Raw genomic sequence first — 144179 nt, forward strand, 5'->3', positions numbered from 1 at the left:
GTTCCATGGAATGCATGCCAGGAAAGGCCAACCTAGCTCATTCCCTATTAATATTTAATAAGTATTTTACTCATTTCTGTGAGCAAAGAAATAAGGTAAAATGTAGTGCCATGGGGAAGTGCACAGGATAAAAAAGAAAGTTACTACTGATTTGGAAGCAGTTAGTCCTATTACTTTTTATCTCCCGAAAAGTGGTCACATCCATGCACATGGATTATTTATTAAGGGAAGAATTTTTGTAACACAGGAAAAAAAATCCGCAGGTTACACTTAGTAACCCATTCATCTATTAAAATACACACACACACACACACACACACACACACACATATAATATAACAGGAGGGTTTGTTCTGTATTACATATTGTTCTAGGTCTTAAGGGTAAAACCAGGTAACAGGTAGACTATATCCCTGCCCTCAGCGTGTTTTGCATTCTAGTGGAGAAGAGAGATAATACACAGATAAATGGGTAAGTACATAGTATATCAGTATTAGTGCCCTAGAGAAAAATTACTCAGGGTAAGGGGACTAGGGAGTGCCAGTATTGTGGTGGTGGTATATGTTATTTTAAACAAAGGAGGCACAAAGCCTTCATTGATCCCATGAAGCTTCAGCAGAGACCCGAAAGCAACAAATGACAAACCGTGCAGGGGATGGAACGTGCCCGGAGCCTCTGGGTAATATTGAGAAGACTTTGGCTACAGTGGGGCCAGTGGCGAGGAAAGTTGGAGAAGATCCAGTTGGAACAGTAATGGGGCAGGCAAAGAGCAGGAGGGCAGATCGTCTGGGGCCTTGGAGGCCTTTGTCAGATTTGGGTTTTTACTCTGAAGATCCTCTACAGGACCTTGAACAGAGGAATGATACCTTGATTTGTTTCGAAAGGATCACACTCCTTGCTCGATTGAGAAGGCAAAGGTGGGAGCAGGGACCCTAATCCAGGCACAAAGCACCATGGTGGCTTGGACCCAGTAGGTATTGGCAGAGGAGGCTCCAGGAATGAAACTCATCATGGGAAAAGTAACACCTGTCAGGCTGCTCATCCTTCAATATCCTGCAGAGAGGAGGGCTGACACATGAAGGAAGGCTATCTGTCTTTCTAGGATTGAGATGTCCAGCGGCCATGGTTGATCTTTGTTCACTGGATAAGTCAAACTTCAGCTCGTTAGCAACCTGCCATCTTCTTCCTATCCAAAGAGATGCGTGCAATCAAGATCTAAATCAAGATGCCTAGTGGATTACCATAGCTACAGGTGCCTGGCAACCAGGATTAGACTGATGGCCATTGATCTATGGGCTCCAGATTCTCCCCGGGGATGTAATGCACTGTAAAGGGCATCCAAATTCCTGAAGTAGTCTGAAACAGAGAGAAAAACATTCAGTCATCATCTCGTTCTGATTGGCCTTTGCCTCCCACAGACAAGTGGCCAGCTCACAAACCCCACACCAGATTAAGGCTTTCGGGGTCATTCCTCAAATAGGGGGACTACTGGAACTAACCAGTAGCAGAAAGTTTCAAAAAACAGAGACAAAGAATCTGGTTGTAAGGACAAAGGAAATGAAGGTAATCAAAAAGATATTTGACAGGCCAACGCTGGAGCAGAGGAGGGAGCAAAGAGTGAGCAAGAAACTGAGGGACAGGGTGTAATTCAGGGGTCAGCAGACTATGATCCATGGGCCAGATTGGCCTACTACCCATCTTTCGTAAATAATTTTCAGGGGAAAAGAGCCATGCTCCATTCATTTCCATATGGTTTACAGCTGCTTTCAAGGTGTGATGGCAGAGTTGAGTAGTTACAAGAGACTACGTGGCCCACAGATACTTACATACCTACTACGTGGCCATTGGCAACACTTCGTGTCTAGGTTGTTCCCATATGGGCTGGAGGACTTAAGGTTGCTCTTTTTTGCTCACCAGAGTACTTGGCCTGGCTTATGGCACTGAACTCTGGCGGGCCATGCTATAGAAACACTGAGACGTTTCAAAGAGATAGCCAACATCGCTTTCATAATGAGGAAAGATGAGAAGTCATACAGCAACAGCCTCAGTGTTTTACCTTAGTTAACAAGGTACCAGACAGTATCTATGCCTCGGGACCTAACACCACACACAGAAGAACAAAAAACAGACGGGAAATGTGGGAGAGAAGGAAGGATGAGAAATGGAGCATGGCATCAGGACCTCAAACTTGTTTCAATCAATTTCACTGCTGTGGACTGAGTTGTGTCCAAAATTCGTATTGGATTCACGTCAAAGCCCTAACCCCCAGTGTGATGGTATTTGGAGACGGGCCTTGGGGAGGGGGCGTACGTAATTAGGCTCAGAGGGTGTCATTAGGGCAGGGCCCTCATGATGGAATTAGATCCCCTATAAGAAAAGACACCAGAGAGCGCCTCCCACCTCCCTCTCCCATGTGAGGACACAGTGAGAAGACAGCCATCCGCAAACCAGGAAGAGGGCTCTCACCAGAATCTGACCATTCTGGCATCCCGATCTCAGATTTCCAGCCTTCAAATCAGGAAGAGAATAAGTTTCTAGGTTTGGGGTTTTTTTTTAAATTTTATTTCTTTGTTTTGAGAGGGAGAGAGTGAGAGAATCCCAAACAGGCATCACACTGTCAGCACAGAGCCTGACACAGGGCTTGAACTCACGAACCGTGAGATCATGATCTGAGCCAAAATCAAGAGTCAGAGGCTTAACTGACTGGGCCACCCAGGCGCCCCAAGTTTCTATTGTTTAAGCTACCTCGTCTATGATATTTGTTATGGTGGCTCAAGCAGACTAAGACACTGAACTGCCTGACCCAGTAGAACGTGACTCTGGGAGCAGCCGAACAACCATGGCTACTGAGAGAAGATCACAGAAATACCATATTTCTTCTCCCATTCCATGACTAGTGCTCTCCCTTCCCAATCTCCAGGAAAGCCAAATTTCAATTTTTTCTCTTCCAAGCACCCAACCGGGAGACAACCAGGAAAATGGAACAGGTACAAGATGCTGGTTCCAGTTTTCCAAGAATCTCTTCCTAGTTAATTGTCCATGGACACCATCCAATGTCCTCCAGGCTTTCCTGCAGTGCTTCCATTTGCTGCTAATTATTTTCTGGAAACAGAGCCCTTAGAAACAGGCTCCAAAAAGCTTAAAACCAAGGTACAAAACTTCAAGGATTCTGGTTTCTTTCTTTCTTGCAACCTAGCTTGTTAGAGAATACTAGTGACCACCTAAGCTGCATCTCTGTTGGGTTGGGAGGGTTTTGAGAGCTATTAGACCTTCAATAACTCAAAGAGCTGCCCAAGATTCGGGGCGGGGGGGAGGTAAAATAAGAACCATATTGTACCCTCTCCCGCTGCCATATTGCATTGACTGTGAGACACCTGCTATTCCCATGACCTTTCTTATCCTTTGTTGAGAGAGGGAGTTGAGCTTGGTTTGATGGCAAAATAATGTCAGATCTTTCTCTAAAAGTGTTGGGCCAGGGCCGGAAAATGCTGTTGACAATGCCAAAATTGTTTCTTTGATGCCCTGAGGTGATACAAATAATTCACCCCTAAAAGGCTGGAGCAGTGGGCTCTGGGGTCCACAGAATGACCATCTGTCCCACCTCCGCTCCTAAGGCCACAATGCAAAAGGATGAGCAGATCCCACAGGCAGCTGGGTGACGGTGGTATTTTTGTATTATAGGTTTTGCTTTTTTTCCTGAGAGCTTTCTGTCTGTAGATTGTTTATTTCTCACACTTGCTGTTGTTCTGCTACACCTGAGAAGGGTCTAGCGGGAGGAGAATGTTCATGGGCTCTGATTTCCCTGTGGGAAAAGTATATGCAGGGCTCACAAGGTTGTCCTTTTGCTGAGCTGTAAATCAGTGCTGTTTGGAACATTGCCTCTCCTTTTGAAGACTGGAACAGGTGAAAACATATATTTAAATTTAACTGGTCTGAAAGTGGCTAATAGAAAACTTGGCAAACCACAAAGAGGTCAAGAGCCAAGGGAGAACTACAGTGGTCAGTAAACATGCTAATAAATGTTAAATTTCACAGTAACCAAAATTACAAATGCAAAATCCAATAGTAAAATACCCAGGTTTTGACTATCACATTAGCAAATCCTTTTTTTTTTTTTAAAGATAGTACCTAAGGTTCATAAAAATAATATCCAGGGTCATGAAGGTATGGAGAATTGTAGAATCATGTAGTCTCATACAGTAGAGTGAATTTTTAAATTTTCTTTTTTGAAGAAAACTTCCTAGGAGGTACTTGGGCTTTATATTTAAAGATCTTATAATTTTACATAAACTTTTCACTTTAGAAACGTGTCCTATGAGATTTCACTTCCACAAATGTAACCTAAAGCAACAATATGGATACACAGGACTCAGAGTAGTGTGATGGTTAATTCTGTGTCAACTTGACTGGGCCATGGTGCCCAGATATTTATTTGCTCAAACAACATTCTGAATGTTTCTGTGAGGGTGTTTTGGGGTGAGATTGACATTTAAATCAGTGGAATTTGAGTAAAGCAGATATCCCTCCATAACGCGGGTGGGCCTCATCTAATCAGTCAAAGGGGTTTGACGGAAATAGAAAAGCTGATCTTCCCAGAGCAAGAAGTTCTGCCAGCAGATGGCCTTTAGACTTGAGCTGCAATATCAACTCTTCCCTGGGTCTCCAGGCTGCCAGCCCACCCTGGAGATTTTGGACTTGCCAGCCTCTATAAGCATGAGAGCCAATTTATTTTAAAATCACAATAGATGTTAGATGATAGATAGATAGATGACAAATAGGTATCCTATTGGTTCTATTTCTCTAGAGAACCCTAATTCAGGGGGCAATGAGAAAAGATCTTTATTCTCTTCTTCAGCTCTGCACCTTTCAAACCACTTTATGGGGCTGATTCATCCCGTCCTTCCAAGGAAACTTGAGTGAATTCCATGATATTTGTGGTCATTTTCACATAATAAAACTCCTCCCATCACTCCTAGTCACCAAATAGACTAACTTCCATTTTGTGTTGACTCTCACGTCAGAAGAATAAAAGCTCAGATTTCATCTAAAATTCCAATTCCTTTCCTCCTCCATCCTGGCCCGCCACAGTCTCGAAATCTGTAGTGTGCAGGGGCTGTGGTTGGCTTTTTCTGTCGTCCGGATCCAGGTACTCTCGCCTCCTCCCCTCTCGCGAGGCTATCTCCTCCTCCAGAGTTGGTGTGGGAGGAAGGGGAGGGAGAGGTCGGGTGAGGGAAAGAGCTCAGCTGCTGGGCCTGGGCACAATGGCACATCGTTTCCACGTTATGGAAGCTATTGAGATCGTCTTCCTCGTGGAGGCAAGTTCGTGGATTCTTCAGGAACTGGACCACTACTCCTTCACCCCAGCCCGTCACCGGGATCATGTGCCCTCTTTTCCTTAACATGGACTGTGCTTCCCTGCCTCACCCCCTCCCCCCGTGACCCCTACAGCTCCCTAGCCTTCCGCAGGCCATTCCACATGGACTTCCTCTTTCCCTTCCTGCTGCCCCCTCCCTCCCTCCCCACACAGCCTTTGGCTGCTTCTTTGAGGCACAGGAGGCCGACATCATTCCTTCCCCCAGAGCAGCTAGGCAGCCTTCACCTCTGACCTTTAGGCGTCTCCAGGTGAGGTTCTGTGGGAGGCACACATTTCTAAGTTCACTCTCTTGGGTAGATCTGCATCTCCTTGAAAGTCCGGCTTAGGCCACCTAGCTAACCTCCCTCTGGAACGCACCCACCTCAGCGGAAACGCAGAGAAGACCAGCATTGTAACATATTTATATACAACCTCCAGACACAAGACGGTCATCTGTGTTTTCTACATGTCGAAAGTTAAGTCTCAGAGAAATGCATTACATTTTCTGAGATCACACAATCAGTCTATGGCAGAGCGTGGATTCGAACCACTGACCGTCCAATTTCCAGCTTGAGCTCTCGGTGCCATAATGAAAGGGCTTCGTAGGAGGGTTGGCCTTGTCATGACTCCCATCCTCTCTCAAAGCATTCCCTTAGTTCACTGAGCCAACATAGGGGGGTTGGGGAATAGTCCACCCCCACGTGGGCCCACGGGAGCCTGGCAGGAAGGCTCCACACGCTGCATAGGAGTCCTGGGAGAGCAGAGCTCCAGTGCAGCCCAGAAGCCCCCAGCTTAGCAGTTCCCCATCATCTCAGAGCCGCGAATGGCACAATCCATACACTTCGCTCTCCTGATGGATGCAAGGGAAGCACAATGTGAGCACCGAACGTTAGTACGCGTCTATGAAAGTCATTATCAACATCACGGGGAATGAGAGAAAAACAAAGCATCTCTATTTACAGTGAGGGGAAGACAAAAAAACACTCTTCCAAGCATATGCTTAATCACACTTCTGTACAGGGAGGGGGAAATTACCTGAAATCTTTCCTCCTGTTGGGTCTTCCCTTTGGAGGTGGATGCTTCTAACTCCCTAATGGCTGCAGGAGACAGCGGGCCACGCATTCAGGTGCCAGCCTGCTGGGGAGCACATCAAAGCACCTTTGTTTTTTAAGTGGGACACACCCGCCCAGCTGACCCAACCCCACGCCCTTCTGGATCCTCTTTCTTTTCTTTGTGGAATCTGCAGTAAGCTCTGCAGCTGACCCCAGAGGTCACCCCGCAAGCACTTTCCTGTTTGAAACTTGTTCCGCTGGCTGGCCGCATTTCCACTGGCTCTGAGTCATTATCCGCCCCCCCCCCCCACATCTACACCCCCCATGAGATGAAAGAGCTCTACTCTCTCCACCACCCTAAGCACAAAGTTGCTGTTGTTTTTGTTGTTTAGATTTGCTTTCAGTTTTTAAAAATAAAAACCCATGTTGCACTTTTTTCTTATTACAAAAGCAATACATGCTTGTCATGAAAATATTCAGTGCCGAGAAGCAGAACGAAGAAATAAAAAGCACCCGTTATCCCACCGAACAGAGAACAAGCATGGTGAGTCTTGTTGGAATACATCTTTCCAGACTTCTTTCTCTGCAGAGGGCTATCCGTTTCGTGTTGCAAAAGGAGACCACACTGAACACCCTGGTCGTGAACTTGCTTTTTCCATTTGGCACTACGTTGAAATTTTTTTGTTCCATGTCCCTAAATATTCTGCACGATTTTAAAAATATTTTGCAAGATGAATAATGTCTAGCAGTTTTTGTCTGAATATACAAGCAATTCACACTTAAAATTTCACATCCTTTGCTCCGCCACTGCTCCCCTGGGGGCACTGCAGAAATATTATGGGTCAATCAGAATAATGCACCCTTGATGTTTGTCCATTGGAAAAACAGGGGCATTGCTAATGTTCTCTTAAACACCTCCTAGAGGTTATGACTGTTACTGGTTTGGAGAGCTTCATAACACTCAAGTCCAAATAATTTTCCCATCTCTCTTCTGTCTTCAAGTCAAATTAGAAGAGGCCCAAGCCCTTGCCACCCTCCCCACCTGCCCCCACTACCACGTCGGAAGAGATTCTGATTATCTCCTCCCACCCCCACCTCGAGAACCTGCCTCCCCATGAACTATTATACAAAACACAAACCCCGAGGTCAGAAACCTTAGAAGACAAGAGCGAGCCCACCTTCAAAACAATAGGGAATGCTAACCTCGAAGGAGAGACCAGACCTCCTTTAAGAGTCTGGGAGGAAGAAAAGGCTGCCTATTCATGATGGAGAAAGGAATAATTATCCCACCTCACTTTTGATTCTGCAACCCAAACACAAGGAAGGGACCCACTTAAAGCTTCTTGCTAAAACAGTGAAAACCAAAACCCTAGCTAAAGTTTTAAATGGGGCACCCTGCTGTAGAGCAAAATTAATCTTCAATGGACCGCTCCTCCTTGCTTTAAATGAACAATTACCGATTGTCTTTAGAAAAACAACTGGGTTCCATGAAAAATCCCCCCGGGGCTGGAGTCAGAAAACCCAAGTTATTCTTTCCCTGTTCCTTACCACCCGCATGACTCCAAGCCAAGTATTAAACTCTCTGAAACCTGATTTCTCTCTCTGCCTAAGATTGGACTTGACAGTGAACCTCAATATCCAAAGTCCATTGGCCAAGAGTCTCTGCTTCCCTGGATGGTGCTTAACAGTTTACTACCAACACTGACCAGATCAATTTATTTTTCTGTGCATTTTTATTTTATAATTTCCAGGAAAACCTGAATATCCCACACTTGCTCAATAATGTGGGACTCGGAAAAGTACCCTAGTTAGGTGACACAGTTGATACACTATAATTTACTAACTGCGTGACTCTGGGCAAGCCGTTAGCCTCGCTGAAATTCAGCTTCCTCCACTATAATAATAGCTAGCACAAATTCTATAGGCCAGACACTCGCCTGAATGTTTAGGTATATTTACTCATTAAAACTTCACAGTTGTTGGAGCTCGGTCTTTTCAGCATCCGACTTTGGCTCAGGTCATGATCTTATAGCTCGTGAGTTCGAGCCCTGCGTGGGGCTCTGTGCTGACAGCTCAGAGCCTGGAGCCGGCTTCGGATTTCGTGTCTCCCACTCTCTCCACTCCTCCCCCACTCACGCTGTGTCTCTCTCTCAAAAATAAATGAACATTAAAAAAAAAAACACTTCACAGTTGCAAACCTATAAGGTAGATACTATTATTATTATCATCGGTCTTACAGGTGAGGAAACGGGCATGAAAAATTCAGTGACTTTCCCAAGGTCACACAGCCAAGAAGTGGAAGACACAGGATTCAGCCCAGGCATCTGGTCTCAGAGTTCATCTTCCTAAATGTGTGTCACAGCACCTGTGGCTTTGAGACAAGGGGTGGGAAGTTAGGCTGAACTTGTAGGATTGTTGAAAGGGTTAAATGTATATAAAACATTGTACCTGACACACAAATATAAATTAATATTACTCAATGTACAAGTTAATATTACTATATTGTTATTTTCTAGATGAATCTGCTAAAGCATCTGGCTGCCAGTTGAAATTTATTAAAACTCTGTGTTGACATAGAGAAACCCAACGATGATACAACACACAGTGAATTAAAGGTGAATATAAAGTGGTATTACGTTCGGACCGTGCCTACGTACAAATTATGCTCACATTTCCTTCAGTTGGCTATTGCTGTGCAGTAGATAATAAGTACATATTTCTCATGTGTTTGTTACTTGGCTACGAATCCTCACGTTGAGACAGGGCTGACCTGGGCACTTTGCCATCAGGCTGCAATCCACAGATGCAGATCGGACACAGGTCTGCCCCACATGTGCCCATTCTGAGGCCCAGGCTGGAAGGGGAGCGGGGCTCTTCTCGTGCCAATGACGGTGGCACGAGTGGGCAAGCCCCACTGCACGAGAGCCTGCCAGCCTCAGGACAACCCATAAGGTGAAGTCATCATATGGCTGAGCCCAAAGTAAAAGAATGAGAAAGAAGACTCCGGGGGCTCTGGGGTGGCTCAGTCGGTTAAGCTTCTGAGTTTGGCTCAGCTCTTGATCTCATGAGTTCGAGCCCTGCATCGGGCTCTCTGCTGTCAGCACAGAGCCTGCTTCAGATCCTCTGTCCTGCTCTCTCTGACCCTCCCCTGCTCGTGTGCTCTCTCTCTCTTTCAAAAATAATCGTTAAAAAAAATAATAATAAAATTTTTTTTAAAAGGAAGAAGCCTCCACACCCTGTGAGGTCAAAGCGAGGCACGTGGCCAAGTCCAGTATCAACTGAACAAGAAAGGAGGCTTTTCCCATGGAAGTGGAGGTAAGGAAGTGAATTTTTTCTAACAATTTACTACAAAAAGGACCAGATGGAAATAGAGGAAACTGAGAAGGACAACTAGTTTGGTATGATCACGGGTGAATATTTTATTTTCTTTCCTTTCCACAATCACATGAATTATTTTGCTGTCTTTAAGATCAAAGGAGGAAGACAAAAGGAAACATCAAGAATCTGTCCAAAAAGAAAAGGCTAAAAGGAAAGACTATACTAAGTAGCATCTGTTCACTCATTCAGCAAGCATTTCGGCCCCTGCTGTGCTCCAGGTAAGTCATGGCCCCAGTCCTCAAGCAGCTCACGGTCCAGTCAATGAGTGGAGATGGTAATGACCATGATGCTAATTATAATAATAGGCAACATTTATTAAGTGTGCCATATCCCAGGTGCTGGGCTAAGTCATTTACACAGTGCAACCTCTTATAATCCCATTACAAAAAGTCTATTAAAGGAGCACCTGGGGGGCTCAGTCAGTTAAGCATGCCATTCTTGGTTTCGGCTCTGGTCACGATCTCATGGTTTGTGAGTTTCGAGCCCTGCATCGGGCTCTGTGCTGACAGCTCAGCCTGCTTTGGATCCTGTCTCTCTCTCTCTCTCTCTCTCTCTCTCTGCCCTTTCCTCTCTCTCTCTCTCTCTCTCTCTCTCTCACAAAAATAAGTGCTGCAGACCTTGCACCCAACTTACCTCTCTGCTCATTCACACACATTGCCCTGACCCGCCCCGGTGAGCCCCCTCCCTAGCCTTGAATTAGAAGATTACTAACACCAAGCGTCCCTCCTCTGGGAGGGTCGGCAAACACAAAGCCTCCCCTTTGAAATGTGTACCTAACGAATCAGATCTCCCAGGCAGACGTGGGCAAAGGGTGCCAGGCTTCAGTAAAGAAAACTGGGAAGCTTGGAGAAGAGGACAACATTCATTTTCTAAGGGAGGCTGAGTAAATGCTCCGTGAGGGCGGTGATGAGCGTTCCTCCACCTCAAACGGAACCAGTAAAAATAAGGGCCTGCGCCACCGCACGGGGGAACTGAGGCAAAAGTTAACCTCTCCAGGTAACAGAGACTTTTGCGTGGAAAGAGCCTACCAAGGGGGGCAGCGGGGCCACAGATCCCTTTCACGGAGGCAGCGTGGGGAAGCAGGTCAACCAGGGGGGCAAGGGGCAGAAGGATGAGATACCCTCTCAAGATAACGGAATTCTGAAACTATTTTACTCAGATTCCTCATCCACCTCACTTCCACCAAGCAGCAGAGGTCTGAGCAAACCACCGTTCAGAGCACCAAATTATGCCTTCCTTCTTGACTTCCCAACTCTGCCCAGACCACCCTGGAGTCTGCTTCTGCAAGGCCTTGATCTGTGAAGGCAGTTTCTCCCACCCCTACCCCCTAGAACCAAAACAAAACCCCGGAAAACGGGGAGCCATATAAACACTGGCGTTGAACTCAGCTATTTCAAACACAGTGAGAATATTCCATCGCTCGGTAGCTGAGACTGGCAATGCAAATAAAAACCAACGGCCAGCAAGGAGAGTGTTTGATGAAGCAAGGAGGAAAGAGCTTATTTGTTTGTTAAGAGTCCGATTCAACTCCTCGCAAATGACCTGACAAGTAACTCATGAAAGAAATGGCCCCATTTAAGCTGCAGACAGCCCTTCCAGAGACATCCTACGACGAGGCGGCCAGCAGTACCTTTCTCTTAGAAATAATGGCCAATCATATCGAGGACAGTAACAGAAAAATCAGAGTCCAGCTCTCCCATTAAAACTGGGTCACTCTTAGCCCGAGCAGGCCCCTCGAAACAGCTCTCTCCCAGCCAGCGCACCTGATTAACAACCTGTAGGGGCGGGCAAAAATCCCATTTAGCCCCGGACCGATGGGTTTCCAGCTCTATCAGCCCTCGCATTACTGATGGGAAGAAAACGAAGAGATTAAAGAAGTAATATTTGTAATAGAGTTTTCTAATGCTTCTCCCCCCGCACCGGCTCAGGGCCTGCACGCAGCTGGCTCCAGCCGCTCGCTCCCCCATCCTTCCTGCTGTTTTCCCATAAAGACCTCAGGAAGGCACCGATATTTCTGCGGCTCTGGTTCTGTTGTTTCCTAATGTGGGAAGCCCTGGCCAATTCCGCAAAGGTGGGAAAGGAACACTCGCTGGCTCGTGGAGGTGGGAGAGGCGTCAGAGGGCACCCCCCCCACCCCCGCCCCGGGGTACCTGGCATATGGGAGATCGAATGGAGCCCTGGAAAGGGCTGCGGGAGGGGGCGCCCTAAAGACATCAGGTTTCAATTAAAGTCAGGGGGTGGCCCTGGGACTACCTTCCTCTTGTCTCCTAGTCTCTTTGTTTTACGGCCTCCTCTCTTCTTTCTTGATCATCTTGTCATAACTCCTGTCAGGATGTGACCTTGCAGTCAATTCTTGCGAAGGTACCACTTGGAAAGAATGTGATCTGGGGTCCCGGCTCTAGGCCCAGGGTCCGGTGAAAGATGGCGACCACTTTCTGCCACTGGTTTCAGGGTCTGGTTTACCTGAGAAGGAGGGTCACGGAGAGCACACGGAGCAAGGAATAGGGGTGGTGTGGGGGGAGGGGAGAGGGGCGAGAGGGGAGGGCGCTGAGCCCGTGGCAACGGGAACAAAAACTAAAGAGGCACACGTGCCCCTTGAAGACACCATGTGAAGTGAGGTGAGCCAGTTACAAGAGGACAAACACCGTAGATGCAATTTCCTGTGACATACATCTTATCACACATGCAATTTTTTAAGGCATGGTGTGAGGGGAGGGGGGGGAAGTTTGCTTGTGTGGAAGACCTAGCCTGACAGGAAGCAGATTCAGGGTCACTCTGAAATCCAGGGGCCAGAGGACAGGAGGCAGAAGGGGGAGGGTGCCCTGGGCCACCAGGACGGTCTGGGAAATGCCCTTCTCCATGGTATCCAAACTAGGGAAACTGGAATCGTCCCCGACTGACTGAGGGAGGATGAAGCCTTTACTCTGAACCATCCTGAGTGTGCAAAAGACCCCTCCATGCCTTCTCACCCGGGAGGAGGGATCAGGAACAAGTGGGAGTCCCCTTCCCTAGAAGAACCGCCTCCAGGCCATTCTAGGAGTCCTGGGAATAAACATGGAAAGTGTTAAGGGTCAGTTGTGGTTACGCTCAGCCTCTCAGATCAGGAGTGAGATGGCTCGCAAACCTGACCCACGGAGGTCACTGAAACTCGGCAAGAAAGCCGAACAGATCGTGGTCCCCAGCACCCCAGCTGCGTACGAACCGTGATGGGTTAGGCCAGGCAGGGTGTGCGGGGCGGTCGGCCGGGCCCGCCCCGTCCTGGCATCGTTCGAGAGGGAAACCTTCCCAGACTTAGCCTGGGAACCCCTGTCCAGGGAGGCCCAGCCTCGAAAAGCACTCCGGGCTCACGGCTCACCGTGGCATCCTGTTTGCTACGGGCAAGCATCTCTTCTGTGGGTTATTTTTGTCTCCGGCCTTGGCTTGTTTTTTCCCAGGGCTGTTCCTTGGCTCGTAGCATTTCTTCCCCGGTTTATTAAAAACTGAGATAGATCGCCTAATAAATCTCTGCTCAGTTTTTCCCTTCACAGCTCTTCAACAATTGCCAAAGTCACAGAGTTGCGTCTTTCCCACAGCGGGAGGCTAACACAATAGCTGGTGTGTTCGTGGAAACATATAGATCAAGGAAACAAAGAGAAAAGCCTTTAATTATTCAGAAGCCTCCCACCCCTGGTACTAGATTTACTTGCCTGGGTTTGACTTAAAGAGGCAGAGCCACACCTGAGAAACCAGCAAGCTGCGACCACAGCCGGCCACGCGGGAAGGAGGGCCTGCCTCGCTTTGCTGGATGAACGTGGACCGGACGGTTGTTGGGGGCACTCCTAGTGCCTCATTTTTTAACGCATTTTAAAGTGTATTTATCTATTTTGAGGGGAGGGGGAGGGGCAGAGAGAGAGGGAGAGAGAGAGAAAGAGAGAGAGAGAGAGAGAGAGAATCCCAAGCAGGTGTATACCTTAAACTTACACAATGTTGTAGATCATTTGTATCTCAGGAAGCTGGAAAAAAAGTGAGTCCTTCCAATAAATAAATAAATCAACAAACATTTGAGAAATACATACATATATATATGGATTATAATTATATAGTTATAATCTTTAAATCGAATTAGAAACCGTGGCCCCTCGTTTTTTTCCATTTTGTGAGTTTGGGTGTGCTGCATTTCATTTTGTTGAAACGCAGTCCATTTGTACACATGCTCTGAAAGCTTTACAAATTCTTAGAGACAGAAGATTCATTCATTCCTCCTCCTCCACTGCCCATGTTATTGGAAGGTCAGAACACTGAAATGTTCTCTTTCAGGAGTGTTTTGTTTCAAACATCTGGCGATGACTGCCTTGTTCGACCAGAAAATGAAATCAAACACAAAAAGCCCCCTCCCTCTCCAGGGAGCGTTCTGGAGCGGGAATGGCCCTTCAGAGCAGTCCCAAGTATGGATAAAGGGCCCAGGCTTTTAGACTCCCATGTGATCAGTCGTTAGACGTGCCCCAGCCCTAGGGGAAAGAATGTCCTTGGGCAAGGTGGCCCTCTTCAGTAGAGGTAATTGCAGCTGGAGGCCATCTGCCAGTGACATTCCCAGAAGCTGGAGGAATAGTCCTTCATTCCTGAAGGGGGTCCTGCTCATCAGAGGCGTTTTGCCCGAAATGACAGGCAGGTTTTCTCCCCAGCTTGACCAGATGCTACCCCTAATCCTGGCTCCTTTCCATTTGAGACAGACCATGGCAGTACTTTAAGATGTTAACCCTAAAGTGACAACAGCTGCATACCCTCCCGCCGCACCTCTTCCGGGCTCCAGGGGGAGCATTCGCCCTGCTTCCAGGGCACAGACAGCCAACAAAGAGATGCGGCATCCAAAGCAGTGGACGAGCTATAGGAAATCGCGCCTGGAGATCAGGCTTCAATCCATGGCTGCAGCTTTAAGGTGGTACCATGTCAAAAGCCAAAGAACAACGTGGCCATGTGGGGAAACGGCCACCCAGACGTTCAATCTCCCCATCACAGGATAGTGTCCCATGTCCTCCGAGAGCTGGCTGTTCCCAAAACAAACACTCCCATAAAACAGGCCACCTGGCCTTGATTCTGGGCCAGACGTGGTGCCCAAGTGTGGAAGGACTATGCTAGAAGGACAGGGTGGGGAAATGTTTAGGAGAGTACAGCCCCTATCAGCTTAGACTCGCGAGCGAGAAATCTTCATACAAGGTGGCTCTCAAAATCATTTTTTCTTTGTTTTATTTGGAGTTTGTTGCTGTCACTGTTGTTCTAACCATGTAACGATGGGAAGATAAGTATTTAACCCCACCCCGGGAAGGAGCCAGAGCCCCACCTCAGGCTTCCATGGAGAGGGTTTAAGTGGGTGCTCAAAGTCGCCTCTGTCTTCCTGTGTTCCCAAGGATTATCTCAAAGCTCTTGACCAGACTGACCCACACATGAATTTAGCCTCCCCTTCGATGTCCATAAGTTAAAAATCTCACACGAGACCTTGTAGCTTCTTACAAACAAGACAAACTCTGGGAGAAAGATGAGGGGAAAGATGACATTTCAGGGACCCAAACGATTTGATGGAACCCCGTGTAAGTGTGCTAGGGCCACCATAACAAAACACCACAGACCGGATGGCTTTAAGCAACAGAAATTTGTTTTCTCCTAATTGTGGAGGCCAGAAGTCCAAGATCAAGGTGTCAGCAGGGTTTGCCTCTCCCGAGCCTCTCTCCTTGACTTGCAGACAACTGACTCCTCTGTGCGTCCTCACATGGTCTCCGTCTGTGTGTCTGTGTTCTTATGTCCTTATAGGACACCGGTTGTATTGGATTAGGGGCCACCCTAGTGACCACATTTTCCACTTAATTACCTCTTTAAAGGACCTATCTCCAGATACAGTCACACTCGGAGGTACCAGGGGTCTGCGCTTCAACATATGAATCTGGGGGGACACCAGTCAGCCCAGGACAAACCCTGAGCTTGTCCATTTTTTTTAAATTTTTTTTAACGTTTATTTATTTTTGAGACAGAGAGAGACAGAGCATGAACGGGGGAGGGGCAGAGAGAGAGGGAGACACAGAATCTGAGGCAGGCTCCAGGCTCTGCGCCATCAGCCCAGAGCCCGACACGGGGCTCGAACTCACGGACCGTGAGATCGTGACCTGAGCCGAAGTCGGACGCTTAACCGACTGAGCCACCCAGGCGCCCCGAGCTTGTCCATTTTTAAACGGCCCTCCGGCCACTCCAGCACCAGGGGGCAGCTGCCCCTCCCACACTCTTCAGCCTGACCACATCTCACTTTTTTCCAGGGTCACGAACTTTGTCTATAAAAGGCCAGACAATAAATATTTTAGGCTTACAGGCCATACGGTCTCTGCCCAACTGCTCAAATCTGCCATCACAGCAGAAAAGAAACCCTAGAGAATATGAATAGATGGATGTGGCTGCATTCCAATAAAACTTTATTTATGAACACTGGAATTTGAATTTCATAGAATTTTCACAAGTCATGAAATATTATTATTTTGATTTTTTTCAACATTCAGAAAGTTTAAAACCATTCTTGGCTCACAGGCCCTAGAAAAAACAGACAAGGGGCCATATACTTTTGGCCAGCAGGCGGTGGCCAAATGCTTCATTTGGTGGCCCCAGGAGCTCATAGGTGGCCCGCCCAATGCTCTCTGTTCCCACATCACTCTTTTCCAAGGTCTTCTGCAGGGCCTCACTCTCCAGACGCACCCGGGCCCCCACCGGGCTCAGCAACTTCATTTCCGGCACAAAGAAAGTTTCCTTCCGACTAGGAATTCTGGTGCCAGCTGCTAGTAATCAATTCTTTAGGTCTGATACCCCCTCTTGATCAAAAACATGTCTTTTTCTCACCATTGTGGAACGAGACTATGACTCACATTTTGCCACTCAATAAGTCACTTCATGCACTTTTACAGAGACCTTTCTCAAGTGATTGCTGGGTGCCACGCACTGGGCTAAGGGCTCTGCGGAGCCACTAAATTTGCACCGAAACCCCGAGATATGAAATTTTATTCTCCACATTTTGTGGAGAAGAAAACTTGGGCTCAATACAGTTGAGTAAATTCTTCGAGGTCACACGGACAGTAGGGGATGGAGGCAAATCTGAAACCAGGACTCTCTGTCTCCAAATCCAGGCTCTTAGCCAGTGATGCTACCCTGTTTCCAAATGATACATCTCTCCTTCGAGGACTGGGCATGGTGACATGGGGGCATCAGAGCACAAGAAGCCAATGGCAGAGACAACAATCTGCCCACCCCCTCCTGTCCATTGCTAATAGAACCCCAATTCTATTTAGAGTTAATAATATGTGCCAGGAAGTCACATCTACCAGCCCTCCTTGTCTGGGGACAGAAGTCATTAGATGGTGTTTTCTGAGAAATTCTTTAAAGGGGAATGACTCCGCTGGTAAGCACCCTCTCCCATTCTTCCTGCTTGAGATACCGACACGATGGCTGGTATCTTGGCAACTAGCTCGAGCTCCGATGCAAAGCGGGAGAAGCATCACACCATAACGATAGATAAAGTGGATTTCTAGGAGTCTGAGTCTCTGTTCATGGAATTACCACATCAGCCCTCAACTGCCCACGTTTGCACTTCTCTTCGGGTGAGAAAAATAAAACCTTTAATAATGATATACGCCACTACATTTCAATTCTACGTTGCTCATGGACAAAGGCCATTCCTATCTGACATAAGCCCTCTCTAAATATCACTCCCATAACTACCCTTAGAGGACTCATCAACACTGCTCTCTATTGGTCTTCTTACTTCAGAAGAGTCAGGGAACCATGCTAGCTGCTATTATCCTGCCCCATGCCCTAATATTTCCACTACATGGACTCCACATCTCTACCTGCCAGCCTCATATGGTCAGGCCAGTGGTTACTGGTTCCCGACCAGGCCTGAGAATTTATTTCTCGGTAACCACCTGACCACGGGCTTGAGCTAACTTCTTATCTCCTCCTGGCCTTTCCTAAAAGAAAGTTCAATATCTTAGCATCGGTCATTACTCCTTTGCTCTTGTACGGTTCTTTGCATTTTGCAAAGCATGTCCATGAGCAGTATTTCTTTTGATTTTCACAACAACTTTGACCAATGAACAGGGATGGTATTTGTTGTGTCCTCATTTAAGAGCTCAGGAGACTTAAGCTTGGAGAGGCTGAGTAATTCACTTACTGCACTGAGCCAGGATACAAACTCGGCTCTTTGACTCCAAGGGTCCCATTTTTTCCATTACGCCAGTTGCTCCCAGGAGACTTCTCAGATTCTGATGAGAGAAGCCAGAGACGCAGCTCGGTTCAGATAACCTCCTTTGAAGCAAGTTTGTCTGGCCACCAACTGCCTGTCTCCACCCAATATCTGAATTGTTCGTCATCATCAAAAGGCTGATGTACTCACCTGAATCAAGCGAACGACTACGTGCTGTTCGAAAAATCAATTAAATCAACACCATCTGTGTCCACCGTGCACTCGGGCTCTATAGTAGGTGATGTTGACACGAACAAACACTGACAACTCTGTAAACCCCTGACAGATGAATCACGTATGTGAGAACAGTGGCAGTTGTCCCGCTGCTGCTCTGAGGATGGTGGAAGGCAGTGACAAGTAAGGCTGAGAAGTTGCTGGCACCCGAGATAGGAGAAGAAATTGGCACTTCCCAATTAGTCAGGAGAGGCTTTTCGAGGAAGACGGAGTGTCAGACGCTATTTAATTTGTGAATGAAACAAGTTTAGGAAGATAAGTGCCAGTTCAAACAGAAACAGAAATGGGAGAATAATAATAAGAGCTAGCACTACACTTGCACCCTACTAGACAGAGTTCTTAAGTGTAGGAACCAGAAATGGGCTGTGGCTGATGCAGGCACAAAGGGAATTTGCTGAGAAGGTCCTGGGTAACTCGCATAATTGCCAAGAATTCTGGAGGACCAGGCTCTGAAAATAGACACGAACAAAGATGGCGGACAGAACTACTCAAACTCCCACCACACAACTAGTCTAGCACTGGACACAGTGTATCAGTTAGGTGCGTCAGCAGTAAGGCTAACAAACAGCCCCAAACACCCAGGCACGTATGATAACGTATGTTTGTTGCACACGTGCCTGGCGTCATTCGGAGGCTCATAGGCAGCGTTGTAATCTCGGCAGGGCCACTGGTGAGGCTCCACATTGGTCAACTATTGGCTTTCCTAGGCTGGCCTCACCAGGAACAACTGTGGTGACTCTGCTCGGCTCCACATGTCCCTCATCCTCCACCATGTCTAGACCAGGTGGGTTCTCATGGAGAGGAGCAAAGGAATTGCAAGGCATGTAATGTCTCTTGAGACCAAGGCTCAGAACTGGAGCACTATCAAAAGTTCGGCCAAAGCAAATCACAAGACCACCCTCAGTTTAAGGAGTAGGGAAATAGATTCTGCCTCTTTGGTAAGGGAACTGAAAAACCACACAATAAACGCCCTGATACTGGGGGGGGGGGGAGGGGTGACAAATTAGGACCATTGATGCAATCATTCTGCCATCACTCATAGGAAACCACCACTAACACATCTGTCCTGAAACTGTATGTGGCCTCCACCACCACCACCTTCCTTGTATCCCAGCTCCAGATTCAGGGCTCCAGACAAAGATACTGGGGTAGCTGGGACTAGATCATGGAGTTGTGCACTAAAGGCCAGAAACACTGGGAAACCAGGTATCTCCAGTTGTTTTCATTTCCTTCAGAGGAGAAGGGTTCTGCCTCTCACCAAGACCTATATACCAGTACCCCACACATAGGGAAGAAGTTCAGGTGCTGGATAGCACCTTTCTTTTTTAAAGTTTTATTTAGTATTTTGAGAGCGAGAGGGTGTGAGTGGGGGAGGGGCAGAGAGAGAGAGGGAGAGAGAGAATCCCAAGCAGGCTCCACACTGTCAGCGCAGAGCCCAATCGGGGCTCGACCCCACAAACCATGAGATCATGACCCGACTCACTCAACCGACTGAGCCACCCAGGTGCCCCTGCCAGCTGTTCTTTAAAACCATCCAGTGTTTGTTGGGGTATATTACAGAATGTCCCCAAATCTTTACCCCTCATTGTATCCATGCCTATTGCCATATAGCTTGCTTGGGAGCCTTTGCCTTCCTCCATGGGCAGGGTGACCCATCTCACTCTTTGATGCTAAACTCAATCAAAATCATTCACGTGCTCATGTTGGCTCTTGCCTTATGGGATGTTAGCAGATGTCTCATAAGCAGACACTTGCAATGGGCTTGCACATTAAAGCTTGTTCTCTTGTACCTCTGCTGCCTCCACGGGAACGTGCCCAAGCTGGCCAGACAGAGAAAGAGAGACATGCGGGCTTGAGCGGAAGTTCCCCGGATGTCTCAGCCTAGATCGGCCAGCTGACAGCTAGGCAAGCCGCGGAAATGTGCTCAAGCCCAGCCTAGATCAGCCAAACCATCTCGCCAACCCCCAGGGGACCCAAACACATGAACAATAAACACTTATTGTCACATGCCCTTGAGGTTTTGTGGTCACTTGTTACAAGGCATTATTTTGACAATGGAGAACGGATACCATCTGCCAGCAGTCTGCAGATTAATAAACTCGTTTCACTCTCAACTGCCAAGTTAGATATCAGAATTTTCACTTACGTGGAGAGGTTAGGTAACTGTGTAAACTTACTCAGGATGGACGTGATATTGGTTTTCTTACAACAGAAGCCACTCGCTGGATAACTTTAGCCTGGAACATAGTTAGAAAGAAGAAAGTCCATGACCCTGTGCTGAACTTCTGGGGCAGGGCTTGTCCTCACCTTGCGTGGGCCAAACGCGACTCTAAAATGAGCCAGGAAGGCTTGGATAATAACCAAGAAACTATTCCAAGGCTAATCCCATTAGCATGGACCCTGGGAACAATGCAAGGTCATTCCCTGTCCTGGAAAGTTCTTGAAATAAAGGAACCACCAAGAAGCACCTAGAAATACTTCAATTGTGTGTGGTTTCTCCTCCTAACTGACTTAACGGTAATGGGATTTGGTCTATTCCTGGTTTTTAAAGGTCAATGAGTATTTAGTGAATATAGATAACTCCGTAGACCCTGAGCCAGCACCACAGACATAGTGTGGCATCACTACAACAATCAGAATGCCCGGCACACAGTAGGTGCTTACGAGACAGTGGGGCCCTCCCTTGTCTTCTCATTCCTCATATTTAAGGAATCATACCCCCAAGACTTTCCACTTCTGTAAGTCACAATTCTTGGGGCCTGACAGACCCAAAGTTACCTGTTGGTTCAACATATATACTGTAGGCCTACTATGTGCTAGATGCCAGGAAGACAGAGACCTGGGGCTGACCTTGAGAAACTTAGAATCTAGTGAGAACCTAAATTTCTCAGAACCAGATTTCATTACTAACCGAAGGTAATATCCTCTTAGTGCCAAGTGAACTGTCACAAGCACCACATTTAGAGAAAAATAATGAAAGTGTCAAATTTATGTTATGTTAGAAGTTTATTTTATTTATTTAATCTCTATTACAAGATATAATGACTGGTTTTCAATTTTTGTAAAGATAAAGATAACATTTTAATTTCCCAAATTGATGAATATGCTATAAATTTTCCATTTTTAATACATAAAAGCTGAAATCTATATTAGCTTGGATGCACATCTACTTTTGCCTAAGTCCACAAAACCATAAAAATCCTACTTTACAGCTGAAATTATAAACTCCAAATAACATAAATGCTAAATCTATTCATTCATTTAAACTCTATTAAAGCTATCACAAATTATGATTTTAGTGTCTTAGAAGATAAATAGCCTTAAAAGGTAAAGGATCTTTTTCCAGGCAACTCCCATCTGTGATGCCACATTCTGAAGAAACACTTGGCAGAAAGTTCAAGGAAAACGTGAGAAGGCCAAATCTAGGGAAAGGGTTGTTATAATCACAAAGTTGGATTGCCAGGAAGACCTTAACATTATTGCTTACATGCACCAACCAGCATTTAACAGTGAGACCCAGTCATATGATCCCTATCATCTCTTTCCAGGGGCAATTTTGAAACCATTTGAAGAGCTATCCAACTTCATTCTTGCTTTCAAAGTCTTTTCTTTGAAGAGGGAGTTCTGTTTGTACAGGCATGTGCTCCCAACACACACCTTACCTTAGAGATTCATGGATTAGCATCCACAGGACCGATTCTTCATCAAAATGGCCATCTTCTCTACAGCGAAAAGGAAGCAGGGTTCAGAGGGAATGAAACAGGAAAAACTAATTTTGAATTAAAGAAAAGTTCTGAGCAAGAAGGAGAGTGAATGTGGGACAATGGAGTGGGGAAGGGGCCTGAATGCGATTCATCCATCAGCTGGGGATGTGCCCTCGGGTACTCATAGGACTCATAGGTCCTGAGTGTGCATGAACTGGGAGTCAAGGTAAGAAGGAGACCATGTCTGGCCCATCACGAGGGCTCAACAGATGACCAGGCAATGAAAGGCCCATTTTACTGCAGTGGACTAACAGCTTTCTCTTTGACTTTTCTGTCCATAAGGTGAAACTCACAAAGTCAAAATTAGCCTTAAATTTTCATCAAATTGTCCATAAACTATAGGAGTTTTTCTCTCTTGCATATCGATGGCTAGATTTGTTGCGGCCAAGTTGACTTGCTCCATATTGGAAATCAACAAACTGGTACCTCTCACTGAGCCCATCACAGGCAGATTTTCCTCCAGTGATCGAACTCATGAGTATTTTTCAAATGAATGCCATATGAAGCAGCTGGCTTGCATTAGAGGTTCTGTTGTAAGAAATAATAAATATCTTTAAGTGCTAGGAACACACTAAATGTAGCATGACAAGCATATCATAAGAGGCAGATGGGGACTCAGGTCAGGTAGGAGAGAGCAAATTTACCTCTGTGAAAGCACACCCAGGATAGAAACTTACAGAGCAGAATGTTGGGGCACCTGGGTGGCTCAGTCAGTTAAGTATCCGACTTTGATCTTGGCTCAGGTCATGATCTCATTGTTCAAGAGATAGAGCCCCACACCAGGCTCTATGCTGACAGCGTGGAGCCTACTTGGGATTCTCTCTCTCTCTTTCTCTCTCTCTCTCTCTCTCTCTCTCCCCTCCTGCTTATTCTCTGTCTCTCAAAGTAAATAAAACAGAAAGAAAGAAAGAAAAGAAAGAAAGAAAGAAAGAAAGAAAGAAAGAAAGAAAGAAAGAAAGAAAGAAAGAAAGAAAGAAAGAAAGAAAGAAAGAAAAACTCACAGAGTGGAATATAAACTGAGCAGTCCACACTACTTAAATGACTTGTTCTTTTTTCTAGGGAAATGGGGAGCGGATGCTCATACATTTGAATTTGCCAAAGTTAAATTGGCATATGATGCCATTGAGCTATGTTTTTTCAAATACCTGGATGTGTGCTGTCCAATACTACAAATTGGAATATGCTATAAACCTGAAAAATCCACACTGGATTCAAAGACTTCATCCACAAACGTAAAACACCTCATTAACAACTTTTCTTATTGATGACATTTGGAAATTATATTTTAGGTATATTGGATTAAATTTTATCTTGGTAAAAGTAATTTCACCTGTTTCTTCTCACTTTGTTTAAACATGGCTACTAGAAAATTTTAAGTGACCTATGGCTCCTATTATATTGCCATTGGATAGCACTGGCCTTGACAAAAGGCCTAGATTGAATGGAATTACACTAGACTGAAACTTCAAATTGCTAACACACGTTAAACTTGATAACGTTATTTGAAAACTGTCCCTTTCTTTAACAATCCTACAAGATTTGGCTTCAACTATTGTCTACATGTAAGCTGATAATCCAGGACTCCCCAGTCAATCTTGTCTTAGCAGGATTGGGCCAAGTCCCAGAAGTTATCTGTAAACCTACATACAGCATTTATGCTGCATTTATATAATTTTCTATTGATCTTTAAGTCTGAACCCTTTGAGTTCAATAGAATTACATTAATTTTTAAAGTTTTAATTCCTTTTTTTTTTGCTAGATGCCATATATTTTATTCATATATGTAGAAATTACTTTTGCCCCAACATTTTATTACTTAAAAAAATCAGAAACCTACAATTAACATGCACGCAATAAGAAGAGGAAAGACCTAGACGTTGGGCTCTGACCAATTGATCATATCATTTGAAGTGAAGACAGGGGGGTCCAAACCATAGACTGGCCCCTCTGCTGCCTTGTCCCATTGTTCAAATACAAGGCGTACAGAGTAGAATATGCAGTGAGGAGGAAAAGCTAGAAGAGAGGTTGGGGGTATCCAGTGCCAATTCCTACTCACCCTACACAAAGCACCTTGAATCTTCATTGTGTTACTTCTCAACAAGCAAAGGAAGGGTTCCTGGCTGATATGTGAGCCATATCTCCTGGAAAAAAAACAGTAAGTTGAAAAATATTAGGTAGATGAAACAAACAATTCATCAGATAACCTTAACCAATGTGTTGTCGAGCCACCTCTATAACGCAGTTTTCATTAAGGTTTTTATAAGTGAGTTAATAATAGAATTTTTATCAGGCAACTTTATTATAGGAATTAAGATAAACTCATGAAAAGTTTTCAATTCTTAAATACAAAGGAGAGAACATTATTTTGAGAGGAAAGATACGATCAAAGGCCGTTGGGAGGAAAAATATAGGTTCTAGCAAAAAAGATTTACTGGGGGCCATTGGGTCAGCTATGCCAGCTGGACAACATTGTGTCAGTTCCCTTGTCCCCATCACGGCCTTTCCAGAAAGATGTCTTTTGATTCCAAACTTCATTATAGCAGACACCATTAGTGCCCCCCCAAAACTAGGTCTCTTCAAATCAGATCCATTTTTACCATTTGATAATCTTGCCTTCAATGTGTTTTTTTGTTTAGTTTGTTTTGTGTGTGTTTGTTTGTTTTTTCCCCAAACGGCAGCACCTGGAAATCGTTTTTTTTGGAAGACTGCCCTCAGGCTACTGGAGTCTACTTTGTCCCTGTGCACAGAAAGTTGGAAGCTCCTGGGAATTTATGTGCCCCCATCTTTGGCTCCTACCCAACGACTCTGGGGCGAGGGAGCCTTGGCTAAGGACAGCTCTGGGGCAGAACTTCTGTCCCAGAGCTTCCTGCGGGACTAGCCTGAACTCCACTCTGCGGGCCTCTGTCCGATTCTCCCCCGTCCCCTCATCCTCACCCCCTGGCTGATTTCTCCGTGGAGCATTTCCTTGTTCATCACTTGGCGGCCAGATCCGCAGCTCAGGATCTGCTTCTGGAAAACCTGAGCTACTTAACAGCCTGGGTCCTCTCACCACAGCGGCCCGTAAATCATAAACTAATTTCCCACCCATCCTAGTATTCTTCCTCAACTCCAACCACACACTGAAGTACTCATACCTATCCCAAACTCCATCCATCTTTTCCCATCTTCCTGCTGTTGCAATTATTGTCTTCGCCATGTAGAATTCTCAGAGCCTGAGGTCTCCCTTTTTTTTTTTAAGTTTAATTATTTATTTTGAGTGAGAGAGGGAGCACGCGCACTCACACATGCAAACAGGGGCGTGGCAGAGAAAGAGGGAGAGAGAGAGACGGACTCCACACTGTCAGCACAGAGCCCGACACGGGGCTTAAACCCACAAACTGCAAGATCATGACCTGAGACAAAATCAAGAGCTGGACGCTTGGGGCAGCTGGGTGGCTCAGTTGGTTAAGCGCCCAACTTCAGCTCGGGTCACGATCTCGCGGTTCATGAGTTCGAGCCCCGCATCCGGCTCTGTGCTGACAGCTCGGCGCCTGGGTCCTGCTTCAGATTCTGTGTCTCCCTCTCTCTCTGCTCCTCCCCAACTTACACTCTTATCTCTCTCTCTCTCAAAAATAAATAATAAATTAAAAAAAAAAACATTCAAAAGAGATCGACACTTAACTGAGGCACCCAAGCCCTCCTGAGCGGCCCCCTTTCTGAGCAGGCCTTCCTCGGCTCTCCCAATTTGTCCCTGAGTCACCTGTTCTCTCCTGGGCCTGTGTATACTTTGCTACTAGAACCCGGCTTCAAAGCTCCAGTGCCTGGGTTCTGAATCCTGCTCCGCTGCTGCCAGCTGGGTCACTTCATCTCTCTTTCTCTCAGTTTCCACATCTGTAGAATGGATACAAAAGTCAAATCCACTTTCAATCATTCCTGTGAAACCGGATGAGATCATTGGCAGGCAAAGCCCCTGCAGATGACTAGTTTATAGTAAATGTTAGCTGTTGTTTCTGAACCGTGATCATTTGTTTATGAGCCTGTTTTTACTGTAAGTTCCTCAAGGGCAAAAGTCGTATCACACTCATCTTGATAAATGTGTGCTAAATAAACACACGCGCTCCATCAAAGAGCGGTTCGCTTGAAAAGGGGAACATTTTGGACTGAGTGTTGAATCCCTTAGGACTCCGTAATTTGCATACCACCCTTTTGATACTTTTCCCTCACAGCCTATACTCCCATTTACTCATGATGTGTCTCTAAGTTGACTTTCCATCAATCATTTGGTTTTAACCTGGATGACCTTATACTAAGAAACAGAACCTGGCAGGTCTCAAGTTGCATATGTTCATTGCGGGGTTTTTTTTTTCTAACATTCATTACAATAAAGACGTAACCCCTAAAATAAAGCCTGTGCCTCTGCATGCGTTTCCAAATGATCTCAGATACCCCTGTGGGTATCCCCGGCTCACTTGGGAAAACAGCCTCAGGAAATTGGCAACAAGTCAACAGACGCCCAAGAATGTACATGGCGTTTGGATAAATATCAGAACAGCAATAAATCACTTACCCAGACCTTGGACCAGACAGCTCTCTGTTCTGAACCTATATTCACTCACTCTGTGATCTTTGACACTCAGCTTCTTTTAGCTGTTCTCGGGCACAGGAGACATTTTCTACATTCTGCCTCACACAGCAAAGGAGGGCCCCTGTACCCCAAAAACCCAGGACCCCAAACACTGAAAAGTGAGTCAAAACACGGGGAGATGGGCCTCAGGATAAGCACATTAGAACATGAGTCCACACCTATCCCTACCTTGCCTGAACATGTTTCCTGAAGGAGGTGAGTTTGAAACTGAAGCAAGAAAGAATTTGCCAGATAGAGAAAGAACACCAGGCATTTCAGTAGCACAGGGACCGGGCCTGGTGAAGCCTAAATATGGAAGACGCAGGCACCATTCCTCCCTCCAATGTAGGAATGTCGGTCATGAGCATACTCTGAACTCGTCTTTCCATTGCTCTAAGATGACTGCACATCCTAGCATTCTCCTGGGATATTTGTCCCTGGAAAAATTCCAGGAAGGTTCCCCTGGGGTTTTCTTACCAACACCATCACCCCCCGCCCCACCCCCAACAAAGCCCCACTATCTAAGCTATGTGGAGTTCAATTACATTTAAAATTAGCTAAACTTAGGGCGCCTGGGTGGCTCAGTCGGTTGAGCATCCAACCTCGGCTCAGGTCATGGTCTCACGGCTCTTGAGTTCGAGCCCTGCATCAGGCTCTGCGCTGACAGCTCAGAGCCTGGAGCCTGCCTCGGATTCTGTGTCTCCCTCTCTTTCTGCCCCTTCCCCGCTCATACTCTGTCTCTCTCCTCTTCAAAAATAATTAAACATTAAAAAAAATTTTCTAAGTAAAAAAAAATCAGATTTGTTAAACTTCAACAAAAAGACATTTCAGAACTTTGGTCACCAACTGCACTTGGGGCCAGAGATGAGTAAAACTAAGATAAGCACGAGAATGTTTAAGCCTGAGAAAGTACAGTTACCCTTCCGAAGGGAAGAATGGCTGTGTGATTTATGTTCCAGACAACCTGGACTGGGGACCGGGTGATCAGGAGTTGAGAGGGAAAGGAGAATTGACAGATTTGGCCTTTGTGTGTGTGCTGTGTTTTCTGTCTAGAGCACTGTTCAGTTGGCTAACACACCTCTTCCACCCGGTCTCAGAGATGCTTTTCCCATCCCTCAATCTAATGCAGATCCCCCTCCATTCTTTCTGTGGCGCACGGCTCTTTTTCTACATAGTAGTCACTACGATTATAATTACAAATGAGTTGCAGTTGTTCAGGGAGGACCGTGTAGATTTGTTCACTGCTATGCACCCAGCGCCTCTACAAAGCCTGAGTCAGAATAGGTGGTCAATAAACGCTGTTTGAATAAATAAATAATTGAAATCAGTTTCTTGACTGCAAGACTCTTGGATTCTAATGAGCATCGTCAGTCTCTAAAAGAATGAGAAAGTATCCGGTGTTTCCCAAACTAATTTGCCTCTCTGCGAAAAACCAATAATGTTCTAGGGAATCGGGTTCTACAGAACATGGTCTGGAAAATCCGGGGATAAAGACAAGGGGGAGAAGAGAGTGTTCCTCAAAGTCAGAGCCTCACATAATTCTCAGTAAGATAAAAAATAGGAATACTTACTTCTAAAGATTCTTGGGAAATAAGCACCATGAAAGATCACACTGGTAAATTTGGGTGAATTGTGTAAATCCAAACCTTGTGAGGATTCATTCATCTGTGAAAATGGCCAGGGGGGAAATTACAGACTCAAGAACAGTCAACTGAAAAACCAAAGGAGCCATGAATCCTCAGCTCTGAAAAAGCAGCATTTTTGGAGAGTCTGTATCACAACTATCTGGAAATTAATTTCCTGAGTCATCTTTCCCTGAGATCACTGCACAGTACAAGATAATGGAATTATCCATCATATCAGTCCTTAAAGGGACAGAAATAAATTCTCTTTAGGGAGGCCACAAAGTGAAGGTGCTTTAGCTGTTCTTGCTGAGTAACAAATAGTCCCAAAATGTAGTGGTTTAAAATAGCAATAGTCATTGTCTACAATATGTAGAGGACTCCGTGAGGAAGGCTCATCTCTATTTCATGTGGCATCAGCCTGAGCAGTCAGACTGTGGCCTGAAGGAATCCTTTCAAGATAGCTCACTTCCATGATTGGCAAGTGGGAGTGGGGTTGGAGCTCCACCGGGGGCATGGGCCCAGGGCCTCAGTCCCTCTCCGCATAAGCCTCTCCATGGGATGCTTGGACTTCCTCACAGTATGGCGGTTGGGTTCCAACTGTGAGTGTCCCAAAAGACACAAGAAACTGCAGGTCTTAATGTAATCTAGCCTCGAAAATCACAAACAATCACTTTTGCTACTTCTTTTCGATGGGAGCAATTACAAGCCCACCCAGATGCTAAGGGAAGTGAACTAGACCCCATTTTCAATGGAAGAATGGCAAGATTCTTGCAGAGCATAAAGAATGAGAGAGATTATTATAGCCATCTTTGGAGAAAATGCCAGAGAAGAATAATTTTTTCAAGAAATACAAAACTTGTTAAAAATAAATTCCTCTCTGAATCTTTCTTTATTATGGAGGGAGGAAAGATAGATGTCAATATGTGTCTAAATAGAGTAAGGAATTTGTTCCTAAAAATGTGGAGACTTGATCCAGGACAAGCCACAGGTGTCTAATGGGACACCTTGCCCCAGTGAGCTATGAATTTGATGAAGGTGAAAAACAGTCACTGTTAAGACCAAACAAAAACAAAAATTAAAGAAAAAAAATTCTTCTACCTACAGAAAAGCCACAAGGCTGGCCAGCACTGGTCATTTGAAGGCACAGGCTTTCAAATAAGTCCCTGACTTTCTGGGAGAGTCCCGATTTCAAATATTTTGTCACCATGACAATCCTGATCTGAGCCTTGAAAGATATGTAGGATTTAAATATTCTGCCAAACAAGACAGCCAGACAATAGACAACAAGGAGACAAGGAGCGGGGAAGGAAACAACAATAACAAAAAATCCATCTCCTCTCTCTCTTTTCTTCTTTTGCTCAAAGTGTCAGAACACACATGCTTTGTAAAAGCAGCCAGCACAAAGTAGGCCCTGAGTAAATAATTTATAAACACTAAAGATTTCTCCCTCCTCCGCCCACCTTAAATGCCTTAAAGTGTCCACATTATACAGTCTTTCCTTTGGTTAAGGCAGCCGAGGCAGACACAGAGATGCATCACTCAGAGCCCTCTCTGAGAAAGAACTCACTGTCCGGCTTCAAGGAGCACGGGCCACCGACAGCCTTCAGCTGATAATGTCTCCAGGCAAAGGTCTCCCCTTTCAGGCAAAGGTCGTGCTCTTCTCAGAGTGGTTCCCAGGCAATGACCGAGCAAGACAGTGGTACAGGAGCTAGCCATTCCCACCCAACACAGTGCTCCTAAAATGGGCAGTCTTTCCTCTGGGGGTTCTCCACGGGGTTGGCACAGGCTTTATCCCACCTGCATTGCTGCCTGAATGTTCCCACTGTGCAATCTGCTTCATATTCTTTTGCTTTCACAGGTATAACTCCCCAGTAAACTCTTGGCTTTCCTAACTGTATCTCAGCATCTGCCTCTCTGAGAAGCCAACCTAGGAAAGGCAGCATCCTCAAGGGTTCTCCACGAAAAGGGCAAAATCCCAGTATAGGAAAGTTCAGAAGCCACTGAGCACCTTAGACAAGCACCATGGTAATGGGACACTGCACAGGTACATTTTGATGGGGGAAGGGAATAGATAAGGGAGGACTGGAATATTTTCTTGGTGTCATGTTCATCAGTGGCCAAGAAAGGAAGGGATGGTAGATAAAGCTTATAGGACATTTTCATTGTATTAATTTGGAGGACACTCTCTTTGAAGGGGTCCTGGGCAACTCCTACCCCTGCCAAACAAACACCACAGTGGAACAAGACTTCCTTCGGTCCCCAAACTCTCCCCTAAAGTAGTTGAAATTTACAGACCTTAAATATAAAGCTGAATGATGCACCTTGACAATAATATAACTGTTTACTTTTAGAAACCAATTTTACTCTTAAAATGTAAAACTATGACTTATTTTAGCTAGGTATTTTTAAAGGATCGGTGGCTTAATTGGGCCTGGGATATGTGGGTTTTGAATGCTCAGCCATCCTTGGTAAGAGATCCACACCCACCTGGCCCTAAAGAGAGCAAGGACTTCCTAGCAGTCTTGCCGGACAGCCTACCCAATAGGACACACACCAGGGCTATGGTGTTGCTGCTACACCTGCTGAGACTGCTGGGAAAAGGCTCTTTCTCCCTCGTTAGCAAAGGCAGGGCACCAGTGAGCCTTGCACCACAGCACCAAAGCAGGAATGGGGAGAAACCATAACCACCTTACGCTCCCTTTTTGGGCAAGCGTTCCTCGTTCTTCCCCGCTGGGTCTCCGAAACTCAGAAGGAGGTATTAATGCTTCTTATGTGTCACCCACGCCCCGAGAATCTGCATTAAAACCGATTTATTTGGGGGGGGGGGGGAGGGAATCTATTTCTAATTTCAACGTTTATTTATTTTTGGGACAGAGAGAGACAGAGCATGAACGGGGGAGAGGCAGAGAGAGAGGGAGACACAGAATCGGAAACAGGCTCCAGGCTCCGAGCCATCCGCCCAGAGCCCGACGCGGGGCTCGAACTCACTGACCGCGAGATCGTGACCTGGCTGAAGTCGGAGGCTTAACCGACTGCGCCACCCAGGCGCCCCTCTATTTCTAGTTTCTATCCTATCCTTGGAACTAGGGATTTAATCTCTAGTCAGAGTGATACAAAGTTTAGTAAGAAATTTTATCTACTAAGAAGCACTGATGTTGCCTTGCAAGGTAGAGGATGGAGAAGGAAATAAGGGTTAATGCCCCTCCGCAGAAATAGCTACTCCCGATCTCTGGGTAGATAGTCCAATGACTAACCAACCAATGAACTCACTAGCCCCTCAATATATATGTTTTCTCTGCCTCAGGTCTTCTACCTCCCGGCTTCTGGCTCATAGTATCAGCTTCTTGATATTTTTTGCTCACTTACAGCGCCTTCTGTTTCATGCTTTTCTCTGCCTTTTCTATTCCTTTTCCTGTTCCTCTCCTTAGAAGTCTTTGCGGATGCTGTCAACCTTAAGTTGACCGCAGCTGTGGTAGAAAATTTCCGGCAGGCTGAGCTTCCCTGTTCAAGCAACTTTCAACTTCTCCACCTGAGATCCATGGGAACCTGCTCGGCTGTGGCAGGTGCAACCCAGAAGAGTAAAGGAGTTAATGCTTTTGAAGTAGAAACTGATGGGTGACAGCACTCAGTGAGTAAATTGTCTAGCTTCTGTGTCCAGCAGGATGGTTTCTGCATGAATCTCCTATGGTTTCTCCAAGGTTCTCAATAGGGCTGAGCTTCAGGTGCCCCACACTGGTAGCCACTCATTAACTCTTTACTAATTTTTCTCTCCTAAATGTCCCACTTTCCCTAGTCTCTACTAGTGATCACCTCTTGTGTTATTCAGGGTTCTGCAGAGAAAGAGAACCAATGGGATAGATAGGTAGGTAGGTAGGTAGGTAAGTAGATAGATGAAAGAAAGAAGGAAGGAAGGAAGGAAGGAAGGAAAGAAAGAAAGAAAGAAAGAAAGAAAGAAAGAAAGAAAGAAAGAAAGAAAGAAAGAAAGAAAGGAGAAAAGAAGAGAAAAGAAAAGAAAAGAAAAAAGAAAAAGAAATTTATTATAGGAATTGTTCATGCAGTTATGGAGGCCAAGAAGTCCCACAGTCTGTCATCTGTAAGCTAGAGAACAAGAAAGCCAGTGATATAATTCAGTCAGATTCCAGAGGCCTGAGAACCGGGGGTTTCAATGTCTAAGGGCAGGAGAAGATGAATATCCCAGCCCCAGAAGAAAGAATTTGACCTCCTTTTGCCTTTTTGTTCTGTTTGAGCCCCCAAGGAACCATATGATGCCCACCCCTGCTAAGGGTGGATCTCTTCACTCAGTCTACTGAATCAAATGCTAACCTCATCCAGACAACCCCTCACAGAAACACCCAGAAATAATATTTGATCAGCTATCCAGGCATCCCTTAGGCCAGTCAGGTTAACACAAAATCAATCATCACACCTTCTGAATAAACTTTCTATACCCAAGTTACTCTCTCAGCATCTGCTCCTGGGAGAACGTGAACTAAGGCAAGTTCTAGTTTAAATCCCAAGATAAATGATTTCCTCCCCATCCCCGCCATCACTGTTGCATGTATTTCAACACAGCTTTTTACACAACATCACTGCATAGGCTATTGGCAGTCTGTTATTGGCTGCTCTTTGATCTAGACCTCTGGTCCACGTGCCTTTAGGCAGAGGTGCAATTACATGGTGCAACACATGGCTGTTAAGAGCTACTTCCTTAGCAGGAGGCCGTGATGGGGGCCATTATCTGTAGAAGAAATATGAACAGGACAGGCACTCTGCACAACTGATTTAGTACAGAATCTAAATATCTGTGTCTATATTTAGACATATCCTAATAGTACATAGGACATACCCCCCATATCCGTATCTGGATATAGATATTATTCCAGACACCCACATTTATTTATAAACACAAGTGATTCAAACAATGCCAGAGATTCATGAGCCACTCAACACCTTTGTTCTTCCTCCTAAGTTTCTTCTTCCAGTAGAGTGTTCTGTGATGGACTCTGCCGAGCAACAATGAAAAGTTCAAGGGCTTGATTAGGCAAAATGTCTGTGTGAAAGGAAACAGAGAGTGAGCTAGAGAAGGCTGAGAGCGGTATCAGACTGTGATGCAAGGGTGACCCCAAGGAAAGGAGAGAGGGAGGGATTTGGGGATGGGGCATTCTAGATCACCGTGCTGTCAAAGGAAGTTTTGGCAAAGCTGTCCAGGAGTCCTTGAGCCAAGCTGGCTAGCAAAGGAGTCCCCTGACTCCCAGGGACAAATCTGCCTTAGTATCCCCATCACACACAGTCCTTGGTGGTGAGCAGCCCACAGGAAGTATAGCCTTGGCACAAAACACAGGCCAGATTTCAAAGTGCATCAGCTGGAGCCCCTGTCAATCACCCACCCCATTCTACAAGTTCTGGGAGGCCATTCTCATGATTACTCATGGACTACATAATGGTCACTCTTTGAATAGACACCTCTCCAAGAAGACATCCAGATGGCCAACTGACACATGAAAAAATGCTCAACATCACTCATCATCAGGGAAATACAAAACAAAACCACCACGAGATATCACCTCACACCTGTCAGAATGGCTAACATGAACAACTCAGGCAACAACAGATGTTGGCAAGGATGCGGAGAAAGAGGATCGCTTTTGCATTGTTGGTGGGAATGCAAGCTGCTGCAGTCACTCTGGAAAACAGTATGGAGGTTCCTCAAAAACTAAAAATAGAATTACCCTACGACCCAGCAATTGCACTATTAGGCATTTATCCAAGGGATACAGGTGTGCTGTTTCGAAGGGACACATGCACCCCCACGTTTATAGCAGCACTATCAACAATAGCCAAAGTATGGAAAAAGCCCAAATGCCCCTCGATGGATGAACGGATAAAGAAGATGTGGTGTATATATACAATGGAGTATTACTCGGCAATCAAAAAGGATGAAATCTTGCCATCTGCAACTACGTGGATGGAACTGGAGGGTATTATGCTAAGCGAAATTAGTCAGAGGAAGACAAAATCCTATGACTTCACTCAAATGAGGTCTTTAAGAGACAAAACAGATGAACGTAAGGGAAGGGAACAAAAATAATATAAAAACAGGGAGGGGGACAAAACAGAAGAGACTCCTAAATATGGAGGACAAACTGAGGGTTACTGGAAGGGTTGTGGGAGGGGGGATGGGCTAAATGGGTCATGGGCACTAAGGAATCTACTCCTGAAATCATTGTTGCACTATATGCGAACTAATTTGGATGTAAATTTTAAAAAATAAAAAATAAAATTGAAAAAATAATAATGGTCACTCTTACTTGGGACCTTCCCTGCTAAGGGCCATATACCCTATTATCTCTGGCATGGCCAAATTATCTGCTTTGGACAGTGAAATGCAGGCAGAAGGGAAAGGTGTCACATGCAGAGAGAAGCTTTAAGAGTCAGTATGGAATTCACCATGTTCTCTTTCTCCTCTTCTTCAACAACCAGCAACGTCTCACGTAGAAGCTGTTTGTTCAGCCTGAATTCCAAGGCAAGGATGACACGGCACAGAGCCACAGCCATGGTCATGGTCACGTTGCACAAACAAAACGAAATCTTGGCTGTTGTAAACCATTGAGATGTTGGGTCCTTTGTTACTGCAGCATAACCTAGCCTACCCCGACCAATACCAAGGTCTGCCTCTCTCTGAGTCCTCTCCTCCACTCATATAAAAAAGCCAGATTATCGTGATGCAGGATCTAAGAAAATAATTTTCTCCACCTGCCTTTCTCTATACCCCCACTGGTACAGGCAATAAGTTGGGCTTTTTTTTTATTATTATTATTGTTTGTTAGTTTTCTCATCAGCTAGCACTATTAAGAAAAATGCTTGTGGTTTTATGTCCTGAATAGAATATTTTTTAAAGGAGAAAAAAAAATAGGCATCTTGATTTTACAGTCTAGAACTTCTGTGATAGAGTATACACTTTACAGTTCTGCCATGATGGATTCCTCTTTGGAAACCTTTTTCTTAAAATATACATCCTGCATGGCTCTATGTTTTCATCAATCGTTTTCTGTTATGTACCATAATTCTTTTTTTTTTCTCTTTTGCAAACCCTATACAGTAGATCCAAGGGAATAAGACGACATTTAAGAACTTAATGTTCTAGATGAATTTCTACAACTTCAGATGAACAGGAAAATAATCCTGACAAGTGACAAAAGATTCATAAATACAAATCCATTTTGGCATCTGTTTTCTCTATTATAAAATAAGACGGGGAAAAAAAGGAAGCATCCAGCAGATGCTGGTTTAGAGCAGCTCAATTGGTCACCCACTTTCCCATTGGATGGTGCAGCAGCGTGGTGCTAAGGGACTGTCTGGATTTGATGTATGACCTTCTCTGCTTGCCAGAGATACAAGGGGCTTGGGAACAGTGTGGGAGATTCCTCTTGATTTAATCACAGATTAAAATGGACTTTGCAAACTTTTGGCAAGAAAGAGAACACAGAAATTTGTGGAAAAGATGTTTGCGAGGATGCTGGTCTTCAGATAAAAATAGAACAAGGCAGAATGCTGACTAACTAACGTACCTAATTATAGGGATTTCTTACAGACAAATGCTCGTGTCAGCTTTTCTCTCGTCATAATGGTCATTGCTGGTTTCCCAGTCAGAAGAAATAAGAAAATTACACATGGGGAGCCCGCGAATTACTGTCAAAAGGGTGAAGCTGTGAACCCACCTGGAGGTTTCTTGTGCCTGGGTAACGTGCCATACAATTTCAAGTTGACGCCCTCCCCCCACCCCCCATCCCCTGACTCTCCTCAAACCTGCAGACAGGCTCCTTGGTCACTCTGGATACCAAATACATTTGGTTTCTAACAGAATCACTGGAGTGAGTTCCATTGCAGGCTTCCAGCTACAGTAAGATATTCCAACTGGTGGAAATCAATCCAATTGAAGTACCCTTGAGCACAAATCAAATGAGACTAGACTGCAATTGAAGAAAATTATAGTCATAACTTTGCTTTAGAGGCGAAGTCGGCTTTCTCTCTGCATGATCTCTGAAAATGGTGTGGCTGATCTCAGCTATCAGCAACGACACGGGTGCCAGGACACATTTTTGCTAAAGAGAGTTATTAAAATGTCTTTGTCTATCTGTGGTGTGTCATCATTATTAAAAACAAAAACAGAGAGGAAAAATAATCAAGTCGGATCATATTCAAGGGGTTCCAGTCCTGACATGTGCTAGCGATACTGCTAATGCCAGCATTTAGTGGGTTCCCGAAGCATTCTGTCAATCAATACAAACATGCCAGGGTGCAGAATAGCTAAAAAGGTTACTTTTCACAAGCGAGCCCTCCTACTGGGTTTGCACAGTCCATTTCGTACTTTACTGTCTTGTAATTGTGCATATCAAACAAGGTTTCTGACACATCCGTGCTCAGGATCATAGAATGTGGTACCGGAGGGAACCGTAGGCATCACCTCATCCATATCTAGCCACCCACCCATCCCCCACTGGGACATGCTCAGCCCTCCATTACACAGATGAGGAACACCGAGGCCCGTGAAGGTCAAATGAGTTGCCCAAGGTCACACGGTGAGCTGGAGACAACCAGAACTAAGATACAGGGCCAGAACTGTTTTTTCTTTAGAATACTGTCTCATTGTACAGCAGCAGCTTCAGGTTTCTGTGTGTGTGTGTGTGTGTGTGTGTGTGTGTGTCAGAAGGGAGTAGGCGATGAATTATAAATAAATCAATAGTACTCCACACCAAATTCCCCAAAGGTAACTCCGTACAGGACGCCTCCGCTCTTAAGATGCAATTAAAATGCACTACATTCCAGGAAACAGATGTTATAGAGCTGATCGTCCTTCGGCAGACCAGGCAAGGCTCCGCAAATGTGGGTAGCACGGGCAGAAACCGTCACACAAACCAAAGACTGTGGAACGAGGGGACAAAGAAGGCAAGAAGCAAAGCCTGAGGGTCCATTAGGAAATATCAAATAAAGAAGAAAAATGTAGCAGGTTGGAGAGTAGAAGCCGCCGCTGCATGTAAATGAAGCCCATTAATCTTGGAGATAGGCAGATCAGAAATCCTTCGTGGTCCCGAGTTCTGTTTCCTTTTATTTGAATTCAGCTTAGCGAACATTTACTGAAACACGGGCTACGTGCCAAGCGGGGGGTTAGACCCGGGAACATTCTGAGAGGTGGACCAGACGGCCATGGCCCCGGCCTTCGAGGAGTTTAGAGTCTAATGAGACAGGTGGGCCAGGAAGCGAGTAATTCAGTAAGTGTCTTCTGTACTGTCCTCTGGATGCTCTGAAGGTACAAGACGGCCCATCTGAAGATGCTCCTTCCACGTCACTTCGGGCTGCCTTACTGAACTAACAGCCCAGCAGTGTGGGAATGACCCCGCCCGCCACCTCCGGGGGAACCCCACAGGTCTAAGCCAGTCCACGTATGACATTTCTGCAGCCCCAATTTCTGCGGGGGGGGCACACGACCTAAGGTTGCCCAAGTAGAGAGATGCCCGCTTTCCTTCAATGGCTGGGGGAAGACAGGCTCCCTATTCTACGTAAAGTGGAGTGTGAATGTGAGGCCAACACATTTTATGACTATTAACTGGGTGCCCAGAGGGAAGTTTCCTATTGCCCCAGAGTTGAGGATCAGAATCAAAGCTGGAGGGAAAGAGAATAGGAATCCATTCCCTGACAAAACTCTAAAAAGAACAAGAAACTCCTCGAGTTTCAAGTTTCAGTAAAAAGCCACTAAACTGGTTCTCCTTGCACCCAAGTCAAGTGAGGGGGACTCCTGGGGACCCCTCACGGAGATTGGGAGTGCCCTCACGGTGGGAGGGGGGGCAGCGGGGCCACATTTCACTCCGTGGCTGGATGCCCCCTGGACTGCAGAAACCCACGCACCCAGACTCGCATCCCTGCTGGCCAGGGTATGGGGACGGAGGCGATTCCTGGGTGACACTGATAACCTCCCCAGGAAATAAGCATAGAAACCAGGGCCTTCTTGTCTGGAGGGCTCTCGGGTTGGGAGGCCGCAGAAGTTTCTGTGACTCCACGTGATTGTCACTGGGGTTAGAGAGTAGACAGAGCCCTGAGGCTCACAGGCAGCTGCCGGCCTGCCGAGGGCACAACCCACCTGGAGAGGGCTGGAGTGTAGACTACAGAAAGCAACGATGAAAGAAGGCGCAGTGGCCGTGTCTGAGTGAGGGCTTTTCACCAGTGTGGGGGTGGCATTAAGGTAGACAGCATCCCAAGAGAACCTGCTCGCCATCAACATAGGTCACCAGGAACCACCCTCACCGCCAATGGCAGCCACAGAATAGAGACCACTCTGCCACTGCCCCGGCCCCTCCTCCCAGTGGTACACACAGAGCATTCTAGAACCCGAAAGGAGGCGGTGGGGACAGAGAGGCAAAGGAGTGCCCCTTGCCCTCTCTCTGCTGCATGTACCTCAACCCCAGTTTCAGCCGCACCGGGGGTCCAGGGAGACAGGAAGAGATCTTAACAGTGCACGTGCTTTCAAAAACCACTTAATGCTGGTCAATGAACGCGTATACGGAGTTTAGTGAGCTGGGTGGGAAATTGTTGCACATGAGTGAGGCAGATTCTATTTTTCAAAACATGACTAGAGCACTTTCAGCCCCACACGCTCTTCTAGAACCTTGGCCACATTCCATCAAGAGGCGAAGTCTATCCCCACCCCCCCACACGCACACCTTGAAACTGGGCAAGCCTTTGTGACCGCCCAAGAGAATCCAGTGGAAGTGATCATGTCTTATTGCCAAAGCTAAGTTAGAAAAGGTGGTAAAACTTCTGCCCGGCTCTCTCTCAGGACATGTGCCCTTGGATCCCAGCCACCGTGCTGTAAGAAAGCCCAAGCCACATGCAGAGGCCATGCATAGGTGCTCCGGCCAATGGCACCAGCCAAGGTCTGAGCTGGTTAGTCATCATCAACCAGCAGACATGAGATTAGGTCAGACGGTAGGTGATTCCAGCCCCTGGCCTCCAAGCTGCCCCAGCTAATGCCAAGAGGAGCAGAAAAGAACCGTGCCCACCAACCCCCTTCAAAATGCGTGTGTGTGAGAAAAGATAATTACTGTCGATGTTTAATTCACTACACACCGGGGTGATTTGTTACACGGGCTCGGGAACTGAAATAGTGAGCCCGGCCGGCGGGCAAGAGCTAGCTGGTAGAGAGCCTTGCACGCCATTGGAGATGTTGGGATTTAGTCCTCCGCGTATGGAGGAGCCTTTGATGAGACATAATCCAGTCAGTTTCAGAAGACGACTCCACCACAGGGAGAGTATAGGTGGGGAGACTGGTTGGAAGGCTAGGATAGTAGTTCCAGCAGGAGACGATGGTGGCTTGGCTTGGCCGGTCGCCATGCCAACAGCAGAAAGCTGACAGATCTAAGATAATTCACCCCTCAATTGCAGATCTCAGGTGTGGCATCATCACTGTTAAATAGCCTTTCCGTAGACTGGAGACAGTGGCTGTCTGGTGGTCGGTACAAAGAAGATGGATAAATGCAGGTTCTGGAAAGGGGGCGGGGGGAGCGTTCCAGGCAGAGGATACACCATGAGTAAAAACACAGCAGCCTCGGGTCTGGAGCAAGTAGAAATAAGGCCAGGACCAGCAGCCCTGCCTGCATCTGCACCCGTCCTTGTGAACGTTCGCGAAGTGCCAGTGCCAGTGACGGATTGGCTCCTATAATGGGGCCTCGTTCCTAAAAGCCCTGGTGATGTAGCTGTAAGCGCCTCAGGGATCCTGGCAGGAAGGGGCTGTCTCAGCCTTCACTTTTATAGGATGTGTATTTAACATCATTGCTGTAGTAGACAGTGGCAGTGTTTTCCTTTCTGCAGCGGGGAACTTGCACTTGATTTTATCTTTGCCTTCTTTTCCTAAAAAAAGAGGTAGTAAGAATCTGCAGGAGAGACAGAAACGTGGTTGGGGGAAGGAAAAGGAATCAGCACTCCGTGAAAGAGGAGAAAATCAAAAGAAATCCAAGGAGAGAAGAGCTGGGGGATGGGGAGGGCTTTGTGAGGTTTTGCATTTGGCAAAAACGCAAATAAGGCTGGGAGTCTGGGGCCGTTACACAATATTTCATTAAATCCCATAAAGGGTTGTGAAGGGTCAAGGCAGCTTCCATAGGAAGATTTAGCCCCCAAATTAGTCCTTTGTCTCACTTTCTGACCTTACCCATCTCTGGTCTGAATCTTCTTGGGACCGTGTTTCAGGAGAAGACCGGCCTGTGCAAAATTTCTTCTCAAATTCTGATTAAAGAAGTACAAGCTAATGTCCGCAGGACAGGACAGCAAATTGCCGAAGAGCATGGCACAAAAACAAGCTTTGTTTGTCCAAATCTCAGATCTGCCACTTCCTAACAATGCAGTCCTGGATAAATACCTTGTCCTCTCTGGGCCTTAGTTTTTTCATTAGTAAAAATAAAGATAAAGCCATTCTGCCTTCCCAGGAGTGTTATGAGCATCAAATGAGATGACAGTTCAGCCCTTGATATAGTAACTGACACGTAGTAAATGCAGCATAAATTCTAGTTTGGCTCGCTTTTGTGTGACTCCTGCTAAATGAATATAGTGTTGTGGTTTTACATTAAATAAATATAATGAATATAATGTATATGTCCCTGTGGAGAGAGGAGAGAGTCATCCTTGGAAGGCCAAGTTATTGGTAGCGATGAACTAAAGCGATAGACATGTAATTCAACAGTGGTTACCCTACGTGCCGCATCCCAAAGGTGGGAGAACACTCAGGGGGCTGCAGGGCCAGAGGGAGGCAGCATCCAGTCAGACTGAGAGCACTAGGAAAATTTCCCTGACAAGGAGGGGGGGGGGGTCTCAAAATGAACGGAAAGGACAAGGAGTGTGGTTGCCAGCTTCCAAGATGGCCCCACTTCCTCATGCTAACATCCGTCTATGGTTGCCTCCTACATTGTACCTCTGTGATAAATAGTGCAGCTTCCATCTTGGACAAGCCACTCTCTCTCATTCTCTTGGATCACTTTGCTCTGAGGAAGCCAAATACCATGTCATGAAAAGATTCAAGCGGCCACGTGGAGAGGTGCATGTGTTAAAAACTCATACATCAGGTCAACAGTCAGCAAAGAAGTGAGCCCTTGCAGCAACCATGTAAGTGGAAGCATTTCTCCAGTTCCTGTGGAGCCTTGACATGACTGCAGTCCCCACCGACGACTGGACCAGAGCCTCAGAGAGACCCTGGACTGGGCTTCTCAGCCAGGCTGTTTCCACATTCCTGATCCTCAGTAACTCAGATAATAAATGTTTAATATTTTAAGTCTCTGAATTGTAGAGTAATTTTTTACACGGCAGTGGATAACTGATACAAATAGGAATACTCTGGATTGGGGCACTGGGCTGGCTCAGTTGGTAGAGCAGACTACTCTTAATCTCAGGGTCGTGAGTTTGAGCCCCCTGTTGAATGTGGAGCCTACTTTAAAGAAGGAATACGCTGGATGAAGAAGTGAGGAGGATATTCCAAGCGGAAGGAAAAGCATGTGCAAACGTAACGAGCTCTGAAATAATCTGGGTCCTAGCTCAAGCATTCTGGTGACAAAGACCAGGTGTCCCAGGGAACCGGGATGCACTTACACCTATTCTTTGTCCCCCTAACTACTTTCGGTCCCCACTGAATCGACATTCTCAGTCAGAGTGCCCTTTCTCCCCATTCTGTCCGTTCTTGTTATCTATTGCTGTGTAACGAACTACGCCAAAGCTTAGTGGCCCAAGACGACACTCATGTATTATATCACACTGTTTTGTGGGTCAAGAGTCGGGCAGGACTCATCCGGTGATTCTTTGGCCCCTTGTAGCACCACCTAAGGTCACTCAGTTGTACTCGGCTGGTGGATGGGCTGGTCTAGAAGGCCAGATACAGTTTCCCTCACATGGTTGATGCCTTGGTGGGAATGACCCGGAGTCTGGACTTGATGGGACCAAAATGGCTATACATGATGAGGATGGAGTGGTCATCCACTTTATGTGATAGCCCAGAGTTCCCAGGGAGAGTCTTCCAAGAGGCCTGAGTGACAGGTGCAATGTTTCTTATGAATTCACCTCATAGGTCCCAGAACATCACTCCCTCTCCTACCACTGATGAAGGAAATAATTAGGGATATCCAGCTCTGGGGAAGGGGCTCTATCCTACATCTCAATGGGAGGAGTAGCAAAGAATCTTCAATCATCTGAATCTGCCTGACTATCTGGAGTAGGTCTGCCCTCATAAGTTACGATAGTACCATGTACTTTTTAAATCATAGTTTGCAATTACACATGTATTTGTGTACATATTTATTCAATGTATTTCTTTCAAGTGGATCTAAGCTCCATGAAGTCAGGGCACATCTGTTTACTCACTACCATGAGTACAGCTTCTTGCCCACAAGTCTTGTCCATACAAAGTGCCCAACAAATGTTGGTTTCATAAATGAGTGAATGTTGGGGTGCCTGGGTAGCTCAGTCGGTTAAGTGTTTGACTCTCGGTTTCAGCTGAGGTCATGATCTCACAGTTTGTGAGATCGAGCCCTGTGCCAGGCTCTGCACTGACAGCACAGAGCCTACTTAGGATTCTCTTTCTCCTTCTCTCTGTGCCCTTCCCTTGCTCGTGTACTCTCTCTCAAAATAACTTAAAAATAAACTAAAAACAAAAACACCAAAAAACAAAAATAAAGAGTGAATGTCTTCCCTTCCTGAAAGTAAATTCCAGTAAGGCAGGAAGGTGTCCATTTTGTTTACCTCTCTGCTATGGGACCGAACACATAAATAGGTGCCCAATAAATTGTTCTTCACGAAACTGGAATTGGATGCAGAAAGGACGATTTAGGAGGCTCTTGAAGTCACCCAGGATCCGATCAAAGTTCATGAGAGTGGAGCTACAGAAACAAGGATGGACTGGAAAGACAGTGGATAGTATTATCAGTCAAGTGTTGGGCACAGGGGTGAAGAGGCAGCAGGAATCTAGAACGGAAGTGGCTGCCCCTCAGTGAGTACAAGGAAATAGGAGAAAAGGAAGGTTTGGGGAAGGACTGGGAGGTCAGTCTGACGTGTTCATGGGACAAACAACCATGGAGTGAGACCATTGCCCCTTCCCCCAGGCCTGGGTGAAGTATAAAGGGCACGTTGTTGTCCCAGTTTGAAGCACAAACTTGCCACGATGCACATCCCGCAGCTCCGACTGGGTGAGGCTTTATTAAGATGGGACCTTCCGCAGAGAGGCAAAGCCAGGAGTAGCACACGGGACCCAGGCAAGTGTGAGCCACATGCTACCTCCCTGCACACGTGAGGATGTGAAACTCCCTCAGGCCGCCGTTGGTGGAATCAAAAGCCTACAATTCACGTGCTGGATTATTTTATATTTTATATATTCTAAGTATTTTTTCCCTTACCTAAATTATTTAGTGAAATTGTTTCAAAGTTGGAGCCATCTCTAGGAAAATGTAGACAACAGCTTTTCTGTGCAATTGAGAGCCAGAAGGGTGACCCGTTCACTCTCAGAATCATCATGGAGGTATCATTGGTACAAAGCAGAAGAGATCCTCAAAGATAAGTCAAAATGCAGGGACACTAATCCAACCCCCATTCTCTCCACAGAGTTCTTTCCTGTGTTAAACCTTATTGGTTATGAATGTAAGGTTGTCAAGGAAAGCTGCGTTTTTCCCTAACATGACATATTCCCCAAGCATACAAGGAAACCTTTGTAAGTTTCTCAGTATAATGTGTCTCCTAAGAAAAACATGGGACCGAGCACCTGTTCAGGCAAAAACTGGACAACCCTTAAAAGGAAACCTACAGAAACATTAAACAATGTTGCGTTGACTTTGAAATACCCCGTTGGATGTTTTTAGCTGAAGCCGCCCCTAATTTGGGGTAGCAAGAAAGGACTTGTGAACCTACTATCTGGGTGTCTGGGGGGTTCAGTCAGTTAAGTGTCTTGACTCTTGATTTGGGCTCAGGTCATGATCTCAAGGTCCTGATACAGAGCTATGTGTCAGGTTCCATACTGGGCGTGCAGCCTGCTTAAGAGTCTCTGCCTTTCTCTCTCTCAAAAAATAAAAGAAAATAAAATTGTAACTTTCTAGGCAGGAGACCAAAAGGAGATTGATGGCTTAATTTGGTTGCATAAACTTTGAAATCTTCTATACCTCAAAAACTAATTGAAAAGGCAAAGCGAGAAAAAGATTTTTCTGCCACTAACTTAAGGCACAATATATAAAGGCAGCCTAACACCACGATTAGCATCCTGGTTTTGGCATCACCCAGTCTTGTGTTCAAATCCTGGCTCACTCTGCAGATGTACGAGTTTAGAAAAGTCAATGTAAACACCACCTAAGCTTCAATTTCTTCATGTGCAAAAGAGGCAAAATAATTCCCACGACGAGGTATTGTAAGAATCCAGAACCTCATGTACAGTTATATAGATTGTTCACTGCACAAGGCAGCAGAGCTGAGGGAACAAGTAGGAGGTAAAATCCAGCTCACTTTCCATTCACCACGTCATGGAGCCTGGAGCATGACTGTAGTTTCCTATCTGAGGTGATGGATACATGTTCTCATTTGTATTAAGGAGTCATATGAGCCGGTCGGATCATAATTGCATAAAATACATGAAAATGATGTAAAATCATTATTACATTAAAGTTGTATAAAACAACACACATAAAGCATTTAGCTCCATGCCCCATACATTATAAAAGTTTATTAAATGGGACTATTACCATTAGGGACAAATAGAAGAAAAATGGACCTTCAGACTAATGAGTGATGACATGTACAGACAGTTGACAAGAAAAGTAATGAAAATATCTAATAAGCAGGAGAAAAACATCCAACCTAAAAGTATAATCAAAGAAAATTAAATTAAACCTAGAAACCACCTTAATCTAAAAGTGGTAAACTCTTTTAAACACCAACACTCGAGACCAGCAGAGTTGTGAAACGGGCTATCTCATGACGTTCGGATTACAGAGCAAGTTGTGAGCCCCTTTCTGGAGAAATTTGACAACATGTACCGGGAGTTTGATTAAAAAAAAAAAAAAGAGATCTTGCCATCTGCAACAACCTGGATGGGACCTAGAGAGGATATGGCTAAGTGAAATAAGTCACACAGAGAAAGACAATACCATACGATCTCCCCCAAATGTGGAATTGAAGAAACAAAACAAATGAACAAAGAAAAAAGAAAAAGAGAGACAAACAAAAAACCAGACGCTTAACTGTAGAGAACAAACAGGTCGTCACCAGAGGAGAGGTGGGTGAGGGGCAGGTGAAGCAGATAAAGGGGACTAGGAGCACACCTACTTGTCTTGAGCATTCAGTACTATAGGCAAGAGTTCAATCAATATATTGTACACCTGAAACTAATATAACACTATGTCAATTATACTTCAGGAATTTATTTACTGATTTAAAAAATTTTTTTAACATTTATTCATTCCTGAGAGACACAGAGAGACAGAAAGAGACAGAGCACGAGCATGGGAGGGGCAGAGAGAGGGAGAGACACGGAATCCGAAGCAGGCTCCAGGCTCTGAGCTGTCAGCCCAGAGCCCAATGCGGGGCTCGAACCCGCGAGCGGTGAGATCACGACCTGAGCCGAAGTCGGATGCCTAACGGACTGAACCACCCAGGCGCTCCTTACTTCAATAATTTAAAAAAAACAATGGCAAACACAGAAAAAAAGTTTGAAAACCACCCATACCCTTCATGTTTTACCAATTTCCCCTGTTCATAGCTAGGCAAAAATAAATTTTTTAAAGAATCAGAGCTGAGATGCAAATGCATATTGGTAATGCAGAGTATTCATTGCAGCATTGTTTTTACCAGCCAAAAGTACAACAGCTAAAATATCTGACAGTGAGGGATCAGTTGCTCAAAAATGGCTGATCAGCTGAATAAAAATAAGAGGGGAAAAGTGAGGAGGCGTTGCCCTGATCCTTCATCATCTCTGTGGTTTCCTTGTGATTAGTTGGCCCCACCACTTTAACCTTTGGGGGACTGTCTTCCTTCTTCTGGTGGAGAGTATACGATTGGTATGTTGGGTCAGGTTCTCGAAAGATGGGGCCTGAGCCAGAGCCATCTTGAAAGATGGGGGTTCCCGTGGTTGAGGGAGAGGGTGCTCCCAGGAGAAAGGGAATGAAGGAAGCAGGATGGGGCAGGGAAAGAAGTCAAGCAAGGACATGGTGTCCACTTCATCCTGCTTCAGTCTGATCCCAGGGGGGAGCCCGGAGCATGAGATGCACCACAGAGTCGGTCCCTGCCTGAAGTGAGGGGGCCGCTCTTCTATACCTCCTTGTCAGTCAATCATGGGATGACAGATGGGTGGGTGGAGGCCAGCGGATGTCACTCCTGTTGCACCAGGAGCCATTCTCTGAAGCAGGGACAGCTGTAAGCCAACTGGTGGCCAACCCTGATAACCAGCCTGGGTGGGCACTGCCTCAGGGATATGCCACAGGGACAGGGTGGATGTCCTGCCTCAGGTCTCTGCCTGCGAGGGATGGTGAGTACGTTCACCGCATGGCGATTACAGGTTATCTCAGTTACCTGTGGAAGTCGGCCTGCCACTGCCCTGGGTTGCCACTGAGTAATTAGGTACCTTGTTCATTAAACTATATCTCATGGGGAAAGAGGGCCAGCAATTTGCTTCGGTGAAGTGCAAGTTTATGGATGCTGTCCACAGCCTGAAACCTGGTATTTTAAAACCGTTTCCCATATATTTTGCAAACCTTCTACATAGGAAACAAAAGGCAGATTGAAAAGCAAGTCACGGAAAATGCAAGGGATGCCACTTTAAGGTTTGGGAAGGGGACAACATTTAAACAAATTGGCCAGTTTACGGAGAGCAAAAAAAAAAAAAAAAAAAAAAAAAGGATACGGGGCAAGACTGGGCTTTCAGACTTAATTTCTGGATCGTGAACACTTCCGTCTCCCTTAGGAAGTCCAGAAGCCACCCAGGAAGGCTCTCGGAGGAGGACACCCAAGTCATACCAACCCTCCCATCACTCCCTGGAGGGAACAGAGCGTGTGGGGTCCTGAGGAAAAGTGAAGCTCCCCGGGCTGTCCTTGGCTTGGCCAAGGAAAGAAGCTGCCAGAAGCCAAGGGACAGCTTGTTGGCTGCTGGCAAGGCCACCTCAGGCCTGTCCATTGCATCGAATTAGTATTAGCCAGGACCCCACGCTCCAGTTCACTGTTATGTCCACGGCCAAGGATAATTTCCCTCCTACACGATGAGGAGGAATAAACAATTTGAGTGAGTCCTGCTCAGCTTTATCCAGATTCTTCTTTGCCAGCCCCAGAGCCGACCCACTGCAAAGGATCCAGCTTGCACTCCTGTCTGAGGTGCTTGAATTCCTACAGTCAGAGCAGTCCGGTTCGGGTCTCTCCCTCCCTCCCTCCGCAGCCCCTTTTCCTAGCGGCCTGTCTCAGTACTAATCCAACCTTCCCTGAAAGGGGAAAAACAAGTTTCTCCAGGATTCTCTCACTGCCCCAGGTCAGGAGCTCTTGAGCAGTGAGGTAGGAAATGTCCATCAAGACTCTGCGTTTACTGACCATCTACTATGTTCCAGGCCCTGGGCTGGACCCAAGGGTCACACAGATGAGTCAGACCGAGACCCTCAGGGCCTCGTCATCAAGTCAAGACAAGCATACAGAAACACCCAGCGCAGTGTTTGAATCTCAGGTGTGTGAGAATTCTACATGTTTCTTCCCTAAGTCAAGACTATTCTATTTCTAGCCCACGTTCTGCTTCAGCAACAGAAACACGATTCACCTGCAGTTAGTTCCCCACTGGTTTGTCTGGAGTGTTAGCATATTTAACCATCTCATTTCCAGGAGGTTAGCATATGGTCAAGGATGGGAAACCCAGCATCTTTGGTCACCGTCTAATCATAGTGCCCAATACAACTTCCCCTCTGCCTGTCTGGTGCCTGGTCTCTGGTCTGTGGTGGGGGGTGGGGTGCGTGCAGGAGGGACAAGGGGCCGTTTTCGAAAGGTAACTGTGACATAGGGTGGAAGATGGAGCTGGGGACAGACAAAGCCTTTGGCGGGAAGTTGAATCTGATCTGGATTGTGGAGTGATGGTGGAAGTCCGGAGGCGGGAAGAGAAAGGAGAGGAGTTTGTGAGGCAGAGTTGATGGGACACGTGACTGATGAAAGACGGGGTAAAGGACACGGTGACAGGGAGGATGACTCCCGGGATTTGGCCTTGGGTGACTACGTGGCTGGTCGTGCCACTTTCACCAGCAGCCCACATGTGGCGCAGGGTCGTGCCCGGTGAGCTCAGGGGCACTGGTGAGTCCCACTCAGGCACGTATATGGCTTGTACACGACGGAGCCACCCAGGTAGAATTCAGCGTCCACACAGAGAAGAGGCAGAAGACAGAGGCCTATGGAGCAACGACACGGAAGGGGTGGACAGAGGAAGTGAAAACCAGGAGGAGACAGGAACAGGTAAGCGGTGGCCGTCAAAGGCACCAAAGGGACAATTTCCAGAAGGACGTTTCCCAGCAGGATCGGTTGCTGGGGTAGGGCAACGGATGACAGAAGAGAAGCCCTTGGATTAGGCTCTGTCCCCTGCTAGTTAGTCTGCCACCATCATTCGTCCACTGAGGAGCCGAGGAGAAATGAAAGAAAAGGAGTGGAAAGCAACTAGTTTCGTAGAATAAACGGAGAGAGCTGCATCGGATTTGTCCGGGTTCAGAGTGAGCACACACTGAAAAAGACTGTCTGACCAAGCTCGGCAGAGACACCAGAGTATGGTTTGATGGGGTGCCCGGAGGCACGAGTGTGGAACAGATGACTTTTCAAAATACTCTGCAGAACAATCTAGAGTTACAACATGTCCGAGACTGCTAGTTATAAGATGGCAGGGTACAAAAAACTTTCTGACCCCCTTTTCTCTTGGGAATCACCCAAAACAACACGCAGAGAGACAGAACATGAACTCCACCGCTGACAGAAGCAGGGAGCATCTGTAAAGCTGAACCACAGTAGATGAGGAAGAGTGGCCAAATGCAGAGAAAATTAAACAGAGTTCTGGAAGATGCTGGAAACACAAAGTGCATGGTGAACCCTGAGGGATGAGGTTAACAATCTTTTCTCTGGCTCAGGGATGCGGTACAGGAGCTGGCTAGGGAACTTCCCTGTGTTTTGTCGAATGACAGAGGTAATGGGGCCAAATATCCTGAAGTGGAAATTCTATGGGTAACCTTCTCTGATTACAATGCAGTTAAACCAGAAATGAATGACAAAGGCTTTGAAATCACTACATGCCAGAATCTATGTGCTACAGCTAAAGAGCTCTCAGGAAAAAAAAAAATCATAATCTTTTTAAAAAATTTTTTTTAATGTTTATTTATTTTTGAGAAAGACAGAGACAGAATGTGAGTGGGTTAGGGGCAGAGAGAGAGGGAGACACAGAATCTGATGCAGGCTCCTGGCTCTGAGCTGTCAGCACAGAAGCCGATGTGGGGCTCGAACTCACAAACTGTGAGATCATGACCTGAGCCGAAGCCGGACGCTCAACCAACTGAGCCACCCAGGCGCCCAAAAAATTCATAATCTTAAGCACATTATAAATAAGAAAGGAGGAAGAGAAATGAATCACACATATACTCTCAAGGGGTTAAAAAATAAGCCTAAGTAAAGCAGAAGGAAACAACTAATCCATAAAAATAGAAATCAATTAATTATATAATAGGAAACAGAAAAACTATATAAAGATAAATATCGATGAGAGAAAGAGGCAGGCATTTGTTTGAGGGGAAGGAAAAAAAACCCTCTAATACAATAGAAAATAACAGGTTAAGTTAAAGGATAAAGGCACAAAGCATAACAAATGAAAAAATGAAAAAATTTCCAGGTATAGAGTATATTAAAAGAATCATAGGAAACTACTTTGATCCATTTTATTCAAATATTTGTAAAAACCTAAATCTAAAATAATTTGAAACTCTGAATGGATGATTGTCCAACGAGACATAAATTACCAAAACTGAACCCCGAAGAGATAGACAATTTAAACAGACCAATTGCTTTAGGGGGAAGAAAAAAAAAAACTAGAAAAAACTTGTCAAATAGCTACCATCACAAAAACACCAACTCCAGATGGTTTTACAAGGAAAACCTACCAAAACTTTAAGGAATAGCAAAACCAGTGTTACTTAAAATGTTGCAGAATATAGAAAAAGAAATAAAGATTCCAAATTCTTTTTATGCAATCACAACACTGGTACCCAAACCCAACTAAGATAACACAAAAAAGAAAACCACAGACCAATCTCACTTATAACTATTGACATAAATACCTAACAACAAATATTAGCAAGTAGAATCCAGAAATCAGGGAAGTTATCCAGCAGGATTAATTGGACTTCATGCCAAGGGGAAAAGACAGCTCTATATAAAACATACAAACACAATCGTATCAATCAGTCAAATTGAAAAATCACAAGGAATCCACATGAAGGCTGAAAAGTGGTCATGTAAGATTCACATCCATTCATGTAGGTGAAGGGGATTAAGAGGTACAAACTTCCAGTCATAACATAAATAAGTCACGGAAATGAAAAGTACAGCATAGGGAACAGAGCCAAGAATGCTGTGATAATATTGTATGGCGATGACACTTATCATGGTGAGCATTGAATAATGTATAGAAGTACCAAATCACTATGTTGTATACCAGAAACGAAGAGCATTGGATATCAACTATATGTCAACAATGACAAAATAAACATGAATAAATACCTATGCCTTGCACATAGGGGCAATTAAAAACAAAACAGAACAAAACAAAACTTCACATCCATTCTTGATTTCAAGAATGAAATCAATTCAAGTGACCAGAGTTCCCTGGGATGCTGAGCCTTCTTCAGTGCTAACACTGGGAAGTCCCAGGCAAAGGGACAAGTTGGTTACCCTAATTTCCACAGAAATAGATGAATACTTCCTTAAAAACAGAGATAGAGACAAACGTGGCTATTGATAGACATACATCTCAGTCCAAACGGCGGCATCAGTGAGACACTACAGATATTATCAATAAAGTTGGGACTCGGTCAGTGATGTTCCCTGAGACCACGCTATTTAACATAGTGTTGCAGAGGTGCTAGCCAATTCAATTTTTTAAGAGAATGAAATCAAAGGTGTAAAAAATTAGAAAGGAGCAGGGGAAATTACCATTATCTGCAGATAATATGATTGTATACCATCAAAGCCTAAGAGAATCAGCTAAATCATGGTTTCAATGAAAAGCAGGAAAGGCGGTTGAATGTCTAATAATGATACCAAAAAACCAGACAGTATTCTTAGGGAGAAACAGCCAGCATTAGAAAATATCACAGAAGAAAAGACACCTTTTACAAGAGCAACAGAAATACGAGATACCAAGAAATAAATGTGTACCGAATTGATTCAAATTAACAAGAAATATGCAAGCTGTGGGAAGGAGACTTCAACTGAGGTGAGTATGGAAAAGTTGAAGAAATGAATATGCATACTCCATCCTGGTATGGGAAGACTGTCAATTCTTCCAAAAGTAATCTATATCTGTAATGTAATGTGATAAGAATAAAAATGCCAACAGGATATTTTTTTAGAACAAGACAAACTGAATTTTGAAATGTCTCTTGAGAAGCTGGAGACTAGGGCTTTACATGGCACAACACAGCAGAACTTCCAAAAAATAATTGTTATTCATCTCTCCCCAAAGCTACCCAACGTGGTATCTTTTTCCCTTCCTTTTCCTCTCCCTCTCTCTCCCTCTCTCTCTGCCTCTGCCCACTCCCCCGCCTCCCAAAGCCTGCTGGTTTCCTCATCTTCTCAGATTATCCCTCCCAGTCTCATCCTTTTCTACTTAAAGGAATTTGACCTGCTTAAAATTCCACTCCTCTCTTATTCAGCACCCTCCCCCATCCCAACGGAAGGCACATAACCAGCTAAGCTCTAAAGGCTCCTTACAACGGAGCAGGGAGGAAACTAAGGAGCAGGGGAGCAAGGAGACGGAAGAGAGGAAAGCAGGGGAGGATTGCAAATAATCCCCCAGTCCCACCCTTAACTACAGCAAAATGCATTTTGCTATGACAATTTAATAAGTAATGTGTATTACTTAGCTTCACAGATAGCAACCGTTCTACAGATGGTGATAATAGCCAAAACTTACCAATCAACAGAAACGAACAGTCATGTGTGCAGGAAATCATTTACCATTCATAAGGCACTTCGATAAAACTATAATGTGGTGGGACAGGCGACATTATTCCCATTTTGCAGGTAAAGAACTGAAGCCTTTAAAGATAAATGACTTACCAATAGACACATTACAGAGTCTGCACTAGCCTATCGTCTATGGAAGGTACTCTGAAAATGAGGCGCAGGTTTTTTATTCATGGGTCCAAAATATTTAAGACTGAATCACTCCTTTTGTACGATAATCAGCACTGGAAAAGATGAATCTCATACTTGTGTCTGTGTGACGTATGTTTAGCATTAATGTCCCACATGGAAAGGCAAAAAGGGCTAGAAATAATACAGGAATCTTCTAAGAGAAATTAAGAAAAATAGATGCAGATCTTTCTTTCCATGTTGGTTTGCTGTGGCCACAGAGAGCTCAGAGTATCTGCCTGAATCTCATTAGAAACTTTTTACCTGCAGATGTTGTAGGTGCCCAATTGAAAAACCCACGGAGCAACGGATACATAAACCTAATTTTTTCTACGACAGGACTACGTTGCCACTCTCCCTCAGTCTTTCAGTTTTTTCTCAAGGCTAACATTTTTTCCACATCTTTTCTTTCCTCTTTCCTTTGAAAATTGCAAGCATGTCTAAAACACTGGCCATCTTTAAGGTATGTGCCGTCTGTAAATTAGTTCCAGTGAGCGACAACAGCCATATTCCATAACTCCACCCTTCAGCCAATGTATCAGTCAGGATTTGCTGGGTTAAGCGGTGCCAACAGATAAGGTCAAGATCTCTATGCCTTAAAACAATAAAGTTTCTTTCTCACACATACAACGCGTCGCATGTGGGTGGGCCACAGTTCTGCTCACTGTAATCTCTCAGGAAGCCAGGCTGATGGAGGCCCTATCTCAGTTTCCATTTCCATGATTCTGTCCAGAAGTAACACACATCACTTCCGCTCATATTCCACTGGCCAAAGCCAATCACACGGGCCTGCCTGAATCCAACAGACTGGGAATCCCTCCCCCAAGGGATGGGCACTGAATGCTTTTGAATCTGAAGACAGTCTGCCACAATCCCGTTTGTCCCGTGGGGTCCGTGGTCACACGAAAAGCCAGACTGGGCTATGCAAAAGAACACCACCAAACAGATAACCCGGTGCCTTGACCTCATTCGTCCTTGGATTTCGAATCAGGCGGAAGTGAGTAGGAATGCTTGCTCTAATTAAGAACTCCTGACCTCTTGCAAAGGAGGTGAGAGGGAGGCAAATACATAAGAGTTCAATATTGCGGGCAGAACTCAAACAAAGACCTTATTTTGGTATGAAAGGCCGTATTTTGTGAGGGAGAAAGAAGCAAATGAATATATTGTGTCATTACATTTCTCAAACTTCTAGATACAATGAGTGGGCCAAGTCTAAATATCTCAAAAATGTCTTGTCTGCAGATGCACAGATATCAGTAGTCTGGTTATTCACTCAGCCGAGTCAAATTGTAAAAATGATTATGGCCCTGGAAGCTTAGCTCTTTATTTTAAATCTCTAGGTACTAATCCATTCCCACATTCAAGATTCTGTTCAAAATTAATCTTTGAGAAGCCATCCAGCCAACTTTACATTCAGGAACTTCATCCACCCTTCCCATTGCCCTCCAGGTTCATGTATATTTTATCCTGTTTCTATATATTGTGTTCTTAATTTCTCAAATTCTTTGTTACAGGCTCACATAGAAAATAATTTGCTTTTCTCCTCACTGAGTTTGTTGGGCTTAATGTGTGTGTTAAACCCACAGATTTGGAGAGGCATAGGAGGGGTGGGGGTGAAGACGGGCAAGGACGCTGAACGTTTATAGCCTTCCTGCAGCAAGTAAGAAACCCTGCCTCAAACTGGATTAAGTAATGAGGAAATCTATTATAACTCTATACTTATTATAACTCTATGGACCTTTAATATAACTAGAGCCTAGAGGTAGGATGTACTTCAAGTTTAATCAAATCAGAGGTCCAATGAGGTCATCAAGGATACAAATGCTTTCTATCATTCCACTCTGCTAGCCTCGGTGCCAGCATCATTCTCAAGCTAATGGAAATATGGCTACCTTCTCTCCTTGTAGTTCTTTAAGGGTCAGTGAAATTGTTCCTGGAAGCCCAGTAGTACATTTCACTAGCCCTAATCATCCCTTCTTGAATCAATAATGGGTGATGGGGAAGGAATTACTAACGTTGTCCTAAAATGGAAGGTGAATATCCGATTGCAATGAGCATTACCATGTGCCACCCACAGTTAAGATTCTACTTCAAGTCATTTCCCTTCCCTGTGCCTCGGTTTCCTCATCTGTAAAACCGGATGGTTTCTGAATTGCATTCTGACTCTAACACTCAGTGACTCATGAGTCTTGGGGAGAAACAGTGAGTGATGAAAATAACAATACCTCTGACGCTCAAATTTGTCATCTGTAAAACAGGGGTAATAATGCCTGCCTCACAGAGTGGTTGACAGAACTGACTGAGGTAATGCAGTTAAAGAGTCTAGCACTATGCCTGTCACCTCGTGGTTCCTCAACAAATGACATAATAATGTTGATAATAATTTGTGGAGAAAATGCTGATATTCCTAAGAAAACTTAAGAACTCATAGGAACTCAAGGAGTTCCTTTTCCAAAGAAAACAAATTAATTCTCTCTGTTTGGCTTGGCTTGCTTTGGTTTTGGTAGCCCTTTAACTTAATTCTTTTAAAATCATCTTTTGAGCTGAAAATAGCTTCATCATTTTCAAGACACATTTCCAGAAGGAAATTACATTAGGATTACTATGCCCTTGTCACCCTTAACTGTTATTTGCATCTGAAGAGGAAACATAGCATTTAAATTCCAGATGCTGACTGTATAATTTATCTTTCTGTGGGCACAGGCATGTTTCCTTCTTGTTCAGTTCTACTCTGCCTGCATTTCACAAATCATGGGTGCATAAAATTATTAACACTTAAATGATTTCCAATTCGGTCTTCATGCCGTCTTTGGGAAAGGATGCGATGGCTAATGGTTCAAATGATCCACTATACCCACTGTACTCTCTAAGTGAAAGGTCTTTGCCCCTTTACACACGGGGTGCAGGGAATGCTTTACTCAAAAGTAGGAAGCAATCACACTTATTAACTCCTGTTGGGACACACTGCCATTCTGGTAAGAACCATTTATACAGCAACACAGGGTCAAACCCTTTTGAAGAGGGAATACAAGTGTCAAATTATTTCTGACTGAGCAGAGACAAAATAGACTACTTCACCCATTGAAAGATACTTGACTCACTTAGGCTGTGAAAACTTCCGTGGTTTTCAAAAGCGGAAAACGAAGTCTTCTCTGTCCCAGGATTCTATCGTCACCTTAGCTCAACCCCGGTGGATTTAAGTAATTCAGGACAGATTTCAATAATCACCACCACGCGAACGGTGCAGATCCTAATTGTGAGAACAGTTAGAGAAAAGATATTTGCGAATGGCTTGGTTATAATTTTAGAGTCTCCAAAAGACCTGCCAGGTTTTCCGCCTACCCTGAGAACCGAAAGCAGCAGACTTTCCTGGCCTTGCTCTAAACAATTCTGGGACAGGGCAAAAAGATTTAATTACCTGATCCAGGAAACAGTTGCACCTAGGAGATAATACTGTGAAACAGTTTACTTTTGAAAACTTAGAACTGACACAGCAACGCACACACCTCAAGACCTTCTCCTCTATATTATGTAAAATACGATGTCAAAACTCTAGCCAATACCAATTAGTTCTTTGCCTTGTAAGACTCTCCTTAAAATCATCCAGCCCAGGTCCTAAACCCAACAAATGCCCTCCCTGACTGCCCCTTCTATGATGTCACTAAGATTCGGTCAAGGCAGTGTTCACCCCAACTCCCGTAGACCTATTACACTTAGTTTGCCTTGACCCACAGGCTTTTCTACTGATCTCTCTGGAGTGATGACAGCCCAAAATTCTTTCCTGCAGAAAAACCCCTCAGAGGACACCACAGAGATGGGTAAAACATTTCCAATCCTCCTTTCCCATAAACCTCCTTTTCCTGGTCAATCATAACAAATATATAGTTTATATTCTCTACCTATTGGTCTGGACATCAGGAATTGTACCAGAGTGTCACATATAGAACATGTGGGCCTATAGATAGCTTAGAGTCGGATAAAGGACTGAGAAGCTCCCCAACATGAGCAGTCACTACTTGCTTGACACAGGACGACGGGTACAGACACCAAGGCCAGGAGGCCTCAGAGGAGAGATACCCCCTGGGGCCTGGAACCAGTTGCTTCCCCTTTCCCTCCCCGCTCAGAGCCTCCCAGGATGCTTCTCCTCAGCTCTCTCTTCCAGAGCCTTAACTGAAGCCAAAACAGGACTGTTCATAATTCAGGAATCTACTTGATGAGTTTGCTTCTCATTCAAACTGCAGAAGACAATAAAAGATGTCTGAAGGAAAATCCAATTAAGTATTCACATGATTACAAGGGCCAGGAGAGACCTGAATCGCTTTCCCTCGGTCCTTCCCTGTTGCCATTTAAATTCTGCCCAATCACATGCAATAGTTGTTTATTCATGTGAAGGCTTATTTCCCCAAATGCCAAGGCATCATCAAAGCCTTTCCATGTGGCATGCAGAAATCCTTCTGAATAGAACTTCTGTATTTATTCTCAAAAAGCAACCAACAATTAAAAATCTCCACAGTTTCATGGCTATAAAATACAAAATGTCCAAAGCGGATCCAGACACACTTCCACGCTCTTTTCTTCTCTAAGCTTATAACTGAAAGGACAGAGCAATTGAATAAAACTAAACACAGTAGCAGAGTGTAAGAACCTCCCCACCCCTCGTTGAGCCTCAAGGTCCCAACTACCATCACCACCAAGACCTAGGTACCTTTCTCCTAATATGTGCCCAGCACTAGCAATATAGAGGTTAATAAAACAAGCTCAGCTTCTGCTCCTACAGACCTTTATAGGCAAGAAAAGGAGACGTACATTAAAAACATACAAGTAAAAAAAATACCTAATGGGCATATCATCGTAAACCGAGTACTTTTCATGAAAAGAGGTAGACATTATGAAAAATAATAACTGGTGGCTGTGAGGCTAAATTTTACCCCAAGATGTAATTTTGGGTTTTTTTTTTTTTTTAGATCAAAGATTGCCTTACTACTCCACCTTTGAAAAATCAGAACGTTCATAATAAACACCTAGATTTCTGGCTTCTCTTGAAATCTGTGAGATTTGGCCACTCAAGATCCCAAAGTCGTGCTGGCAGCTTCCCCTTTAGAGAAGCCTGTGTATTCCCCGTTTGCCACAGCCCCTGCCCAGTGGTCTTCACGAATTTGGGTCACCTGGCTTCCACAGGAATTTGAGTTGATCGCCCCTATTCTGAACCAAGCTGTTTGGGCACAGAGATTCCAATTTCATGGAGGTGAGGTGTGGCCAGAGCATTAAGGATATTTTTTAACTCCTCAGGAGGTAATTCTCAATGAGGCTGAGGTTGAAAACCACTGTAGTGGAGGGTTTTAAATAGGGGAAGGATACTATTTGATTTTGAAAGTTCTGTAACACTAACTCTGTACTGATTATAAACATAGTTATCACGGTTCCCTCCTTCTAAGAATCAAGCCTTACCTGAAACTCTTTTACCATAAACAACATTGGAAGGGTGGTAACAAATTCCATTACTGAGAACAAGGACGCCCACAGTGCCTGGGGAAATGGGCCAGTTTTTTCTTCAAATTCAGAACTGAACACCTGTTGTGGTACAAATCGAGTCCACCTGGAAGAGTAAATGCCAAGCAGTTCACAGCTCGTCCTGCCCAAACGTGGGAGGGACGAGCTTGCATCCAATCTTCTGTCTTCTAGGGTCTCCATGTGCTCACCCCTCTCTCAGGCTGAGGAAGAAGTCTAGCCCCATGGATCCCTGTCTCTTAAACCTTCTTCTCCAGCCTGCTCCTCACCAGGGTCCCACCTCCTCTTCCTCTCCACCTTCACTTTGGGTCGTTGGTCATTTATTTCAATCACCTGAGGACCCAGAGGAAGCTTTTGAACCACTCGGGTGGAAGGGGAAGGAGGGAGAGGAGGAAAGCAGTTTCCATCACTGATGTGATTCAAGCCCAGTGGTTCCTGACATGTCAACCCAGACCAGGAGCATCAGCATCACCTGAGAAATTGGAAATGCAAATTCTTGGCCACCAACCCAGACCTACTGAATCAAACATTCTGGGGAGGGAGCCCAGCGATCTGTGTTTTAACAAATTGTTCAGTTGATTCTGATGCACGGAACAGTCGGTTGGGAACCACTATTCAAAACAATCACACATATTAACCCATCGAGAGAAATCGCCTCTTAACCACAATGCCTATGTGTTACGATGCTATGAGAATGTCTACCTCCTCTCAGCTTTGAGTTGCACCCCTTTCTGTCCTCTTACTCTGGTAAGAGTCTACCCCCAAAGGGTATGGCTGTGTAACATGACTGAGATAGAGAGTAAACTCAAAAGAAAAAAAAAAAAACCCAGCACATAATAAGGCAAAAAGACATTAAATTGGGGGAAGCTTCTTATTACCAAACAAAATTATCCCGAACAAAAGTGCTGTGTCATTAGCCCCTGTACATCCTGAAGTAAACTCTCTGTAACTAAATATCACGTTAAAAAAAAAAATTCTCACGTGCTTCAACACACATGAAGAAAAGAGCATTCACGAGCTGGACACAATTGTGTTCAGTATAATTATTATAAATCTCTGAGAAAAAGGCCATACAGCCAAAGTGGTTCTTATAGTGTTTAGTTGTAATTACATTTTTATTTCATCAAGTTATTGCAACGAGTTGTTCATACACACACACGCACACACACACACACACACACACACACACACACACACACACAGTGCCTGTAGAGGTTAATTTTATTTAGACATTTTTTAACAGATGCTTCAATTCCAACAATCTGGATTTGGGGTACCAGTACAAACATCAACAAGGCCAATAATTCCTAACTGCTTCTTCCCACTCCAAGACTGAGATTTATTTGAACAGATAAGAATTGGTGTTTAAACAGATCCAGCCTGAGAAAGGCCACAGACTCAGGCCACACCAGTTCATGATCTTATTCTTAATGAAAGCCATTTGGTCTCCACTACAGATGCCCCAAATCCTCACCTCCCCCAGGCAAGTAAATCTAGAAAGCCATCACTTATGTTTTTGTTTCTTTCTTCTTACACTTAAAATCACACTCTGTGTGCGTGTACGTGTATGTGCGGGTGAATGTGCACATAATAGAGTTTAATACACATGATGTTACGTATCTATTGGTCTAAGATATTACCATATATACATATACATGTATATATGTGTGTGTGCATAATAGACATATGACTTATTTTATGCCATTAAATATTCTTCAAAAGCATAGTTTTTGATAGAGAAAAGATACCCCAACCTATGATATATTGTAATTTCTTGAGCCATTCCTATTATTGGACAGTTAGGCTGTTTTCAATTCTTTCACAATAATAAATAATGCAGCAACAGACATCCCTGCACATAAATCTTTGTCCACACCTTTGACTACTTTCTTAGGATAAATTGCTAGAGAATAAATAATTGGGTCAAAGGGAAGAAACATTTTTTAATGTTTGGTAGTGCCAAAATGCTTTCCAGAAAGTTTATATTAATTTTTCATCCCACAAAGAGTAAGAAATTACTCTTTTACTGACACATGAAAATTGGGCCTAAAAGCAACGGCCATAACAGTGCAACCTTAAAGCAATGCTCAATTTGGACACTTTTATCCCCAGGGGACATTTGGTGATGGCTAGAGATATTCTTCGTTGTCATATCTGGTAGGATGCTACTGATACCTATCTGCCTACTGATCTCCAGTAGGTAGAAGCCAGGAAGGCTGCTAAACAGCCTATGATGTTCCAGACATCCCTCACAACCGAGGATTATCCATGCCCAAATGTCAACAGTGTGAAAGTTGAAAACTCCCTCACTAGAAGCATCCTCTTCAAGATCAGGACCCAAACAGGATGCTATCACCTGCATCGTTCTCCTGGAAGTCCTGACCTCTGTAATAGGGACAAAATATAAATAAAATACAGAATTGATGACAAAATTATTGATATCTCATAATGCACAAGTGCAGATTTAAAAATGAAACAGAATTAACTGGAAAGAAGTATTGCGTGAATAGAAATTATTACCCTGCTCTTACTGATTCCCAGTAAAGAACTAAGCAGCTACCAGGTAAAGCTGACTGTATATCACTCCCATGGATTTACATATTTATTGAGTCAAATATTAGGTCCCTGACGTTATTCTAGAGTTACACCCATGAATCAGAAACATCTCTTAGCTGATGTAAGTATAAGAAGACAGCAAAAAAAAAAAAAGCATATAAACAAGGACACAGGGTATTCATTGGTGATAAATTCTATGGAAAAAATAATAAGGCAGGGCACAGAAGAGGAAGAATTCCTAGAGGGGCAAAGGAATGAGCTCTAATAGATGTTTGTCCTATAAAGATTTGAGCTTCTACTCTGGGGAGCTTCAGAGTCCACTGGAGGATTTTAAGCAGGACAGTGACATGTTCTGATAGACATTTCCATGGGCAACACAGCCAGTGTGTAGAGAACAGACCGTCAGGAGTAACGATGGAAACTGGTAACAGAGAAAACAGAGGAGTAACCTCTAGGTGGGAATCTGTAAGCCCCAGTGAGAATTTGGAATTTTACTCTGAGGGAAGTGGGAGGTCCCCCGGAGAGTTTTGAGCAAAGCTGTGACATGATAGGACTCAAGTTTTCAAAGGAGCACTCTGGCTGTTGTGAGGAAAACACACCGTGTGGGGAGGAGAGGCAAACGCAAAACAGCAGCGAATAAAAGTCCTTTAATGCTAACAGGACGGGCCTAGCTCCTTCCCCCTTCCTCATTTGCCCTGTCCATTCCTAGATGGTTCAGATCCACAAGCAAGGAAACAACAATGTTTTTCTTTCTCTTGGCAGGCAAATATCAGTTTTTAAAAAAAAAAAAAAAAGCCTTTCAAAAAAATTAGGTTGGAAAATTTCCTGTTTCATCTTGGCTTCATTGGACCACCTGGAAGTTTCTTTTGCACGAGGGAGGAGAGTGTTCCTTGACCCTGGGACATTAGGGAGGAGTTAAATCTCACAGCCAGAGTCGGCTGTCAGATTCTGAAGTCGGCCCTAATCATTCTTGGGGATGATGTGTGAGATTTGCTGACTGGAGCCATCCGTACCTGGGGATTTTTAAGAAAGCAAAATGTTGGAAGTGCTCCCAGGTCTCATTGGTTCCCTTTCATGACTCCTTTGAACAACGTCAGGCTCTGCGCGTTCATGTCTGGTTCTGATAGGAAGGAATCATATTCTCCTCTAGACAGACACCTTGTGGTGATTCCAAGGTTCGAGGTTTCTGTAATGAAGAGTGAAGCCAGACCACAAAAGGCTTCATCAATTCTGACTCAAAGAAGAATGGGGACGGGTGACCACGCTGAAACTAGCATTCCTTAATGATTCTTTCCAAGAACTTGAAATTTTCTTTAGCTTGACAGCCCACTTTGAGAAATGAAGACCAAGGTTATCGTTTTACTACATTACACATTTTTGTTTAGTGGCTACCACCTCTGTGAGGGCTGTATTTGGTTAGCAGTGATGGGAGACATGGTTTTATGCACAGACAAGTTGTTGTCACAAGTTAGGAACAAGGAATGGTAGGAATATCCAGAGGAGCACAGAGCAGAGGAGGGAAAGGCTTGACTCATGAACCAGGTCAAGGTAGGTCCTAGGGGATGTGCCCTGAGTTCAGGACATGCCCCAGACTTGATGGAGATAGGGAGTTCAGGGGGGAGCAATGGGGGGCAGTAGGCACCCAGCCTTACGTACTAGTCAACATGGAAAGTGGCTGGAAACGCTAGGTCTTAAGGGGACACATGTCATCCAAAACTCAGTCCTGGGATTCTCAGATCCTAGGTCTGTCAGCAATGCATCTCAGAAGCAGCTGTGACTGAGACACGGAATTGGACAGTTCTTCAAAGAGCCTTTCTGATACCCTGTAGTTTCTCAATGACTTTCCACTGAACCGAAGAATGTTTGCATGAATGGATGGATGGGATGGATGGATGAATCGAGGTAAATGGCTTAATTGTAAGTGAGCAGATGGAAAAGCAGAAGCTGCTAGCATATTTCCTTAATTGGTTTATCTCTAAACCTATATACAGGATCGTTAGTGTCCTTGATTTTGACTCACTAGGAAAGGCCAAGGGAGCTGATGTGACTCAGAGTCTGGTCTTAATGCTCTTTACGCTACGATCTCATCAAACAAAAACAACCTTTCAGTGGATTCAGGGGCTTCCTTTACCCTTATTACAGGGTGGCATGATTTTCTTTTAATGCCTTTAGAGCCACCAGTGGTGATTTACAGAACAAAGAAGCAGAGGGAATTCTAAGACCACAGGGAAGATGCTGAACTAACAGAATTCCTGGCTGTGGGGGAGGGGGGGATACTAGAATGAAAACAGAAGGAAGGCAGAGTCAGAGAGCCTGCTTGGAGAGATAGCACCTCACCTCCATTCCAAAAGAGATCGGGACTGTCTTCCACCAATCACTCTGCCTGCCCTTTCCTCTTAACCCACACCACTGGTCAAAGGCAAGAGGCAAGTCACCTGGCTGAAGATGGCTCATTAGAGGGCAATTTTAAAAGGTATAATGGGGGGCGCCCGGGTGGCTCAGTCAGTCAAAACTCCGACTTCAGCTCAGGTCATGATCTCACGGTTCGTGAGTTCAAGTCCCACATTGGGATCTCTGCTGTCAACATAAATCCTGCTTTAGATCCTCCATCCCCCTTGCTCTCTACCCCTCTCTTGCTGTCTCTCTCAAAAATGAATAAACACTAAAAAAATTTAATAAAATAAAAGGCATAATGGTACTTCTTTGCTAGCTCTTATTCTTGATTTTTCCTACATTTTTACTTACCTCTGAGCCAACTGGGCTACATGTGGTGCCCTGAACAAGCCCCCTAATCTCCCACCTAGTTGTCTCTGCTGGTATGATTGTCCCTACCTGACAAGACCTTCTTCCCATCTTTCCCTTTTGAAACCTTGGCTGTTCCTTAAAGCTTGCTTCTAACACATCTTCTTACCTTTATGGTGCCTTCCAGGGTATTTGGTCCTGCCTTTGGACCACAGCTGGCCCTTTCTTTACGGTCTGATCTTTAAAAAGCTGCATAGTTTTCACTATCTACTAAGAAATCATCTACGGTAAGGCTCAACTTTACCATCTGTGAAATGGGGGTGTCACCTTCATTGCCTCTCTGACAAAACTGCTAAAATGCGTGGTATTTCTGGAGACACTGTGCAAACTGTAAGATGCTGAGCAGGTAAGGCGAGGACTATTATAGGAACCCCTGTGGCTCGTAATCGTGGCCAGATAAGGACTTTTAAATGTCCTAGATTCTGAAAAGATGATGATGTTCCCCCAACAGAAAAAAAGAAACTACAAAAATAGAAGTAATAGTTAAGCTTAATATGTGTTGTAAGTGTGAAAAAAAAAGTTGGAGGATGACTATTTTCATGCTTTTTCTTTTTGAAAAATTAACTTCTGCTTTTTCTCTGCCTTTTCGGTTTTGTATCTCAGCTTGGCTGCCTTCCTAAGTCTAATGATTATTTGGTGATGCATTTTTTAGATGTTGGTTTGTTTGTTTGTTTGCTCATTCATTCATTCATTCATTCATTCATTCATTCATTCATTTTGAGAGAGAGAGAGAGCAGGGGAGGGGAAGAGAGGGAAAGAGAGAGAGAATCCCAAGCAGGGATCTCACAAACCGTGAGATCATGACCTGCGCCGAAATCAAGAGTTGGATGCTTAACATCTGAGCCACCCAGGTGCCCCTGGTGATGCATTTTATCTCATCCACTAGATTGGGAATTCCTTGAAGCCTCTGTCCTTGCTTGCACATAGCCAGCATTCAATAAATATTTGCTAAATTAAATTCTTCCTTCTGACGCTCTCCAGAAATTTGTCTTCTGTATTAGCAGAAAAAGCTCCACAAATAGTAGAAAACATAAATGCCTCTGAGCAGTCACGCCTCAATCACGCAACAGGAAATTATTAAAAGCAAAACACGTGTATAATTCAGAACCTGAAACCATGGGAAATATAAACAAAATGAAAGCAGTCCTCCAAAAGTCTACAAAGGGTCAGGGGAAGGAAATAGAACAAGAGAGTCAAGGGAAGGGAGGACTGGGAGGCAGATCAGGAAGCTCTCAAGCAAATGCTTAAAAATAGCAAGTTCTTAGGAAACAGAGCTGGAATGAAGATTGAAATGGACTTTAGATGATACTTTGCCAACCCCCCTACCTGAATGTCAGCTCTTACCCACATACAAGAACAGCATGTGGGCACGTGATGCAGGACGATCTCCGTGGCGTGATGGCACTTCTCTGGTCTGCCTTCTCTCTGTGCTGATGCAGGTTCCTAGAAAGAAGGTTATGACTGGGCACTTTTTGTGGTTCTATTCTGTCCTAGAAATCCGAGGCATTTTACTTTCCATGGAGACATACATGGATATTCTCAGTGGCCTCATTTCTTTCTCTTGCTTTCTTTCAATATTTCTTTGCCTCTGGTTCTCCGTCATCAGCATTTTATCTGCCCAGCGGGGTTCCTTTACCATTCTTTCTCTGTGCTGTCCAGGCTTTTGGCAAAATGCATTCTCCTGGGGGGACTACATACTCCAGAAGCTCGTACTCAGCATTTCCGAGCTTCCCAGAGCTACTGGGAAAGGAATACACAGGTTTGTTGTTTTTTTTTTTAATAAAAAAATAAAATAAGAGAGAATCAACTTCGAACCAAAGCATTACGCTGGGAAAAAAAAAAAAAAGCTTTATTACACTTATTTTAGCTTTTCATTTGCATCTTACCTTTGCTTTCCTATTTGGGACATAAATTGCTGAGCGCCGTGGTTACAAGACGGCCTTTGCCACCAGAAAAAAAACTCTGCTGCTCACCAGCTGTGGGTCTCGGGAAAGCCACCTCACCTCCTTAAGCTTTAGTTTCCTCTTCTGTAAAATGGGAATAACAGTGACATGACACAGAAAACCCACTTCGCCTGGTACCATGTCATGTTTAACTTCCCCGCACCCCCGTGGTTTGCCTGCGCTCCCCAGAGAAACTCCTTGTTCTGGAATTCTTGTCTCAGGATCTGCTTCTGGTGTGGAGAGAGGCAGACATTAACAAGACACCTCAGAGTGAGCTTCTTTGCTCAGACAGCAGTCACTGGCATGTTCTTCCCTGGTTTTCTCAGCGTAGGACAAACAGACATTGGGGAGTCCACCTCCAGTCGAAAATCCCGTATGTGATCTTTCAGACCTGGCCACAGGCCATTGCAGAGGGTTTTCCCGGCAGGCTCATGGCGGAAAGCTGCCCTCCCACACCAGCCTAGATGCTCCATCCGGAGGGAGCTGCGGTCAAGGACCAGGTGCCAGCCATGTGTTGAGGCGTAGCTTCATTCCTAGCCCAGGACTCTCCACTTGGAGGCCTCATCACTGGGGCCCCTCAACCGATGCCTTTCTCAGGCACCACTGCCACAACCACCTTATCCAATGGGCCTTGAAGACACTTTTCCGACTCAGTATTCGGTACTTTTTCACTCCTAACCCTACTTTCTCTTCTTTCCCAGCAGCCCCCAGGTCCATAAAGCAGCAGAAGCCTTTGTTCAGGGCTCCCCAGGAGTGGGATGATCCCCACGTCTGTGCTAATGCACCTGACCCTTGCCCGGGGACACTTTTCATACGCAGCACGTTGGGGGATCTGGCACTGTTACTTGTGTCACCTCTTGCTTTGTACTGTCGCGGTATGTGATGAAAGGCCTGACCGCGGCTTTCACTGTGGCTTGGTGTTTTAACTGCCCACCTCCACACCTGGAAGCTCGGCTCTTTTTAGCTCAACTCTTGACAGAGATCATGGACCTACGAAAAGGTTACAATAGGACTTTTCGTGGCCTGACAAATGCAGGCCCCTTTTTATTCAGACCTGGCCTCAGAGACCAACCTGCATGAGCTCTTAGGTCTTCTGGAAAGGGAGAGAGACAGATCTCTTCTACCACTGCTCCCGGGGCTCTAAAGTTCAGGGAGTCCATCAGTGTAAGTCACAGCTGTCCTGGCCACCAGTACCCCAGAGAAGAACTCGACAGGAGTGCAGGGGGAGTCTGGGAACCTGCACATGGGATCCAAACTTAGAGTCATAGGAGTCTAGGGAGATGGCTAAATCTGGAATAGCACATAGGCCACATTGGAAGTCCCTCGGGAGCCAGCTGGACAGCATATTGGCGTATGTGGGAGACCAACGGCTAAGGGTTCAAGGACTAGGAGACCACGCAGACATGAGCACAGCCACTGGGCAGTCTTACTGGGCATGGGCACTATTCTAGCTGCAGGCATGGTGTGCACGGATCCACTATGCAGGACTAGTGTACAACTGAAATAAAGGTTCTGGTGTTTCTATGCAGTTCAAAGTGTGTGTGTGTGTGTGTGTGTGTGTGCAAACATGCACATGCATAGGGGTATGTGTACGTGTCTTCTATTTTCATGACCACACCCTGAGGGAGATAGCTAGCTTCCTGCTTCTAAAGGCAGTTCCCTCTCCATTCTGCACACTGCTTTCCAGGAAAGGCAATACTGGTTACTGACTTTTTAGGGCATAGCTGGGTTTGACCCAATTAACGCTAAGGCCAAAACTTCTGGACATTCTTTCGTTATTTTTTTTTACTTTGTTTTTAATGTTTATTTATTATTGAGAGACAGAGAGACACAAAGCATGAGCAGGGGAGGGGTAGAGAGAGGGGAGACACCGACTCAGAAGCAGGCTCCAGGCTCTGAGCTGTCAGCACAGAGCCCGACGCGGGGCTTGAACTCACGAACTGTGAGATCATGACCTGAGCCGAAGTCGATCGCCTAACCAACTGAACCACCCAGATGCCCCTCATTATATTTTTTATTTAGCTTTGTCCTTAAAACAAAAGTAGTATATTAAATTAATTATATAGATCTAATGAAAAGCAAGAAACATATACTAAAAGTCACCGATAATCTCACTATGCACAGATAACCACTGTTAACCATGTTTGCAAAATTATTTTTAGTATCCTCTTTTTTTCCATAAAATTAGGATCACAGAGTGTATGTATATATATATATGGAACATGGTAATCTGCTGTATCAGTCAAAATCCCAGCAGGAACAGAAGATGTGCTTAAATTAAGGTAATTTAAGAAGAGTTTAATAAAGGGCTATTTGCATAGGTATGGGCAAAGGTTCAGGAAACCTGAAGAGATAGTGCAGGGCCCTAGGACTGATGACAGCAGGAAGGGGTTATCCCTGGGCCTGAAGGATCGGGTGAGATTACCAGAACCCGAAGGCAGAGGGGGCCGATTGGAGAGGGACCTTGAGAAAGCCTGAGACCTTCCATCCAGAAAGAGAGCCATCCCGTGGTAACCACACAAGGAGGCAACTAAAGGAATAAAGTCCTCAACTCCCCTCTCCTTCCCTTCAGTCTTCTGCCATGCTCCCCAGTGACTGAACCCAACTGGGACCAAGAGGGCAAAGGAGCCAGGGATACAGACTAGGGGATGACAACCATTTTCTGTAAAGAGCTGGATAACAAAGAGTTTAGACTTTGTGGGCCATATGGTCTCTGTGGCAAATACTCAAGTCTCCAGGTGTAGCATATAAACAGTCATCGACAATAGTTAACTAAGCAAGGTAGAAAATGTGCAGGAGAGATCTAACTGGGTTAAAGAAAGACACCTAGCAACTTGCCTTACTGGTTTAACAAATTGTGAACATTTTACCAAGTTCAAATCTTTTCTTCATGGACCTTCTGGTAAGATAACTTTAAGGTGCATGCTGGGCATGTACAATTCAGCAAATATTACAGAAATAGCATCTAAGCTAAGAAAATATCCGATTCTTGTCATTTATTTGATGTGTTTATTTGTACCTCATAATGTTGCAAAAAAGGTCTTAAGGAGGCTTGAATATGTAATATGAGTTGAAGTTAAATTTGAAATAAATGAACTTTTAGGAATTTACCCTATAGATATAATCATTTATGTGCGCAAGGCTTTACATATTCAATAAGAGTCAAATTAAACTAAAAATAAATGAATGAACTTGTAGGAATTTACCCTGTAGATATAAGCATGTATGTGCGCAAAGACATACAGAAAAGATATTCAACATTCCTTTTAATGGGAAAAAAAATTGAAATGATCTAAATCAATTGAGAAATGATTAAATAATTTAAAGCCTATCCACAGAATGGATACTTTCCAGCTATCATTAAAGAAATTCTACAAGAACTGATGTGGAATGATCTCCAGGATGTAGCTAGCGTTCAATGAAAAACAAATTGTAAAACATTACAAAGGGTATGCTGTTATCTGTATTATAATATATGTATGTATGTGCATATGTATGTGGTTGTGTATGTATATGTATACACTTTATGTATGTATGTATATGTATGCACAAACATATATACATACAAACATATCAAAACGTGTGTGTGTGCGTATTTTTCTTAAGACTTTGTTATTGGGTAGATAGATAAGAAATTACAAATGGTCGTTGTCCTTAGGAAGGGGAATTAAGTGACTTGGGTAGAGACTAGCAGGGAAATGCAATTTTACCCGTGAATACTTCAGTATATTTTAAATTTTGTACTATTCATCGGTGTTACCCATTCGAAATCACTCATTTATTCATAGAAATTTCAAAAGGGGATGAGAAAATACGTAAGCTGGTACGTATATACAGCATGTGCAGAAGTATATATTTCTGGCTTATATTAACTCTCCTGCTCGTTACCTACTCTGAGGGACCCTGATCACCCAGCCATTCCCGAGTATCACACTGGTCCCCCACACTGATGATGCCTTGCCAATTGAACCTAGGAAATAAAAAGTACTTTCTATTCAGGAAGAGTCTTGGTAAGACACAGACATGTCAGAGGGTGAAAGATAAACCCATCGAACCAGGAACCTACATCTTAAGTGAAGTTCCTAGGGGTGCAGTAGTCTGGAGCATGGTGGCGTATTTCCCTTGAAGTAAAAGACAAATCGCTATACTTTATATAACCCACCACTAAGCAGAAAGCACAACTGTTGGGCTGCTTTGTATTTTGGAGGCAATATATACTACATGTGCCATTTATCAAATAATAAAGTTGCTACCATTTTCAGGGGCCCGGAGCAAGAGAAGGCTGTACAATAAGTCCAGGGTGCAATGCCACTGGTCCAGCAGTGATAATGGTACCCAGAGTGTTGTGGCAAATAGAGATGCTTAATGGAACTTCTGGAAAACCCCCGTAGGTGAATTAGAGAACAGACCCATGGAATTTGGAACGATATCATGTCTTCTTCTGTCAATAATTATTCTGATTTTAAGAAATAGATTGTGGCTGCCTGCTGTGACCTATGAGAAACTGAACATCTAACCGGGGGTAAGGTGACCGTGTTGTCTGAGCATCCCATCGTTGACTTGCCACCATTATCTGACCCATCAACCATAAAGTCGGATGTACACAGCACGGTACATCACCAGATCCCGTCATCAGATGAAAGTGGTTTATCTAAGACCAGGTTTAACCAGGTCCTAAGTACAAGTACGTTGCACTGGTTTAGACTCCCATAGCAATCACTCTCGCTGCATTGACATTTACCCCCTAGTTCATACCTTACAGCCTCATGGAAGTTTCCTGTGACCATTTGACCGAAGAAGATAAAACTTGGGTCTGGTTTACAGATAGTCTGCACAATACTGAGACATAAGCCAGAAGGAAATATTACTGATTCACTCTGAAGTGTCTGAAAAATGATGAAGAATCCTTTGCCTGGGCAAAACTTTTAAGTAACACATCTGATTACCCACTTTGCCTGCAACAAAGAGATGGTACGAGGGAAAGACCTATCCCGATTCTTGGCTGGTGGCTAATGGTGTCACCACATGGTCTGGGAATTGGACAAAAACCACCTGGAAAACTGAAGAGAAAAGGTTTGAGGAAGAGATACCAGCACTTACATTCCAGCAACTATTGCAGAAGCAGAATCCAAGATACCGCAGGTCAGCGGGGTGCAGCAGGAAGGATGGAATAAGGACCCTGGAAATCTGCTTTTCCATAAATGCAAAGAGAAATCAGAAAAATCGTGAAAATCACCTTTTCCAAAACTCTGGAAATTAACCAAGGGCTTGCGGCAATCCAAGGAGTGTGTATTCAAGAAAAAGAACTGAATCTTGGTTAGAATAGCCAGCCTTGTAGCATTTTAACTTGCCCTATCCCACCCCCCACCCCCAGCTCCAAAGTAGCCTTGAAAACCACAGTTCCACAATCAGAGTGAAAACTAGCCACTCAGCGGTCACTGGAGAAAACAGGTAGTTTTAGAGCTCCCCAAAACCACCACTCCAGAGAATCATCATTATTTGACCCCTCTGGCAGTTCCCTGCACACTCTCGCTAGCAGGTGTTCATGGGACCAAATCAGAGTTCACTCAGTGTGAACAACATTTTCCTCGGGGGTATTTATCAAACAGAACCAGCAGCAATTGTTGAATATCGCACTTGCCTCAGGGGGCAATAACAGTTGGGACAGACAACAAGCTGACCAAAAAACTTCGAAGGTAAAGCAAAGTTCATAAAGGTCTTTGGAGAGCTCTGACACATTCCTAGGAATCTAGAAGGCTGTGAATATATGCACAGGGCTCTGTATATGCCCAGGGCTGTGCATGAGGCCAGAAAACCACTGAGCAAACCCTAAGCTCTCACCTCTGGCATACCTCGAGGCTGTGTTCAAGTAGAAAGTAAAGGTTAAGGTGAAAAAAATTTTTTTCAAAAGGCTGCCTGAGCATTGAATGCGTGCCCCAACATGTACACAAAGTCCCTCTGCAAGGACTGGGAGATTTGTTCATTCAAAGCAACGCAGGACGTCTGTGCCACTGACCTCTAAGCTAACCGAGCAGAGGCTTCAGAGGCCACATGTGACAAAGAATGCAGACCTTACCAAATTGGTTCAGGAAGGTCAGTAAACAAACAAATAGCATCTGCAAGATAGCAACAGAAACACCAAACAACAGATATTACAAACCCTGGGGAAGAGGAGAATCCAATTTCCAGAACTGCCATGGAATATTTTAAATGTTGTTGTATTTTTTAAATTTTTGTAATGTTTACTTATGATTTTTGAGAGAGAGACAGAACTTGAGTGGGGGAGGGGCAGAGAGAGAGGGAGACACAGCATCCGAAGCAGGCTCCGGGCTCTGAGCAGTCAGCCCAGAGCCCATCGCGGGGCTCGAACTCACAGACCGAGAGATCATGACCTGAGCCGAAGCCGGACGCTTAACTGACTGAGCCACCCAGGAGCCCCCAAATGTTTAGTTTTCAACAACAGTTATAAGACATACAAAGAGACAAGAAAGTATAGCCCTACAAATGGAAGGGGGAAGAAACAGTCAATAAACTGTCCTCAAGGAAAGCTGACACTGGGCTTACTAGACAAAGACTTTAGATCAGCTTTTAAAAATACATTCAAAGAATAAAAAGAAATTACATGTAAAGAACTAAAGAAAAGAATGAGAGTGACATCTCACCAGAGTGCTAATAGATCTAAAATTATTTTCAAAAAATTACCAAATAAAGTCTGGAGTTAAAAAAAATTCAGTAACTGAAATGAACACTTCATGAGAGTGTCTCAAAGGCAGATTTGACCCGAGAAAAAAATAATCAATGAATGTGAAAATAAATTAATTAAGACGATCCAGTTTGAGAAAGAGAAAGGCAAAAGAATGAAAAAAAAAAGCAGAATTTCAGAAACCAGTGAGACATGATGAAACATATTAGTATATGCATGATGGGGAGTCCGTCCCAGAAGAAGAGACAAGAGCAAAAAGAATTTGCAGAGTGATAGTCAAAGACTTCCCAAATTTGACGTAAAACATTCATTGACACATTCAAGAAGATCAATGAAGTCCAAGTTGGATAAATTTAAAGAGATCCACACCTAGATACATCACCCTCAAACTGTCAAAAAACAAATCAGCAGGATAGAAAACATAGCATCCAGCGTCACCAGTCCCTTGAGGAACCAGCCAGTCACCAGGCAGCAGGCTGCTTTCGTTGGACTATTTCCATCATGAAGGTGGCATCGATGTGTTCATTGTAACAGACATTTATTGTCAAAATGAATTTGCCTACTTTGTTCTCAATGCTTATGCTAGCAACACGATCCAGGAACTTACAGAATACCTTCTTCATCATTATAGTGTCCACACACAACATTACTTCTGACCCAGGAATTCATTTTATTGAAAAAAAAACCACAGTAATAGGTTCACATATTCACAGGATTTACTGGTCTTCACATGCTCCCCATTACCTAGAAGCAGCTAGCTTAGTCGAGTACTGAGCAGAAGACCATGGGGTAAGGGAAGGGGAAAAAAATAGTTACAAACAGAGAGGGAGGGAGGCAAACCACAAGAGACTCTTAAATACTGAGAACAAAATGAGGGTGGATGGGGGGGCGTGGGGAGAGGGAAAATGGGCATTGAGGAGGGCACTTGGGATGAGCACTGGGTGTTGGATGTAAGCCCATTTGACAATAAATATATTCATAAAAATTTTTTAATAAAAAAAATGGCCCAATGAATGTCAATTGGGAGATAGCAAACTAAAGTTTGATACTGAGACAGATGGAACTTTGTGTGTGCAGTGTATGAAGACTACATTCCACAGCCAAAAAAAAACTCTAATCACACACACACACACACACACACACACACACACACACACACACACACTTTTTGTTATCACTTCTTATAGCATTAGGGAACCTGGCATTGAGTTGCCAGATTTTGGGGGCCTATGACATTTTTTTTTAACCTTTATTTATTTTTGAGACAGAGAGAGAGAGAGCATGAACGGGGGAGGGTCAGAGAGAGGGAGACACAATCTGAAACAGGCTCCAGGCTCTGAGCTGTCAGCACAGAGCCCGACGCGGGGCTCAAACCCACAGACCGCGAGATCACGACCTGAGCTGAAGTCGGACCCTTAACCGACTGAGCCACCCAGGCACCCCAGGGGCCTATGAAATTTTTAAAAAATTGTTTAGGAGAAGCACAACTATTCCTGAAAAAATTTTGAGACAAAATATATCTCCTTCAGGTTCTTCTAAAAGGGAAAACAATGCAGTCAACAACATCTTCAGCCACATTCTTACTATAAATACAGCAATCAGCTTCTCCGTTATGTACATTATTCTGACCCTCAAGAGTAATAGGTCTTCACCTATACTTTATCTGGTATGCGCTTTTTGTGCCATTATTTGTCTACATCCTCATATGGTAGTCCTTTTTAGTACATATCTTGGTTTCCTGGTTAAACTATAAGCTCCTACTGGACAAGAAGTATTTCTAATATTTATTTCTCCCATTCCCTCACCCATAATACCCTACACAGTGCTTCTATTTCTATCAAACAAACACTTGATAAATTAGATTGCTCAATATCAACTTCTCTTTTGTCAAAGTGATTATCAAGGATTCAGGACAATTCCAAAATAAGTGATAAGTGGTTACATGTAAGACAGTGGAGAATGAATGAAAAAATGAATGAATATAGTTGAAATCATTAGAGCAAAGCTTTCCAAATAAGGACCTCTCTGTTGGATGAGTATGAAATGTTTCATTTTTGTCCTGTAGCAAAGCAATGCTCTAAGGGGAAAACAGAACATTTATTAATTAGCTGTAATGTGCCAGTCTGGGGTCCTTTTACATATGTTATCTCACTTAATGCTCTCAGCAACCCTGTAAGGAAGGTGATATTTCCCTTGTTATGCACATAGGAAGACAGTCCCAGAGGATTTCAGTAGTTATTTAAAAGCACAGAAATAATTAAATAGCAAAAATGGAATTGCACCCAAGCCTATGTGACACTCCATCACATCAAGCATGGAAATCTTAAAAATAAATAAAATATAAGGCTATATTTTTAAACTCTGAAGCAAAACATTTAAAATTACAAATTTAATTACTCAGTACATAAGTAAATTCTCAGTGAGAAGAATCCATCCCATATAGAGTGAAAGCCCCCTCGGTTTCTCTCCCCTCACTCCACACGTTTGGTGACTATCACTCTGGACCTTTTTCTAAGAGTTGATATACACATATATGCACATATAGAAAATGTAGACCTTGGGAGTGAATATTAAATATATTGTTCTACAACTTTTTTTTTCACAGTGCATTAGACACCAGTTCTTTTTTTTTTTTCTTTTTGAGAGAGAGAGAGAGAGAAAGAGTGAGTCCAAAGCAGGCTCAGAGCCCGACACAGGGCTCAGTCCTACAACCATGAGATCATGACTGGAGCCAAAATCAAGAGCCAGAAGTTCAACCTACCGAGCCACCCAGACAGCCCTGTTCTTGTACGTCCCTACAAATTTACCATATTCATTTAACTGCTATGGAGCATGCCATAGTATAAAGATGCCACCATTTATAAACCATTCCTAAATTAGCGGATGTTTGAAGTAGTTTCCAGTTTTAATGTTTATTAACAATGCTGCAACAGACAACCTTATGCATTATGTCTCTTTACACATAAGTCAGATCGTTCACTAGAACAAATACTTAGAAATGGAATTGTTGGTTCAAAGGGTATGCACAATCATTAAAGTAGGTGATATTGGCATATTGCCTTGTAATGCCTTTAAAAAATGTGTCACCTAATTATACTTGCACCAGTATGGAAGAAAATATCTTTTCCTTCAACTTCAGTATTCTGGCAAAAATTAAACAGACTGGTGAGAACCAGTTGAATGAGCAACAGTGGGGAGAAGCTCTCTCTCTCTCTCTCTCTCTCTCTTTCTCTCTTTGCATTTTCCTGATTCCTAGTGAAGTGGAGAATGTTTATTGGACACTCATATTTATTAATCTTGAATTGCTTGCTCTTTTGGGTTATCTTTTTCTTACTGATGTAAAGTTCTTTATTCTGGATATTGATTCTTCTCTTCTATGATGTGTTTCAAGTATTTTCTCCCTATTTATACCTCACTTTTTAAATTTTATTATGTCTTTTTATATAGGGAAGTTTTTGTGTTTAATGTAGTCAAAGTTAACAATCTTTTCCTTTGATGCTTCCAGTTGTGCACTGAGTTTTTGTTTGCATACATATGGATTTTTAATTCATCTGAAATTATTTTGCTTACAGTGTGAGCTAGGAACATAGCTTATTTTTTCCCCACATGGATAGCAAGTTGTGCTGCCATTTATTAAATAGACCATTTTCCCCAATAGATCTGAAAATTTTTTTATCGTATACTAAATTTTGTTACATATATTAGTCAGTTTCAGGGTTTTTTTTATTGTGTTCCAAAAAATGTTTTTTCTTTCTGCACCAATATCCCGAGAGTCTATCTAGTATAGCTTTATACAGGATGTTTTTAAAATTGCTGGATGGGTCCCCTATATTATTTTGTGTTTCAAAAGTTTCCTGGATTATTTTTAAAAATTAAGTTTATTTATTTATTTGGAGAGAGAGACCAGGAGGGATAGGGGCAGAGAGAGGGTGGAGAGAGAGAATCCCAAGCCTGATCCACACCGTCAGCACAGAGCCCGATGCGGGGCTCGATCTCACACACCGTGAGATCATGACCTGAGCCCAAATCAAGAGTCGGACGCTTAACCAACTAAGCCACCCAGGCGCTCCCAAAAGTTTCCTGGATTTTCTACTGCAGTTTTCCTTCCAAATGAATGTTTGAATCAGCTTGTTAAATTACAGAAAAGACCCTATTAAATTTTGGGGTGGAGGGTGGACTTATGTAGATTCCATTAGCATCCACCCATTCCTTTGACCCACCCTGAAAGCCACCACCAGCTTATGAAGAGATCTGCACCCTTATGTTTATTGCAGCATTATCTACAAGAGCCAAGATATAGAAACAGCTCAAGTATGCATTCATAGATGAATGGATAAAGACAAGGTATATGTATGTGTATATATATATACACGTATATATATATATACACATATATATATACCTATATAGGTATATAGGTATATAGGTATATACATATATATATATAGGTGTGTGTGTGTATATATATATATATAGGTATATAGGTATATATATATATAGGTATATATATATACAGGTATATATATATATAGGTATATATATATACAGGTATATATATATATATAGGTATATAGGTATATATATATACATAAGTATATACCTATATATATATACGTATATATATGTGTATATATATATATGTGTGTGTATATATATATGTATATATATAGGTATATATATATATATAGGTATATAGGTATATACCTATATATATATAGGTATATATATGTGTATATATATATATGTGTGTGTATATATATATGTATATATATAGGTATATAGGTATATACCTATATATGTATATATAGGTATATATATATGTGTATATATATGTGTGTGTATATATATATATATATATAGGTATATAGGTATATATATATATATAGGTGTGTATATATATATATATAGGTATATATATATAGGTATATAGGTATGTATATACCTATATACCTATATATATATACCTATATATATATATATACACCTATATATATATATACACCTATATATATATACCTATATATATATATACCTATATATATAGGTATATATATATACACACACACACACATATATATACACACATATATATATACCTATATATATATGCATATATATATACACACACACATATATATATACATATATATATACACATATATATATATACACATATATATATACCTATATATATATAGGTATATACCTATATATATATATAGGTATATATACCTATATATATATATATACACACACCTATATATATATATATACCTATATATATATAAGTATATGTATATACCTATATATATATACCTATATATATATATACACCTATATATATATAGGTATATACCTATATACCTATATATATATACCTATATATATATATATGAATATTACTCAGCCATAAAAAATGAGATCTTATCATTTGCAAACACGGATAGACCTAGAAAATATCCTGCTAAGCAAAATAGGTCAGTCAGAGAAAAACAAATACTATATGATTTCACTTTTATGTGTAATTTTAGAAACAAAACAAACAAATGAACAAAAAAAAGAGATTAAAAAAAAAACCCTCTTAAATACAGAAAACAAACTGGTGGTTGCCAGAGGGGAAGCTGGGGGGAGGGAGGATGGGTAATAGGTGAATGGGATTACAAGTACATTCACTGTGATGTGCACTGAGTAAGAGATAGAATTCAATCATTATATTGGACACTTGAAACTAATATAACACTGTACGTTAATTATACTTGAATAAAAAAAGAAATTAAAAACATATTTTTTTTTTTAAATGAAGAAGAGAGCTCCCATCCACGGTGATGATTTTCTATCTCAAATCCCTGCACTTCTCTGGACACAGAAGCATAATTAGGCAGGACACTGAGAACTTAATGACTCCAAGAACAGTTCCCAACACCTGAGGAACAGGAGCTGGTGGGGGGATCCCAGCATCCTCACCTCTGAGTGGGACAGTTCGGAGGACTGTTCTGCAAACTTCGGAGGTTTGCCAGCAGGACTGAGCCCCAGTTGCCCAGAGCAGTCCTTACTCTGAATGCTGTCTTTATTAGCTTCTCCGCTTTTCCAGTCTGTCTACCCCACTCCCGCACCTGATTTCCCAGCAAACCACTTGCACCCAAATCCTTGTCTCCGGGCTTGCTTTTGGAGGATCCCAACCTGAGACCATTTATTTATTGATAGAGGGAGGACTTACATCCTTTACAATTGAGTATTCCCAAAACAAAACGGTTAGGAAAGCCTACTCACTTCTTGTGAGTTCCAAGATAAACATTGCCAGACTAAGTCCTGCTAACCCTTCTCCCAATCTCTCACGACAATATTTAAAGAGACCTGAGAGTCTCTCACTGGCACAAAATACTGCCTGGACACCACAAAGTACTTTTTTGTATAATCTCCTAGGACCACTGGAGGACATGAAAATAGGTAAGGACAGTAAATTAAATAACTACTCCAAATCCCTGCCGTTCTAGACTGGAAGTTCCCTCCCTGTCAGCTGTACTTTCCTGTTTCATGCACAGCCATGTTAACCAATACAGATCAGCAGAAGTTATAAGATCAAATGACAATATAATACCTTATAAGATCAATAATATAATAACATGTCAAATTTAAATATAACCATCCTCCCATTATTAAAGTCTCAGAAAAAAAAAAATTTAAGCCCAAGGAACTTCAATAGAAAGTTCTCTAGTAAGAGTTCTAAAGAATTAAAATCCCCAGGGGTGCCTGGGTAGCTCAGTAGTTGAGTGTCTGACTTCGAGCTCAGGTCATGATCTGGTGGTTCCTGAGTTCAAGGCCCGCCTCAGGCTTGCTGCTGTCAGCCCAGAGCCCTCCTTCACATCCTGTGTCCCCCTCTCTTTCTGCCCCTTCCCTGCTCATGCACTCTGTCTCAAAAATAAACATTAAAAAAAGAAAGAAAGAAAATTCCCAAATCAACTTCCCCAAGGTTATTTTTCTGCCCCATCTCAGTCAAAGGACCTTGCTCAGCTCAAGACAGAGCTCTGTCCGTGCTTCAGCCTGGGTTGTTATCCACTGGAATGGGAATAGTTCCTTCCAGACTCCAAAGTTGCATTAATGCAACCCAAATTCTTCATGCATCTCTGCTTTAAACAATCTGAAGGGTTAATTGGGCACGAGAGTATCTCAGTGTCAGCCATACATCCCCAAATTTTAAAAATACAAGCAAACTCTCTACCCTAGAGAAATTATTCTATTCACAATGGCATACCCAGAAACCAGGATTTAGTCTAATCTTTATTATTTTTATAAAAATACATAGCACATCCCCAGGGTCATCTGCGGACAAGGAAGCCTGAAAAAAAAAAATCCTCTTCATCTTAGCCTTGCTTGAGTGCTATACGATATCTATGACCTGTGACCCTAGAATTAAATGGGTAATATGACACATCAAGATGTTAATTATGACACAATGTTTTTCTGACGGGGAAGGAATCCAGCCATGCTTGTTCTCTTCTTGGAGAGTGGTAAACTAGAAATTTGCCATGGCAACACTCCCAACCAGCAGGCCTTACAGGGGGTAACTTACTTTCTCTTCTTGCATATTCAGAACTTCATCTTTTCCATTCGCCTCTGAACCTTTGGTCCCTGACATCCCAGTGATGTATTGAGAATAGGTTTCAAATAAGGACATCACTTCTACATTTCTGTGTGCAAATAGCCACTTTCAATCCCAGCCACAGTCTTCCTGCTATGAAAATGTTATGAGTCCATGAAACTTGCTCCCTGGGGCAGTTTCACTCTTGAAAAACCAAATATTCAAACAGCCAATGGCAAGAGAATAGATGAAAATAGAACTGTGACCCATCACCTCTGCAGCAATCAGCTCAGACAGTCATGCCAGCTTCTCAAGTTTTTGCTCTCAGTTCCAGCTCAGCAACGGAGGAAGCCAAATCAGGTGCATAAGGTGTCTGACTTCTGATTCACCTACTTCCAGATTCTCCATGCCAACAACCTCCAATCAGAGCACATTTAAAGTCTTCCCTATAAGGCTCTCCCAGCCTATGTTTGCCTTTGACTTTCTGCCAAATAGAAGTGATGGTGGCTGACTCCCTTGCTATAGCAAACTCCGGAAGTAACTTCTGTCTGTTCTCATTTGAATGCTCTGTGTTTATTTCACGACCTCCTCGCCACAATGGACTCTTCCCAGTTTCATCTTCGGCATCTTCAGGATGCTGCCAGGGATGGCTCTGGAGCCTGCGTCCAGGGACCCAGTAAGAGCACGCCCCTAGATTGCATGCTCCTGGAGACCCTATCTTTCTTCTGCTTTTGAAAATCCCAGCCTTTAACGTTTCCTTCTGTTCCATCTGTCTTCTGCATGGGTGTGATGGGCCTCTGGGGTTCCCTGTCCCTCTGTTCCCATGAGAAGCCTCAGCTCAGAAGGTGGCAGTTTGCACTGCTTCTTAAAGGGACCTCCAGCCTTCCCTATTGAGAGGACGGAAACTGCTTGCTGACTGAGCGCCCTCATTCTGTTCGCTTTCATATTGCTTTTTCTGGGCCAGACATTTGTCTTTCTAACTTACTCCTCTAGAGTTTGTCTTGAGGATCCCCCGGGGTACCTGATACCAAGTCAAGGAATGAAGCGTTTCCCAAAGCATACAATTTTGAAACAAATATCTACCCTCGCTTTCCTAAATCGTCCAATCCCACTCAGGAGGCGTGACCTCATCAGATCAATCGCCAACTCGGGACTGACCTCGTTTATTTATCTTGCCTGGCTCCCTTCTAGTAGTTCTTATTTGCCCTGTGCCTTCCCTTGAGAGGATCCGAATTCCATAAATCTCCCTGGCAGGTTCCCTGGGGGCACAGGCAATTCCTACTTCCCCATCTACGATAACCATCCCGCCTTCCAGTTCATGACTCCCTGCCGTGAGCGTTTCATCCTGGCTTCTCGGGTCTCCTCGTTCACACCTGTTCGAATATAGCATGGCTGTCTCGGTCCTCGAGGGGTACACACCCACTTGTTCTTGTCAGGGAATATCTATCCACAGTTCCATAGAGCTGCATTCCCACCACCGTTTCCAAACTTCAGGAAACCCTGGGGAACCTATTCCCATCTCCTCCCTGAGATCGCTTACCTTTTCTGGTCTTAGGGCAGTTATATAGCAATCCCTTCATCCAGAAGGGGTAGCTAAATGGACGTGCTTCTCCTGTCCACTCTTAGATACATTTAATCTGGCCCCCAAGGTCTCATGTTCCATTTCCTCTCTGCCTACACTACGTGCTAAGATCTGAGTCATTCTACTAAAGAAAATTTTCCCCTCTTCACCTTAATCAACTATCTTCCCTTTTTCCCTTTTATTCTTCTACTTGCTCTTAATTTCAGAGTATGATCCACGCATGATTTAAATAATGTCCTTCATTTCCCGAGCAAACTTAATCTCTAAAACCAAAGTGCTATGGACACAGGCCTTTGCAATTGCTTTTTCGTTGGAAATATAATAATTCAGTTATATTTTTTCTTCAACCAAAAGATTTCCCATCCCTATTCAGTAAAGACCCCCATTTCAGTTTGTGATGTGATTCTGTAGCCTGGCTCTCTAAAATCTAAAATGAGATCCAACACATGGATTTAACAAAACAGAACGTCTCCTATAAATTCCTACGCTGACCATGACCCTACCCTGGGGTTAAAAGGAAAACAGGTGGACATAAGTTTTCATCCAGTGCTGCCAGTTTATTATCTGACCTTGCAGCTAGAAGATGTCATCCCTAGCCTGGAAGTGGGCCATCACCAGGAACTGAATCCGCCAACACCCCTTTCCAGCTGCCATGCCCATCCATCCCCCAGCTGCAGCAAATGTTGCCATTAATAGCTTACCTGAATAACCTTTGCCAGAGAATTGCACTTGGCTAAAGAGGGCCAGCTGGCCAGGAGCTGCCTATAAGTTGACACAACCAAAGGGGGAGGGGAATGATGGCAGAGAACTGACTAATAAGGGGTAAATGATACTACTACTACTACTACTACTAATCCCCAGCCCCTCCCCTGTCTCAGGGTGAGACAACCTTGTGGCACTCTTTATGCCCCAAAGCCTACATGAATCAAGGCCAAGCTACACTTTTTCCTGAAATGATGGCTTTGTTTGAATCCTTCCCCTTCCCAGCCCTGCTTCTTCCCCTCCCTTAGAGGTTATTCCTGAAGAGCACCCCCTCAATAAGTCACACGCACCCAAATCTCTGTCTTGAGTTCTGTTTCTAGGGACCCCAACCTAAGACACCTGCCAACAAATTACCTATTTTAAAGGGTGCCTGGTTGGCTCAGTCAGTTAAGCATCCGACTCTTGATTTCGGCTCAGGTCATGATCTCAGTCCGTGATATCGAACCCCATGTTGACAGCAGGCTCAGTCAGTTAAGCATCCGACTCTTGATTTCGGCTCAGGTCATGATCTCAGTCCGTGATATCGAACCCCATGTTGACAGCAGGGAACCTGCTTAGGATTCTCTCTCTCTCTCTCTCTCTCTCTCTCTCTCTCTCTCTCTCTCTGTCTCGCTTTGCCCCTTCCTTGCCCCTCCCTCACCCTTCCCCACCTTCCTCTGCCCTTGCTCACCCGCCCCTGCTCATGTGCCCTCCCCCACTGGCTCATGTATGCTTTCTCTCTCAAGATAAATAAATATTTTAAAAATATATTTATGTGTTTAAAAATTACCTGTTTGAAGAGTACTCTTTCCTGAAAGGACAAGCAGGTATTCCAATACCAACACCACAATCTGGAATTTTAAGCTGTTCATGCTCCAGGATCACTCATGGTCCCACTGGAGATGCCTTTGTCTTCCTGCATATTATTGCTATATATCAGTTAGAAGCTTCCGTGAGGCCACATGGTCTGGTAGCACTAACAGAAACCGGAGGCAGAAATTGATTAATTTCTCACTCCATCGAAGTTTAACCCATCAGGGATCTCAGAACATACCTAAGGGATTTTAAGATTAGGTTGCATTCTGTGAGCAAACATGATAGGAAAATACTGATCTGCCTGGCGTCTAAGAAAAGGTATCTCTTCTGGTCCCCAAGTTTTGCCCGTGTAGAACTGAACTACTGAAAGGTATGAAAAACTCCAGATTTCTCCAAGAAGTGGGAATTTGGAGAAAATCAGCACAAGTCTTCAGATCTTAATGTCATAAAAGAAGCCCAGTTTCTGTTATAAATGAATGTCCCATCAAGAATAAGTAATTGTAGGAAAAGCAAAACCTTGGTAAATGGTGTGTGACAAATAGCCCATTTCTTCAGGTGTACATGCAAGCGTCATTTTATATAAATTAAGAATAGAAGGAGGTAGTATAGATATTATGTTCAAAATGTCAGAAACTGACAGAAAACAGCAAAATGGGGAAGTCAGGCAGTAGAGGAAAGAATATGAACAAAAGAAAGTAACCAACATACAAAAACATGCCTGTATTTTAGCTAATCAGAATAGGAACTAGGGAAACTAATTTGTGGAAATTACCAAGGCTGGACCCCAGGGAGAGAAATTAGGAGAAGGAGATATTCAAGTGCAGGAACCTAAAAGGATAGAGCACCATCATAGGGCCTGAGAGACTTCCTAGAAGAGCCACTTTTGGCCCAAAGATATGCCAAGAAAATGGCCCACCACATCCTTGATCTTTATGTTCTAGGAGGCAAAGAAACACCACAAAGTGAGGACGAAGTTCATAAATACAGTTCTTTTCAGTGGCCCAAAAAGAGCGGACTGAAAGTACTTTGAGAAATGAACTTTATCTTTAAGTGTGACAAAGCAAGGTTCCATGATTGTTTTGGGGATATCTGAAATTTGTGACTTCAAGGAGTTCTCATGCTGAGATTTCTCATTCTACAGCTAAATCATGCAAATGTAAAAACACAAATTCTGGATTAGACTGCCTGAGTCAAGTCCTCTGCTACTAATCAGTTGCACAAGGTAAAGGGGTTTAACCACTCCTAACTCAGTTTCTTCAACTATTGAGAATATTTGTAGTAGGGATGTTGGAAAAATGAAACAAGTAAATACATATCAAGCAGTTAGACCAGTATCTGGCTCATGGTGAGTTCTCAGCTTATTATCCCTTGACACACAACTCCACCAGGTAGCAGAGGGTACACAACAGGATTAAAGAGCTGAACTTTGGTTCCAGGCTTGGGAACCTTCCAGAAAAAGCAAGGCTTTGTCTCCTCACATGGTAGCAGGAAGGTAAAGAGACTTCTGTGAGCAGTCTTTAAGTTTGTTATGGGTTGACCCATGAGCTATAAACTGATCAACTCAGTTGGTTTGTCATGTTCATACAGGCTAGGCTCCCATCTGATGTTATGTGTTTTTTTGCAGGTTTTATAGCATTTCTTCGAGGCCACAGACTTCATCCAATTCCTTAGCAGCCATGGCTCACATAACCATATTTAGTCTAAGGGAATTGGGCATTCTATAACCATACTACTTAAAGAATAATTCAGAAAGCCATCAGTCTCCAAGTAATTACTTGGGAAATGCAACTCACATTTTTATACCCCTATTAATTATCAGGCATGTAGCAAGCACCAGGCAAGGCACATCATGTATATAAGTTCATTTAAGTCTCATATCAACCCTATGATGCCATGAGCTCCAGTTTGCATTTGAATGTCTTTTCTAGTTATGAGGACATGAAATACATGCTCATTGTAGTAAAACTGGCACAGCATCACTTCTGCTGCATTCTTTTGGTTAAAACCAAGGTTCACAGGGAGGGGAGTGCACAAGGGTGAGGATACTTACCCCACTTATTTAGGATGTAATGTACATTGGAGGCCACTAAGTAACACACAACCACCCCCTGTGTCTGTGGTAATTGGTTCGATTTCTCCAGAGAATCAAATCGGCTCAGATCCTGGGCCTGGGATCCATTTCAACCCAATCAGTTTTGGCCAGAGAGGGAAATGGTCATAACACACACACATGGCCTCAGAAGCCATTCTTTCATCTGAAACTTCAGAGAGGGACAGTTCTCAGAAATGAGGGGAAGGACTAAAAGGAGACCACAAAATAGATTGGTTACATTAACACCAATGAAACACAATAACTGCTTTACTCTATGATTCTGACTGTGAATAGAATAAGAGACCAAAAAAGAATATGATCAATGCAGTACAAAATATCCAAAGAAATTTCACTGCATTGTTGTTATTCTTGTTACTGTTTTTATGGAGCTCACAACCTGGAATCATTAGTGGCATTTAGGTAGGACAAGGGGAGAAAGACATTCCATGTGGAACAGTGATATTGGCAAAGTGGAAATAAGCAATGCCTATAAGGGGTGAAACTGGGACCACAAAGCGCCCTACTGAGCAAATACCTGACATGATTCAGGACAATTTTTGATACATGGAGTACCCTCTCCTCCTCAAAGTCTCGTTGCATTAAAGTATAGATGCCAAGAAGGTAGGAATTTGTATTTCCGGAGCGTAAGTCCTCCAGTGTTGTTCTTAAGATCACCTTTGGTATTGCATTAGTTTTCTATTGCTGCCATAACAATTTATCACAGACTCAGCAGCTTAAAACAATACAAATTCCTTGTCTCACAGTTCTGTAGATCAGAGGTCTGAACAGGCTCAGGTGGTTCCTCTACTCTTGGCCTCATGAGGCCACAGACCAAGACATCAGTCAGCTTGGGCTTTTATTTGGAATCTCTCAGGGATAACCTCCTTTCAATTTGATTCAGGTTCTTAGCTGAATTCAGTCCTTTTTGGCTACAATGCTGAGGTCTCTGTTGCCTTGCTCACTGTCAGTGGGAGCCTCTGTCAACCCTTTAAGGCCACTTTCATTCCTTATCATGTAGCCTCCTCCACATTTAAATCAGCAATGGCACATCGACACCTTCTTATATTTCAAATTCTCCAGTTTTCGTGCTGCCTCTCTTCTATCTCCAGCCAAAAAAAGTTCTTTGCTTTCAAAGCTCATATAATTGAATCGGGCCCACCCGTATAATCCAGGATAACCACCCTATTTTAAATTCAGTAGCTCTAATTATACCTACGTTTGCTATGTAACATAACATTCACAGATTCCAGAGATCAAGGTGCAGTCATATTTGGGGCTCCATTTGCTTATGACAGCCCTTCTAAGTTTCTTGCATTTCCTTATAAATTTTAGGATCAGCTGATCAATTTTCACCCCCCAAAAAAGTTTCTAATGCAATTGTTTACATACAAAAAGCTATAGATATTTTAATGTATACAACTTGATGAATTTGCAACTAACATAATTTTTGAGACTGCATAAAACTGAGATCAATTTGGTGACTATTGACATCTTAACAATACTGATGCCTCCAATCCATGAACATAGTATGTCTTTCCACTCATTCAGTCCTTTTTAGTTTCTGTCCACAATGTTTGTGAAGATATTTCATGCTGTTTGTTAGATTTACTAACAGGTATTTGATACTTTGGGTGCTTTTATAAATGATACTTTTTTTTTTTCATTTTCTAAAATTTTGTTGGTAGGCATCTTGTTGTATCACTTTGTATCACCAACCCTTAACACAATACCTGGCAATACTAGGCACTAAATAAATGGTTGTTAAATGAATAAATGAATTGCCCTTTATCTGGACTCTTTTTATGGCCCTTGAAATTTAGTATCTCATAGATGTTTGTGTACAAATTTTGGTTCCCTTTGAGACTATGAGCATTGTGGGGTAGAGTTATATCTTATCCACCTCTCTATACCAACTTCCTAGTACAGTGTTTGATACATTGCAGAGGCTATTAAAGTATCCTTACACTGTAAATTAGTGACATAGAATATCTACACTCATCATGAAGTATACTCTAAAACCACCCTGCTACCCTATTCTTCTTTTTTTTTTTTTAATGTTTATTTATTTTTGAGAGAGAGAGAGACAGAGCAGGAGCAGGGGAGGGCAGAGAGAGGGAGACAAAGAATCTGAAGCAGGCTCCAGGCTCTGAGCTGTCTGTACAGAGGCTGACATGGGGTCCAAACTCATGAACCATGAGATCCTGACCGGAGTTGAATCGGATGCTTAACCAACTGAGCCACTCAGGCACCCTAGCTGCTAACCCAATTCTTACAGAAAGTTCTGTTGTACAAGATATTATTGTTAATGGAGGATTTCAGGAAACATGTGTGGTCAATATATTCTTCTAGATTCTGAAATCTCATCTGTAGACCCTCTAAATTATGTCATTAGGTTAAGTCAGAAAGCCTGATCCACAAGATACGTACTCCTTAAAGAACTTATTTTTCTGAATTGTGTTTGGCATTAGGTCATTGATCTGTTTTGAAAAACATAATAGAAAACAGCACTATGGAATTCAGTTTGTGCTAATGAGATAATGTTGAGAACACTGCTCTCTATATCATAAGGTATCTCTTTAATGAAGACCCACAGGAAATATTCTCTCCAGTCCTACAACTGTGAATAACTGCATTTCCTCAGCAACTGTAACTTATGTATCTCATTAATTTTCCCACTTTGTGTTGGCTACTAGGAAGATCACTATTAATTAATGGCCAAACTTTTGGGTTTAAGTATTAAACTTGAGAAGACAAAGTAGAAAGTGAAAGAGAACTCCACTAGGGTGGAAACTCCAGCGAGCAGATGTAATTTTTTCTTTTTAATTCAAGCCTATATATGCAGTATCTATGTATTAAATAAATGAATGCTACATGGCACAACATGGTACCCTGAAAATAATGTACAATACAAAATACAATAATAAAGAAAGAGGGAGGAAGAAAAAAAAAGACTCCAATGTTTGTAAAATCAATCAATTAATTAGTTATGAGAAATTTAATGTGACTTTTTCCCTAATGTTGAATTTTTAATGTATATTATCATTTTTATTGCAAGATATTGGAACATTCATTAAGGCAGAACTTGTGTATTGATATGGAAAGATATAACAAAGTGAATACAAGTACGTACTATATAAACATATTTTTGTTTTTTCAAAACAAAATCCACACGAACATTTGTGTATTTTTTCCCAAAGAGAATAGTCATAAGTACAAAGAGAAAACCGGAACTTATGAGAACTATTCTACTTTCTGTATTATATTCTTTTGACCTTGACTTGTGACATCTCATAAGGGTAGTGACAGTTCAATGAAATTTGGCATGAAATTGATTTTTTCCTATGTTGCTAGTGGCAGTTTATGTTGGCAAACATATGGGTTGTCAATTTAACAATTGCTTATCTGAAACCATAATGATGTTCATAGCCTTTGACCAATTACTTCACATCTGGGCATTCATCTTAAGGAAACTGCTCCAACGAAGAATAAAAATTCATGCCCAAGGATATTCATCATTATCATAATGAAGATATTTAACAGTCCAAACCTAGTGGGAGTAAAATATTGAAATATCTTCCTTCTTTTAACATTTGTTTCTTTGTTGGATGGTATTTGAAGTAGAGCCTACAGCTTTTCAATCACTTTAAAGTATTAAAAATTAAAAAAACCTGTCTTATTTAGGGGTATTAAAATGTTTAATAAAATCTGAATCAAAACTTTAATCTCACTTAATTGAAAACTCTTGGTCTGATCTAAACTTAGAAACCTGTGATAAAGATTGGGAGGCAGTGGTGGGCGGGGAGGTAGAGAGACAGCCTTTTCTACTTTTTATTTCCCTTATCAGATCGCTGTTTAGGATGGGGGCTGGGGAAGAGAGGTAGAGGGGAGTGAAAAGTCTTACTTGACTAATATAAATCTGGGGTCAGAGCTGTGGGGGCAGGGAGGGGGGAGATACCTAAATATTAGTCACCCTGTCTCTTTATCCCTTTTGGAGGGTAACTCCCCACTCAGTGGCCTCCCACTACATTGTCCCAGTTGAGCACAAACTCTTGCTTTTGGGTTAGGACTTGGCACAGGCAGACCTCTTGGGCAGGATGCTTCAAAACAAGCTCAGTGGCTTCCAAGAGCCACCCTTGCTCCAACCACCACTGAGAGTGCCTTTTGCTCCTGTGGCCACCCTCCCCGTGCTCTGACCTCAAGGGAAGATATAACTTGCCTCTCACCTTTAGATATTTTTAGGTATGGACCAGACACGGGACATGGATCCAGGAGTTCCGTTGAGGCCCCCGTCATTTGGCTTAAGGTGTCCGGAGAGAGGAATGGGAAGAAAGAGCCCTCCTTCATCTCTCCACAGAGTCTCACTAGGAAAATCCCCAGTTCCTCTGCCTTCCCATATGTATAGAATAGAGGTGAGTGATGCCTTCCCAAACACATAGACTAGAGGTACCTATGTGGGACAGAGTTAGTCTTTTGGATCTCCCTTTAGGAAGCACCACGTGGGTGATATGGCACCTTCTTTAGACACATGGGCATTTCACGCTCTTTCACCCCAGCTGCAACCCTGAAACAAAAAGCATTCTTTGATACAACTTTATTCGTTTATCTACTACTCTTTTTTTTTTAATTTTTTTTTTTTAACATTTATTTATTTTTGAGACAGAGAGAGACAGAGCATGAACGGGGGGAGGGCCAGAGAGAGAGGGAGACACAGAATCTGAAGCAGGCTCCAGGCTCTGAGCTGTCAGCACAGAGACTGATGCGGGGCTCGAACTCACAAACTGCGAGATCGTGACCTGAGCGAAGTCAGACGCTCAACTGACTGAGCCACCCAGGCGCCCCTCTACTACTCTTTTAAAACCAATGAAAATTTATTCAGGAAACTTGAAACAACTTTCACAACGTTCTCAATACTTTATAACAGAAAACATAGTTCTCAGCAAAGAAAACCGGCCTTCAATGTTTTAAATGCGTGCAAAATGCCTATTATAGTTGGTGTTGTGGCGGACTGATTAATCAAGTCAAAATGCAAATCGGCTACTACCTAGAGAGTACAATAAAATGGAAATAATTCATTCATAAGATTCTAATTTATAAAACAACTCTACTACTTACAAAATACAACCCTAAGTATTATAATTCTTTCAAGCTTCAATTTGAACAAATGTACAATCACTTAAACAACAGCTGTTAAACTAAATAAGAATTCAAAACGTCTCTAAGAAAGTGACAGAAACATTATTAATATGATTGTCCTGGTTTAGACCTTCAGAAGGAGGTTCTTTGGAAGGCTGACTCATCCTTAGGGAACTCATCCCTTTGCGGCAGGGGTAAAATCCAGCTCTTGTTAAAAGTTACAGAGAAGGAGCCCCCGAGTGGCTCAGTCAGTTAAGCATCCAACCTCAGCTCTGGTCACAATATCTCGGTTCATGAGTTCAAGCCCCGCATCGAGCTTACTGGTGTCAGCACAGAGCCTGCTTTGGATCCTCTGCACCCCCCTCTCTACCCCTCCCCTACTCACACATTCATTCTGTCAAAAATGAATAAACATTTATAGATATATGTATATACATATATCTATAAATGTTTATTCATTATATATATATAAAATATATATATATAAGAGTCACAGGAAATGAAACTTCTTGGCAGGCAGATGTTCCTCGGCACTAGCGGAGGTTATGAAGCACCAGGAAAATCCCCTGTGGGAAGTAGTTTTGGGACTTCATACAAGTTTCTTGGAGGAGACAGCTATTCTTCTCTCATAATATACTCCCATGGGTCCATTCCCAGTATGGGACCTTCAACTGGATGATGTGATTTAGGGAAAAAGCCTGCACCAACTTCACTTGCAGGCGGTAAAGAGGAATCAGGATGACCTACATTACCCAAAGCATCTTCAGGATGGTTCCCATCAGGCCCTACTTTTAAAGATGTGGACCAGGGGCACCTGAGACACTTGGTTGAGCATCTGACTCTTGATTTCAGCTCAGGTCATGATCCCAGGGTCGCAGGATCAAGCCCCGTGTCAGGCTCCATGCTGAGTGTGGACCCTGCTTAAGATTCTTCTCTCACCCTCTCCCCCTGTTCTCACTCTCCCAATCTCTGTCTCTTTCTCTCAAAAAAAAAAAAAGTTTTTTTTTTTCAATTAAAAAAAATTAAAGATGTGGACAGTTTCCTCAAAGCTCATATTAACCTAAGTGGTCAACCTAAGTGGTGTCCAATTTTTGACTCTCTCCTTATGTCCATTTCCTGGTGACCTTCATCCATGCTATCTTTTCCAAGGACAGCAGCCCAAACTGCCATTTTCAGCAGCTATTCAGTCAGTGTTGATCTGACATTCCCTCTCCTGTAGAACTTTCTCCATCCACGCTTTAGACCACTGGTTCTGAAAGCATGATCCATGGACCCCTGGAGGGTCCCCAAGACTCTTGTAGGGAGGCTATGAGGTCAAAACAACTTTTATAACCTTATGACTTTATAATACTGAGATATTATTCTCTTTTTTTGCAGGTGATGTTTGCACCAATGATGCAAAACCAATGATGGGTAAAACTGGTGACACTCTAATATGAATCAAGGTCAAGGCCCCAAACTGTATTAGTAGTCATTGTATTCTTTATCCACCTTGCAATTTCAGGTTAAAAAAATTTTTTTATGTTTATTTATTTATTATGAGGGAGGGAGACAGACAGCAAGTAGGGGAGGGGCAGAGGGAGATGGAGGCAGAGTATCCCAAGCAGGCTCCACACCATCAGTGCAGAGCCCAACGTGGGGCTTGAACTCGTGAACTGTGAGATCATGCCCTGAGTTGAACTCAAGAGTCCAATGCTTAAACCAACTGAACCACCCAGGTACCCCCACGAAATAAAATTTTTTTTAAGTCAGCTCTACTTAAGAATGAACTTGATGAAGCAGAAACAAACCTATAAATTTTATGAAAATTTCGTGTTCTAATATCACGAAAAAAAAAAATGAGAACAACACATAAAAGACTTCTGCTTCATTCTGAAGTGTGACGATTACCAGGAGGGAAAGCACATGTACAGCTGACTGAGTTGCAAGCTACACTAGCCACTAGTCACTTTTTTCATAGAACACTATTCTACTTAAAGAAAAACAGACAAACTATACAAATTTAGGTATTTGGCAGACATTTTCTTGAAAATAAATTAAGTAAGCCTGTCACTTCCAGGACAACACCTGACAGTATTTTTGTGTCAATGGTAAGATTCAAGTTTCAAATGAATATTACAATTCTGGAAAAAATTGTATCTGTTACATGAGTTTGACAGCTTCCCAATACTTAAAGAGCCCTTCCTGATAAAATCAGCAGTGTTATTAATGAGCAGAACATTTTGAGATTTTATAATGAAATATGTCAACATTTGGAAGATTCAGATAAGTCAGTGAACCAATATATTTCAAGGAGCCAATACACTATGTCACAAAATCATGCAGAGGTTAAAAAAAAAAAAAAGGAAAAACCTATTCAAAGTGCAAAACAGACTAATTAATTTTAACCTAACAGAGCATGAAAATTTCACTGATATGATGTCACATTCCACATTAGAACTACCCTTCAATAAACAATTGCCAAGTTTTAGTAGGGTAACAAAGAATAGCCACAATTATCTGTTAAAAGGTTGCTAACATACTCCTCCTTTTTCCAACTATGGATTTGTTTCAGATAGGATTTTTCATGTACTTGAGATATGGCAACATATTGCAACATATTGAATGCGGAAACAGATATAATCCAGCTATCTTCTATTAAGCCAGACTTAAAAAAAAAATTTTTTTTTTAATGTTTATGTATTTTTGGGAGAAAGACAACATGAACAGGGGAGGAGCAGAGGGACAGGGAGACCTAGAATCCGAAGCAGGCTCCAGGCTCCGAGCTGTCAGCATAGAGCCTGACATGGGGCTCGAATCCACGAACCGTGAGATCATGACCTGAGCTGAAGTCAATACTTAACCGACTAAGCCACCCAGGCGCCCCTATTAAGTCAGACTTTTTAAAAAAAATTGTAAATATGAAGGATAATACCAATAATTCTCACTCACTCTTTTTTGGAAAATTTTGTCCATTTTTCTTTAGGATTTGTTCTTTCTTTTTAAAACGTAAAATGTAAATAAATGTTATTTATTTTTAAAATGTAAAAATGTAATTTATTTTTAAAATGTGTGATAATAAATACAAAAGTAACAAATAATTGTACAATTATTATGAAAAATACAATAATGTATAAACGCTATCCTTATATTTTCCCCATCTTAATTTCTGATACAGTAAATGTCACGGATATAAACCCACGTAAGTATTGGGGTCCTCAATAATTTTTAAGAGTTTAAAGGGGGGCGCCTGGGTGGCGCAGTCGGTTAAGCGTCCGACTTCAGCCAGGTCACGATCTCGCGGTCCGGGAGTTCGAGCCCCACGTCGGGCTCTGGGCTGATGGCTCAGAGCCTGGAGCCTGTTTCCGATTCTGTGTCTCCCTCTCTCTCTGCCCCTCCCCCGTTCATGCTCTGTCTCTCTCTGTCCCAAAAATAAATAAACGTTGAAAAAAAAATTTATAAAAGAGTTTAAAGGGTTCTGACATCAAAACGTTCGAAAACCGCTGCTGTAGAGTCTTCAACCATTTGTTTCTGTTCACTGAGGAGAGTCTTTTACTCTTTCTATCCTTTTCATTCTCATGAAAGTAGTTTTGTGCTTTCCGGAAGATGGACATATTCATCCACACTTTTATTTAATGGCATCATTGAGTTGTTCTTTGCTCTCCTGACAGAACTGTACAGCTATCTTGGCTTCAGCCACTTGGTATTGAATGGCTTCTGATTCATCTTCTGGCAACTAAGCATCCTTGTGATGTGACCCTCGTCACCTCTCACCTTAGACATTTAGACTTCTCTTGACTTTACTGTTTTACTGACAAGTCTATTTTTACCTCAAGAAGGAACGTGTTCCACTTGTTTTTTATTTGCTTCCAGGCTCAGCATTCCTGATAACTTGGCTCAAGGCTGGCCTCCTTCAACAGGGATTCCAGCACTTCAGAATCTCCCTTTTAATATTCCTGAGCTCAGAAATTTTACTTTTTCTTTGTCGAGGGCAGAAAAAGTTATGCCAGGCTCTTTCTCCCTACAAGTTCGGTTTTGTCGGCAAGAAAGACCATACCACCACCTCCCGGGTAGTGGGTAGCATCACCAAGGGCTGGAACAAACTCATCCCTTCAAGCAGGACCTTCAGACCTGCACACCATTTCCAGGATGGCCTGGGGGAAAGCTCTGTAGCCAACCACAGGCCCAATATGGCACCAGGGGCTGCCACAGAATAGCCCCGAATTTTCAGGGCCCTACTGGCTCAGCACCATAGAATGTTCCACCTGGAACATAAGTCAGTGAGAGAGAATCAAGGCAGGGTAGGGAGAACAAAATGACAAAACAGAGTCTTCCCACATTTTCTACATCATGGTACACCAATCAATCATCGTCACTGGGGGGAAATGGGAGGTTCTCCATGGCTGGGAAATGGGGGGGCTGAGTGGTCATATCTTCCCACATGGGTGACCCCTTCCAGGACTGTTCTGCAGTGAAGGGCTCACCTGCTCATGCCAAGGGTCAAAGTTCCTCTTCTCTCATAGCCCTAGAAGCATGAGCCACCTGCAAAAGCCCCAGAGATTTCCATCAGTGCGGGAGTGTCCATATGTGCATGTGTGAGTTGAGAATACAAAGGGCCTTACAGGAGGTTTTGATAACCTTCATGATGGCAGACTTGTCTGTTTCTCCTTTTAGTGCCATCAATTTTGCTTCAAGTATCTTGGTGCTCTGTCATTAGATGCATATGCTTTTAGGATCGCTCTGTCTTACTGATGAATTGACCCTTTCATCATCATTATGAAGTTTCCCTCTTTATTTCTGGTAGTATTCCTTGTAATGAGGTCTATTTTTCTGACAGTAACAAAACCAGACCAGCTTTCTTGTGCTCACTGTTTACATAGTATATCTGTGTCCACCCACTATCAACCCGTCTTTTTTTTTTTATAAAGTTTGCCTCAGGTAAACAGCATATAATTGGATATTGCTTCTTTATACAATCTGAGATTCTTTGTCTTTTAGTGTAGAACATTTAGTCCATTTACATCCAATGTCATTATTGCTATGAAGAAGGTAGCATCTTCATATTTTTTCCTATTTCTTTTCGCTCCTTTTTCCTCTTCCTAATTTCCTATGTTCTGGGCTAGTCAAGTTTTGTTCTGTTGTTGTTGTTTTCTTTGTACTCCATCTTATCCCTTCTATTAAGAAATGATATGCTTTGTGTTACTTTTAAAGGATTGACCTAGAGATTTAATTGGAACCTTCAGTTATCACAGTAAAATAATGTCAAACTACGTTAGGAATAATTTAGGAAACTTACAACCATCTAGTTGTGAACGCCTGGCCTTGGTGAACTTGATACGTATGTCATAGTCCCAAGATACATTTTTATTTCTGTGTTTTAAATGGTCAATAATCTTTTACAGACTATATATGTATGTATATAGATATATGTGCATTATACACATTATTCCTGGTGAGAAACCTGCCATCATTCTATAAGTACTGTGTCTTTTTCATCAGGCTAATTTTACAATTTTCTCTTTCTCTTTGTTTTTCGAAAGTTGACTGTGTTTGCCTATGGTTTCTTTTGAATTTATTATGTTTGGGGTTCATGGAGATTCTTGGACCTATAGATTGTTCTCTTTCATTAGTTTGGAGAAACTCGTGGCCATTATCTCTTTAAATATTTCTTATGCCTGTTCACTGTCTCCTCTCTTTCTAGGACTCCTTCTGTACTTCTACTAGATCATTCGATAGTGTTCCTAAGGTCTCAGATATACTTTTCAGTTTTTCATTCTTACTTCCTGTGTCCAGCTTGCATAACCTCTGTTAACTTGTCTCTATGTTCGCCAATCCTTTCCAATACAGGTATTAAAAGCGATTCTGGTAGATATTTTTCACTTCTAGCATTTCCATTTGGTTCCTTTTAACATTTTCCTTGGTGTTTTGTTGTTGTTTTTTGTTTTTGCTGAAACCCTACTTGTTTACCACACTCCCTATCTCTTCCACTAGATTCTTTAAGATATTTATAATAGCTATTTAAAAGCCCGTGGCTGCTCTTTCCAACTTCTTTTGGGCTTGCTGGGGAGCTCTATTTGCTCTTACATCAATTTCTTTCCTTTGTTATTAAAACTTGGAAATTATTTAAATGGCCAATAAGAAGAGAATAGTTATTTATATAAGTGACAGGAAAACCAATACAGGACTTGTATGCACTGATTTCTAAACTAGTTCTGAGGAAAGGGCAAGTGCTTAACCTATAACGTTAAATTTTTTAAAAACAGAGCATGAAGGTATATCTAAGAAAAGTTATGCAAAAGGCTTTATATACACACGGACAAGTACTAGGAAGAAACCCCAAAGAATGTAATATTTGAGCCACTAACGTGGCAAGAATATGAGCAGCTTGGTTTTAATTTTTTGTTGTGATTTCCATGAATAATGCCAATCCTATCGAGTATGTAGTAAAGTACAAACTTTAGACAAATCAGAAATAACAAGAACAATTTCTCCATCTACAAAAGATAACCCAGAGCAGAAAGGAGCCAGCTGGCCTTTTCTCCCCTAAGGCCCAAACAAAAAGAAACTACTTTAAAATCCAACGAGAGGACTGCGTTAGGAGCAAGAAAGAAAGGGCCTTTGGACTGTCAAGGTGGTAAAATGAAGGCTAAAATGAGAGAGTTGGAAAAAAGGAACCAACTTAGACAAATCAGATGCGCAATGGACCAGTCCTGCCCATGGGTTCTTCACTAACTGACAGTAATTCCATCAGACATCCCAGAGTAAACCATCCTCATTTTCATCACTGTTATTACAGACTAGAACCGGTTACCAAGAGAAGCTGTGGAATTTTTTCCCTGAAGGCCATTTAAAATCAGATATAGACAACCACCTGTCTGAAATAATTCAGATCCTACCGTGCCTGGAGGTAGGGGATTGAACTCAATGACACCTGAAGGCCCGTTTAAACCCTATGACTTTGTGATTCCTGTGTTGACAGTATTATATAGAGAAGGCCTGATTCTCCAGTGTTGCTCTCATCTTTTCCATGTGCTCTCTGTTGACGCGATTTTCAGACTGGAAAGAGAAACTCCTTCTTGCAAGGAGTGGGTTCAATCCTCTCCCTAACATGAGGCTGAAATGTTAGTATTGCATGTATCACGGGGGAATATTTCCCAGATGCAGTAGATCATTTCTTCTCTCCCTTCTCACCCTCCCAGGTGTCACTGTGCCTGGAGAGAATTCCCGTGGCAAGGAAGGGTGAAGGCAGGTTGCGGAGGAAAGAAAACCCGAGGCCTAAGAAACTGGGTGAGTGGGCCTGGCAGGAAGGGGGAGGGGTAACGGGGAGGGGAATTTATGGAAAGTCAAGGACACAAAGCAGGCGTTTGAGATTGAAAATAAAAAGTCTAGCGAGCCCAAGTCGTGCGTGTGTGTGTGTGTGTGTGTGTGTATGCATGTAGGTGTGTTTAAAGTGCCTTAGGACACAAAATTCTACACCGCTGAACAAAAGCTATTAATCTGACCACGGCCACTAAAAATATTAATGACGCCAAACGAAACGCTCCATAAGAAATCATCCCCAGCAGTCAGAAAGGGAGGACACTATCTATCTGGCAAGATTTCGTACACACCCACCTGGGATGAAAAATTACCGGCCTACAAAAATAACCAAATAAACTTGTACTTTGCCCCCGAATTTCTCATCTCTAATCTGTCAGTGATCACGTCCGGGGGGGGGGGGGTGTTCTCTTTCGAGAACTGCGTTTTGACCTCCTTTGCAATGTGATTTTCACCCTGAGAAGGGACCGGGGCAGGCATTATTGAAAGCCCAGTTTCAGATCAGCATTAACAATTCATGGAGCTCGTCTCCAGTTCCACCGAAGGCGCAGGGAAGGACACCTGACGTGCAGCAAGGGCTTGTTCAAAGTATCTCCTAATCTGCTTTGAAATGCACAGTGGATTGGGGCCAACTCGAGGTCAACACCCAGTCCTCCTTCAGCGCCGGGCCTGCCGGCGATTCCTCGGGCAGAGGAAGTGAAAAGACACGACCCACTGCAAACCCACTGCAGCGCCCCGCCCCGGCAGCTGTGGGCTCTTTTGAAATGCAAACCTCGGGAGCGGAGGGGTTGGAAACTTGTTTTCTATTCAGGGCCATGGGCTCACCGAGGGGAAAAAAATAATCACCAAAAAGTAATTTCGGCTGAGTGGTTTACAAAGCGAGGTGGATCAAAGGTTAAACTCGCACAATTTAAATATTGGGAAGAGGGAATTTTAAACATGACTCATTAAACATACCCAATTTGGGAGAATGTATTTTCTCATTTCTCGGGTGAGGACGAGAGGAGGGGGGCTCTGGGCTCCTCCCAGGCCCCCAAACTTCCTGCAGGTAAAGCCTGCAGTCTGGCCAGCACACGCGGGGACCACTGCGCCCCCCGACTGGCAACGCCCTTCTGGCTCCTCCTGCTCTTCCTCCCACCCCCCACATCCCACTCCACGGGGTCATGTGCCAGGCAGGGCGGCCTCCTCATCTCAGACTTGGCTGGCTGCTCCTCCAGGTGTGGGCCAGGCCAGCTTTCGTGCCCTGGCCGCTATCTCTGCCTGGACAGCCTCCCCATCCGTGAGCACCTGACCCTCTCCCCCCACCCCCGCCCCGCGCCCTTCATCTCCACCCAGACCTTCCTGCTGAGCTCCAGGCCCGTAAACCCCACGGGCGGCACACACAGCCCCTCGGATGTCCCCCCACGCACCTTGAACTCAAGCGCAAAGCCATCTGCTGGGTGTCCAAAGGCCAGACACTAGGAATCAGCCTAGAAACCTCCCGCCCCCTCACTCCACGTCCAATCCATCTTCAAATCCTAAATCTCTCTCCTCTCTCCCCCCAAAGTCCCAGCTGCCAGCAGTGCGGTAAGCCATTAACCAGTTCCTTTGCATCCGTTTGGCCCCCTCCAGCTCATTCTGTCCACACCAGCCAGGGGGGGTCCTTCTAGAGGGCAAAAGGATGCATTCCAATGCTTTTCAAATAAAGACCAACGTCCTTATCGCGGCCCATAAGGCTGTGAATGACCCGCCTTGGCACAATTTCGCGGCCTTGTCTCCGGATACCTTCCTGCCTCCCACAGCCCTAGCCCCTCCCCCGCCCTTCCGATCCTCTCTGGAAACCCCACAGGATTTACTCGGCTCCACTCCGTGTGGGCACCTCCAGAAGTGCCCATTTTCTCTGCTTGTACCTGCTTCCTCCCGTGAATCTGCTTGGCGGATGTCTGTCTGTCCAGCCGCAGCGGAATCACCACTTCCTCGGAGAAATCTTGCTGCATCACCAAGGCCAAATCGAAACCTCCGTGTGTCCGGCTTCCAAGTGTCCTTGACTTTGCATTTTTGTGGGATTATCCCACTTTCTACTTACAGGGCCATTCTGCATATTTAGTGGTTTGTCCTCTTTGCATCGTGTGTCTCTGGCGCCAGGCATTGGCCTGCACGCAGGATACAGTCAATGAAGCTCTCCTGAATGAATGAATAAACGAGTCCTAGAAATAGAAATAAGATTATCAAAACATAAAAGAAGCCTAGCTGTAGCCAAGTTACTCACAATTTGTGGATATTTATTTCTGCGAATTCAGTCAGATTCTCTCTCTCTCTCTCTCTCTTACTCATATCGGAGTCAGAGACCAACTTAAACCCCCGTGGTTTTTTCACATTAACTGATGCCCAGCCCGCTAGGCTTCTGTGCTTAGGTAACTGGTAGTTCACGTACACGTGAAGTTTTTATCTTTGGGGAAAAAAATAAAATTTTTGAAAACAAATGCTGTCATACAAGATATTAACTGTCCTCACCGGGTGTCATTTAGAAACACTGTAGTCATGATTTTCCTGCCTTTTTTCAGGTTGCTAATAAATGGTCTCCTCACGTCGTCGGCACCACAAGACCCCACGGATAGCCCTGAAGGCCTCTTTCCCAGTGTGGCAGGTATAACTTGTCAACTCATCCAACAGCCCTTTCTCCCAACTTTTTATTCCTTGCTCTCTTTCAATGATAGAGGCTAAGAAAGCCAGAAACCCAATTTGTCATCAGCTTTCCTTCTAGCTGGTGGTGGCTAGTGAGAAATAAAGGAACACCTACAAGGAGGAAGGAATATAGGGAAATAGTTCGCTTTAAAAAATAAAAATAAACAAAAAAACAAGGTCAACCTAAGATGTGCTCTCTTAATACTGATGACCCCATTACTTCTACCTTGGAATTTGATTGTGATGCCTGGAGCTTTAGCAGCCATCCTGTGACCCTGAAGTGACAAGCATGAAGGCAGAGGGAACTGACCAAGATGGAAGAACTTCTGAACTAGCCTATTGTAGGTTCACAACCCTCTCCGGACTTTCTAGCATAATCTGAAAACAGCCCCCGTATGCTGAAGAAAGAGGCAGGTCACTCCATGTTGGTAGGTGGCCATTTTAATAACAGTGAAGGGAATTTACATACAAAGCCCTAACTGGGCTCAGTCACATAGCCCCTGCAGGTGTTCTCAACACCACATCACCATCTCAAAGGCAATGTCCTTGGAGCTAACTCTGTGAGCTGGAATGGAAAGCAGAACCCACATTCCAAGCGGGGGGTGGGGAGGAGCCTCCAAGCGCCCAGCTCCAGCTCACAGGTCCATCAGCAGTCACATCTTTTTTTTACCATGTTCCCTTATACTTGTTATGTTTACCTTCAGCGTTCTTGTCAGAAATAACTGTTTCTGCACTATTAGCTGTTTTTTTCTGTGATTGGCAGTCAAAAGTAACTTGAGTGATACACTTAGTTAGAGTAGGACCATTGAGCAACTTTCAAGGTAGAGTTGATCAACCAGACACAATTCTAACCAAAGTGAACTCCAACCCTCATTTTTCTCTATCCACAAAGCTATCGTGAAAGACTTTATTTCAAATTCCTTCCTCAAGTAAAGATACACAGAGACTGTGATATTTCCCCTCCTTTGATAGTTCTGTAGGTTTACCCCATAAGCATTGCTCTTGGCCTGAAAACAATATAGATAATAAACATGTTGTGCTCAGATCCATTTTCTGTGAGATTTGATCTGGATTAACATTAAGCCTCTGAAGACCTTGCTCTCTGGCAGCTTCATCCTTACCCTTTTTCGTAATTCGTTTTTGAAGCGGGTAGGTACTTTTCCCCTCTGAACACATAAAAACGGAAAACCCAACAAAACAGACAATAAGTTCTACTGCTCCTCCAAAGTCTTCCATGGCTCTGTATCTTGAAAAGTCTTCAGAGGCTCTCTCCAGTCAACAGAATAGTCACAGTATCCTCTGGCATTAGTTAGAATATCAGCTGGGTTTCCGTGTCAAGGACTCATAATAATAGTGGCCTCAATAAGAAAGGGATTACTTCTAGCCTAATGGTCCAGCTGCTGGCAGAATGCATTGGCAGGGTAGTTCCAGAGTGTGAGCCGCCCAGTTTCCTTCCATCTTCTTTCTCTAACGTACCTGGTTGGTTGGCTTGTTCTCTCATTCCAAGATGGTACCCACCACATCCACATTCAGGGCAGCAAGATGGAAAAAGGAAAATGGAAGATGTCCTTCCCCTCAAAGGGCATGACCCAGGAATTGGCACTCCGCGTTTACAGTCATTTCTAACTGACCACAGCTTAGTTGCATGGCCACACCTGCATGTAAAAAGGCTATTCTGGGAAGCCATGTGCCCCGCCAAATAGCAGGGCTTCTATCACTGCAGACAAAGGGAGGAGAGATTGTGAGGGATAATCTACAGTCTCCATCAGACGTCCCCCCCAAGAGAAATCTGATTTCCTGGACTAAAGTCCTGGTAACAAGCAAAAATGTAATAATCAAAATGAAATCAAGCCACAGGCTGAAGCTGGCTCTTGGGCAAGACAGAGATCACTCACTTTAATCAGAGAGGCCCAATATTTTCTAAGAATTTTCTCTAGAATAGCAGTTCTCGAGTATGGCCGGGACCAGCAATGTAAGTGTCACCTAGGAATTGTTAGAAATGCAAATTCTTGGGGCCTGCTTGACTGACTGAATCAGGAACTCTAGAGGTGGGGCTCAGTCATCTGCTCTTAATGAGCTCTGCAAAAGATTCTAAGACATATTCCAGTTTGAGAACCAGCACACTATAAAGTATAGCACTTCCTGGGTTCATAGCAAGCATTTATAATTCCTACAATAAGACTCCTGGTACCTGAAGAGTTCTTGGACACAGATAAGTAATAAACGATTCAGTTAAGGAAAAGTTCTGAGTAAAATGGATTCCAAATAAAACATGTATCTTTACATTGGGGAGTCTTTAATTCTTCCTAAGAAATACTCTATTAGAGAGGCGCCTGGGTGACTCAGTTGGTTAAGCGTCCAACTTCGACTCAAGTCATGATCTCCCGGTCTGTGAGTTCAAGCCCTGCGTCGGGCTCTGTGCTGACAACTCGGAGCCTGGAGCCTGCTTCGGATTCTGTGTCTCCTCTCTCTCTCTCTCTGCCCTTCCCCTGCTCATGCTCTGTCTCTCTCTGTCTCTCAAAAATAAAATAAAACATTAAAAATTTTTTAAAAGAAAGAAATACCCTATTAGATATGTATGTAACCTTTTCAAAAACAACCGTTATGCAGGAGTGGATTTAAAATCAAGAAAAGGGCAAATCTTCCTCTTACTATATCGTCGTCATAAAGACACGGATCAGCTCTCTTTCTGATGCAGTCAGCATCATGGAAAGGACATCCAGCAAGGCATCTCACCCCAAAGGAAGGAGTGCTGAGGGGTCCACTAGGTGGAGGAGGAGGGGGTCTCTGGGGGCATCCCTCCACACAGTGCTTTCCTGGTCTAGCTCATGAACAATTACTTATATACGCAGTCTCCTTTCTCATTTGGTTTTATTACCTATAAGAGGTACAACATTGTCTTTATAGTCATTTACAGCAGGTTCCACTCAAACATTTGCAGGTGAATCACCTGGGGATCTTGATAAAATGCAGATTCTAATTCAGTAGGCCTGGGCCCAGGTAGCAAGGATTTGTAGAATAACAGGATAAACAATGGAGACGCTGTTTTAGAAAGCCTCCCAAATGTAGCTGACGTCGGCTGAAGTGGGGACTATTCAAATTAAATCTTCAACACCTGGCAGGTTAAAAAAAAGAATAGAAAAGATGCTTATTTGCCGGGAGCAGTGCACAAGGAGAGGAAAAAAGGAAGGGGGTACAGGATGCTCATTCCCCCGATTGTTGTTCTACCCTCGCTTCCAGGACAGAACATCCTCACAGTGGGCAGAGCTGTTTTACCCTGGGAATCATTATAGTTGATGACAGGCATTCTGTGATGCATGCATTCAGTTAATAAATGCCTACTGAACCATGATTATGTGCGAAGGGGGTCAACTCGAGTCTCAGAGCATCACCTGAGAAACGAAAAGGGCACCAGTATGGTCCCACACTCCGGCTAGGCTTTAGCTTCTTAGAATGCTCCCCACCACACCTTCTGTCCCTCAGAGCCCTGGCCTATTTCCAGAAAATCACCCTAGAAATAGGCTCTTACTTCTCATTGGGCTGTTTAGTAGCTTTGCCTGACAAGGGCTTGCTTATATGTGGTTCATTTGCTTTACGCCACAGGAGAAAATGTTCTCCGGTTGGGGAGGTGTTTTGTCCAAGGGGGCCCTCGTGGCATCTGCGTCCTCTGCTTATTTAGAGCTAGGGTTCAGCATTCCCTCCTTCAACGCAAAATCATTCTTTTAGCCCAGTGTTAATGACAGCCCTCAGTGTCTTAACCGAAAGATTAAATGTGCTTCTTCCTTTACTATTCTTTAAAACAAGATGAACTTCTGGAAATTCCCCCATGCACATGCTGACCCTAGCTCTCCTTTCCTCATCTCCCACAAAAGAACATTAGGAAAACTCTAAGAACCCTTCTACTCAAGAGAAATCAAGAGACCATAAAGGCCCTGGGTGACCTGAACCTATGTTTCCAAGTCAAAAATCAAGAATCTGCCTAGAAAATGCAGGAGTACTTAGGGGGACAAAGGAACAGAAAATTTAGCCATAGGCTTGTCCTAAAACGTTTCAAATACATATTCATCTTACAATTGGTAACTGGAAGTGTTCTAGAGAGGACATAGGAGGGGGTAAAAGGGATACAGGAAAGGGACACAGAGAAAAGACAGTGATTATTTGCTTCATAACTGTATCACTCAGGATAAGCTAGATCAGTTTTTGAGGCCTATTTTTCGTTTATCACCCTCCAAAGAAGTCTTTCTTTTTGGACATTTTTTTATTAATGCCCCCCATGAAATTTCTGTACCACAGATATGCTGTTTCTTATATATACTATAATAATATATATTAATGTGTATAATATATAAATATATACGATATAAATATAATAATTATATATTATATATAACATACGTTATATATATACGATATATATGTTCTATATATATATCATATATATATTCACCCACCCCAGGAACCAAGTTGCATCCCTTGTATGTGATATCCTCCCTCCCCCTTAAGAATGTATGGGTTAGATGCTACTCGGTAACAATCCCAAATCTTAGTAGATGGTTACAGCAAAGCTGTGTCTCACTCACATTCCCTATATATCACGTGTCAGATGACAGGGAGATGTTGCTCCCCAAATCTCTTATCCCCAGGATCCAGGCTGACAAAGCAACTACCAATTTCAGTGTTGGCAGATACCAATGGCAGAGCGTTCAGGAGGGTCTCACACCTGTAATTAAATGCTGTGACTCACAAGACGCATGTCACTTCTCATCTCGGGTCATTGGCTGGAAATACGCCCTATGGTCCCCCCAACCACAAGGAGACCAGAAAGTTTGATTCTATTATATGCCTAAAGATAGAGAACAGGAGGAAATGGCAGGCAAAAGCCATCAAAAGCTCTCAAAACAACCCTGCATTTGGACAGCCCTGCTATGAAAGAGTGCACGTTGCTAAATATGTACAGAAAGACTCTCGGGACCATAGGATGTGAATTTTCCTTGTCCGAGGCTCACCTGAGTTTTTGCCAGAATTAATCAACATAGATGCCTCCCGGTCTCTAACACCCTATCCGATGTCCAGTCCATTCATATCCCAAGTACACTGTAGCCACACATACCTCATTCCCGTCTTCTCTCACAACCATTTCCACTTCAATTCTCCATCTAGAGATCAAAAGTCAACAAAAGGAAGTTAGAAGCCTACAAAGTCTGTCTGTCAGAGAAACTCTTTACACTGCAAAATATTTCAACTGCCAGTACCTTCTGGGGAAGCTGGTGAACTGGACACAAATAGTTCAACACATAAGCAAGGGTCATCATCAAGGGGAGGCTTGAGGTAAGTGCTCAAGAAATACCTGATAAATCAATGAATGAAAAGCATAATGCCCTAAATAATACATTTTCCAAAGCCCCAAATAATACATTTTCCCTCTCGTTGTTGTTTTCCTTATCTTGATGTGGACCGTGGTACTCTCCTTCCTCCCGTGCTATGTTCCAGGCTTAGCTTAACAACAAACTCTGTTTCCATGCGGTCCTATCGTTGGCTTGACAACTAGGTTTGGAGTATCCGTGTTTATTGTTCGGCGTCCTCTTTCCTTCCTCTCTGTTTGCAGGCAAGGCCTTGTAACTGGCCCCTTCTCTAGATTGCCCCATTCTCTGTTTGATCTGTGACGTTCTGGGTCTCGTGTTAGCCCTCCCCGAATTCTCCAGAAGAAAGGATCTGATGACATAAACGCCTTGACAGTGAAACAGTGACATTAATAAACAGAAAGTAATCGGATACGACTGCAAAATGCCAGAAACGTGTATACGCAAGAGCTGTGCAGGTCCAGCCAAGAATTGTTATGGGTTTGCTGTTTCTCATTTTAAAGTACACTAATGGAACAGGTGGTTAGCGGTCAGTATTAGTCCCCTTTCACATATAGTTATGTGAACAGGCACTCCTGATGCTGGGGTTTCACTGCTCTCAAAAACTATGAAATATGAACAAAAACAAATCAGCCAGTTGGTCCATATTTTGGCAGTTCAAGTGTCCAAGTGAAGGTGTGTGACTTTCAAACCAAAATATTTCCTTAACAATATGAAAATGTTAGTGAAGCACCTCCTGGGACAGAGTTAGGGGCCAGAGTGAGGACATGAGAATAAGAGCTTGTCTTTCTGTTCTACAGTGGGGATAGAGTGAATAAAAAAAATACCATTGAGGGAAGGGAGAGGAGGAAGATGCCCCCAGACCAGCAGAAAAGTTTTGAGTCAGATATTCTAGAACCAAGCCTCAGAAAGGGCAACTGAGACTTGCTCTGAACCATTTCTACCTCTCTTCATCTGATATTCTTGACAAACAACAGATTGGAGAGGAAGAGTGCAAAAGGCAAAGAAAGGACAGGATCTTACTTTGCCCTTTCAGGGCAGGCTGCCTATTTGCCAAACAACACGTATTTCCTGAGCATGATAGGAGGCAGGCACTGCCCTAGGCACTAGGGATTACACACACTGGGGCACAGCACAGACACAGCCCCTGATCTCATGGAAGTAACGTTTGCATGGAGAGGAAGCGACCAGGAAGAAGTAAACAAACAAATCAGTGAGGCAATTCTGTGTGATGGTGAATGTTAGAAAGAAAACAGAATCAGGTAATTTTCTTTTTAACAATATGAGAGTAGTCTGTTACTTTAAGCAAAGTGGTCAGGTAAGATTCTTCTAAGGTAATGTCATTTGAACTGAGACATAAATGATGAGAAAGGAACGATAAGTACAAAGCCCTGGGGGCCGTAACGAGTTTGGCACATTCAAGGAACAGAAAGAAGGCCGTGTGCCTGGAAAAGCAGGGACGGTTGTGACAGGAGATGAAGCTGAAGTCTTAAGTTGACTCTAAAGTTTTTTCTTATTGTTTATTTATCGTTGAGAGAGAGAGTGCCGGGGAGGGGCAAAGAGAGAGGGAGACACAGAATCCAAAGCAGGCTCCAGGCTCCGAGCTGTCAGCACAGAGCCCCACGCGGGGCTGAAACTCATAAGCTATGAGATTATGACCTGAGCTGAAGTCAGACGTCCAACCGACTGAGCCACCCAGGCGCTCATAAGTTGAATCTAAATCATGTGGGTCTTAGGGGCATCCGGTGGCTCGGTCAGTTAAGCATCTGTCTCTTAGTTTCAGCTCAGGTCATGATCTTGTGGTTTCGTGAGCTCAAGCCTCGCATCCAGCTCTGCGCTGGCAGCACAAAGCCTGCTTGGGATTCTCCCTCTCCCTCCTCTCTGACCCTCCCCCACTCGCACTGTTGCTGTCTCTCTCAAAATAAGTAAACTGTAAAATTAAAAAAAAAATTTTAATAGTAAAATAATAATAAATCATGTGGGTCTTAAATTTCTGCATATATATATATATACATATATATATATATATATATATATATATATATATATGTATATATATATACACACACACACATAGTGTGGCTGTCACAAGTCAGAGTGAGGAGAGCAGGCGTGGGTTGTCTCCCCTATGTCTACCCCAGCTGGCAAGTATGCTTTCACAACTAGTTAGTGTAGAAGAATCATTCTGTCCTAGGCCAAGTTTTCTAGAAGTAGTCCCTGAGACAAGGACTCACCTACAAGTGATTTGCTAAGGAATTTTGCCAGGAAGAAACCAGTAAGGGAAGGTGGGAAAGCGAGAGAAAGATGAAAAAACTAAGGAAGGGAGGATCTTCAGAAGGGCTTAGGAGCCCTATAGTCTAATCCCCAGAGGCCAATCCAGGCAAAGTGGGTTCCAGTGTCCTATCTAGAGTCCTCTGAAAAAGAGCTATGGTGGTAACAATTGGAAGCAGAAGCCTCATGAAGCATGCGTGCGCGCGCGCACGCGCGCGCACACACACACACACACACACACACACACACACACACACACACAGTAAAATCAGATCCTACAGGACTGGAAAGAGTACCTACATGATCCATTACACAGCCTAACCCTTCAAAATAAGTCTCCACCACCTACTCCCTCTGTGATCTCAGTGTTCTCATCTATATAATGTATATGATCATAGTTCCTTCCTTACAGGGTTATTCCAAAGATGTAAATAATGATAATGCATTTCATATTTTAACACAATACCTAGCATATAGTAGGCACTCAACAAACAGTATTATTTTTTTTTCATCTAATCAGGCATTCCAAAATTGCTACACCAATCTAATGGAATATGTTCCCGTTTATTGCTTTCTCCATACTCATATGAGATCATAAAAGCTCCACCTATTTCCATAAATATAATGGCTTTATAATAAGGTCAGTTGGCAGGCTGGAGGATTAGCCTCAGAACCTTCAAAGAGAAACACAACTGCATTCCCACCTAATTATACATCAAGGCATCCTTAAGAATCTCTTCCTGCTGGGGAGGACTAGGAATATTCTTAATAATAACCAGGGAATGTCATTAGCTATCACAAAAACATTTAGAAATCACAGCTGTCCAAAGACTTCAATCAAATTCTTTACATTTGAGTCCATTAAGGGTGATAATAGACTTGCTTCATGGATTCTTGGATATATTTCACTGCTTCCACATTGTACTTCAAATGCTATCTTACTTCCTAATAATGAAGGTACAGGTTCACTTCAGCAGAACTTTTCAAAACTTGATTAAAGCACCCAATGTCAAAGAATCTCTATTTAGCACTCAGTGGGACTTTGAACATCTAATCATGTTCACATGTCTTTTATCATCCCATTTCCTGGCACCAGCATTTTGAGTGGTTTTCAGGCTGGCCTTTTTCTTTCTTTCCATTAAAATGAGCCCAAAGACAAGCAAAGGATGACCTTGAAGTATGGGACTTAGAAACCAAACTCAGTACACACAGGGTTCTAATACAGAACCGGATACTACTTGGCTCAGGTTCTAGTTGGAAAGGAGAAGAATACATTCCATTCATTCCACTTCTTTGTGTGTGTGTGTGTGTGAGAGAGAGAGAGACAGAGAGAGAGAGAGAGACAGAGAGAGAGAGAGACAGAGACAGAGAGAGAGAGAGACAGAGAGAGAGAGAGAGAGAATACAAGTGGGGGACGGGCAGAGAAAGAAGGAGACACAGAATCCAAAGCAGGCTCCAGGCTCTGAGCTGTCAGCACAGAGCCCAACGCAGGGCTCAAACTCACAAACTGTGAGATCATGACCTCAAGAGTCAGTCCATTAAGTGACCCGAGCCGGATGCCTAACCAACTGAGCCACCCAGGCGTTCTGAATACATTCCACCTCCTAAAGTCAACACAACCTATTTAGATGGAAATGAAGGGGACTTTATTAATGAAGATTGTTTGTGCAAAGTAGTTGTCTTAGACTTCTAAGTAAAGGTGGATTCTCCTTCATGGTTTCCTCCTTTTCCTTGCCATATCCCACTGAAACTCCAGTAAAGGAATAAAAATTGTATTAACCCAAAATGTCAAATAGAGTAGAAGAGGAGAGAGCAAAGGAATGGAGTTAGAGGGAGGACTGAAAACAGAGCAATTAAAACCTACAAACAGAACTCTAAGAACTTCTTGTTTCTTCTTCTACCTGCCCCCAAACAATAGGAGCCGGGCAACCTACCATCCCTTCATCTCACCCCAGCCTGAAGCTGGTGTTTCTTCCCTAGGGAAGCTGACCAACACTGATATAAGACCTTTGAGACATGTGGGGAGCCCCAACAAACTGCCCCTTCATTACCTTATCATCTTCCAATGAAGCCCACCAGTGCAAAGGCCTCCTCCCAAAACAGATAGCTTCCAGCCTGCTTTCTAGTGCCTTGCTCTCAGTTATATCTGGAAAACCCAAAGATGCCCAGTTATTACAGCAGTTTTCTGGCATGAAAGACATGAAAACAAACAGAATAGGAGGAGCTAAAAGAAACAGAAACAATGAATGAAACAGAAATTTTCAAAAAATCGATACTATATATGTTTAGATAGCCAGGTGAAGGTATTTCCATTTGTGAAACAAGAATAAGATGTTAGTAAAAAAGTATCAGTCAACACACAATAAAAAGCTATCATTTAACATTTAAATGAAATTAAAATTTTAATGGAAAAGCTAGATGATAAATTCGATGAACTTACCTGGCAAGTAGAATAATAGGACTTACACAGAATGTAGAACAATTTTCCAAAGACATAGTAAATAGGAAGAAAAATAAAACAAAATTAAATAATCCAGGAAGCCCATTATCATATTAATATGAATTCCAGAATTAAACAAAAGAGGCAGAAAATGGGTAAGATTATCAAGGTCATGGTACAAGAAGACAATCCATAACTGAAGACATAAGTCTGTAGTTCTCTAAGTGACAAATACAGTGAATAATAAGAGACTCAACTGAGGTCATATCATCAGGAAAAATCTGAACATCTGGGATAAATGAAGACTCTAAACACTTGCAGAGAGAGAGAAAACATGTCATATGCAAATATTGGAAATAAGAATGGCAACACTGGATGCCTCCAAATTTCTGAGGGTAATTATTTGCAATCTAAAATTCTATTACTAAGTCTAACCATCAATCAAGTACAAGAAGAAAATAAAGACATGCTAACATGAAAATGTTTGAATAAACAAACCTCCCATGCACACTTTTGATAAGAAGCTACTTAATGTTTCAATAATAGAAAGAGGAAGATGTGAGTTTCAGAAAGATTTAACAAAAGAAGAAAGTGAAGGGAATTCCCAAACAGGTGGCGAAGGGAAGACTCATGATGATAACAGTGTGGAAGCCTAGAGATCAACCATTTCAGATGGAATAGGAAGATAGAAGGCTATGGAGAGATTTCCAGAATGAAAAAAAAATGGAACAGATGCGTTTAATCATTTGTAAACAAAATGTTGCTATCTTTAATAGATCAGTGAGAGCATTTTGGGGAAAAAAAATAGAAGTCTATCAAAAGCTGAAGTAAAAACAGAGGCAACTGTGGTTGCCAGAGGTGTGGGTGTGGGTGGTTAAAATGGTTAAGGGAGTCAAAAGGTACAAACTTCCAACATGGAGATTATAGTTAATAACACTGTGTTGCATTTGAAAGTTGGTAAGAGAGTAAATGTTAAAAGTTCTCATCATGAGAAAAAGAAATTTGCAACCCAAATATGGTGATGGATGTTAGCGAAACATATTGTGATCATTTTGCAATATACCAATATTGAATCATTATATTGTATATCTGTAACTAATATAATGTTATATGTCAATTATAAATTATGTCAATAAAAAAATTAAAAACGGAGGCAACTATTAACTCCAAGAAAAACAAAAATTGTATAAAAATGCAACCATAATATACTCCATTTCTCAGCAGTGAATGACATTTATGAATTGAAACAGTGTAAACTCCAACTCTTTATCGAACTAAGAATTGTGATAGATTGGGTAGACTACAGAGACAAGTGAAAAGAAAACTAAGAAGAAAAGTATAAGACAGTGAAATTCTCAACTGCCTAGCAGGAAATAAAAAAATAAAATTAAGAGGTAACAACATAAGAATATTATCTGACATGTGGAAGCATATATCATAAATAATTTCCGAAAAGGAATGAGTCATGCCTGGATGGCTCAGTCCATTAAGCGACTGACTCTTGATCTCAGCTCAGGTCATTATCTTAGGGTCGCGGGATCGAGGCCCATGTCAGCCTGCTGAATATTCTCTCCTTCACTCTTTCTTTCTGCCCCTTCCCTACTCACACTCTCTCTCTCTCAAAATAAATATTTTTTTCAAATAATAAAATAAAATAAAAAAGAATGAAAGTGATTATTTCTGGGGATTGAAGGTAGAAAATGAAAAAGTATTGAACAGAAGGCCACTTTTTTTGTAATAAGTTTTAGAACTAGTTGAGTTGTTTTTTAGTATATACATATAAAACTTTCATAGAATTTTTTTTTAACTGTGAGGAGGGAATAAGAAAGGCTGACGTGACCCACTCCCTATCTGACAAATATTCACAGATGCAAAATTGTGGTTGAGATGGTGTGCAGTTCAAGAGAGTCTCTAAGGAAACCATATTCCACTTAAATAGACTTTTAAAGACTAAACCAGTTTGGAACTGAAAATCAAAAACATACTTAGTTCCCCCAGAAAACAGATTCAAATCAAGCAAATAAAATATCAAGTTCACTTTATGGTCAGTTCAAAAAATATATATAGTAGTCTTCCAGTTTTAATTCTCTTTGAATATTTGTACATATGTGCGTGTATATAAACTTTTTATAATTTTGGTTAAATGATTAACATCGGGGGTGCCTGGGGGGGCTCAGTTGGTTAAGCGTTGGACTCTTGATCTCAGCTCAGGTCTTAATCTCAGGGTTGTGAATTCAAGCCCCACATTGGGCTCTGTTTTGGGCTCTGCGCTGGACCTGAAGCCTACTCCAAAAAAGTATGTATACATATTTTAATGATTAACATTGCAAGCCAGTTGTTCTTTTCTTCGTTAAAGGTATGTTGTCAGATAAAATACAGAAGGCTCCGTTAAATTTGAATTTCAGATAAACATCAGAATTTTTTCTTTAAGGATAAGTATGTCCCAAATATTCCATGGGACATACTTACACTAAAAATTATCCTCTGTTTATCTGAAATTCAAACTTAACTGGGCATCCTGTGTTTTTATTTGCTAAATCCGACAACCTATTTTTAAGGGTTGAACACATCTCACATCTGCCTCTGAGTCAGTCTCAGCTGCAGCTGCTGTTTTTCATCACATGCTCCCTCTCCACCATTTTCAGCTCCATCTTGACCATCGTTTCTCCGTGCCTGGTCACGCCAGCACCTCCAAGGCTCTTTTCATCCCGAATAGAGTACAGCCTCTGCCGTGCTGCCCTCAGCCAACGGGTAATGCAAAGCTGGCGGTGTTTCCCTTTACCGTCTGCCCTTTGACACTTGCCAATATTACTAACATAGATTCTGTACTTTTGTAAGAGATTCGGTAACACTTGACACAGAGCACTAAATATGACTCAGGATAATACAGGACAAAAAGGAAAGCCTTCACCTGGGACCTTGTCATGGAAAACTCTAGTTCCTAGCTCACTTCCTTCTTCCTCTTGTTCCTAGCTCACTTCTGTGGTGCATTACCATCACATCATCTTCTAGGTGGTGAAACCAAATCCATCAGGCCTCCAGACCATGACTCCCCTCACCACTGTTAGGGGAGCCCAATTCCTACCCATGGGGGTAGGCCTTACCTTTTGCCTACTAGTGGAATTTATCAGCACGAAAAATCCCCCAGCAGTGATGGTTTATGTCTTGACTATGGTGATGATTACACCAGTGCACACATTTGTCAAGATTCACGAGTTGTACACGCGGAATGCATGCGTTGGATGATATACTGATGATACCTCAAGGAAATGGATTTTTGAAAAATATCCCCTAGCAGTATTTTTACTAAAGTGTGAGTGAATCATTCCGGAACCTAAAATAACACTACGGGGATTTCAGCAGTATGGGCCAGGCTTTGGCATTCCAAGTTTGGTTTCACTCCAGTTCTGGCCACCAGTGTGAAGGAGGCATGTGCCTCCTTCTGTTTCTTGTGGCGATCTAGCCTCTTGTGGGTACTTTTAAGTAAAGCACGAACACATGAATACACACACCGTCTTAGACATGGCGTAAGATAGTCCACCTAAATATCTTACAGAAAACAAAATTACTTAATAATCAACTCGCTATGTGACCTAGAGACATATGCAAGATGTCACTTGGTAGAACAATTTAATCAAGACAAAAGCATTGGCCTTGCTGTACAAATGCTCTCACATGTGAGGCGATATTGAAAATTATTAAACAGGAGGGGTGGGGGATGGCGGGTGGAGATGTTTAATGTTGTTTTACAGGAATTGTCTTGGCTTCCAGGACCTTCTACTCAACAAAGGGAAAATTCCATTTTCAGCTCAAACCCTGATCAGGAAATTATTCTTCCCAAAAAGGGGGGGGTGGGGGGGGGATGGAAACAGCTGAAAATTTCCTCACTCCTCCACAGCACAGAAAACACAAACAGGACAGAGAGGCCGGAAGAGCCTGAGCTCCACCCAGACAAAAGCCATTTCTGGATAAGGAATAATTTAGGGCCAGGCACTCTGCAGATAATGGAGGAGGAAAGCAAACCTCTTAAGCAAAGATTGGGTACTTAAAGTGACTCTTTTGAAAGCATGTAAACAAACTCTAACAACTTTCTATAAACATTAATAAATAAATGCTTTGGTACTAAAGAAAGAAGAAAGAAAATAACCTAATACCAAATCAAAACAGAGCGAAGGGTCTCCAGCGAGCAGAATATCTACAGAAACACAAAGGATTCTGATCACCACCGGAATCATATGACTAATTTGACAACTGTCTTGGGCACTGTGTGTGCCCAGGACCATTCTTAAGTCTTTTGTATGCATTTAATCCTACAACAGCCTATGAGCTAATACATTATTAGTCCTACTTTCCGCGAGCTAGAAACGGAGCCACTGAGACCTCAAGCAACTTGCACAATGAGTAGCAGAGTCCAGATGTGAATCCACCCTCCTCTGGACGTCCTGAACTTTCACCACTATGCTCCAGTCCGTTGCCACTGAGAAAACGTTCCTGGGACCCACAACAGCCTGAGTATCGAGTATCCCTCTGGAGCCTGTTAAAATGAAGCATCTCAGGTGGCACCCCCAGACCTACTTAACCAAATCTGCATTTCAACGAGAGCACCAGGTGATTCTCCACATACTGACGTCTAAAAAGCACTGTCCTAGTCCCTTTCTGAAGGCAGGTCATTCTTAGTCTTATCTGATTCATATTTATCACCAGTTCCTTCTTGAGAATGTGGGAGAAAGGAATATCAGAATCTGTTGTATAGAATTCATAATTATTTTAAATAAAGTATGGGTTTTTTTTTTTTTTTTTTGCAGTAAGTGACACATGTGTTGCTCAGTTAGGTTCTTGCAGGTTGCAGGGACCAGATGTGCTTTTAAAACCTTCCCACCAAGCACCCCTAACAGCTGAGCCCACACCCCAAGACGGTCAGGGGGGGGGGCGTGGCATACCCTATTTTCTGTCTCTTTTCCTTACCTTTCTTTTCCCTGTTTTTTAAAAATTTTATTTATTTATTTTGAGAGAGAAAGAGAGCACGTGCACAAGTTGGAGAGAAACAGAGGGGGAGGGAAAGAGATCCCAAGCAGGCTCTGCGGTGTCAGCACAGAGCCCAACACGGAGCTCAGTCTCAGAAACTGTGAGGTCATGATCTGAGCCGAAACCAAGAGTCGGTCGCTTAACCACCTGAGTCACCCAGGAGCCCCCCCGACCCGCTGTTTTTTGTTTTTTGGTTTTTTTTGGTAAATAAGTTGACTAAGGTGTAATTTCATACTATTAGTTTCACCTGTTAAATTTACAATTCAGTGATTTTTTTAATTTTTTTTTAACATTTATTCATTTTTGAGAGACAGAGACAGAGCATGAACAGGGAAGGGGCAGAGAGAGAGGGAGACACAGAATCTGAAGCAGGCTCCAGGCTCTGAGCTGTCTGCACAGAGCCCGATGCGGGGCTCGAACCCACGAACTGTGAGATCGTGACCTGAGCCGAAGTCGGACGCCCAACCGACTGAGCCACCCAGGCGCCCCAACAATTCAGTGATTTTTAATAAGTTAACTGAATTTACTGAGTTCTACCACCATCACCATGATCCAGCTTGAGAACATTTTCATTGCCCCAGGAAGATCCCTCCTACCTAGTTACAGTTAATGCCCTTTCTCACTATCAGCCTCTGTCTCTGTAGATTTGTCTATTCAATATTTCCTGTAATTGGAACCATACAATATGTGATCTTTTCATCTGGCTTTTTTCACTAAGTGCTACCTTTTTGAGGTTTAACACTATAGCATATAGCAGTGCTTAATTCTTTTTACTCCTGAATTGTCCATTGCATGGAGCCATAGCCCCTCTTTTTATTATCATTTTTTTTAAGTTTATTTATTTAGAGAGAGAGCAAGTGAGCACAAGCCAGGCAGAGAGAAAGGGAGTGAGAGAATCCCAAGCAGGCTCCGCACTGCCAGCACAGAGCCCAATGCTGGGCTTGGCTTGAACTCAGGAAACACGAGATCGTGACCTGAGCCGAAACCAAGAATCAGACACTTAACCAACTGAGCCACCCAGGCACCCCAAGCCATAGCCATTCTATCATTAACAAGTTTTTTAAAAATGTGAAGCCTCAATATTTATCTTTAAGACTCACTCAAGTGTTGCACATGTCTGTGCTGGCCTTAGTAGAGAAATGCCCTACGGGACACGTTAGTTTCCTTGAAATTGTTTAAAAGTAAATTGTCGTTCCAGCTCACCCTAGAGTCCATCAGCTGAGATCCATAACCTTGGACGATGGTCGTTAACTGTAGGGTAGAGAGAAAGGTGTTGTCACATAAGTCTTTAATCATACAGGCCTTTAGTTACTCCCCAACTAATCCCCCCGTAATTTGCTTTGAGTCTCAAGATAAAGGTACCCAGAAGGTGCTGGTATAAAGAGATAGAAGAATGAGATGGACCAACATAAAATTGCAGTAAAGATTTGGAGGACCAGAACCCTGAAAAATAAATAAATAAATAACATACCTCCATTAAAAATATTGCTCGGGGCGCCTGGGTGTCTCAGTTGGTTGGGCATCCGACTTCAATTCAGGTCATGGTCTCACGGTTCGTGGGTTCAAGCCCCGCGTCGGGCTCTGTGCTGACAGCTCGGAGCCTGGAGCCCGTTTCCGATTCTGTGTCTCCCTCACTCTCTGCCCTTCCCCTGCTCAAGCTCTGTCTCTGTCTCTCTCAAAAATAAATAAACATTAAAAAAAAATTTTTTTAATATTGCTTTAATAAAGAATTTTTCCTGCCACACAGAACAAGTAGCTAGCTACCATACACCCTAATACCCAAAAGCTTACTCTTTTTAAAAAAATTTTTTAATGTTTATTTTTGAGAGAGAGAGAGAGAGAGAGAGAGAGAGAGAGAGAGAGAGAGAGAGAGAACGAGCGGGGAAGGGGCAGAGAGAGAGAGGGAGACACAGAATCGGAAGCAGGCTCCAGGCTCTGAGCTGTCAGCACAGAGCCCGACATGGGGCTCGGACGCATGAGCCGTGAGATCATGACCTGAGCCGAAGTTGGACGCTTACCCTATTGAGCCACCCAGGCACCCCCAAAAGCTTCCTCTTAAAGGGAAGTTTCTCCTTGTGTGTTCTAAAGTCCTCATTATTGACTTTGCCAAATCGTGGAAGAGTCCCATAGGACTGTTAATCAATTTCACAGATAATTAACTCATTGTTCCCTAGCTGAGTTTCTATGAAAGCACCATCAAGTCAGCCAGCACAAAGATCTTGGCTTCTAACACCATTTTCTAATAAAAGAAACCAGAGTTCCTTGGAGATATAGCTGATTCTAGGACTGGGGCAGGAAATACTCAAGCTGATCCTGGAGCAATGTGTAGTCCCAGAGAGTAAGAAAGCGTTCAAAAATGATAATAACGAGGATGTGTCAGAGGGATGTAAGAGTCAACCTGAAAGTGCTCCCAATGGCCAAAGCTGGAACAATTTGAGAAACAAAATAAAGTAGCGCAGCATTGAATTAAAGTCCAAAAAGCAAAATAAATATCCATGAGGCCATACTAAGTAAATTATTGAATGAATAAACAAGTGAGGGAGAAAAGGCAATTTCCTGTACAGAAACACTCCAAATGCGTTGTGTAGATACTTCTCCCTTAAGGAAGCAGAACTTAGCCCCCATCCACCGAGCATGGGCTGTATTTAGTGGCTTGCTGCCAACAAGTGGACTATGTACAGGGCAGAAAAAAGTTCTTTCCCAAAGCACTGCCCTGGCCAGGTGACCAAGGTTAACATCATCAATGATAAGTCATCCTGAAACTCTGTACCCTTTACACCATGTGATGAGAAGACAAGTGTATTTCTTTGGTCTTCCTCCCCACCATTACCCACCCCCCCCAAAACATAAGCATTTTCTAACCATGAGAAAAATAGCAGACAAGCCCAAACTGAGAAACATCCTACAAATTATCTGATTAGTACTCCTCAAAACAAGGAATGTGTGAATGTCTGAGAATCGTCACGACCAAGAGGAGCCTAAGGAGACATGACAACTAAACGTAGTGTGGTGTCCTAGATGGGATCCTGGGATCAAAAAAGGACATTAGGACAAAACTAATGAGGGGAGCCTGAGTGGCTCAGTCAGTTGAGCGTCCGACTTTGGCTCAGGTCATGATCTTGCAGTTCATGAGTTGGTTCCCTGCATTGGGCTCTCTGCTGTCAGCACAGAGCCTGCTTGGAATTCTCTCTCTCTCCCTCTCTCTCTCTTTCCTCTCTCTCTGCCCCTCCCCCACTTTCACTCTCTCTCCCTCTCTCAAAAATAAATAAACATTAAAAAAAAAACAGATGGGCGCCTGGGTGGCTCAGTCGGTTAACTGACCGACTTTAGCTCAGGTCATGGTCTCACCGTTCATGGGTTCAAGACCCATGTTGGGCTCTGTGCTGAACACTTGCTCGGAGCCTGGAGCCTGCTTCAGATTCTGTGTCTCCTTCCCTCTCTGCCCCTCCCCCACTTGTGCTCTGTCTGTCTCTCAAAAAATAAATAAATGTAAAAACATTTTTTTTATTAAAAAAAAAAAGAAGAAAAAACTAATGAGATCGGAATAAAGTGTAGAGGTTTGCTAACAGTAACGTACTGATGTCGGTTCCTTAGTTGTGACAAACGCACCATAGTGATGTGAGATGCAAACATTAGGGGAAACTGGTTGTGGGGTATATGGGAACTTTCTCTGCTATCTTTGTAACTTTACTGTAAATCTGTACTATTCTAAAACAAAACATTTAATTTAAAAATAAAAAACAAATATAGGTTACAACCAGAGTTATTTCAGAAATCTCTCTACAGAGAAGCATGCAATAAATTAGCCTAACCACCTACAAGCAGTCGAGATTATCTGAATAGGATCTTCTTCATTCTTTTTAAGGAATGCACTGCCCAGGGTGATGTCATCTGTAGCCAAAACCTTTGAGCTACATAATGATGGCTCACAAATCCATACAGTTACCTATCCCCAAAGTACCTATTCAAGGACCCAAAGCTGGATAATGTTTCCGTGTAGCTGTCTCCCTGGCCCCCCAAACACATGTGACAACAAGCTGTGGCGCACAGAGCTGTGCATTGTTGTTGGCTATTACGTTAATGGTTCAAATAACCAACACGGACTCATTTTCAGGAAGGCTGTTTGTGAGTTCAGCCTTTCGGCTGGCCCCAGCGATTTGCTCAACCTCTAAAATGGATGAATGTATGTTAAAAACCAAACGTGGAGGGTCTCCTGGGTGGCTCAGTTGATTAAGCGTCTGACTCTTGATTTCAGCTCCAGGCATGATCTCATGGTTCGTGAGTACGAGCCCCGCATCGGGCTCTGGGCTGACATGTGGAGCTTGCTTGGGATTCTCTCTCTCTCTCTCTCCCTCTCTCAAAATAAAGAAATTAAAAAAAAATATATATATAAGTGGAAAAGGTCCACTTGCAAACAACCCAGTCACTCCTAAATGGTCAGGACAGTCCTTGGGAGTAAACATTCAAAATAAACTGAAGCGGTGTGTGTGTTTATGTGCGTGCTGGTGATGATGTGGAAGTGGAGATTATGAATAATGTCAAATTCCTCCTGAAGGCTCCAAACTCAGGAAGTTGGGACCTAGGCTGGTCCAAGGATGGGAATTTGGGCTCTCCCTTGGAGTTTCTTTCCGTCTTTCGTTCATTCTTCCAGAACCTACCATGAACCTGGTCACCATGGCCTCCTGCCTGATGCCAGGTGGCCCCTCAACAGCCAGAAAAAAAGAAAAGCAAACAGAATCAAAGATGAAGTAAATCAGGTCCAGAACTACCTATGTGTAAAAGTTCAAAGTTCTTTCCGTTATCTAACAGTACCTGGCCTATAGTAGGTGCTTAATAATTATTTGTCAAATGAATGAGTGGGCACATCAAGGCTTTCCTAGATACCAATACCTGGAGGAGGAGGTTAGGGCCCAAAGGCAAACTCAGGAACTATTCTGAAGACGTGTCAGAGAGGGAGTTAGTTATCTTTCCTATTTTTTTGTGACTACTGACTTTGCCCCACACAAGTCCAACCACCAGTGAAACAAAAATAAATTTACTATTTCTAAGCAGGCTGAGGGAACGGCTTTTGGAATGATAACATCCAGAGTGAAATACAGAGCCTTTCTACCAAACACGCTTATCCCGGGGCCCCTGTGGAATGAGGCGATGGATTGAGTGCAAAGAGCTTGTTCTCAAGCCAGACACTAAATTAAGTTCTAATTATGACATTGTTCCTGTGCTTTCCCAGTCTCTCTGATCATAAATTAGCCGAACAAGAGCAAAACATCCTTAATATAAACTGAATGACCATTTGTGAACAAGTCTTCAAAGGCAGAGTAATCAGCATGATGTTTTAGAAAAAGTGCTGAAATAAGAATTAGTAGAGGAACATTCTGGCACCATTTGTACCTTTCAGCTCTTGGTGGAATGTTAGGTGGGTCATTCCACTTCTGTGACTCCCTTTTCTTTCCTAAAAAGAGAGGGCAGAGCGAAGAGTTAGACACATTAGCTCTAAGGTCCTCTCGGGGTCTAAATCATATCATTCGAAGCGTATTACTCTAATAATAATAATATAATAATAGCTACTCATATGGTGTATTTACTGCATGTCAGGCACGTTCCATACAGTTTTTGAGTATCGTCGCATTGAATCCTCACAACTGTACAAAGTAGGTATTATCATTCCCATTCTTGGGTGAGGACACCAAACCACAGAGAGATTAAAGTCCCCAGGCTGTCCTCACTGTACACGACCCTAAGGGCACAGTTCTCCTATGTGTGTATTTCGGTGAACAGAACGTCTTGAAAAGGTGGTCACCGGACCAGAAATGTCAGTATCATCTGTGAACTTGGCAGAAATGCAAATTCTCCACCCCACAAATTCAGAAGCTCTGGCTTTGGGGCCAAGCAGTCTCTGCGAACAAGCCCTCTGGGTGATTCTGATGTGAGCCAGAGTTCGACAACTGCTCACGGTCCTGCTCCGTGACTCTTAGCAGAGGTGATGGTAGAAACCGGGAAGTGTAGAAAGTGATGGCTGAGGCATTCTCCCAGGTCAACTACTCCAATGAACGAAGGGTCCCCTAAGCTGAAAAGGACCTTAAGAAAACCTACAAAAGCAGGTCACTTCTGCAGGCTGGTTACCTCTAGAAGACATCATCTGCCTTTAACATAGCACTTCAGTGAGCAAGGATTAAGAAGAAAATCCATTTTTTTCCTAAAAATATTGTCCCTGGCCATTTTTTTTTTTTTTCAAGTTGAGGTATCTTCAAGGCATAGCTCTGTGTTATGGCCGTGGACTGCCATTTGACTCCTCTGGAGAAATCCAGCTAGAGCCACGAACGGATGCTTTGATGTCTTTACCTCCAACGGACAGTCTCAGACCCAGCATCCGATGTTCTGAAAGTGGTAGAAAGCATCTTACGATTCTCTTTTCGCTCTTTGGGCCCAACAATGTTGATTCAGTGGCTTTTTTCTAAGAGGCACACCGGATTGTCAGCTTGCTTTCTTTAAAAAAAAAAAAAAAAAATCTCCAGGCTAAGATATTCAAATTACCAAACCAATGGTATCATGGGAGACCATTATAAAATCCTTTCCGAGTTAAGTCTGCATGCCTCAAAGAGCAAAAAATTAATATACTGTCGTTACACAGTTGAGAGGGGAAATTAATTTATACAGAAACCTTTTCTAAGGCATGTTCACACTGCCCGGATACTGCTCCAAATGGGAGCATTATCTGCCTTCCCAAAATAATACACCATATGCCCTAATCTGGCAGACACAAAGATAATTACATGACTCTGGCAGAGCCAGTATGCTTGCTAATAAATGGGAAAATGAGGACAATGCAAATCAAAGTTAAGTTCAATGGTTATTCAGGATTGTGGTGGGGAAGCTACCTGCTACAATTAAACATTATGACAAGCAGAAAATGGGTCTCTTGCACAGATTAAAAGACCCAAAGCTGCTGTGAGATACCCCTTTATATCAAGGAATACTAACGGACAAAGTGGAGCCATTTGTGGGCATGTGTGGTAGTCTCATACGTCTCCAAATCATAGGGCAACTCCCTTTCTAATAATCCGCTCTTACAGGGATTCAACGGGAGTTCTTTAAAAACCAAAGCTCAAAATGATTAATTCAAAATTAGCTCAAAATTCACACAATTATCTGCAATTTTAAAGCAAAGAAAATCGGGGCGCCTGGGTGGCTCAGTCAGTTAAGTGTCTGACTTCAGCTCAGGTCATGATCTAACAGTTTCGTGAGTTTGAGCCCCGCGTCAGCCTCAGTGCACTGATTGTGCAGAGCCTGCTTGGGATTTTCTCTCTCTGCCCCTTCTCCACTGGCACTCTGTCTCTCTCTAAATAAATAAATAGTAAAAAAAAAATTTTTTTTAAATAAATAAAGCAAAGAAAATAAAATGCAAAATGTGGTCTGGGAGTTGGATTCACATCAACACATATCTGCTCTTGATGTTATGCCCCCAAATCATGGAAAGCTCTAGTCTATAGTCAAAGATCAGCATCTGACATCAGCACACTCTTCAGCTCTCTCTTTTTTAGGCAAGTGATCTTTTTTCTTCACTATTTTCTCATAAAACTACTTGGAATTCTTGTGTCTAAGCTTCTGGGTCCCAACATGCACTAAGAAGTGCTAAGTAACTATAATTATCAAGCCTCACTCCACAGGACTATGTATGAAAGATGTGGATACCCACCCCCTGAGAAGTGGTCCTCCTTTTAACTTGGAAAGCATGCCATTTGTGTTGGAGAAAATTCTTTTCCTGCAATTTTTCTCTTTATCTTTCCCCACCAATAATGCCCCTTGCCCTAATCTCAGCAAGCCTTCCTATGTCCCAGTGATAAGAGAAACATTGGCTTGAGGGACCTAGAACCATCCAGAATCATAACATACCAGTGGGGTGAGATACTGGGAACATGGCCGGTCCTGTGTGACCTTCTAAGCTGAAGTGCCTCTTGTCAGCCATGGGGAAAAATCAGACATTAGGAACAGGAACCCTTGGAGAAAAAATCCCTTCTAGAATGCTAACGAATAAGGTCCCACGAGTCACTCGTGCCAATTAAATTCCAGGAGAAAGACAGTGACAGATGTGGGAGTGCCAGCAGTTTTGAGCTCTGTCAGTAAAAATACCTTCACAAGGGAGATTGCATTGTAGAGAGGAAGACAGCAGTGATGAAATATTTACATATTTATACATATCTAGACATCAACAAGCTTGCCAGATTCATTCGGTGCATTCTAAGGAGTAGTCCCAGGGAAGAGAGAGAGAGAGAGAGAGAAAGAGAGAGAGGGAGAGAGAGAGAGCCCTTGATGAAGGGATGACCAACAGATTTAGGAAACCAGGCAGAGGCTAACCATGATCTCCATTCCAGGAGGGTACCCATCCCGTCATTGCTTCAGGGCTAGAAGCAAAGAAGAGAGTATTACTAACCCAGATATGCATCTAATACAACACCTCCTAAAGCATTTTCCCCACTATTCCCGGGAGATGATGAGGGGGAGGGGTGCTTCACTGTCAACTAAACTTGGGACATGTTTTACTCTTAGAGACTCAAGGTGTCCACAGGCTTAGTAAAGGCTCTGAAAAATCCTGCAGTAAAGGCAGGTGTTAAATGTTGTTTAACCCAACATTTCCCCAATTCTTTGGTCATAAGAATCCTTTTATGCACCGGTACCTACATCTTGTGGAATCCAAATTATCCTTCATCACACTGTGTAATATAGTAAAATTTAATTAGGAAAAATTTCATTTGCTTATTCAGTATTTTAATGTTGAATTAAACAATAGTGCATTTATTTTCCAACAGTCGAGCCTAAGACAAGTTCATTTGAGAAGAAGGAAAAAAAAGGAACAGGATTGGAGTGCTTCTCAGGTTCTGTTTGATTTAAATCTTTTTTTATTTATCATTCTTGCGCCGGAGGCTAAGGTCAGACTTCTTTCTATACAGACAAACATAAAAGGCACAACCACACTAGAGGTCATTCCCTGACACTCTAAAACAACAATAGAAGGATTGAGGATAGTTCTCGCGGGGTGGGGGAAGGGGGGATTATTCCTGAGAAGTGACTGAGTTTGATTGATTTCTGGTCTAGCTTGTCCGCTTGCCATGGTTTCGAACAAGATACTTAACTTTTTAATAAAAAGGAGTTGCTGAGCTGCTTACCCAAGTTCATTCCCACTTACAACAAATTCTGAATGCGAAACTATCAAAATGAGTCCTCCTGGCCACTTTCCCCACCCCCACCTAGGGCTGACTTCCTTATTAGCAATCCAACATGATTCACCTGCTTTCACCTACCAACCAGCTCTAGGCTAGTTACACTCTAGAACTGGCCCTAAGTGCAGACTGAAACGCAGAGAGACTTCCTTGCTGAGGCAGGAATGACCTTTGTGCCCTCAGTTTCTCTAGGATTAATCAGTTATTGCCGCAACGATGCCACATCACAAAGTACCCCAAAACTCAGTGGCTACAACAACAGACACATATTTCTTGCACAGTTCTCTGGGATGGCTCACTCTGCTTCCGGTTGGCTGGTTTGGCCCCAAGCTGTGAGTTGGGCTCGGGTTTCTTCATTCTAGGTCTCAGGCTGAAAAGGCAACAGATGCTTGGGCATTCTTCCCTTAGAGTGGATCACAAGAGCATAAGAGGGTGTGCCCAATAACCCAAGCACACGTAAGGTCTCTGTTCTTACCATCTCTCCAAAATTCCGCTAGACAAAGAAAGTCATGCAGCCAAGCCCGACATTAATAGGGTGGGAAAGTGGGGGAGAGAGGAGTGAATAATTGCTAAATGATAGTTCAAACTACATCACACGTCTCTTCCCTTGCTTCTCTTTGCTCTATGTGTCTTGAGGTCCCCTCACCCCTAACTGCTGGCCTGGCTTTCAGCAGTCTGGGTGATTTTGATCACTCGTATACTGCCTGCTCTCTAACTTTCAAGGGGTCTTCTAGGATGCCGGCCCAATGAATGAGGCTGGAGTGGAGACATAGAAGGCAAAATGGGATCAAGTGCGATGAGTAGCGTAAGGAATCCAAAGTGGAACCAGAGTGGGTATAAGCCCTCATAATAGAAAGCTGCAAGATAACAGGGGGAAGCCCAGCCCCACCTTCCCGGCTGGAGGGTCCCAGCACAGAAGATAATAAGAGATGAACCTCAGTGGTCAGAAGCTGAATTGACCCTGAAACAGGATGGAAGCTATAGAGTCAAGGAGACTGAGCAGGTTCTGCCGGCTGGTTTCTGCTTGGCCATTAGAGTCTCACTTTGGACTGTCCCAAGCCAAATTTGTTAGTGTGACCTATTGTCCCACCACAGGGCCACGGCACCCTCCCCGAGGGTAGTAAGCTGGTGGTGGTCTCCCTCAACTCCTCACTCACCCCCAGGCATCGGGGCAGATGCAAGAGGTGGTTTTGAGTCCCTTGTCCCAGCCTCGGCTTAGCCCTCCCTGTGAAGAGGAGACATGGTCCAGAATCCTCCCAAATGATTTCCCCTTTCCACCAAAGCCAGCGGGTCCCAGACTTTATGTTGGAATCACCTACAGATCTTCAAAAAGGAGCTCCTACCCATAGGCCCTCTGATTTAATTGGTTTGGGGTACAACCTGGGAATCAGAGTTTTTAAAAGCTCTTCAGATTATTCCTTTTTTTTTTTTTTTTTTAGAGACAGAACAAGTGCAAGTTGGGGAGAGGAACAGAGGGAGGGAGGGAGAGAGAGTGGGAGGGAGGGAGAGAGAGAGAGAGAGAGAGAGAGAGAGAGAGAGAGAATCCTCTCAATCCCATGACCCTGGGGCTCAATCCCATGACCCTGGGATCATCACCTGAGCTGAAAATCAAGAGTCAGACACCTCAACCAACTGAGCCACCCAGGCGCCCCATCTCCTCAGATTATTCTAAGGAGTGACAAAGTTTGGGATCCACCAGTCTGAAAACCTAATCTAGCCAATGAGACTGTAAGCTGGTGTATAGAAACCAGAGAGACCCCAGTGACTCTGCTTGAGCAAACAAGGGTCCATAACCCCTGATTCTGAAACCCAGAAGACTCTGAAAACTGAAAGTTTTTTTCCAAAACTCCATGGCGGCAGAACCTGACCTGACGTGAACTCACTTGGTGGCAAGACTTGACTCTTTATAGTCTTTATTCATCCTACTTAGTGTGAATATTCACGCATTTTGCCAGGAAAATATTAATGTGTTTAATTACACAGTGCTTTCCCAGACCCTGCTGGAGTTGTTACATAACACAGGGTACGTGTACCTTTCTACAATCTGAAATTTCTGAATTCAGAAAACAAATGTGTGGTCCCAAGGGTTTAGGCTAAAGGAATGTGAGTTTACAGAAGGAATCTGTGTTTTTGCTGCTTGGATATAAAGAGCAGAAAGGGAAAAGAAAGGGATAAAAGAGAGTAAAATGACCAAACGACATGGCCCTTGTGTGACTTACATATAAGTGTCCAATCTGGGTGGATTAATTAGACAAAAGGACTGCCTCTGGGTAAACACAGCCCTTCAATAGGGCTCACAGCTTGACAAGCAGATCACAGGCTGGATTTTACCCTCACTCACCTCCCTTGGCCAGATTCTTTTGTGCAGTGCACAAACTACACAACCAAGCAGGTGGCCTTGCCAAGCAATTTTGATAGCAGCTGGAACCTAAGGTATCGAAATGGGCAAAGCTTTTTCTAAGCACAAGGATGTCTAATATTCAATGTTCCGTTGTCTCTGTCAACGGAATGAAGTTGTCTCTGCCTCCCAAACCTGGGGTGAAGCGCATCAGAGTCCCTGCATGGAGTATGTGCATGGAAGGGCGTGTGTGAGATGGCATGCACAGGATGGCAGCATGGGAGGGCCAGGTTTCAGAAGATGGGGCACTGGACCTTACACAAACTATTAAATAGGGTTTAAGCTATTTTCATCCAACTATTAAAGTACAGCGTCTAGTGTGACCTCAGCCAGTGTCTGGGCTACAGAAACATTTCACTAAACATGGAAATGAATGGAAAAGGAAGGAAGCTAGGAGCGATTAGGTAATTTGCCCAAGTAAAAGTGGTTAAAAATGGCAAGTTATTCAACCTACATCTTTCCCATGTCAGAGCCAATGCTCATAACCGCCAGTCTGCACCTGCCTCCTCCTTGCAGCTATAACGGCACTTGCCATGACGTCTGGCAGATACGTACTCAAAGGCTTTCAGCAAAAGCCAAAACTGGTGCCCACCCAGCACTGCATCTGGGGGGATCTTGTTAAAGCTATGCCTTAAAGCCAAACTATAACAAACACCCTACCAGATGAACACAAGCGTGTGAAACACTTGACTGGCTCCTGTATACCTACCTCGTTCACATTTATATAGTCTACAGTACAAACTTCAGCTGTATTTTCAGGGGAAGTGTTTTGTTTGGGGCATTTCATTCCTAGGATTCATTAAGCTACATCTCCAGTAGTTGCTTAGAACCAAAAAAACTCCTCATGTACTAGGCAAAGCTAAAATTATTCATGGCATTGTTCATCTGCTAAGGTGGTTTCCATTACCCACAGTCTAATGAATATGCAACAGATCACAAGAAATTCAGCCAATCCGGAGCCAGCAGTGCCTTGTCCTGTGGCCAGTCACATATGGAGATGTTTGTTTAAATTATCAGAACTCAGCAACCAAACTACACTGGTGATGGATATGGCACTTAATAAGCAATACCAATAACATCATCTTCTTTCTGCTGTGCTAGTTATGTTCTGTTTTGGGATCTGGAGCCAGCCATTAAGTTTGTGAAAATGTGTTGGGCTGTACATTTATGATACATACACTCTTCCGATTGTGTACTGTACTGCAGTGAAAAGTTTCTAAAACACAAGTATCCAGTCTATACAATATGGGCAAATAAAAAGAATAAACTGAGAAAAAGTGCTGTGTTCTTTTCCAGGTCTAATGTTGTTAATGGAAGCAGATGCCCTGGCAGGGACTACATTTCCCAGAATCACTTGCTCGAGCCCTTTTCATCCCCAAATGTAATGCCTGGAAGACAACGGGAGAGGAAGATGATGTCAGGAGCTTACAGGACTTTACTCATCATTCGCATTTCTCAGGATTTCAGGTAAGACGACCGGATTTCATTTCAGACACTACGTAATGAAATGCAGAGCTAGTTTTAGGAGTTATTATTTACTAATCAAGTCAGGAAGTTGTTTAATACCCCCATGTGTCTTATTCTCACCAAGAGAAAATGAGCAGAAGTAATATATCGCACTTCTAGGCCACAGTGGCTAAGATACTGTGTACTTTCTCTCCTTTTTCCCACCTCCCTAGTGGATGAACAAGATTCCACTGTCCTAGAGCACAGCAAATCAACAAAATGGAAAGCTTCCCACTGACCAGGAACAACCATATTGGATTTTTAGTAACCTATAAATAAAATTCCGTAGCGTTAAGCCATCAGAATTCGGAGTCTCCTTGTTAAGGCAGCTAGCATTACCCTAACTTATATACCTGCCCGAAATCTGTTCGCTCCTTCTTCTTGACTAATGGAACCCTAGTTTTGGGTTTGGGGCTTTTTAGGTTTGACAATGTGTCCCCTTAAAAATACTAACCTCGCTATATTTCCTTGCAACTAGGCCATGTGACTCCAGTCCTGGTCAATGAGATATAAATGGAATTTGCTGGCTATGACCTCCAGAAAAGTCCTTGGAAAGATTCAGCTGTATCCCGTGTGGAGCAGAGGCATATTATGTGACGTCCAGCAGCCATTACACAACCGTGAAAGCATGCTAAAGACGGCCATGAGCACCTCTTATGAGAACCACTCAGTCGAAAAGTAGAAAACAGCCACTCCCCACTCCCCAGAAATCCCTGGGGTACCCTTTCCTGATCTCTATCCCTTTTCTTTCCCTAGAAGTAACCGCTATCCTGTTCAGTCCTCTTATTTATGGCATTCCCCAATCCTACATGCATGCACCCCCAACACACATATTGCAAACATTCCTTTCCAATGGCATTTGGGTTTAAGGAGTAGGGGACACAAATGTCCTCATGGCAATGACATAGTGATATCCTCAGTCCTAGTCTCCTCTAAGGGTGTATGCCATCTTCACAAGAGAGAGTATCAAGACCCACAGGTTGTACGAGCTCTCTTTTCTGCCTCAGTGTCTCCTTCTCTTTCTGCCTCCTCTTTGCCCTTAAACCACCTCACCAGAAGGGACAGGCTTCCTATTGTGTCATATTCTCCTTCTTCTCAACTCCAGCCTCAAGACCAAGCCTTAATAGGAATAAATATTTCTTTCTTCACTAAATAGGAGAAACTCTAGGAAGGCTGACTTTTGCTATGCTACAAAAAGAACTAAAGGAATTTAGAAAAATCACCCTTCTCAATAATGCCTAATGCTGGAGTCTATCTCTTGCCAAAGAAGTCAAGAACTTAATCTTCCCTGCCTAAATCACTGCCCCTCCAGGCTGGTAGTTCAAGGAGAACTTAGTACCTTAAAATACAACCATTTATTCTGCTCAGGCATCCGCAGGTCAGCTGGGCAGGTTCTTCTGATCTCAGCTAAGCTCACTCATGCGTCTGCAGTCCAGCTGTGGATTGGCTAGTTAGCTCTGCCGATCTTAGCTAGGCTTCCCCTTACATGCCCAGGGGTCATTTGACTATCAGCTGTTCTACAAAGGCCTTGGCTGCTCCATATGTCTCATCTTCTGACAGGCTAGCCTGGCCATGATCTCATGGCAATCACAGAGGAATAGAGAAGAAAGCAGAAATACACCAAAAGCTTTCTCCAGCCTCTGTGTCAAGTCTGCTAACATCCTACGGATCAACAAAACACGAAGCCCAGTTTCAAGTGATGGGGAAATAGATGCCCTCTTTACTGAGAGAAACTACAAAGTCATGGATTCAGAGAGGGTTAAAGAGTTGGTACCATCAATGCAAATGATCTACCATTTCCACCAGTTCCCATTTGCTATTGACTTAGGACAATTTCTCAGAACTGCCAGACTGCCCTAAGAGGTTGGGTCAAAAGAAAGCCCTCAGGGGGCGCCCGTGTGGCTCAGTTGGTTAAGTGTCCAACTCTTGATTTGGGCTCAGGTTGTGATCTCGTGGTTCGTGAGATCGAGCCCCATGTAGGGCTCCAAGCTGACAGTGCAGAGCATGCTTGGGATTCTCTCTCTCCCTCTCTCTCTCTCAAAAGCCCCTCCCCAGCTTGTGTGCATGCACGCGTGCTAGCTCTGTCTCTCTCTCTCAAAATAAATAAATAAACATTAAAAAAAAAAAGGAAAGCCCTCAGGCACAGAATTACAGATACTTAGAGTACCACAATGTTGGCAATTACTGGAATGGTGAGTGCTGAGGGAATGTGGGTATCAATCTACAGTTTGGTGGGTGGTCCATGATGGAAGTGACCTATCAGATTCTCACTCAGGAATTCGTACTGGAGGTCTGGATAGGTGTGACAGAAAAAGAAAAACACGCCAATTAACAGGACATAGAAAAATGGAGTCTCTCTGTCTAGTTCTAGGCTACAAAACCTAGAAATATGCATTTTATAACAAACCCCCTTTTCTTGAAAATACCTCAGTGTACCTTTGTGTGTATTTTGATTGCCAAAAATGGGCCAAATTCTCCATCTCTCCGTGTATCCATGACCTTGTGCAAAGTGATTTTTAGGCCTTCCAATGAAAAGGTCTATCAATTTTCATAACTTTTGAATCTGGGTTGGCCTCGTTACCTCTTTGGCAATAATATACAATAAAAATGATAGCGATCCAGTTCCAAGTCTGGATCTCACGAGGTGCGCAATTCCCTTCTCTTTTTTGGATCCTCACTACCATCACAAGAGAGAGGACTAGAGAGACCGTGTGAAGAAAAGGAATCATTTTTGCAATCCCAGCCAAATTTATCCCACAGCCTCCAGTGCAGCTGGCCCTTAAGCACCACAGATCAGCAGAGGGGTCTGCCCAACCCACCACTGATCACATACACCTGAGGGAGCCCAGCCCAGCCCAGAAAAATTTCCTAGGCAACCCAAAGGATCTTTCTTCTTTATTATTGTTAATATCGTGGATTAAATTGATTTTTTAATACTAAACCAGCCTTGCTATTCTCAGGACAAACCCCATCTGGTTGTGATGTATTACTGTTCTTATGTATGGCTGGACTCAATTTGTTAATATTTTGCCAAAGATTTTTGCACCCGTATCGTGAAGGTTAGTGGTCTGTGTTTCCTTTTCTTGTACTCTCTTGGCCTGGTTTTTGAATCAAAGTAATGCTGGCCTCATAAAATAAATTTGTAAGTATTCCCTCTCCATCTGTTTTTCTGGAAGAGATTTTGCTGAAATGGTGTTATTTCTTCATTAAGTGTCTGGCAGAATTCACCAGTAGAGTCGTGTGGAATGAGAGTTCTCTTTTTTTGAAGGTTTCTAAATATCAATTCAATTTTTTTAATAGATACAGGACTATTCAGGTGATCTATTTCAGGACTATCTAGGTTAGTTTTCGTAAATTGCGGTCCATGTCTATTACTGAATTTGTGTGCATAGAGTTGATCACAGTTTTTTCTTATTATGCTTTTAAAGTCTGCAAAGACTGTAGTGATATCCCCTATTTCATTCTTGATATTGGTAATTTGTATCTTCTCTGTTTTTCCTGCACATTGTAGCTGCAGGTATATGAGTTTTACTGATCTTTTCAAATAATCATCTTTTTGTTTCATTAATTTTTCTTTTTGTCGTCGTTTAATTCATTCATTTCTGCTTTTATCATTATTATTTTCCTCCTTTAGCTCACTTTGAATTTTTGGTGAATTCTGTTTTGTTTTGTTTTGTTTTGTTTTGTTTTGCTTTGCTTTTACTGGTTGCTTAAGGTGGAAGCTTAGATTATATATTTGAGAATTTATATCCTTTTTAATATGTGCCTTTAATGTCACAAATTTTCATCTAAATACTGCTTTACCTGCACTACCTCCCACTAATTTTGATATACTGTATTTTCACTTTCATTGAATATTCACCTTGAGATAAATAAAATAATTTACCTTGAGAGTTCTTCTTTGACCCATAGATTATTGGCAAGTGTGTATTTAATTTCTAAAATGGGGGGGGGGCAGTTTCAAGTATCTTCTGTTATTGATTTCTAGTTTAATTCCATTAATGTCAGAGTTTATACTTCGAATTATTTCAGTTCTTTTGAACTTACTAAAGATTGTTTTATGATCAAGGATATAGTCTATCATGGTGAATGTTCTGTGTGCAATAATTTTCGTTGCTCTGAAGTCTGCTTTGTCTGAAATTAATATAGTTACCCAGCTTTGTTTTAGCATTAACATGGTATAGCTTTCTCTATTTCTTTGTTTTTAATCTGTTTCATTATATTTAAAGTGATTTCCTATAGATAACAGAGAGTTGGGTCTTTTTTTCTTTTTAATCCATTCTGACAGTCTCTGTCTTTTAATTGGTATATTTAGACCATTCACATTTAAAGTGATTATTTTTTTATTTTATTTTATTTTATTTTTTCAACGTTTATTTATTTTTGGGACAGAGAGAGACAGAGCATGAACGGGGGAGGGGCAGAGAGAGAGGGAGACACAGAATCGGAAACAGGCTCCAGGCTCTGAGCCATCAGCCCAGAGCCTGATGCGGGGCTCGAACTCACGGACCGCGAGATCGTGACCTGGCTGAAGTCGGACGCTTAACCGACTGCGCCACCCAGGCGCCCCTTAAAGTGATTATTGATAGGGGTGCCTGAGTGGCTCAGTCGGTTGAGCAACTGACTTCGGCTCAGGTCATGATCTCACGGTCCGTGAGTTCGAGCCCCGCATCAGGCTCTGTGCTGACAGCTCAGATTCTGTGTCTCCCTCTCTGTCTGCCCCGCCCCCACTTATGCTCTGTCTCTGTCTCAGAAATAAAGATTAAAAAAATGAAGTGATTATTGATATAATTGAATTAATATATACCATATTTTTAATGTTGCTTATTACACATTATAACTTAATTTATTGCCTTTGTTGTTTGTTTCCTTTTTTATCTTGTCTTTCCCCTTTTTGTCAGCCTTCTCTGGTTTTAATTTTATGATTCCATTTTCTCTTCTCTCTTCGAACATCAATTATATATATTTTTTTTAATTTTAAAATTTTTCAACAAGTGGGCCAGGTGGGTGGCTCAGTCCATGGCGCATCTTACTCTTGATTTGGGCTCAGGTCATGATCCCAGGGTGATAGGATCAAGCCTGTGTCAGGCTCCATGCTAAGCATGGAGCCTGCTTGAGATTCTCTCTCTCCCTCCCCTGGCTCTCTGCCTGGTCTTGCTCGCTCTCACTCTCTCTCTCTCTCTCTCTCTCTCTCTCTCTCAAGTTAAAAAAAAAAATTGCAATGCACATTTACAACTAATCCAAGTCCATGTTAAATTAACACTCTATTGCTTTGCCTGTGTGCAACTACATAATAGAGTATTTCCAATTCCTCCCATGCCTTGCAACGTTACTGCCATTCATTTTGTTTATCCATAACTATAGTCATCCAATATTGTCACTATCTCTGAAAAAACTACTATCTGATATATCAATTAAGAATAAGAAAAATAAAAATTTTATTTTACCTTTATAATTTCCCCTCTAATGCTCTTCCTTTCTTTATGTGAAGCTGAGTTTCTTACCTATATCATTTCCTTATCTCTAAAGAACTCCTTTCAACGTTTCTTACAAGGAAGATCTGCTGGCAACAGTTGCCTCAATTTTTGTTTGCATTCAACATCTTTATTTCTCCTTCACTTTCCAAGGAAAATTTCACTGGATACAAAATTGTAAGTGGGTGGCTTTTTTCTTTCAACATTTTAAATACTTCACTCTATTTTCTTCTTCTTTGCATTGTTTTTGAAGAGAAGTCTTATCTTTGTTTCTTGATTGGTAAGGTGGGTTTCTTCCTCTGGCTTCTTTTAAGATTTTCTTCGTCTTTGATCTTCTGCAGTTTGACAATGATATGCTGAGGTGTAGTTTTTCTGCCTGGTTGTTCTCTAAGCTTCCTGGATCTGTATTCTGGAGTCTGGCATTAATTCGGGGAAATCCTCAGTCATTGTTGTTTCAAATATTTCTTCTATTGCTTTCCCTCTTTTCCTTTTAATATTCTCATGTTGTGTATGTTACACCTTTGGTGATTGTCCAATGGTATGTGCATATTCTCTTCCATTTTTTTTCCTTCCTTTTTTCTCTTTCCTTTCCCACGTGGGAAAGATATTGACATATCTCCAAGCTTAATGATTCTTCTTGTTGTTGTTCAGCCACATTCAGTCTACTTAGGAGTCCATCAAAGGCATTCTTTGTTTCCGTGGGGTTGTTTTTTTTTTTTTCCTAACACTTTGTTTTGATGCTTTCTTAGCACTTTTATAGCTCTGCTTACATTATCCATCTGTTCTTGCGTGTTGTCCACTTTTTCCATTAGTGTTGTTAGCATATTTAGTATAATTATTTTATTTTATTTTATTTTATTTTATTTTATTTTATTTTAAATGTTTATTTATTTTTAGAGAGAGAGAGAGAGAGCAGGGGAAGGGCAGAGAGAGGGGGAGAGAGAGAATCCCAAGGAGGGTCTGCACTGACAGCATATGCAGGGCTCGAACCCACAAACCGTGAGAACGTGACCTGCACCAAAATCAAGAGTCAAATGTTTAACCGACTGAGCCACCCAGGAGCCCCTACTATAATTATTTTAAATTTCTGATATGAGAATTCCAGATTTTTTGATATCACTGAATATGGCACTGACATTTGTTCTGTATTTCCAGGCTGCATTTTTTTGGTGCATCAGCTTCCTGACTCCTAAGCAATACCACCTTCTTCTTCTTCTTCTTCTTCTTCTTCTTCTTCTTCTTCTTCTTCTTCTTCTTCTTCTTCTTTTAACATTTATTCATTTTTGAGAGACAGAGAGAGAGAGCACTAGCAGGGGAGGGGCAGAGAGAGGGGGAGACACAGAATCGGAAGCAGGCTCTAGGCAGCACAGAGCCCAACACGGGGCTTGAACCCACAGACCACGAGATCATGACCTGAGCCAAAGTCAGATGCTCAACCGACTGAGCCATCCAGGCGCCCCAGCAACACCACCTTCTTGCTGTTGCTTCTCCAGCCACTCTAAGACTTTTACAACCAATTCTCTGCATTAAATCTCTCTCTGTTTGGAGTATCTAGAAAGGTTTATGTTTTCCTATTAGATATTGACTGGAAGAATAAATGGAGTAGGACCCTCCTATGCGGTCCCTGGAGTGCAATGCATGGGCAGCAAAAAGAATTCTCATTAATGCAATTGAAGCAAAATATATTCAGAAATACGTGGCTCGGGGAGCAGCAAAGACATAAATGTCATCATACAGTTCAAATGAGAGAAGGAAACAAAAGTTTTAATTCATGAATTTGCTGGCACTCTTATCCTATTCCTAACTGTTGTTTAGCCTTAACATGATATACGCAGCTATTAAAATTAAATGTGGACCCTGTGCCATCTCCTTTAAAAATTGTTTTAAATTGATGTCTTTCAATAGGTGAATGGATAAATAAACTGTGCTACATCTGTACAATATCATATTATTCATCAGGAAAAAGAAAGAAGCTCTCACACTATGAAGAGACATGGAGGAAACTTGAAGGCATATTACTAAGTGAAAGATGCCAACATGAAGAGGCTAGATACTGTATGATTCCAAGTATATACCCTTCGGGAAAAGACAAAACCATGGAGACAGTATAAAGATCAGTGGTTGCCACCGGGTTTGGGGAAAAGGAGGGATGATGAGGAAGAAAACAGGATTTTTAGGACAGTGAAATGATTCTGTACGATAGTATAATAGTGAATACATGTCATTATACATTTCTCAAAACCCATAGAACATCCAAGAGAGAGAGTGAACCCTAATATAAACTACAGTCCTTGCTGATAATGATGTGTCAATGTTGGTTCATCAGCTGTACAAATATACCACTCTGGTGGAGGATGTTGATAAGTGGAAGACGGGGTGCCTATGTGGGGGCAGAGGGCATATGGGAACACTCTGTACTTTCCACTCAATTTGGCTGTGAACCTAAGTGCTCTTAAAAAAATAAAGTCTATATATTTAAAAAACCAATTGTTACACTGAGAAGGACATTGCACAAAAATGCTCCATTTAGGGATAAAGCCATTGGTTTACTAATCCACATAATGAGCGGAAAACCAACATATTCTCACAAATTTCCTCTTTCATGCATTCCCACGAAAGCCAAAGAGTTAAAACACATCAGAAATAAAAACCACTGGCTGTATTATCCAGCAAGTAGGACTATTCCTTAGGCAGATTTTTAAATCTTCTGTTCTGTAGAAATTAATCCTTCCACAAATATCACAGAAACTGCACGCTTAACTTGATGTTTCTATAGAGAAGGAGAAAAAGGAACACAGACCAACATGCATACACCATCTTGGAATGCAGCCTCTTGCAAACACAATCACATTTGCTTCTTCATGCTGAATCAAGATCACAGAGACACGCAGAAGTGAAATTAAATGAGGGCACAATAACAATCAATATGCCTGCGTAGTTTATTATTTGTGCCAGTCTGGAAAAGTACATTACACTCTAAAGGAAGAAATAATAGTACAGTTGAATGACAGCATATTTATTGTTTATTGCAAGAACAATTTATTGCTTTAATACCACGAAACTACATCTTATAACTGTTCTTTAAGTCAACAAACAAAAACAAAACTTTTTCTTTTTTTACAATCTGACCTTTCTCCAACTTCATCTATGCTTCTGTCATGGCTGATGCTTGTAAGCAACAAAAGCTGGATGTTAGGCAGGTCACAAAATCCTTTGGAGGGCTGGACAACCAGGCGTGAATGTGCTTCTAGAAATGGTTCCCAACACCCTGCAGAACTAGGCTGATGAGGAAGCTGTTGCCACCACGGTTGCCACCCAGCAAGAATTATGCGGTTTGAACCACTGTCACATCCATGCCTGGAATTCTACCTCACAGTCTGACCTCCAAAGAAAGAAAGCTAGTTCACCATGTGCATTAGTCAGGGTTCTCCAGAGAGACAGAATGTATGTGTGTGCATGTGTGTGTGTGTGTTACTGGTTTAAGAAATGGGTTCATGTGATTGTGGGGTCTCGGTAAGCCCCAAATCTGATGGGATAAGGTGAAAAGGAAGAGTCGCAAGTTCAAGTCCAAAGGCAATCCGTTGGCAGATTTCCCTCTCGCTTGGGGGAGGTCGGTTTTTCATTTTAGTCATGCCTTTGACTGATTGGATGAGTCTCTTACTGGAGAGGAAAAGCTGCTTGATTCAAAGTCCACTAATTTAAATGTTAATCTCATCAAAAAAAAAAAAAAAAAAAACCCTCACAGAATAATGTTTGACCAAATATCTGGGTACCGTGACCCAGCCAAGTTGACATAGAAAACTAACAGTCACACCATCCCAACATTTTTCTGTCACCAGCTTTGGGGCAATGTTTGGCAAAATCATGTTTGATTGGGAGAGTGAATCAGTGGGGGTCCAGGCAGGAGAGAGATGGCATATTTAAAAGGATAATTGTAGAGGTTTTATTACGAAGACAGTTTGTCTCGGGACGCCTGGGTGGCTCAGTCAGTTAAGCATCCGACTCTTGATTTCAGCTCAGGTCATGACCTCACAGTTCATGACTTCAAGACCTGTGTCAGGCTCTGCATTGTCATTGCAGAGCCTGCTTGGTATTCTCTCTCGCTCCCTCTCTCTCTGCCCCTCCTCTGCTCACTCTTTCTCTCTCAGAATACATAAATAAACTTTTCAAAAAATTTTTAAAAACAAGAAGACAGTTTATCTTGATGTGGGAAGAGATGGTGATGTACCCAAGGACTAGCCACAGGGGGAAACCATTACTGCACCTACATCTGAAGGTCCAAGGGGAAGGAGCTATTTCTAGAACAGCCGGTAGAGATAGCAAAGATACTAAATAGTTGTTTTGTTTTGTTTTGTTTTGTTTTGTTTTGTTTTGTTTCATTGCAGAGCTTTGAAGGAATTTATTGAGAGCAGCTTTCATGTACCAAAAGGGTGCTAATCTTTTCTCTATCACTGGCAGGTTCACTGCTGGTGGTCCTTTAATTACCCCTAGTTGCTAGGCCAGACTGCAATGACCACAATAGCCACAAGGGGCAAAAAAGTCACCGTTGTCTTCCCACAAGACGTTGACTTTCTGTCCCCCATATTCACACACTTGGTTTCAGTATGAAGTTTCTTATCTGTATTGCCCACCAGATCGGCAAGGTCATCAATTATGTCCATAACTCTCTGACATTCCTACTCTCTATTCCTGAAACAGTAGCAAGAGTCAGAACACTTTCTTGGCATTGATGGAGCTGGGGAAATCAGTGTTCCACTGTTCTTTTCTTCCTCTCTCCAGTCTCCGCTTATTGCCTCCCATTGGCTAAACCCAATCAGAAGCCAGAGGCAAGGAAACCTTGGCAATGTGGTCCATACAGGTCAGCATTCTGGGTGGGGGAAGGGTGGCAGGGCAAGTAGAGAAAGGTAGAGAGTGGATTTAGTAGGACAAACAGAGGAAACCTGCCACCCAGAGCCTAGATCACCCGGCACCAGATATGAGATGGACCAGGAAGGTGAGAGCCAGGGACACAAGACCTGCCTTCTCCCTTCAGGGAGCAGGATTTAAAATGAAGGAAATTTCCAAAATACAGGAAAGGTGTTCCAGTGTTACTGGGTAGATATAAACAAGACAATCTTTCCCTTCGAATTCCATCAACTGGGTACATAGAGGTCTTCAAACAGTAGCCACTCCTGTGGTACACACCTTTCTAATCTTAGAAAAGCTGAAAACAACAAGGACGCCTCCTCATGCACAGATCTTTCTCTCCTTTTCTAAAACATCCCTTGTTCTGGGACTCCTAACACTTTGCACCTTCACGCAGGCCTTCATCCCTGCCCTGGGAGGAGACTGGAAATTTGCTAGTGTTATCAGAGCAAAAGAGACAAGAAATAAACACCCTTGCACAAAAACAAAATGTTTCATTTCAGCAAGGGGACTCTAAATATATAATTCAGTACCCAAATCTCTGATTTAATCTCAGAAATATTCAAAGTCAAAGGGCATTGGCCTGAATCAAGGAGAGACTCTGAAAGGACATATAGCAGGCTCCTGCTATCCTCGTGGTGGCTTGGGTGATGAGTCACCAATCTGTGGTTCGGGGGCCACGGAAGCTGGCACCAGCTCTTCCTCCAGGTGTTTTCTAAGATCACACACACCTATGCAAATACAATCTTAAACTCTAAAGCTTTCATCCCAGAAGCCATGCTTATAAAAATAGACCAAGGTCAGAAGTTGTTATTGGTGGCTTAGGGTCAAGTCTGCCCTGCAAAGGTGTGCTGTTGGGCCTGCGTGGTATTATCCTGCACTGAATATTAGTTTTTACTTGCCAACATTTGAAAATTGGGAAATTCAAAACCAAAATTCAGATTGTCAGCTGCTCCTAAAAATCAAGATGCTCTGAGAAAACCGGGCCCATGTTCCAACATGGCAGCCCTCAGTGGGAGCTGAGACCTACTTGACTCCTTTTGCTGGGACATGTGCTCTCCAAGTTACCTTCTTTTGTCCCCTAGAAACTAAGCTGACCATGAGTGACGAACTGTCATCATAACTGAGCCTTTGTTTCTCCTATAGTCAAGTTAGAGAGAAAAATATTTCTCATATACGTCCATCTCAAAATGTGGGGGAATTAAAGATAGACTAAGAGAACCATCTGTTTTGAGAAAAAGGGGAGGAAGCCTATTTTTGTGCTGATGTGACCCAGCCTGCTTCACTCACTGCTTTTGGCATAGCCCCGAGTGACAGATGGGACTGTGATACCAGGTGTGACCCTAGCAGACTCCCTTAGACCCACGTTAGCCTCTCAGTTCCTTACTTGATTTTACTTGCTTTTCAAACCCTACACATAATTTGTTTTCATCCAAAATGCTACATGTCACCTGTAAGAATAGAGATGTACAGGGCGCCTGAGTGGCTGAGTCGGTTAAGTGCCCGACTTTGGCTCAGGTCGTGATCTCGCGTTTCATGAGTTCGAGCCCCGCGTCGGGCTCTGTGCTGACAGCTCAGAGCCTGGAGGCTGCTTCGGATTCTGGGTCTCCCCCTCTCTCTGCCCCTCCCCTGCTTGTGCTCTCTCTGACTCTCAAAAAATGAATAAATGTTAAAAAAAAATTTTTTTAAGGAATAGAGATGTGCAATTTCATTCATTATCCAGTCTGAATTCATTATCCAATTACTAAAGCCAATTATATAGGCAAGGCACTTTGCTAAGCACCAGAGATATAGCCATGGCAAAGACCAGCATGATCTTGGCCCTCAGGGAGCAACCACTCTCTGTCCAACTCTTTTCCAGGAATTAATTGGAGGGTATTACTATGTAGAAATCCTATTTTTCAGTGAGCAGCTTCATAGCTTTTACGTCAGCCTGAGCTCTGACCTTACGTATGGGTAAGGTGCCCGAACGTATTACGTATGGGTAATAAGGGTTGCTCTCTGTGAGAAGAAATCGGACAAAGAGGGAGAGGGGCAAAAATGATTTCCCCTGACTAGGCTTCAAATGTTTTCACTATTGTATCAGTCAGGATGGGCTGTTGTGCTGTGGTAACAAACGACTCCAAGTCTCAGAGGCTTACTTCCTGTTCACACTGCACGGCTCTCCCAGGTCAGCAGTGGTGTTCCTCCAGGTCAACTTCATACAGGGACTCAGGCTCTACCTGTGACCTGGCCAGCACGCAGCAGAAGGAAAGAACTGTGGCAGAAATGAGTACTACTTATCTGCAAGAAATTGATAGTTTCCAATTTAGAAAGCCAAATCATACCGCACGGGAAGAAATGGACAGCCCAGGGTCAGATGCGTCCCCTGGTTCCTCGCAGCAACGGCCCTGGCCACGTGCTGGCCTCACAGAGCAGCCGGATGCTCACACTATGTATCACAACCTGCATTCCAAGGTCAAGTTTCCCCTGCTTGCTCATCATCGCCAAGTGACTAAAACAGGAAGCCTAGGAAATTGTTGGGGGGCGGGGTGGGTATTAAATACCTTCCTGACTTAATGGATTGATGAATAATAACTCCTAAAATTAGCTTGTGCTTCATTACATAGTGTCTGAAATGAAATCCAGTCAGTTTACCTGAAACCCTGGGAAATGCAAATGATGAACAAATGTCTTTAAGCTCCTAAAATTGTCTTCCTCCTCCTCTGTTGTCTTCCAGGCGTTACAGATGGGGGTGGGAGGGGGATTCATTTCCATTTGTATAGCCTCTCTTTTCCCACAGCTTCCAAGAGCACCCACAGGTTTACAATCTTAACCATCAGAAAGGTCTTAGTTCTTTCTTCACTCCCTTAGAAGGAGATAAAGATTTGGGGACTGAAAACTATAATTACTTCCCACCCATGCTAACTCGTACCTTTTCTTTCCAAAAATTCACCAGTAGAATTTATAAAATACAGATGGGAGAAGGCAGCCATGTGATTCCTAAAGATCTCTGGGCAAGGGCCAGAGGACTGTAAATACATAGACGCCTTGCAGAAGGGAAAGGAATCCTCTAGTTCCCAGACAGGAAGGCACTTAATCCCAATAGGGACTGGTGAGGAATCCTGGAAGATGGTTCCTTTGCTAAGGAAGGTGAAGGAAACCTGAGTCTTTTAAAGCAATGAACTATACCTGCAGACTATCTGAGTTGCAGTTGATTTTCCTTAGTTTGCTTTCAGCCCAAAGAGACATAAATTAAAGTTCCCCAAATTATTCTACTACAAACCACTAAATGTTAACTTCATGGGAAAACAGGATTAAAAATAGAAATACTGTTGTTATGGGTCTGAGACCCTTTTGTCAAGATCTGAATGTGAGAGATCAAATGTGCTTTCCCCAAGGCAAGCTTCTTAAGCCACATTACCACTTCCTCTCCCACTGATTTCCAAACTCAGCGAGTATTTACCAAGAATCCGTGGGCTGAAAAACGACTTCACATGCAGAATGCACTAACCTACGAGGCAATGAAGCGCTTGCCCCGTCCACCTCGGAGAGGATGTACACGCAAACAAACCGGCCAAATGAGCAAGCTCCCATGAAGTCTTAGATAAAGCCCTCCCCTCAAACGTGAGGAGATTTGCAGTTTCCTTAGCACGAGCTTATTCACAAAGAAACCTGGAGGAACCTTGAAACGAAAGCCTAGGGGTCATGTGGAAGATTTTCTCAAAGCCATGACGTCAAGATGGCCTTGTCCCGTGCAGAAAGTCACAGCTTCTAAGATGAAAGTGCTACACTCAAAAGAAAAAAAAAAAAGGTGGGCATACAGTCTACACACGATTGAATGGTAAGCAGCAGAGCTAGAGACACAGTTCCCATCTTTCGTGGAGCTCACAGTCTCTGAGGAAGGATAGACAGATGTTTGGAGACCGGATGAGCACAGTAAAAGGAGAGGGACACGGGTCTCTGGAATATATATAGAAGAAAGACATTTAATTTGGGCGAGTCAGAAAAGGCTTCCTTGAGGAAGTGGCTTGGGAGCTGAGACCGAAATTTGCGGAATATTCAGTAGAACATATGGCAGCTCCGATCACCCCCCACGGAGATTCTCACTGTTGTCAGCTGCCCCCCTTCCCGTCCTCGAAGCCCCCACCGGGCATGGCACCTCACAGTCATCAAAGCTTGGCATTGAACCACCCACCTGATTCCATTAGGCAGATGATGAGGCAAATAAATGGAGAAATCGGCTGAGGACTCTTTTCAATCCAAAAAAGCTTAAATGGAAAACCCCAAAGTTTATTTGTTTGCTAGATACTAGTTTACCACCATCACAGAAGAGAGCTCCTTTGGAGTCTATATATAAGTAGGTGGTCCCAGACTCCTGCCAAGACCGGGGTAACTAGACCTTCCCACGGTCAAGAACAGTGCACCCTTCTTTTTGATAGTCTTTAAAAGGTAATGAGATAGGAAAGGACACTGTCGCCTTATAAATGGAACAAGGAGGAACTTCTTGTCAATCGTTTGACAAAGGTATTTGAAACCTTTCCTCCAAGATTGGTGCAAAAAGAAAGAAAAATAACAGCCAAGTGTTACCAATAGTTAATATCACTCTTAGATTTAAAGGTAAAATGGGGCGCCTGGGTGGCTCAGTCGGTTAAGCGTCTGACTTCAGCTCAGGTCATGATCTCGAGGCTCTCTCGAGCCGCGCGTCAGGTTCTGTGCTGACAGCTCAGAGCCTGGAGCCTGCTTCGGATTCTGTCTCCCTCTCTCTCTGCCCTTCTGCCGCTCACGCTCTGCCTCTCAAAAATAAACATTAAAAATAAATAAAGATAAAATGTACATTGCTTTTCTTAAATGTCATGCTTCAGCCAGAACGAGATTTGATCCCGTGGTTTTCATAAATGAGCAACAAACTAGTTTAACCAGCAATAATTGAACTGGCAACCAGATGCAAGCAGTTTGATCCAACTGACAAGGCTGGATGTGGAAAACTCTCAGCCAAATGATTACAAGTTGAACAGCTGCATGAGTATGAATATTTTGCCTTCTGAAGACGTGTGGTCCTAAGAGATAAAAATGTTCTTAGATATAATTCTCATGATTAGGCTGCCTGTTTCTTCTGGGGTTTATTTTAACGACATGTGGTGTCTTCCTCATTAGCCATGCAAAGAGAACTTGAGATCAACCAAAGAAGGTCATGAGCAACCTCAACTCCATGCCCAAAGTGTATGGTCCTTAGTGTTGGTGGGACAACTGGTGCTACTTGTCCCCATTCTTCTGCCAAAGCAAATTAAAACAAGTTCTCTTTGTTGACCTTGAAGGCATTCCATCAATTAAAACCACCTTAGCTGAGACACCTTTCTTATTCAGCCAAGAGCAGAAAGACTTGGGGGGGTGGGGGAGGGCCTTGGCTACGGAAAGCACTCGCTCAGCTCCCAGAGATTCTTTGGTTAGGGAAAGAGGCCACTTGGGGTGCATCATTCCTGGGGCTCTGTGGTGTGTGTTAACAGGCAGAAGGAC

The 144179-nt window shown here is 43.2% G+C and overlaps 2 long non-coding RNA genes across 4 annotated transcripts in view; both read right to left on the reverse strand.

Moving 5' to 3' along the window:
* Nucleotides 1-2293, reverse strand: part of LOC128315322 (uncharacterized) — a 19713-nt gene extending 17420 nt beyond the window's left edge. Inside the window, exon 1 of the long non-coding RNA XR_008298045.1 lies at nucleotides 1242-2293. This is a non-coding gene — a long non-coding RNA (uncharacterized LOC128315322). The remainder of the gene's footprint in view (nucleotides 1-1241) is intronic.
* Nucleotides 2294-14784: 12491 nt separating this feature from the next.
* LOC113594153 (uncharacterized) lies at nucleotides 14785-99732 on the reverse strand. 3 transcript variants are annotated; one of them, XR_008298042.1, is made up of 10 exons: nucleotides 99312-99732; nucleotides 82876-83061; nucleotides 25772-25902; nucleotides 24089-24173; nucleotides 21931-21990; nucleotides 20446-20505; nucleotides 18591-18717; nucleotides 18185-18489; nucleotides 17963-18053; nucleotides 14785-16079 (listed from the first exon to the last, which is right to left on the reverse strand). It is a non-coding gene; the product is annotated as an uncharacterized LOC113594153 (long non-coding RNA). The 3 variants fall into 3 exon arrangements; XR_008298043.1 differs by lacking the exon at nucleotides 21931-21990 and having other exon boundaries at nucleotides 99312-99731; XR_008298044.1 differs by lacking the exon at nucleotides 17963-18053 and having other exon boundaries at nucleotides 99312-99731.
* Between the last annotated feature and the right edge of the window lie 44447 nt (nucleotides 99733-144179).

Source organism: Acinonyx jubatus, chromosome C2 (genome assembly GCF_027475565.1).
Source record: "Acinonyx jubatus isolate Ajub_Pintada_27869175 chromosome C2, VMU_Ajub_asm_v1.0, whole genome shotgun sequence".
Taxonomy (NCBI): Eukaryota; Metazoa; Chordata; class Mammalia; order Carnivora; family Felidae; genus Acinonyx; species Acinonyx jubatus.